Source organism: Miniopterus schreibersii, assembly GCF_964146895.1.
Source record: "Miniopterus schreibersii genome assembly, chromosome: 6".
In the NCBI taxonomy this organism is placed as follows: Eukaryota; Metazoa; Chordata; class Mammalia; order Chiroptera; family Miniopteridae; genus Miniopterus; species Miniopterus schreibersii.
Window position 1 is genome coordinate 72217293 of NC_138107.1, and position 144179 is coordinate 72361471.

Sequence of the window (144179 nt, forward strand, 5' to 3'; positions counted from 1 at the left end):
GATGCTGGACTTCTGGTCTCCAGATCTGGGAGAAATACTCTTCTGTGGTTTTAAACCACCCAGTTTGTTGTCCTTTGTCACAGCAGCACTAGAGAGCGAATACACCGGTCCCCAGATGACTGCAGCGCAGTCATAACCTGGCTGCAAATACCTGAGACACTCCAAGTGACAACTGCCCACTAAGACCCTGCCAATTTCCTGACTGTCTCAGTTGCGAATGAAGTGAAATTGTTGTTTTGAAGTGATTTGTTGCATAACAATAGTTACTAGAACACTTGGATGGCTCCCATTCACCCTTCAGGTTTCAGTTTAGCTGTCAATCTAGGAGGCTTTCCTTGACCTACTCAAACCTCCATTCCATGGCCCTCCTCTGAACTCCCATTGTTACTGGTCAAAAAGTTCATGTGCCAGATGCTTCAAATGGCCAATATTCAAAATGTCAAAGTTTGGAGTAAGGGAAGGCTTACTGATCGAGAAGGCATACAATCCAGAAGATGGGGACCACAGAGGTTCCTCAAATCCATCTTCCCTAAACCCAAAGATCATGCTTCTTTTAAATCAAGGGAAGGAGGAAAATGGGTGGGGCAAGAGGTGATTGATGACCCATATCTGGGCACCAGCAGGGATTGAGTAAGAGCATGAAATCTCTAAATCTCTTTATTCTAGGTCTGTTGACCTGGCTGTTCTGAGTCAGTCTTGAGGCTCCAGCAACTCTTTGATAAACAGTCATTATTTTGTACATATTTCCCCACCTTTTCAGGAGAGGCAACTTCTGGAAAGGGACTATTCTCCCAAAAACTCAAGCCTTAAGCAGAATTCCTCTGATAATTAGTATGTCTACAGCAGAAGCTATCAGCCTTAAGGCCACAGGGAACGTGTAGGCAAGAATTAAGATGGAGCCAGAGAGTCCAGGCATCTCACTGCTACACCGCTTTCACTCTGCACTCTGCATGGAGCCCATGCGTCAGCTGGCCCCCAAAACCAGCCTTTTCTTTTGACGTATTCCAGTAACTCTTCACATTTCACCCCAAAACATTAACTCACCCTCTTTGCCTCAAAGTATTTAAGTGCACTGTTGCTTTTTTATTAATTAAACGTATTGGGGTGACATTGCCTAATAAGATTATATATGTTTCAAGTGTACATTTCTGTGTGTACGTTGCACTGTGTGCCGACCACCCAAAGTCAAATCATCTTCAGTGACCATATAATTAGCCCCCTTTTCTCTGGAAACCACCGTAGTGTTGTCTGTGTCTATGAGTTTCAGTTTACTAACCTGATAGAAGAGAAAGATTATGATATGCACTCTCAGAGTGGGTAACTGACATAGTCACCAGTGGATACTTTTTTATTTAGCCTGAAGTCCTCCAGGGAGTTTTCTGCCGCAGAAATTCTCAGAACCCTTCTAACGTCAATGATGCTCCCGAAGGAAGAGAAAATACTGAGGGTTTCCCAAACTTACGAAATCACTGAACTCTTTTTCATGGAATAGCTTAAAAGGCCTGGGATTTTCCTAAATTTGATCCAACTATAAATACGCATCATTATAAATTCTTCTAAGGAGTATATTGCATTCTTCCACCAAAGGTATAAGCCCTCTGAAGAAGGTGAGCAACCCTTGCATTTTACTTCAGCTTCTTTATTATCATTAAGTCCCAGAGCGAGATTCCAGAGAGACCCGTGATGAGTCTTGTCACTGCTCCATGCTGAATGCCCTGCATACCGAGAGCATTACAGGAAAAACTCCCACTGCCCAAAGCCAAGTACAAAGCCACTTGGGGCTTACCGAGGACTCCCTCAGTTTTCTAGCTCCCTATTTGTTTTAGAGTGAGGCATAACACTAGCAGACCATTTTAGAAGTTTATGGCTTCTGGGTACATGGCACAGAGAAGGTCTGATGGGGCCAGAAGAACATTCTAATGGCTCACCAGGCACAGTTCTATCCCCTCCCAGGTGATCATCAGCCCTGAGGAACCGTTTGGTCGGCAATGCCCTATGGCCTGCTCAAAAGTTCTGTTTGCAGATGTTTGTAGATGACACATCAAGTGATGTTATTCTCTAACCACTGAGAAAGATGAGTGTCCTGGGAGCAGCACAACAGCCTGTTGTGAGCGCTGGCCCAGTGCTGGGTGATGCTGTTGGCAGGGGAAGGGTCCCACTGGACCTCTCTCATGTTTCCTGTTACTCTGTTTGGGTTCCCTATGTGCTCAGTTGGCCTATGGTCCTTATCTATGCGGTTTTCCGTAGTCGTAAGAGCTTGAAATGCAAGAACTGTGCATATTTGAACTCCTATAGGGTAAAGAGAAAACCAAGCATGGCCTTTTAACGATTGAAATGTTACAACTATGGTACAGATTGTGATGTATGCTATATTCACAGTTGGTAACAGTGAGGCCTCCTGAGGACTGCCTTCCTTTAAGCTGAAGGTCATTCATCTCCTGAACTGAAAACATACTATTCCCATCTCCCAACACTCACATTTTCTCATATATACAAACACACACTCCATTTTTGTGTGACTATGGTCTCCCCTATGACTACCCTGCTTAGTCCTCTTCATTCTACCTGCCTGGTTTTCAAAATAAAACTGGAAGTCATCCTGGATTCTTTCCTCTCCCTCTCCATCAGCATTGAACAGCTACTGTTAATGAACTGAAGGGGTTTGTTGGCCTGTGCACGTCAAAATCCAAAAACTGTGAATAGGAGTTTGCAACACAGAGAGTAAAGGTTCATTTAAGGGAATGGCGCCAGGCCCAGAGACACAGGTGAGCTAGCATCCTAAGACCTGACTCTGAGATGGCCTCTAGGGGATAGATTACACAGAAAACAAATTTTCCTCATGGTGACTAAGGAGTTGGGGGCATGGGCTCTACGACTGGTTGGAGCCAGGATGGGGAGTCGTTGACTGTTGTATCATGTCCTGATGTCAGCCATGGAGTCAATCTGTCTGGTTTTCATGAGAGTGTGGTTGGTGGTGTCCTTTGTTTCTAGAGCCGGGGCTGAAACACAACTGAGGTCAAGATGTTATCTTTAGTTTGACCAAAACTGTTTCTTTGATCAACAGGCCTGAGGCTTTATTCTTGAAACAGTTTGAGGAAGACTAGGACCTGGTGTCCTAAGGGAAGGGAGTGGACATGCAGTTTGTGCAAAGGTGGAGGGGTTTGGTTGAAAGGAGGCAAGTTAGTCAAGATGCTATTAGACTGGACAAAGCTAGCTTGAATTAAGGAAAAAGTCAGATTAAATAAATGAAGCTCTTGTACGGTTACCTACCATTTGGCACAATCGACCTCTTTTCCAGCCCTGAATTCCATCCCCTTCTCTCCCTGCCTCCAGCACTCAGCACTAGGCATTATAATCACCCAAATCTTTGCCTGGCTATTCCCTAAAGACACTGATCTGCAATCACATGATTTCTGTGCCTTAGGTAACGACAGCAATGCCTGGCACCTAGCAGATCCTCAATCATGTTTGCTAAATGAATGGTTTTCTTACACAACCTCCTCATGCACTTGCAAGAACATATGGCTGCCCAGGTGTTATGACTGGCAGGCAACCAAATGGCATACAGAAGAGATTCAAACCCACCTCCCTCACAACAGGATATAATGCCAGGTATCTCCACTCCCAAAACAGAAGTAACTCCTGAGCATTACATTTCCAGGAGGCCTGTGTTAAAAAATCAAACATGTCCTCTAAGATAAGAATCAGTATGTCAGATCTATTTATTTTATCAGTTAGCAAGGTTCTGAGTGGGATATAGGACAGGTGAGTTTTGATAGCTGATTAGGTCAAGTGAGATCCATGGCAGAAGATGTCGCTCCACGGAAGGAGGGACGAGGTTTGAAGGAAAATCACAGAAATAAAACTCAGGGTATTTAGGCTTTTCCCCTGAAATTAGAAATATCATAAGAAAGAAAAACCAGTCATTCATGTTTGAGTCAGAAATAGGAGAGGCTGTGCCTCCTGTCTCAGGCCATAGCCTCTGTGCTCTACTTCAACTTAGAGGAATAATTCTCATTCTAGACATGAATCTAATAAAACCATGGGTCTGAATTTCCTGGAATTTTTCTAATTCTGAATATGGACTTGTTCCCCAAAACTTCCACATTCCATCTGCCCTTGGGAATGAGCATCTTCTACAATGTCAGCAGAGGGGACCAGGGAGCTGCCCGATGCCTGCTCACCGCTGCCAGACTGTATGCTCACCTTTTCATCTACTGCCTGAGTCAAAATAGGATGAAATGAGAGCTAATAAAATAATTCAGTTGGCCAGACAGTGTCCTACATCCTATTTCTAAGAGTGCTGTAAACCAGGTTGAACCATCTCAGGATCTACCAGATGTCGCTGATAACTAGAGCTGCTGCAAGTTCAAGGGGCTCCCTCCCTCCCTCCCTATGCCCCTCCCTCCCTCCTCTCCCTTTTTGTTTTCTTTCCTTTCCTTTCCTTTCCTTCCTTCCCTTTCTTTCTTCTTTTCTCCCATCCTTCTTTTATTCCTTTCTTTCTTCATTTTCTTCCATCTTTTATTCATTCAACAAGTACCTGTTGAGGGCTTACCACAGGTCAGATGCTGCAAGAATGAGACAAAGACCACTGTACAAAATCCCTGTTCTACACACACACACACACACTCCCACTGTGGGACTCAGCAGCTTCTCAGATTGAGATTGATGTTAGCTTTTGTCTCATGACAGTTATTGGCATGGCCTTCCTGTTGTTCAGTGGCATGCTGACGGCCAAGACAGGATGGGACAGTGAAGTGACTGATAGATCTGGGATTCACTCCTGGCTCCGCCTTTGACTTTATGAATGACCTTGACCAGGGATCTGGGTAAAAGATCCTCACCTGAAGAAAGGAAGGGTGGGCCTGGATGCCTACTCAAGTCCTCTCCGTCTCAACTGATAAGATGTGAAAGGTCCTCTCAATGTGTTAAGAAGGACTCAGGGGTAATAATGCAAAAACTGGTCTTCCAAGGTCAGAAACGTGAAAATAAAAGCCATGAAAACACACACACACACACACTCACAAAACTGACCTTTTGAAACTCTTGTTTATTAGGGAATATATAATAAATGCAATCAATTCTTCTTCCCACGAATGTAAAATATTCAGCTTGCTTTTCTGGGTCAGCCTTTGCAGGATCAATGAGAGGGAGCTTTGGGAGGGGCTGAGCACATAACAAAAATGTTCTGTAGTGAGGCAGCGCCACCTGCTGGAGCACAGTGGTGCTGCATGTGGTCAACATAAATGATGACAAATCGTCAGTCTGGGGCTCAGTGAACCCCAAATCAGGAGCATTAGTCTTAATCAGAAGCTGAGCCTTTAAACTTTGACATGACCATCAGACTGTGGAAAGAGTTCTCCACAGGTTAATTTTAGCCATGTTTTTGGTTTACTTTTGCATCAAACTGTTCACCCATGCTATCCATCTTTCTTTACAAGTCAGCCTCAATAATATGTACTAATAAAAACCACTTAGGCAAGCGCCCTCGGCAATCCTGGATATCTCTCTTGCTTCAGCAGTGTTTGGACGGAACAGACCCAGGGATGCCCCTTCTTCCAGCCTCCGACCACCCTCCACCATCTTACCCAGGGCACAGGAAACATGAGAGAGGTCCAGTGGGACCCTTCCCCTGCCAACAGCATCACCCAGCACTGGGCCAGCGCTCACAACAGGCTGTTGTGCTGCTCCCAGGACACTCATCTTTCTCAGTGGTTAGAGAATAACATCACTTGATGTGTCATCTACAAACATCTGCAAACAGAACTTTTGAGCAGGCCATAGGGCATTGCCGACCAAACGGTTCCTCAGGGCTGATGATCACCTGGGAGGGGATAGAACTGTGCCTGGTGAGCCATTAGAATGTTCTTCTGGCCCCATCAGACCTTCTCTGTGCCCCTCCACCATCTTACCCAGTCACCATCTCCCCAACCACCTCAGGCATCCTGAGCCTCCAAGACCAGCCAACACCATTTTTCGACTTTAACTCCTTATTGCCAAACAACCATGAGCACCCAAATTCGTCAGAATGACACCACCGAGGCGGAGGCTGCCATCAACCCCCTGGACAGCCTGCATGTGCAGGCCTCCTACACCTACCTCTCTCGGGGCTTCTGTTTGCACTTGGCGATGTGGCTCTGGAGGGCCTGGGCCACTTATTCAGTGAGTCGGCGGAGAAATGTGAGGGCGCTGAGCATCTCTCAAAGAAGCAAAAGCGGTGCGGTGGCCACCTTCTCTTCCAGGACGTGCTGAAGCCTTCCCAGGACGAGTGGGGCAAAACTCAGGACGCCAGGGACGCTGCCATGGCCTTGGAGAGGAACCTGAACCAGGCCCTTTGGATCTGCAGGCCCTGGGTTCCGCCTGCACAGACCCTCAGCTCTGTGGCTTCCCGGGCAAGCAGGTGAGACTCATCAGGAAGATGGGCGACACCTGACTCACCTCCACTGGCAGGCCGGGCCCCGGGCTGGGCTGGGCGAGTATCTCCTCGAAAGGCTCACCCTCAAGCAGGCTAGGAGCCTTTGGAGCCCAGAGGCCTTTGGGGGGCCCCTCTGCATTCCCCTGGTGTCTAGCTTTCTCCCCAGAACCACTAGCCATTCTTTTAACCTCCCTGGAGCCCTCTCCCTTGCACTGGACCAAATGGAAACAATAAAGCTTTTTGCAGCAAAATTAATTAAAATAAAAACCACTTAGTCAAAATCTGTTATTGAGTATGTAACTAGGTTCAAAGGTCTAAAGTGTCCTTTAGTCCAGACTCTATGAGTCAAACAATCAACCCTTCAGATCTCCCAGTCTCTCTTCAGCTCTAGAATTCAGCCTCATGGGGAAAATCATGTATTTGTTGAGTTCTTTTAAACACAGGATATTTTATATTCAGAGGGATAGAGAGAGAGAAGGGTAAGACACATTCTTTATCTTTCCTTATGGAGAACTGGTATGAAAATATGCAAACATAAATAGCAATTATAAAAAGTAAATAATTATGCCAATCAACAAATAAAATATGTCCCAGGATGGAGTGGACCATAACTGCTTTTGATGGTGGGGAAGGGCACGTAATAAGAATAGAGCCACAGCTGTTTAATAATTATGCACCTTACTAACTATAGATCAGAAGTTTTCTTACTGACCCTGGGAAACTAGAGAAGAAAACAAGGCTGTGAAAAGATAAGATGCCTCGGCGGGTCCGTTACTCAGAAAAGAAGTACATTTTGAGAACAGACCTAGGACAGGACATGCTTTGATTTGGTTGCCGTGCCCAGGCCCTGACCCCCTCCAGGAGTTTGCCTCAGGAACGCTGACCATTCTCCTGTCCCCGGAACGGCCGAGCTGTTTGTAACATCATAGATTAGCCACCTGGTTATCGGACTTGGCGCTCCTGGAGGCCGGGCTGCAGACCCTCCCTCCCCTTGCCCTGTTACACTTGTAGCCGCAGCTGCACGCAGTCATCTCCCTCACTCGCATATAATCAACCAATTGGCGAGGGGGTCAGAGCAGAATTTCCAGGGTGACCAACTGCTCTCCCCATATTGCCAGCATTATTGGGATAAATGCTCACATATGATTCACCCCTGTCTCTGCTTAATTTGGCTCAAGTCGTGACAGGTGGTCTCAAACCCCTTGTGTCCGGTATCACTTTGAGAACCATTGCTTCGGGGAGGGGGCATAGAGGGCAATGATTGTTTGTTTAGGGCAACGATCATGGCTTGTGCATGCCCATTCCACCAAAACCTAGCACAGCACGTGGCATCAGCTAATAAATTTATTTTTCTAAAAGTTTGGAACTCAAGAGTCAGCCAGGCTGTGTCCAGGTCAGAAGCCACGAAGCTCTGGATCTCCCCTCACCGCTCTCAAGTGCCTGACCAACTCTGAAGCACAGTCAGATTTCCTGGATACAGAGAGCCCTTGAACACATAATGTAATTGAAAGACTCTGGAAGAGTTCTCTGTGCCATCTCTGAGCAGACAGACAAGCTCTGAGGTCTTGGAGGCAGTAATCAGATAAGTACTTCCCACTGAACTAAGAATCGGGCTGCAATAGGATCTTTGCGAGATAAATTTAAATAACAATGAACTCTTTTGTGGGAAGTTAAAGAGGAGCCTTAAGAATGTAACAGACCAACTCTTCAGTGCAGTCCTCAGGATTTCATTATCATTTATTAGTCAGTTTTCTTTCCTTTCTTCCTTCTTACCTTCCTTCCTTCCCTCCCTCACTTTTTTTTCTTCCGAAGGCACCCGGGCCGCCTACGGTGCAGGGCAAGGGGAGGGGGCAGCAGAATGGGGCCCACCCACCACTCGGTGGGGCGGGGACGCGGGCAAAATGGAAAGACTGATAAAATCTCACGTTGGCAAGATTATGTGGAAAAGAGCATTCTCAGATACATACAGGACCCCAGATTTGAATATCGTTTTTAGAAGAAAACTGGCAGTACCTATCAAAATCTTAGAAACATTTACCTTTATACCCAATAATTCTACTTCCAGTACTATCTAAAAACAAAACAAAACAAAACAAAAAATCATCCCCCCAGGTTTTGGGAAACACTGGCAGAGCTGTTGGGAGCCTTTGAACACATCCAGACAAAGACTTAAACTAAGAGAATGGCAGTGAGGAAGAGGGGGCGTTAGACTCCAGAGATAGGTAACAGGTAGGATTAACAGTTTTAGAGGTTGTCGTGGACTGAATTTTATCCCTCGAAAAGATATATTGAAGCCCCAGTTCCAACTACCCATGAATGTGGCTTCATCTGGAAATAGATCTTTGTAGATGTAATCATTAAGATAAGGTCACACTCAGGGTAAGTCCTAAATCCAGTATGACTTGTGTCCTTATAAGAAAAAAGAGACACAGAGACACAGGGGAGAATGTCATGTGGTGACAGAAACAGAGATTGGAGTGGTGCATCTACAAGCCAACAAATGCCAAGATTACCAGAAACTAAGAGAGAGCGTGGAACAGATTCTTCCCTAGAGCCTCCCGAGAGGGACGCTGCAGACATCTGATTGTGGACACCTAGCCTCCAGACCTGTGAGAGAATAAATTTCTTTTGTAGTAAGCTACACGTGTATGGTACTTCAAAGCAGCCTCAGGAAGCTAACAGAGAGACCAGTGGGTATGAGTGGTCAAGAAAAGGGAGCTGCCCGGCCGGCCGTGGCTCAGCGGTTGGGCGTCATCCTAGGCCCGAGGAGATCACGGTTCAATTCCCGGTCAGGGCACAGGCCCGGGTTGCGGGCTCGATCCCCAGGCAGGGGCGTGAAGGAGGCAGCCGATCAATGACTCTCATCATTGATGTTTCTCTCTCTCTCTCTCTCTCTCCCCCCCCTTCCTCTCTTTGAAATCAATAAAGATATTTAAAAAAAGAAGAGGGGGGAATTAAAGATGTTTTGGCATGGCAGGAGAATGAGGTCAGTGTCTGACATCGTAAATCACCATCCCAGGGTCCACCTATTTTGCATTTAGAAGGAAAATCTAAAATCAAAAGTAGCCTGGAGGTACAAGTGTGTGATTCCTGAGAGATGGCAAATTCATTTACTAAATGCCTGTATTCACACTGGAAAGCCTTCATTTGCTCTAAGGTAAGAGGGGCTCTACTCTGTGGCAGAGGCATTAGCCTTTCTGTAGAAATACACCCAGAACCAACAGGGTGAGTTCTGGAAATTAGGTCCACTTCCCACCCAATCCTGAGCTGACTCTCTAGAGCTGATGTGGGTCTGCTCTGGCTCTCTGGGCCCCTGGGTGAGCCAGACAGCCCAGCACCCCAGAGTATGTGGACCACAGTGCAGGCAGGATGGGCAGCCGGGACTGGAGCGGGCTGTCTGTAACCAGGGGTGCAGCCCTGGCTGGCCACTTAACCCTCACAGCCCCTATTTCTCACTGCGAAACAACAGTGGATGACAAAGGCATGTGAGAACTGAAGTAACCTCACAGTCAGTCCAAGCATTTGATTGTACAGAGGAGGGAAATCAGACACAGAGACGTTAAGTGGTTTATTCAAGGTCATGAGCGATTGGGTTTCAGAGCTGGAACTGGAAAGCACTCTTTTCATTACAGCATTTCTAATGTCTTTTTCAGCCTTAAATCCTATGCTTCTAAAAGCAATTTATAAATAGAATGGGTGCTGGAAGTTTCTAAATAGCACCACACACCAAACATTGCTATTTAAAGAGAAAACTAACTGGAATTCATCAGTCTCACATTTTGTGCACCAGGGCAGACCATTTGAGGGAGATCAGTCAGACTGGCTGCGTCTTCTGATCTTCAAGAACATTCAAGAACACTGACAAAAATCCTTTCATCACAAACGGTTGCGTGCTGGATCTTCACTGGTGCTCCGGGCTACATGGCAACTGAGTTGCCTGAGAATTTCCCCCAACATACCCCCATCCCAGCTCCAAAAGGGAAACAGATGTGGTGACAGCAGCCTTGCCCTAAAGCCAATACCCTGCAATTGTGGAAAAGGACAACTCATCACTTTCTCAGGTGATGCGTTCACAAAAACGAGCTCCCTTTCGACCAAATCAAAGCAGGCTCCAGGGCCTGAGCTGGACTCTGAGTGCGTCTGACAGGTGAAGGGAGGGGACGAGAGTGGAGATGCCTGAGGGCGAGGCCACCTGGCAGCTGCCACCTCCAGCTGCAATCCCAGACCAGGCCCAGCTGCTGCTGGAAGCTGCCGGCTGTGGGGCAGGGGGCTCCCCACTCCGGAGAGCAGAGAGGAGGGCAGGATGCTCTCATCCCTGCTCTCGCCCCTTTCGCTCTCATTCTTTCCCCTCTTTCCCTTCCTTTCCCTTTTCTTTGTGTTCATTCTTGTCATTTCATCCCCTCTCCTCTTTCGATCTCTTTCATATTTTCCCCTCTATCCTGCCTTTTCCCCTTAATGCTCAACCCCAACCCTGGTCTATTACTGGATACATGGAAATGATGTCACTTTAAATCAATATAAGTCAGCGACTTCAATGCCTTAAAAAGACTAGTCCTGTGGTAATGAATGGACCTGTCCTTTCCTCCAAAAAGGCTGCAGTGCGTCCCAGTGGTCATGGGCTGGCCACCGTGAAATCACCAGCTCGAGGAGGACATGCCGAGCTCCAGGAAAGAACATCACCGTGGCTCCCTGGTTCCCTGGATGTCTGAGCATCGGAATCACCAGAATTTCATGATACTGATTCCTAGCTCCATTCTCAGTGACAGGGTAGAGTGAACATGTATAGGAAATACCCCCACTCCCAACATACAGAATGGATAGAAATACTAGATAAAATATTAAAATATATACATATTAATAAATAAATATATGTATGCATATATTTATTATAAATGCATATATAAATAAATATATGTATGCATGCTATATAACAGCCAAATTCAAAAGAAAGAAATAAAATCTTAAGAATAAGACCTTGAAGAACATAGCCATGAGCAGGTATTGAAGCCAGGTAGTCCTCAGGTGTGTCGGGAGGAGACAGGCGCCTCAGAACTAAAGCTCTAGAGCTGAAGTCCCAAGTCCCCACTCGGCAGGCAGTTGGACCTAGACACCCTGCATAAAGCCAAGAGTGAAAAAGCCAAGTGCCATCCCTGAGGAGTGACCAGAAGATTCTACCTCAAAGTTGTAAAGCTACTAGCATTTCTTCCAATAACCTTTGAGGCTGATCAAACCATAACTCTAATAATGGGCCCTCTTTGGAGGTTTTCATCTTGGCAGATGACAGACTCAGAGGAATCTTGCATTGAAACCTGCTTTCATCCTGGATGTTGGATTTCATGTTAGCAAATAAGCAGTCAGCATAGAAATAAGGCCACTGGTTTCTAAAGCCGAATCTCTGGAACTTTGCCTGGAATCAATCATGCTTTTATTTGCCAAAACCTACAGACATAGTCATATATATCCAACAGCCCCTCCCCCTTATTGGTTTTTATGGATGTTAATTAACAGCTCCATTGTTGCTAGGCCATTTAGAGACACTCTGCTAGAAATAATAGCTGCATCACTCTGGTTACAGATCTATCTGAGCCTTTGCTGAGGGTTGTAAAGTCTTAATGAAGTAGCAGCCCAGCAGGGCCACTCAGGCCCACTTAGATTTTGCACGTGAACACCTGTCTCTTATTTTTATTCTAACTTTTGCCATCCGCCTGGGGAGCCACCTCCAGAATACTCACCTAAGGAAGTGGTGGTCTCCACCTGCCATCCAGATAACTGAAATATGGATTTGCAATGAGCTTTTTCATTTCCTCTGATCGTAATGCCTTCACTTGTCTAGAATTTCCTAAGTTTACAAAATACTTACACAGGGTAACCCAGTTCCTACAAGGTAGGTAAAAGAGTTAACATGACCACGTACAGATGTGAAAAAGAGGTTCAGGGAGGTTTGGTAACTGGTCCAAAGTTCCTCAGAAGAGCTGGGGCTTGAATCCAGGTTTCCGGTCCACTATACCAAGTGACCAATTGGCCCCTCCTTCCAATGACTGTGACCTTCCATTCTCCCTATCTTGATGTTGATTTGGCTATCCTGCACTCTTTTAAAAAAAAAAAGTGATAAAATATGCATAACATAAGTTTTACCATTTTTAGGTGTCTAGTTCAATGGCATTAAATACATTCACGTGGTTCTGCAACCATCAACGCCATCTACCTCCAGAACCTTTTCCTTACCCCTAACTGAAACTGCACCCACTAAACAATGACTTCCCACCCCCCTCCCCCCAAACCCCTAGTAACCACCGTTCTACTTTACCTCTATGAATGTGACTACTCTAGGTACCTCATACAAGTGGAATCATACACCATTTCCCCTTTTGAGTCTGGCTTATTTTACTTGGCATAATATTTTCAAGGTTCATCCATATTGTAGCATGTATCAGAAGGGCAATCATTTTGAAGGCTGAGTAATATTGCACTGTATGCATATTCTACATTTTTATTTCTTTGCTCATCTGTTGATGGTGCCCTGAACTCTTATCTCCTTCTTTGAGAAATAGCGCTTCAATTTTCCTTTAAGAAGTTACTTCTTCCAGTGGATAAAGCCTGGTGGAAGTATTAATTAAGATGCTCTGGGTTGAGAACAATCCAAGCAGCTGTTCTCTCTTAGAATCTGAAAACCAAGCAACATGATAAACAGGACATAAATGGAATAGGCCTTTAGATAAATACAGCTATAACTAGGCGAGACTGGGCAGTAGTTTTGGCTACATAGAGATGTTCCTGTTCTTATTCATTCTCAGGCCTTCCCTTGGATTATGTGACTTACACTACAGCCAGTATTAGATTCTGTTGCTGGAAACCAAAGAACTCTAACATTCATTAAAAGCAAATGAAGGCTACCCCACTTCCACAGCCTCCATTCTGACCATGAGCATGATTTCTTTTCCCCTTAAAGAATAAATTCAATGTTTATTTTTACATTATTTACCTACATAGATTTTCAGGGACAGGATACAGAGAGTTGGAGGGTAGGGAGAAGGAAAAGTAGAAGTTTTGCCAACTATTTGCCCTATAGATGAACTTGAATTTCCTTTAAAAAACTATTTACCTTCACTCTCGCTTATTTTAGGTCAATTCTGAGCCTAATGTATAAGGACTTAATTGTCAGTATTAAAAGGCTTTATAACTCTCTCCAAATTCCTTGGGGTCTTTGAAATGTGTTTTCAGGATCACTGATTTTTTTAAGTGATCACACTTTTGTTTTCACCTACAAAACAAAGTCCTATTTCTCTCAAAATATTCACTTATTCAACAAATAATTATTGAACACCTGAAATATACCAGCCACTGGGCTAGGTTCTGGGGACACAGCAGCAAACAGGACAGACATGCTCTCGGCCTTTGTGAAGCTTATCTTCCAGTGGGAGAGACCGAAGGTAATTAAACAATCAGGCGAAACTCTGGAATTCTAACTTAGCTAAGTGCTCTGAGCAACTATTAAGCAGGATGTCACCTGGTCAGGGATGCAGAAAAGGCTTCCCCTAAAAAAGGTGACTGAGCCCTGGCTGGTGTGGCTCAGTTGGTTAGAGCATCGTCCCTTACACAGAAAGGTGGCGGGTTCCAGGTTGCAGCTTTGATCCCCAGCGATGCTTCTCTCACATCAATGTTTCTCTCTCTCCCCCTTCCTCTCTCTTAAAAAAAAAAAAAAAAATCAACGAAAAACATGATTTTAAAAAGGGTGATTGAAATGAGTTCTGAGAGAGAAGTTGAATAAGCAGGAGCCGCCTAAGTGGGATAGTGGGGTCTGAGGGGAGAAAGGTTTTGGCAGAAAAACAGCCCAGGCAAAGTTCTGTTTGAAGGTGGCCTAGCATCTCTGTCTCATAAACTTTCAGAATTTTATCCTGATTTTATCTAATAATTTTACATGGATTTTCTTTTGGAAAATGCTTTAATATACCATATCTAACGCTGAACTCACAACAGCCCCATTAGACCAAGACTCAGGTTTCGCCTGGGTCCCAGCTTCTGCAGCCCATGTCTCCTCCCCTTCCACGCCCACAGCCTCCACTTGAACTTCGTAGGCAAGCTGAGCCTCTCGTGGGCTGAGAAAGAAGGGATTAAAGGAGCTCTGGGCTCAAGTCATGTGATGGCTAGTTTCACCCTGACCTCGTGTCTCAGTTCTCATAACCATGTCGCTAAAATAAGAATATTTTACTCTAAACTTCGTGACAGCTCCGTTTCTGGGTAACCTTCTCGGCCCTCCCATCTCTGTTTAGCCCTAGGGTTTGGCCTTGCTTTTTCCTATCTCCCTGCTGGGAATCAGAGCCCCACCCTGGATTCTAGCAGAGTCCTTCTGTCTATCACCACATTCCCTGAGGCCACACTCTGCTTGCGGGAGTTTGGGAACTTTGCTTGCTCAGTATTTCCCACTGTAAAGTCGGCCTCAGCAGGACAGGCCACCCTTCTGCTTCCAGCTGCGTGCAGTGGCTGCCCCCTGGTGGTCATTGCCACAGTTGTACTCTCACTTCCTAGCTCAGCTCTGCAAGGCTTTGGGCCCTTCAGCACCTGCCCTACTCCTTTGGGGACATCCAGTGCAGGGACCCGGCTCTTTCTAGTCTTCTACAACTAACCAGGCCATATCCCAGTCAGGCCAGACCCTTGGCTGAACTGCAGCTGAGCCACGTCTTCTGGCTTCCTGGTCCAGGGCTCATCACACTCCATCCAAGTCCTATACCTAGTAAATAAAACTACCTGGTAACGGGGGTTTTCGCACTCTGACTCAGATGTAAAAAATAATTCATGATTAGAGAGGGATTTTATTTCCATTATTTAAGGAGCACTGTCATCTTCGGTATATATTTCCTCGGCTGCTCAAGAAACATTTATAATGAAACCATTTTCTGTCAATGAAACTCTTATTGCCGACAGATTGACAGAGAACATGAGCCACAAACCAAGTGGCCAGGATCCGTGATGATTAGATCAGGGTTTACAAATAGATCTGACCAGATCCCATGCACTTCTCCCTGAGGTCGGCCAGGATTCCTGCAGGGAAGGGCTACAGATGGCTACAGTCTCTCTGCTCAGCTCCCCAAGGTCCCGCTATCACACTCCACGGCCCTCCCTCCTCAGGGCACTCAAGGAATCAACTCTTTCCAGTGCTGAGCCGCCCTGTGTAAGGGAACACCCAGCTCAGAAGGAGCCCAGATTTCCCAGCCATCTCACAATCGTGGTGTCAGGAGGGTGTTTCGGTGCCATGAGCCCCCGTGCCGGGTCAGTGCAGAGGATGGCTAGACAGGCTGGACTTTTTCTCCTCTCTGTTCCTGCTCTTTGACACAAGTTGAGGAGCAGATGAGATGAGTGTCTCCTCGTGCACCCTCATTCCCTGCCACCAGATCAGGACAAAACCGCTCACCCATTTCCTTGGAAACTGTACATTTTGCAGAAAGGCCAAGCTCAGAAAGCGCACCCAGGAACGGGCATTGTCACGCCATCTCACACGCCGTCTCAGAATCTGTAACCTAATGCCAATCCCCATAATCTTGCCGCTTCGTCTCGTTTAGCAATACTCGGTGACAGCAAAGCGTGTGCCGGTCGCGGGGGAGCCTGCGATGCAGGGCCCAGCACAGGCTGTTCCCACAGCATCTGGGAAAACCTAAGGGCAGGGGAGGCGGAGGGGTGGGGGGGGGTGACGCAGATGCGGAATTTAAAAATCTAGAGAACGGCACGCTAGTAAAATTACCGTGTAAAACACACCCAAAAGTGGAAAATAGAAAGGAGGGGGAGGAGAAGGGAAAGCAGCAGTAGGAGGAGGGGAAGGAAAGCAAAACGAGATAAAGCAGGAGGCCCCACCGCATGGCCACCGGTGCTGCTGCAGGCCCTCGGTCCCCTCGAGAGAGACAGTTTACCCGTGTTTCCTAAGCGATCCACCCTCACCTCCTCAACTTTGGTAAGCAGGTGTCACCAGGATGGGGAAAGCAAAAAGCAATGACAAAAGTGGGAGCTGTGATCCCCGTGCCGAGAAGTTGCCAGAAGCAGTTCATCGGTGTCATTCCTGCCGAGGAGGATTTGGGGCTGGGGGTGACTAGCTCAGCTCCGGGTTCTGCTTTCCCTTCAGCTTAAAGCTGCTTCCCAGGTGCTTGAGCACTGCCCAAACCTCCGGCACCGGTAACTGAACACCCCGGGAGCCGGCCCAGGGCGCCCCCAGGCAGCCGGCGCTGCTGGTATTTTCCACCCACGGTCGGCAGAGAGAGGCCGAGAGCCAAGTGGGTGTGCAATGACCGAATGAGATCAAATAGGATTTAGCAGGCATGGTCTCCCTTACATCTGGCCAGTTCAGGCAGGAAGAGCATTTCACAGCTCAAACAGTGGGTGGCAGGTATGGAAATATGCGCATTTTTAAATCCTGTGCTGATGTTTTGAAGGGAAATCCTGCTAGAGAAATGTAACCGTTTGCTCACTTAGGCCATAAAGGACTTGAGAAGTTGTTAAAGGAAAGGAAGTTTTCCTTACAAAACATACGCTTTCAGGGATGTGATTATTTAATCCAGAAAAGATACGTTCAGTTAAAAATCAGGTCAAGCCCAGCCGGGCATCGCTCAGCTGTTGAGCGTCAGCCTAGGATCCAGGAGATCACGGTTTGATTCCCGGTCAGGGCACATGCCCGGGTTGCGGGCTCGATCCCCAGTCGGGGGCATGCGGGAGGCAGCCGATCAATGACTCTCTCATCACTGATGTTTCTACTTCTCTCTCTCCCTCTCCCTTCTCCTCTCTGAAATCAATAAAGATATATTTAAAAAATAAAAAAATCAGGTCAAAAATAAACACTTAAATGGGGAAACTCCACACTAAAAAATAAATATCTAACAAGCTAAGTAAAGGTTAATGGAAGAGCAAAAATTCATGGAGGAAAGGAAAGGAAATGAGGCCTGGAATCCATCCGGAATCAAATGGCTCCACAGAAGACAGTGAGTGTCCCCCAGTTAGACAGAGGCTCCCAGGACCAGAGTGTATTGCTTCAGTTTGCCTACCTCAGTGCCCTTGGCTTTCTTTAAGGAAACACCCCACGCAAGTCTCACAGTCACCTCAGGCTGGGCGAGGGGATAAAAGATACGCCTGTGTGTAAGCAGTCCTGGCAATTTACAAGGGCCAGTAAATTCACCAGCTCCTGAAGAGTGGAATTATCCTCCGGACAAGTATAACACAATCGCAGTGATGTTTTATTAAAACTGTCCCCATGCTCGTAAATATGTTTCCTTTTCTAGAATTCCAGTCCACCTCTTTCCCAGCAGTCAAATAAGCCCTGTGCTTTTTCAAAACTTCCTGACATTTTTCCATGAGGAAAATACCACTTTATGATCATTTCCACCTTGCTTTATATTTCATTTACTTATAGGAGTCAGTATTAATTTTGCTTCTATTCTCCAACCCTCTCTTTGTCATTCCCCCTCACTTAAAACTCTGTGAATTGATAGTCTTGGAATCTGTTGTTTTTAATGTTGCACTTCGTTGTATGTGTCCTCGTTGAACACTGAAAGTATAACACAGCAAAAATGATTACTAAAAAGATTTCTTTCAGCTACAAAAGTCTTGAAAAAATGTCCACTTCCATTCTGCACTCATGACCTGAACTTCCCGTCTACTTTCTCAAGGCCAACTCTGAAGAGTTAGACTTGGTAAGTCCTTGTGGGTTAATTCATCTCCTTTTCCATAGATCTTAAAATGAAACTCACCTTCTTTACTTCCATTCTTAAAGTCTAGAACCTGGAAGTGCAGAATAAAGGCTATTGGGAACTGAAAACAACTGAGAAAAAGCAGACACAAAAAGAGCTCTGCCCTCCTTTTAGATAGAAAAAAGGAGGGCATAAATTCCCCTTGCGAAGGTACCCCCTGCCCGTTCCCATGCTAGGAAGAGGAGGACAACCCTGATCACCAAAAACGAAGACAGCCCTTAAATAAGTCTGCATAAACAAACCTTAATAAATAACCCTTAGATACCATTAATTTTTCCATATACAATTTTGTCTAGTCACTTCTCCAGAATTTATTGCCTTTGTTAAAACGGTATATAAGTTCCCTGAGTCTGATTCTTTGTTTTCACTTCTCTTCTGTGGAGCTCATGTGCAAATAAAATTAAAAATAAAAATGTTGTGCCTTTTCTCTTGTCAACCTGTTTTTTGTCAGTTTAATTTACATTTCCCCAGGCCCAGATCCTAAGAAGGTAGAGGAAAAGTTTTTCTTCCCCTGCAAAAGATGAAAAATATGTTCATCTAATTTTTGTTTCTCAGGCATGGATCAAATTCAAAAGTTTACATTTGCCATGATAACAGAACACACACAGGAATAAAGGAAAGGAAAGAGGAAACAATGGCTTCGAGGTTTTTAAGAGCTAAAAGTAGAAGATATGTCCATGTTCTGGCTCCAGGGGCTTTTCTGGCCCATGATGTCACCTCCTTGTTAAATGGCCAGATCATCCCACTAGAAGGCTTCATTTTATAAAATATAAATTCATTGCTTTAGAGAGTTTAATACAAAATACTTGAGTCAGTACTTTCCTAATTTCAAAGTCCTACAAAAATGTTAGTTCATGCTCCTAATCTTTTTTCTTATTAGATTGATTTATTGGTACTTAATCTCTCTCTCTTAGGTTTTTCAACTGAAAAGCATCTTTTCTACTTCAGAGTCCAGGCACCCATGGTGAAGAGCATTACAGAAATTCTAATATTCATTCTAGGAGCTGTCAGGCAGTGGTGAGGCAACCTCTGCTTTTCAGCCACACAGGAAGCCTAGGTCCCCAGAGTCACATTTCATGAATTCTGAACACAATATTCTTGAAGAACAGGCCAGGCCAGGTCGCACCTGCTTGAGTGGTGGTCTGAGGCCTGGCTTCATTCCCAACCTCTTGGGCCACAACTCTTGAACAAGAAATAAGCACCTGGCACCAGGTTTTGCCTTGTCTGATGAGCCGGGACACCTGGCTTCTATATTCTTGCTTCTGGGATGAGTGGGCCTACTCAGAAATTAGTAAAGACTAACAATTATTACAACTTGGTTTAAGCCTCATTGTAAACAGGTGTATTATTTCTCCAGGACACCAGACAGTTCATACAGTCATACAGTGATTTCTATTTTTATTACATTTAGTACAGTAAACTTTTATTCAGTCTCTACTCTGTCAAAGACATGGATCTAGAATCTATAGGAATTAAAGAAATGTTGACATGCATCTAATAGGAAAAACTTTCCCTGGCTTTAAGGAGTTTGTACTCTGTGGAAAATTTTCAGTGCACTGCATCTGAAGCACAGAGATAACTCTTATACATTTCAAAATATATAAATCATCAAAAAAGAAAAAACAGGACTGGGCCACCTTAAGATCCTTCAGAGCTTGAGAATTAAATGTTGCTTTCTGTATGGTTGACCTCTAAGGCCATAAAAATAAGACATAAAAAGCTATCTATTGCTGCTGAGATTTAAATCATTTTTCCAAAACAGGTTTGCCAAGACAAGAGGAGGTGTTTTCCGCGGTGAAGGAGAGGTGAATGAGAGGGAGTGTTGGACAGTCCCAAGTAATCGCAGTTGTTTAGGTTTCTGCAGTTATCTGACCCTCTGCTTATGAGAGCAAAGCAGTCCAAAGGCAGAAACAGCAGTGCTCACCTCTTCATGCCACAGGATGTTACATTCTTTCTATAAACAATACGGGTGCAAAGGTTCAGGGAGAGTGAGAAGTCTGACCTGAAGCAACTTTTCCACTACTTATCATTTTTGACAGTTACAAGAAATCAAGAGAAGGAATTTTCTTGTCTTATTAATTTCTAATCTTTAAAGTTCAGAGGGTTAGTCCTTCTGAAGATTAGGATGCACTAAATACATCCGGAGGAAAGGGTGCAGTACATTTTCTGAGAACACTGTCCAGATATGAACTCTCTCCCCTTTATTCAGGATATCAGAGGAAGGGGCAGGAGAGGGGAGGAGAGTTCAGGCATCTCGGCTCAGAGCAGACGCGGCAGTAAGCGCTTTCTATTGCTTCCACCTGCAACAGGGCCATAGCCATCCTGGGGATGGAACTCAGTCTGTCTGCAGACCACCAACGCAGCCCAAGTCCCAGCCAGGTCCATGGGATGCCAGAGAGCTATAAATAGCCCCCTAGAACTGCCTTCTGGTGACTTGTTACTACCAAGTGGGAGTGTGCACTTCCCGGAAGATCCCTAAAATGAGTGCAAAAAGAACTCGGGAAGGAAGCATGCCTTTTGCTGAACTTTAAACATTAAACAGTCAAAATATCTCAGAAGAGATAGATATGCTGATCTTCCAGTTTTAACCTATCTCACATGCTGTGATTTCTCAAGGCAGTTGCATAAAACTCAGATTTCTCCTCTTTGAATTACTGCTGCTTATTTCCCGGTGGGAGACCCTGTGATCTCATATGTGAACATATGTGATGAGATGCTGCGGCAAGAGCATTTGTCACAGACAAGAAATTTGCTCCCACATAGGCCATCGGCACCCAGTGCAATGGGGCCCCGCAGCTCATGCCGTCACAGAAAGCACTTGAAATCAGAGACTGCTCCCCCAACCCCACCCGGCAGCCCAGCTACCCCAAACAGGGGCACCACAGTGCTCAGAGTCCTCCAGAAAAGGGGTTTCCACCCTCTTCCACAGTTCACTCTCTCTGAGCTTGAAACATAAAAATAAAGCACTTCCGTGAGCGTGTACTATGTAGCCAAGAGAGATTTCTGGAAGGAGGGTGACTTATACAAGAAATATCGGTACTGCAGTAAGAAATAAAGGAAGAAAGTACTCCTGGGTTTTCATATAAACTCAAGCTGTAAATAAGAAGCTGTTTTCCCCCTTGTCTTGTTCTCGGTAGAGACAGAGACCAGCCGGATGCTATCTGTGGGAGAAAACTCCAGAATTTGCAATTACTGTTCACTGTCCTCATGCTTCCTCTACCTCTCTGATGCTAGTATACACACTTCTGGACCTCCGATCCCCCTTAGTTAGAGGCACTATCTGCTGTAAGGGCTTTGACAAGTCAGCAGACCCCTTTGTGCCTCGGCTGTCCATCTGGGAGTGGGGAGAGAGCTACGAGGGTCACCTCAAGATCCCTGGCCACTCTACCCGGTTAGGATTCAGTGACTCCAGCAGTCCTCCATATCCCAAGGAGTAGCTTTCACTGCTTTGTTGGGAACTGTTGAGTCACACTGGGATGGCAGTTTTAAGATGAGGCTGGAGTAGAATCATATCTACTGAAATAAGATTGGACTGAGGAATGCGGATAAGGAATGCAATGTGGTCTGGGTGGAAAAGGTAATCAGAGTACATGGATGGCGTGTCCTTGGCCAACAGGCAAGAGTAGGCAGAGTCCCGACAGTTGATGAATGACCAGCTGCCATCGGAAACATGACTCTTCCCTGAAGAGCTGCCTATCATCTATTTGGCAGAAGCCTCAGAGTAGTGACGTCGAAGGTTTGCACAGGTCCCGGGTGAGTCAGCACTGACTGGGGTGCTGACAAGTGTGGTAACAGGGACTGACAAGCCGAATGCTCAGGACTGTTAGGCTGATGAACCCCGGGACACATTCCAGAAGGCTTGCTCTAGACACCCATGAACATGTCTTCCTAACACTAACCCTGGGACCCTCACCTGCAAAGCCTGAAGTGAAGGGCTCTGGGACATCCTTCTAGCACCAATATTATTGCTTCAATCTTATGGGGGGTTTTTGCAGGTATCCTGTTAATTCTTTCTGCAAGCTTTACAGTTGGAATTTTTTTAAAAATTGATTTCAGAGAGAGGAAGAGAGAGAAACATCAACGATAAGAGTGTCATTGATCAGCTGCCTCCTGCAAGCCCCCTACTGGGGATCGAGCCCACAACCCCAGCATGAGCCCTGACCGGGTATCGAACCGTGACCTCCTGGTTCATGGGTCAATGCTCAACCACTGAGCCACACCAGCTGGGCTATACTTGGAGTTTTGAAATTTCAAAGGAATAGTTCTTGGCACATGGTGAATATTTTCCATCTGAAAATCTTTTTTTCAGTTCAGGAAAATTATCTTCTTATTTACTGGATTCTTCTCTGTTCTGTCACCTTGGATTAGTTACATGTTAAGAGCTTTCTAGATCTAATCTTCCATCTCCACTTCTTTCTGATAGTTTTCCTTCCTGTCATCCTCTACGTTCTGAGCTATTTTCTCAACTTGATCTTCCATAGTACTAATTTAGTTTTCAGCCATACCAATGATGCAAGTCTATTGGTTTTTAAAATTTATTTGGGAACCAATGTTCAATAGTTGGAGGGCTCCTTCATGTTCCTCTTGCTCCCTCCCTTTCACAGCAGCCTATTCTGCAAGTACATATTATCCCCTCACATCTCTCTGAGGAGTAATTCAGTGTTTAATGCCTGCCTTCTTTCTTTTACTTGTTTCTCCCATGGTCAGTTGCTCTTTCACACATTCTGGCATTTTTCTTTTACCAAATATCTGATGACCCTTGATTAATCACTCATTTTTTAACAACAAAAAAACCCTCCTGTATTTTCTGCTTATAAAATAGTATAGTAAACACCCGAATGCCCATCATAGAGCTTAGAAATAAAACTTTACAAATATAATTGAAACTCTTGTGACCATCTCCCCCGATTTTCTTCATTTCAGTTCTGGGGGGTAAGGAGGAATGAAGGACAATTCAAAAGAAAGCACATGCCACACTGGTTACTGAAATTGCTTAACATTTATTGCTTCCTTTAGGGTTAGTAAATTGTGAGTCTCATTAGATACACACACTCAGAATGAGAACTGATTAGACTCTATAGTAGGAGTGGATCAAATTCTTCTTCTAAGTTTCCTCCAAAAGTAATAGTTACATTATTTTTCTTTGTGCTTATATGGATGTATTTATTGGGAGCTCCCATATATTCCTTCTCCGCCAAATTCCATGTTGTGTTTATCATTGACATTCACGGTCCCCTTGCATAACGAGGTCAGCCAGTTAACAATTAGCCATCCTGCTGGCTGATGGGCAGGGAGACCATCTTGACAATTTCCCCAAAGGTAGGAAATTATGGTGATTTGTTTCTCTTTGGCTTTATAGATTTTTTTTTAACCATTCGCTTACAAATCAAAACAGCCTGATTATCTGCGAATTTCCAAGAATCTAATCAAAATGATTTTTTTAATCCTATGAAGACACAACACAGGAGGAGCCTGACAATTATTTGACATCCTTTCTGTGTTTTCCTATGCAGAAGTATTCTCTTCTTTGTCTTCACCTTGAAAATAGACAGCAGGTAAAAATATTAACTGCTGAGGATAAGCTAGAGATAACCTTCTGCTGAGTCAAGCAAGACCTGGCTGGAATTTACACCAGTATTTCCATTTGCCACATTGGACCACTGATTGTGTGTAGTCAGGCATTGACCCTAACAATTTCTCCAGTAGCCAAGATCAGTGTTTAATGGTGATGGTTTTGATTTCAGTGAAGAATTCATAAGAGTCCTTGGCTCCTTCTCTACCTATTCCAGAACTCTTCATCCCCCCAAAAGGAAGGTTCAGCTCCCTGATGAGCCAGCAGTTGGTCCAGACCAAGCCCGACTGCAGCTTCTTAGCTACCCGGTGGACACGCCCCACGTTGCTTGACCACACAGTCGCTGCCAGCCCATATTTAACACTGTTGGCTCTTTTAATCACTTCCTCTTCGCTATCGAAGGGGACAACACACGTCACGGGACCAAATATCTCTTCCTTCATGCAGGAGGAGTCATCCTTAATGTCTGTTATCACGGTGGGAAGCATAAAATAGCCTCCCTGATTCCCGGGGGGAAGGCTCAACTTGTCCACTCCCTCACCGCACAGAATCTGGGCCCCTTCGGCACGGGCTTTCTTGATGTAGCCTCTGACCTGGGTGGGTAAAAACCAAGGTTAGCAACATCTTACCATTTGCCTTCACACAAGGCAACAAAAACTTCAGTATTTTGAAATCATCTAGGAAAGACGTATGAGGTCATTGCCGAGAAATCACAGGTTGACTCTTACCGCTCAGCTGCTGAGCCTGAGGGGCAGACGTGCCCACCACCAGGCATTCAGGCCTCGCACAGCAAAGGAGCAAGTGCTGCGCTAATGTCCCCGGGCCAGTCCCTCGCATAAGTGCTTTGCGTATATCCTCACTATATTCTCTCAAAAGTCACTAGCTATGTATTGTTATCCCCTACTTGCTGATGATATAACTGAGCCTCAGAAAGGGTAAGCATTTCATAAAACTAATAAACAGGAAATCCAGAATTCACACTCAGGCATATTCAGTAGTTAAATACACAAAAGACCATTTTCTCACTTTTTAAGGGGTTATGCCCATTGCAGAAAGTGTGAAGTTGAATGGTGAAAAAGATTTCATTAAAGGCCAGGATGCCCTTCAAATATCTGAGCTTCCAGAACAAATAATTTCTAATTTCTATTCTCATTACTGATTATATTCAGAAATATATCTAGGTAACTATAATGGGAAATAAATTATGTAATAAGCTAACCCAGTGACTCAAAGATAACAACAGATATTTATTAATAATGGTTACAGAAACGACTCATTATAATAATGATATATACATTTACATATGGAAATGTTTGATATATGAGTCTACCCCTGAGGGGTGCTATAAGCATAAGAGAAATAGAAAAATATTTTCTCTGCTGATTGGATAGAGAGAGAACTTTGAACCTCAGGTGAGTGGTGAATTGCCAATGGGACTCCAGAACACACCATGCCCCTGAGCCTACTGCGAAATGCATCTGGAAGTTAACTTTTGCTCCACAGGAAGCCTTTGGAATGTGCTTAAGTTGTTTTCACCAGGTATTTGCATGTGTGGGTGGGCAGGCATGGAGGCCTGGTGTCCAGAACAGCTGGACAAGAGGGGACAAAGAAGCATCTTGCACCTGGTAATTCTTCATCCCACAAGGCGGCAACATCCACAACTGTAGGTCCCAGGGGCACCCTGGGCCTGCTGCCTGCGCACCTGCGCACCTGCAGTTTGGCAGGCGGATCTGGCTGGAGGAAAACACGGCCATGCTGACTAGCCTCACTTCAAATAAGGGACCACAAGCCTCAATGGGCCCGTGGAGCTGCCTGCCGACAACACAGTCATTGCAAAGTCCCTCCTCTCTCCTGATCTCAGGCGAGACTATTTCACACCTTTCCCTCCTTCCCCAAACCCCCAACACCTTCTCTCCTCCTCACCTGCTTCCTGTTTCACTGAGAAAACAGGAAAAATAAGAGGCCATCAAGCGACAGTACCTTCCCACCTATGAGCATCTGTGGTTCGCAATATCGTGAAGGTCAAAGTTAAAAGGTGGTAAGTCTGCCCAATCAGTACATTGTCAAGATTTCTATAAACTTAAGTAAAGGCTCTGCCCCTTAGCTGCTGCTGATGGAGGCACATTTTCCTTGGTGAGCCTTAGTTACTGCAGCTGAAGACAAGATCCCTCTAGTACCAAAATCTATGACTTATTTTGGGAGGAGTCACAGCAGGTAATAAGTTAAAATGACCTTAGAGATCTAAATTCCATAAGCCGACCCCCAAAAACCATCACTGGCTCCTCCCACATAGGCCACCACTAGTCAGTCCACTAACTAAAGACCAATCATCTGGGCTGTGTGTTCCGGCACTTACAGAATGCCACCTGCTGTAAGCCAGAGGCAGCACCCTTTCCACTGGGAACAGCTACTTATGGAAATTTTGACCTTTATGCTTTGAAAATTGCCTTTCGCAGTCTTCTGGTGGTATCTCCAGGCTGACTTCTCAAGTGCATTTATTTCATGCAGATGCTGTTTTAAATCTGGACTACATTTGTTTACTCATATCCGTTTTTAGAATCTATATCCAGAGACAATTCCCCATAGGTCAAAACTGTTCAGAAATCAGGTAGTAATGAACAGTATCTGAAAGCACGGATGTGTGCTATGCCTTTCCCGGAGCTTCTCGCCAAATAAGAACTCTTCCTGTAACTTACATGGCAGGGATTTACTTACTTTCTCCAAATGAGCTTTACTTATCAGAGCTCCCATGCTGGCCGATGGATCAGAGGGAACGCCTACTTTCCACATTCTGGCAGCTTCCACAAACCTCTTTAAAAATTCACTATAGATGTTCTTCTGGACGAAAATCCTGCTGGTACAGAGGCAGATTTCACCCTGCCGAGAATGGCACATGAGGAAAATGACAAGGCTGGAGGGCACACGCTTCGTGGAGAGATCACGCTGCAGTGAGCACCTGCATTATACATATTGCTAAGCCACTTTCTCTAGGAATTTCTGTGAGAAAACTAATTGCAATTATAATGATCATGAAAACAATTATTGTAAAGAATGTTTTTCATTCTACACTCACAAAAAACCTACTGGAAGGCATAATTATTGCCATTTCCATAATTTACTGGTAATAACATGAAGGTTCAAAAGATTATACAAATTATTCAAGTTAGGTTGAATAAAGACATGTCATTCCACTCATCTTTCCTTCTATGGAAGTTCTAACTCTTTGGCTTAAGTCTTTGTTTTTTTATTTAAAAAAAATAAAAAATAAAAGCACAGCCTTTGGAGAAAATCACTCAGTATTTATGCGCACTTGCGCCATCCTAGGCGCTGTCCTGGGCTTTGAAGGTAATATGCTGCACAGAGGCAGGCACAGTTGCCCTCTGCATGAAGCCCACAGTCTAGGATATCTGATTCCATGTTCTTCACCCTCTGGAATGCTACAGCCTTGAAGGCTCTGATGAGAACTGTGGATCCCGGGAAAACATCTGCCACACAGTTTCAAGAGATGTAAAGTTGCCCTGAAGCTCATCCATGTTTCTAAGGCAAGAAACCAGCTCTAGACTGGTTCTGGTCCTTATGTCTAAGCATGAGAATGCTTTTGGGGTGCCTCGGGGAGGGGGATAAGGCTTCCTGGAGGCAGGACATCTAGACGGCAAGAAGAACTGGGGCAACTGTAAGAAGACAAGGGTGGAGAAGCTGGAGTAGCAAAAATCAGCCATTTTGCCCATGGCTGCTCCCTGATAAAAGCTGTGTAATTCCAGAAAAGGAGCTTGAACAGAAGCTGCGACTCTACAAGGCCACGGGCTGACATTGAGATTGAACAGATGGTCAATGGAGTAACAGGAAGTAGTGATTCCCTGTTCACTGCAATAGCACTGGATTGACCTGCTCACTCCTGGCTTTGCACTGCGATGAGCCAGGCCCTGCTTGACAGGGCAACAGCGTTCAAAGCCAAGAAACAAGCAAACAAGCAAACCGAACACCCAGAGGACATGCCTGGTTGGCGAAGCTGGACCTGACGGTGGTCGGAATGCACTCCTCCAGGTTGGCATCCTCAAAGATGATGGCAGGGTTCTTGCCCCCCAGCTCCAGGGAGAGCCTCTTGCAGTGGGGAGCACTCAGCTGTGTGATCCGCTCGGCTGTGGGCTGGCTCCCAGTGAAGGAGATGAGGGGCACCTCTGGGTGGGACACTAGGGCCTCGCCTACCTTGGGCCCTGTTCCGAACACAATGTTGACCACACCTGGGGGAACACCTGGATGGGAAACAGTTACAGTAATTCTTCTCAGTATGCTGAGGACTTTAGATTACATGAAGATTCTCCTTGAAAGTCCAATAGGTGAGAGTAAACTCTTATGGTCATCTCTAATGTAATAGTAAAGCAAAAACTACAGCGTCACCTCCGCCTAGCATACACCCTAGGTGTAATTTCTCCGTGTGCTTTGCCCCAGAAAATGCAGGGTACAACATTCTACATAATTCATTCCATAAAACTGAGTGGGCCTCAGGGTCTGAGGATGCAGAGATATCCTCAGGTAGGTCAAGCCCTAAGAAGGAAGAGAGCACTGCTCCAAGCTGGCATCCAGGAGTCACAATTCAGTGTGAAAATGTCGAGTAGAGGGGAGTGTAAATGCTGCAAAATCCAGAGAAGAGGTTGACTGTCTTGGCCCAGAGGAGTGAAGGAGGGCTCCCCCCGCCCCAGGAAGGTAAGTTTTGAGTTGACCCATGATATAGATGCACCATTACACTCTAGGACTGACTTAAAGTATCAAGAACACCCTAAAACAGATGCCCCAGTCTTTTCTATCATGAGACCCTACTGCCCTATGTCTGCATATATTTACTCATGTGTTTTTGGACTTACCTGTTTGTCCCCCATCCACCACTAGAAGGTAATTAGCTAAGGGCAGAAACAGTATCTGTCTTCTGCTCTCCACTGTATGTATCCTCTGCACACTGCTTAGTTTGCCACAGAGAGTTAATACCAGCAAGTGCTGATTCACATTTACTGGGTGCTTACTGTGGGTCAGTCATTGCTGTGAGGGATTTACCCACTTTAGACCTCTATCGGATACAAGGGGAACCGGCAGCTAACCCAGGGTCTTCATAAGGCCCAGTGCCCTTCCCTAAACAGGCATGGCTTAACCTGTCATCTGAATCTTAAAGAACTGGCTCAACTCTCCTGAAAGCCAATGTACACGTTTTTGCTTAGAGAGAAAAGGTATCCAGTAGAGAGCGAGCGAGATGGGCTCTTCCCAAAAGCTCCCTCAGTGGACACGGGTGAGCCCAGCAGTACCTCCTCCGTGGGCGTGAGGAAAGCCAGAGAGACAGCCCCCTCCCCGTCACCCACCCATCATTCCCACCCAGGCCGTGGAAACACAAGCTGAGAGACCCGACAATTAGGGGCTTCCTCACGGGGTGCAAGACAAGGCCTCCAGCCTGTTTCCTCCCAGCCCTCGTGCAGTGTCAGGCTAAACACCCCGGAGCTAAACCAGGAATGCAACCTGAATGTGGCGATTACAACATTAGCAGAAAGGGGACAAGAAGCCATATTACAGCAGCACCGGGGTAGTGATTCCAAAGGCAGGGAAAACGGGGGGCTGTATTTTAAATCTCCTCAAAATGGGCTATTTCTACCAGGTATTCTATAGCTATACAAAGCAGAGAAGCATCTAGTCATGTTCTTATTTTCGCCAAGATTAACCAGTGGTTCCAACATCAGATTTAAACTGAGCCTCTGGAGCAGGCTGGTGCCTGGCTGCTGGGGCTCTCTGAGCCTGTCTTCAGTGCCCAGCGTCTGCCACTGCCGCCAGCCGGCGCTGCAAGGAGGAGCTGCCCTGCCCTGGCACGGCCGTGGGCTGAACGGGGGCAGCCCTGTGAGCGCACCCCGCGGATGAAGGGACTTCTCAGGAAAGAAACAGGGAGACTGGAGCCAAAGATGTCAGTGGGGTCTGTTTTGTTGCTGAGCAGATTTCTATCCAAAATAACTTTTCAAACGTCAGTGGCCCGAAAGGGACTGAAGCTTACGAAATGCACAGCCCCCAAGCCAACCCCTCCTCAAACTCGAACACCCCGTTACCTGCTTTATCCAGGAGCCCGCACATCATCCAGGCCGTCACCGAGGTCAGCTCGCTGGGCTTGGCGATCACAGTGTTGCCGGCGGCGATCGCAGGCGCAATCTTCCAGGTCAGCAAGTAGAGCGGCAGATTCCAGGGGCTGATCAGACCCGCTAGCGGAGGGCAGAAGCAGAGCCACGGGGACGCGCCCCTCAGCAGGCCGCAGACGGGGTGCCGCGCAGCCCCTTCATGCTGCGGGAAGCTAAGCTCCCAACAGCCCCAGCTTTGCTCATTTGCAGTCAACGTCAGGGAAATCATTCTAAAATGTATTACAAACAACTGTGCCTTTTAAAACTATAAAGCAACACAGTTCACTCTTTCTTGATGACTTACAGTTTTATATTTATATTTATATTATTTATATTTATATTTATGAACAACAGTAAATTTATAAATTTATACATAGACGTTTATATTTATGAACAATAGTAGTATAAGTTTCGGAGCTAAACAGTTCCATAATGTGATGAGTTTTGAGATTTATGAACTGATCTTTACCTGTATCTAAACCTCTCCCTCCTCATAATTAAACTGTCCAGATACTGTTTCTTCAAAGTTTCTTGGATTAAGACATAAATTCTCAAACTTTTTAAGAATTATTTGTAAAATTAGAGCAAATAGGTTCTGAGACTGTGAAATTCATTTTAGCGCACCAGAGGATTTTTGCATAAAAAAATTCTCTCTAGGTCCTCACCTGTATCCTGATCAGATAGGTTTTCTGGATAAATAACAGAACCAACAACTAGGACGTGTCTCTGTGTAACAGTATGAAACAGCCCAGCCTCCCCCCAACCATGAAACATGTAAAAATAAAATCTACCTTACAATAAGTGGAATCACCTTATTTATAATCTGCCTTCAAGTCTGTGCTATACAAGTATATAAACATAGTTTATATTATTACATTTCCCATTGAAATATGTTTTCTTTAAGGGCTAACAATATTCTTGCAGCATAATGCATTAGCATACTTCTTAGAGGATGTTCGAGCTCCTCATAATTTCTTGAAAATACCATTTCTAAAGGGTTCAAATAACCAAACTGGTAAGATGTTCCCATTCCCTTTTAACTTACATTCTTTTATCCTGTCTTAAAACGTAACTAGTAAAATAGAAACAGTAGGGTTTTCTCAGAGTAAACAGTGACATCTAGTGGATATTTTGAGTCATTGCAGATATTTATATTTATGGGTCCTCAACGGACAAACAGCAAAGAAATGAGGAAAGTATATAATTCACTCAAGGCTTATTTACCACGTACCTGGCGCTGTTCTAAATGTTCCATATTTATTAATTTATTTAATTCATATAAAAAATATGAAAACAAAATTAAACTATTCTCCCACATTTCCAGACAAGAGTGCTGCAGCACCCAAAGGTTATGTGCCTTGCTCCCCACACATCCAGAAGCTGTGCTCTTAACCACAACACTTTCTGGAAATCAACATTTTTTTATTACAAGGGGAAAAAAATCCTGGTCTGTGAATTTACTCTCAGCATCATTCTTTCCCTTGTGATTTCCCAACTTCTTGGGAATCTTCCAGGAATAAGTAGAGAATTTCACACAAAGGAAATAAACTAGAAATCAATTGTTACAGCCAAAATTATATTTCGGTCTCAGTAGAAGAAATCAGTTCCTTCCTTTGCCTTAGTCTGTTCCTTTAGATCAATTCTACAGAACTGACTGAGCACCTCTATGGGCACTTGTGGCCCAGGCTTTCGGGGAGCAGCACCTACCGATCCCCACGGGGGCCCGCACGGTGTAGTGCAGACAGCCCATGTGGTCCATCTGGGTGCACTCCGACGTGTGGTGCAGGATGGAGGAGGCAAAGAACCGGAAGTTCTGGACAGACCGGGGAATGTCCATGTTTCTTGCCAGTGTTATGGTTTTCCCTGTACAAAAAGTCAACAACAGAAAGCACAGTCAGTGTATTTCACCATGGGGTATCACACACATACCCCAACCCACACTGAAGATGCCTCCATTCCTTCCAGCCTGGGACGGACACTCACTGAATAAACAAAGCATTGATCATGGTTTGATTAAACCATGAAATAATTAGATGTGAGGTTACAAGATGGGGGAGGGGTAAGTTGAGTCAAATGATCTTTGCTTTGTAGACTGAACAATTCAGAGCTGTCATGAATTTTCCAGATGCTACCGCTTCACCCACTAGCTCTCTCATTTCAAAATCACAAGCTTTGTACGTGCTACAAAGAGGGGTTTGAAATCATGGGTGTAAAGACGGCTGTGTTTGCATATCACAAAAATCCATTTTGATAAACACGTGATGTCTATTCAATGTCCCCCCAACGCATGGTGGACTCATTAAGATGGGCACGTGGCAGAACAACGGATGGAGGCCCTGGCACAGCACGCTGTGTGGCACTTGATCACCCATCACGGGCCCCACACATCCTAGCTTCTGGTTGAACAAAACCAGAAACCTAAGCTTACCTGGGTTGTTACTTAGTTACCTTTAGTGATGCAGGGACACTGCCTGCCAGGATATTTTCTTCTTAAGGGCTTGGAGTCAGGCTCCTTCTTAACTCCAGGCTGGTTTACAGCGCTCATATAATTTTAAACAATCTTGGCTTTTCCTAACAGATACTATTGCAAGGATTTACAGACATTTACTCCCTGACCTGACTTCTAGGAAGCAGTTAAGAAATGGGGAAACTGTGTTGGAAATAGAATAGTGGTATCTCAGCTATTTTCAAAGTAACTTTGCTGCACAACTGCTCTTCAGAATACCTTTGCTTTGAAATTCTTCACTTAGAATTGGTGGAAGATCGCACGATCAACCCTAGTTCTTCCTCTCTCCCCAGATCCATGCCCTTTGACATACATATTTGCAGTTCCTTGCACCAGAGTGTATTTATTTCCCTGCTCGTTGAACTTGGGTTCACGGGTGACTAGCTTTGGCCCTCAGAGGCCTTGAGTGGTTTTGCTCAGTCCACCCACTACAGTTAAGAGGCAAGAGATCAGCTGACAAGCTGGAAGGAGGAGATGAACCGCCAGCACCTGAGTAACGGATTGTACTTTCCATAAAGCATTTAGGAAGAGACGGCTGCAGAGGGGGCCAGGAAGACGGGAAAGGCCCGGCAGCGACAGCTCTGCAGGCGCCCGCTCTCACCTTGGTCTTTAGATTCAGCCTGAGCCAGCTCCTCCAGGGACTGCTCCAGCAGGTCCGCCAGCCGGTGCAGCACCTGCGAGCGCTCCTGCGGGCTCCGCGACGACCAGCCCGGGAAGGCGGCTCTGGCGGCCTCCACCGCAGCCTCGACCTTTGAGGAGCGAAGGGGAGACGGTCACAGTAAGACTCTTGTTACTCCAGAGGGGGCTGCATGAATCCAGAATCCATACAAGCCGCATCTTTTCTCTGCCTAATTTCAAATATTTAGCGCTTCCCGGTGCTGACTCACCCACAAGGTGGTGTTGACGTGACCAGCAAAGCCAGGCACCACAAGAACAAACAAAACCGCTCCATTTCGACTACCATATCTAGAATGTGGCAGTCAGGTCACTGAATTTCAACAGATGTACATTTTCGATCATTTCAAAATACAGATTTTTTAAAAACATCATATGAGAGAGGAAACTTCATTGAGATGTACAGAATCTCTAAACTCTTAATCCAGCTCAGACATGTCTGATAAAGTCTAAATCTTTGTTCAAAATCACTGTCATCCCATTTGGAATGACTGGTCATATTGGTCATTTATTGATTTTTATATATAAGGAAATCTACTAAATACTTCAGACAAATTATTTCATTTAACCCCTTTAAAAATTCTGTAACATGAGTATTGCTTTGCCCATTTGCAGATTAAAATAAACTGAAAGCACAGAGAGCTCAAGTAACTTGCCAGAGGTCACACAGCCGATAACTGGCCGAATCAGGATTCCAACCCAGGTCTTCGTGGCTGCCAAGACCTGGCCTGCTATGGCATGACCACAGTCCCTGCTCCTTGCTCCCTGCCTCTCTCTGACCAGGGGAGAGGACTCTGTTGGAGAGAAGGGTATCTGTGGTTGAACAGAGAGCTCAGGAACCGGGTTTTAGAGCTAAATCCAAAAGGAAATAGCGTATGGGAAGGTGTGTGCAAGGCCAATTCATTCAGGCAGAATAAATTTTCAGGCTGCCTGCTGCCTTTCTCGTCTCACAGGTGATGTCTAAGCAAGGCCTCTTCCAGAGAGCAAGTCTGTAGGCTGTGTTTCACCCTCTCCTCTCTTACAGACCCAACGAACCCTTATAATCACAGCCTCTTCCATCACCAGGCCCACAGACAGCCCCCGAATCCTGTTCCAAGGCTTCCAGCAGCCGCAGCTTATTTCTTGTACCACGAGGTCTGACAATTCAGCCACCTAAGCTATGCTAACCCTCTTACCCCAGAGCTAATCTACACTTCTCTCCTGTTTTTATGTGGACAGAGCCACTTTCAGATGAGCTGAAGTGGGGTATAAAATGATTCTCGTCTTAGTTAGAAATGTCTGGGAAGATGTTGGTTTCCCCTCAAAAACTGAGCCTCCAGTATGGACCTGCAGACAGGATGAAGGAAGACGCAGGCCTTAGTGATCTCCACCACGAGATGCAGCCCCCTGGACACCCCGACGCCAGCCGAAAGAGGAGGGTTTGTTCCTACAGCAGTCAGTGCCAACACCTAATCTTCCTGCAGCTGTCAATGTGAAAATCTAACCTTTTGCATAAGCAGAAAACTCAGTTCCAGTCATATTTTCTAAATTGTTTTATGCCCCATGGCTTATGTCCTTTTAATATAGAGTACATATTAACCTACTATATACAATATTAGCAAAACATAGTACTTAGAAGCTTTCACTATATGCCAGACACTAAGGGTTTTACATAAGCCAGTCTGTTTAATCCTCAGAATACCACTATGAAGTAGATATGATTACCCCCAATTCACAGATAAGGAAGCCGAGGCACAAGGAGGTGCAGCTCTAGGTCAAGACCATGGATACCAAGTGGTGCAGCTGGTCCAAGCCAGGCCATCTGACTCCAGTCTGTGCTTCTGACTGCAGTGCTGTAATGTAAATGCTACCGTGTGTGTGTGTGTGTGTGTGTGTGTGTGTGTGTGACCACTCATCTAAGCCTAAGCATCGGAGACGAGTGTTAACATCCTGTCCTCTGTAAAATAAGGAAGAAGACAGAGTCTAATTTGTAGGTTATGACTCGTACTTGGGACAATTTGTATTAAGGAGCTTAAGTGAATGTAAAGTATGTAGCAAGAACTGAAAAAGTGGGAACCACTGTGAGCAGCACCAGTTGCACTTCTGGTGAGTGACTTCTGGGGAAATTGGGCATGCAGTTTGTATGGTGACCATATATTTCAAGCCAGAAAACAATAGGATTTATGGGATCCAACAGAATGAATAGGTTGCTAGGAAATCCAAAATACCTAATCCTCTACTACCAGGTGCAGGCATAACTTGAAAATGCATGAGCATTAGCTGCAAAAAATATTTCAACCGAATGTCTTATTTTTCATTTTTAACTTCACTTTGGAAAACACTCTGAGGTGAGGAGGGTTGGAAAACACAGAGGTGGATTTCCCACATCTATCCAAGATCAATAGAAGCAAACAAGAGTGTGGGTACAGTTTAACCAACATTAGCCAATAATTTCCAAACTTTAGTCCACAAGGTAAGGTTCTTTCTAATGCAAGATAGATTTAAAATATTATTAACAAAAGAAAAATAACAGTTAGTTCTTCCCAAAAACTTGCATATAATACTTATATATTAAGGCTACAGTTATCTTTTAAATAATCTAGTTCTTTACAATAGCTAAGATCTGGAAACAGCCCAAGTGCCCATGAGTAGATGAGTGGGTAGAAAAAAGAAAAAAAATCTAGTTCTTTGTATCTTAAAAAATAAATTGATGAGGGAATAAATGGTAATGGAAAAAAAGTAAAAAAGAAAAATGAAAAAAAAATTAATCAAAACCCAATAGGCATTAGATGAGTATACATACACCAGCCATATTTGTCACCCCAGATATATTTGCATTCTCAGTGTAATAACTGATAATTGATGAAATATATTTCAAATATTTTATAAAACTCTTCCAATAAAATTAATTCTACGTCACTAAAAATTTTTAATGTGTGTGACAGTAAGCTATAGAGTAAGAAAAAGGATGCTGTTAAATTTAACTCAAAAAATATATGGAAATTTGATTTTTAATTTTACCACTGAAATTCACCATTGAATTTCACCATTGATCAGTTTTATTTTATTAGGTATTCTGAAGAAGTGAGGAGTTATTAGAGGATAATCTAAAATAAATGCCTGGGTTTTTAAATTTTGTGTTTTAGTAAAGTAACACATTTTTTAGAAATCCATGGATATAATGGCAAGTTTAGGCAACACTCGGTAGAGAAGAGGGAGCACATAATACAGACAGTTCTTGTGAATACTTTTCTAGACACCTATTAAGAAATGCCTGAGAATTGTGTCCCTGTCTTAGGTTGCCTAGATTAGCAATTTGCTTCTATAAATAATAAACCTGAGATTTGTTCCATGTACCGTATGTGTCCAGTTACAAAGTAAACCTTTCCAGAACTAAAATCTGCCTTCTGCTCATGTTTAACAAGTCTACACCTTTTCCCACCCTCTTTGCTTCTAGGAAATTAGTTACACACAACTCACTAACATATTAAGACTATTTCAGTCTTTTGCTTCTAGAAAATGAAGTTACAGATAATTCACCGACACACTTAACAATTCTGGTCTTCTCTAAGCGAACACACTCACCTCTGCTTTTCCACTGTCTGGCACTCTGCAGTACACCTCCCCTGTAGACGGGTCGTAAGAATCTATATATGACTTACAAGGTAGAAATTTTCCACCTATGAAGTTTTCCAGCATCAAAAGTATCTTTGTTCCAGCCATAGTGAGGAAGCTCCTGCCTGTCCCCTGGACAGCTGCTCAGCTAGGTCATCCACCACGTCCCCCCTGCCCCTGAGTTAGTCTCCTCCTCAGTCCAGGCCCCAAAGTCTTCATTTGCTAATCAGCGAAAGGGGAGGTGCCCTGCCACTCAGAGAGCAATCCAGTCTTCAAACTCTGAATGAAGAGAGTTCTCAGATAGGTCACAGGCTTCCAGGACATTTTGAGAAGCGGATAATAATCTGTGAAACTAATATCAGCTTTCGTGTTCATGGTCCTTGAAAATTCTCAGGCGGCTTCTGGGTATCACAGTACTGGGCTCACACTGTAAGCTGTGTGTCGCTCAAACGCTGACCCAGCGCCAGGCCCTGGGGCGAGTCCTTCACAGGAATGGACTCATTTATTCCACACAATCTTCTACAAAGTAAATGTCATTACCTCCCCAATTTTGTAGAAGAAACTGAGCCTCAAAGAGGTTAATTTGTGCAAGATTTCATGCATAGCTAGTAAAGGATGAACTTTAATCCTTTTGTCTCTAAACCACATGCTTTTTCCTTAGTGCATCTCTGCCCTTACCACGCAGGCAGACAGCTGGGGGGAGAGGGTGGGGTTGGGAGGAGGGAAATAAGAAAGAAAAGACAGAGAGAGGCCTCACGGACGTGGACAACAGTGTGGTGACTGGGGGGTGGAGTGGAATAGGGGATAAATGGTGATGAAAAATAAATTTTAAAAAATAAAACAAATGTTTTAAAAAGAATACCTATAAAAAAGACAGACTCTCTTTTCCATTGCTCATTGGCTGGCTTCTCTGCCTTGGCTGCCTTCTCTCTAAACTTCCTCTCCATCCTGACACCAGGGCTGCAGAGTCAGTGCCCATCTTCCCAGCTGTGCCATGGAGATGAAGCTACAAACCAAAAATATGCATGAGACAGAACATACAGGAAACACCTACCCATGGTGTATGTAACAATCTCTAAAAACTGGTAAGAAAAATGGACAACCCAACAGGAAAAAATAAGCTCTGGGCCCTCCCCCAAGAGGACATTTGTTTTGTATCTTTTCCAGGTTTTTTAGTTAAATGTTTAGTAATTTATTTAATATATGTTGATAATAATATTTAAGGCTATATTCTGATTCCATTTTATATATAATACACATATATACATTATCTGTGGTTTATACATTACATATTTATACATTATAAATTTGTGCATATGTATTACATATTTGTCACTAATTCTTTTTTTAGTTGTACCTAATCTATTTAAATAGAGTACCAGTTTTTAGTTTCAATTATTATATTTTTTAAGTGTTATATTTGGTTGATTTTAAAATTGTGTGGTCATTTTTTATAGTCTATTCTTTCTTATTCACATTTCTACCTTTTATTTAAATATTAAAGATTTAAGTATTTCACCCAGCTATTTCATATTCTGTAACCAATAATTCCAATATCTGTAGTACTGGGAGGGGAGTTTAACCTGATTAAGACATCCTAAAGCTGAAAGACAACTCCGTACTTTGGGTCTGATCCACAGAGTTGCCTTTAAAACATAACCCTCCAAGAGTAGTATTTACCTCATTACCAAATTGTTGACTGTATTAACTGTATTCTCTTTGCATATATGCACATTCTTTCTACTTTGTTTGTTACTCAAGTCCTTTGTGACTTTTTGTTTCCACGACCTTATAGGCAGGACTGTTGAGAATCCCTTCATAATTGATTGTATTTATATCCCTTAATTTTTGTATTTCTAGTAAATTTTCATTAAGCATTTTGATGCTATTTGGTCCACGTTTCATTTTTGTACCCATGGTTGTACCTCTTATCAATATGAAATGGTTCTGTTTATTGTAGTTAAGGCTCTTTGCTTGCTTGCTTTAAATTCTTAGTCCAGTATTGATGGTTTTCCTGATTTCTGGAGAGGCATTGTAGTGTAGTGGACATGCCTTCCAGTCAGACTTCAATACAAATTCAAACCATGGCTCTCTAATTTATTCATTCATTTTTATTAAACTTTAGTTTTCTTACCTACAGACTAAGGTTAATAATGCCTACCTCATCTAATTGTAAAAATATCATATTAAATGAACTATTGTATGAAAATTGCCTGGCACATGGTAGACGCCCACCCCACAGTACTTATTTTTACTTCTCTGATACATCTGTGCCTCTTTTTCCTTGCAATTTCTGATTTTATTACAGGCATATCTTTTGTAAATAGCATATCATTAGCTTTGCAGTTTGAGTCTACCTTTTTAAGAGAAAAACCTAAACTTAATGCTCTTCTCCCCCTACTTCATGTCCCCATGTTTGATATATAATTTTACTTATTTCATTATTTTGTTTCATACTATTAATTTACTTCTGCACATTTCAATGGTTTCAATGTGAGAGAGAAAAAGGAGCTTCTGTGAACCAAGAGCTGGCCTGCATTCAAGGTCATGGTATTGTTCTCCTGCTGAATATTAACAGCCCCCAGATCTATGTCAGACGAGGTCACTGTGGTCTTGATGAAGTGAGATGGGACTATAAGGCACTGTGCAAACCACAAAAATGACGGGCAACCCCCTTGTGGCGAACATGCACAACTACTGCTGCTTTACCTGGTTCCTTTCCTACGTCCTAGATAAAAACTGATACCCAGCTGCAGAATTCCTCCAACTTCCGGACAGCACCTAATCCAGAAGAAGCCCTCACTCACTTGGGCGCTCCTCAAAATTACCTACACATGCTCAAATTCTTTAACAACCCCCCCCCCAACATCTTCTTACTAAGAAGCACCAAGGTGTGTGGTCTCTGTTGCTGCAGCAAGCCTCAATAAAAACAATTTTGACTACAGTTGTGTCTTGGTGGTCTTTGACTAATGACATCAACAAATGATAGGCATCAACATATGCTTGCTGCACAATCTTCTACTATGACCTCTTCAATCCTAAAGCTTTGAACTACATCTTTATGATGAGCATTTTAAATCCTGCCTCTACTCCCTTCACTCCCATCCCAGGACATCTTCTGAGATCTCCTTGCCTTCACCTATAAATGATGCCATAGCTGAGTAATGAATTTGTGAGTTACAAACCCTCTAACTTAAAGTTCTACATACTTATAAGCTCCTATGTCCCTTTGTTTCAGAATTTAGTCCTGCAGAAAAGGCTGAGGTTAACTTCTTGTTTCCTTGAAGATGACTTTTGGGGGAGTTTATTTTGTTCCCAAGCTTTGTTTCAATCTTAAAATTTTAAATGTTTTAACAGAAAAAGTGGCTGTAATCCCTTTGTGATGTTTTACATAAAATACGGTGCCCTCGGGGTCTTCCAGTTTATTTCCATCCCTCTGCACTTTCTGGGAGGCTCCCAAGGATAACTTCACCATCATCAATTCCACTTTCTGTGATTAACTATTTTTACAGCCTTCCATGAATATCTGAATTTTGCTGTTATGATTTAGGTTCCCGTGTAGTCACTTCTAACCTCCACTGATTCTTTTCTCAACTCTGCAACCGTCCCTTACACTTACAGACACCACACAACAGTTCAACTTTTGTTTCCTGCAATATACCTGAAGGGTTTTTGCCTCCATGTGCAAGAAAACTACTCTTCATGTACTGCAGATGTTTCCACAGCCCTGTTATTGTACTTTTAAATCATCTTTAAATAAAAAGAAATCTATCCAAGCCCAGTGTGGGAAAGTAAGATTGTATCAATTACCCTCAGCCACCTCACAGTCCACTTGGGCACCAGTAGAATCCCTGGCAGCCAGTCCATTGCAGGTTCCCTTTCTGAAAACACTTGAATCTTCAAGCTCAAGAGGCTCATCCCAGTTCAGGAAAGACTCCAAACCAGGGCTGTGGTTCACCAGCCAAGAGGACAGACAGAAGCAATTCTAAAGTTTGCTTGTAACAGGTTTTCTTTTTTCTTTCACCATAAAAATAGCCCCTTTACACATAGTCTTCTTTTCTGGAAGTTTCTTTTTCTTTATTTTTTTAGCTCTATAATCTTGACTAATTCCTATACATCAGGGTCTGTGAACTTTATCATGGATGATATTCTTCAATTAAGAAGTAACAATGCTGTTGTAAATGGTAAGCCTGATTACGCCATTACCCAACTTTAAAGTTTGTCATAAGGTCCATCAGGTCAGAATTCCAGGCTCAGCTGAGGAGAAAATCTGCTCTAAAGCAACACCTACCCAGGAGGCAGCCCAACAACACCTGCTATCTAAATATACCTTGGAGTTTGTTGTTGACACCTTAAGAAAAACATGACTCTTACTCACAGGGGACTTAAGTCTATAAGGTATGCAAGATAAAGATAAAATTATCACGTATGTAGTACTAAAAGTGAGAATGGGAAAAATAAAGTTATGGTTAAAAATAGATGAGACTATTTTTAGGATAAAAAGCAAGAATTTGTGTGAGTTGGGAAACTTTTAGGTGAAAAAGATCCCATAAAGCCCCAAAATCATATTTAGTGATAGTGGTAGAGAATCTCATATACATTTAAGAAACAAAACACATTTTGCTGTTATGCTCAAACTAAGACATTTTATTAGTTGGCTTTACACCTTAAATAATAGCTTGGGTAACAAAGGAGGAGTTTCCACTAATTCCAACCTAATCTTTCAAAAGTTTACTTGTAGGAGGAAGAGCATTCTTATGCTCAACACAAAATACCTTTATTATTATAACCTTCAGCAAGTCTTTTCTTAGAGTTAACCAAAACAAAAAAAACAAAAAACAAAACCTAATAAAAAATTTGCACTACTCAAATATTAACTACCTCAACCACCCAACTGAGTTATTTTTCCGTAAAATGTATGCAGTAGAGTTGAAAACCAAGAGGAAATTGTAAACATTCTGTGGTTTGGCTGGAAGTAGACTTCATTTCATGATGATGCAATTCTTCTAATACATATTTCAGATAATTTCCATAAATCTCAGCAAAGTAAATTCATTAGCTAACATTTCAAAGGGAAAGCTGGTTTTTAAAAACCACCTTGGCAACTTGAAATTTTTGCAGGAGTGAAGATGAATACTTTTTTTATAATACTTCTTTGTAGCCGATTATAGCTTTAATTTTCTCATTTTAAAAAATATTAATTGCACATTGTTCCTTTAACTGAGTAACTGGATTCCTTAAAAACAAAGCTTAGTTATTTCCTTGCATTTGGAAACATCGGAGAAATTCTGACTCATTCTTTTATCTGTAAAAGAGGAAAACATATTTACTAAAATTTAATCAATCACATTAAAAGAACAAACAACAAAAGGCAAATGGCAGTGAAATCATTTATCAAGATGAATTTTTTTCTTTCTCCTGCCACTGTTTCCTTCCCTACTCTTACTATTTCTGAGGTTAACTATAATCTCTCCATTATTTTCCACAAGAGGCTGTGTCTTACTTCTAGAATGCTCTTTTATAAAGAGAGCTTTGGCAGAGTGCATGTGATGCTGATGACAATGATATCAGATAACATTTAGGGGATGCTTTATATGTGACAATTACTGTGCCAAGTCTTTCAACTGATCATTTCATTTCACATTCACAACTCCAGGAGTAGGCCCCACTACCCATTTCTATAGAAGAATAAACCGAGGGAGAAATGTTGTACTTGTGCTAGGAGTCACCGGAGCAGTGAAACACAATTGGGCAGTTAACTCCAGAGCCTTTTACATGACACACATATAACTGGATTTGGATACAACCTAAAGCCCTGTGTTCAAAGTATACATGCAATTAAATGACTTGAATAAGTTTAGGCTGAAAATAATTATATGATTTATATTAATCATGATAGTGCAGAAGAAAACTTAAATTACTGACATTTTCTGGTTCATTTCTGGCTATTTTCTCCAAAACTCAAGTGCACCTCACATTACATAATACATTTGTTTCAGAAACATTACTAACATGTTAATTGAACTTTTTAAATGAATAATTTCAAATGCCCTGAAAGCCAGTTATTTAAAGAAAAAATTTTAATGTGGGCTCTTCTATTAAATAAAGTTACTACCCCCAATTCATCTGACTTTTAAAGTCTGTATTCTCACAATTTGGCTTGCATACTTACAGACTTACTTTCCAATGGATTTCCTTTCATTTTGAGCAATGTAACTGGTAGAGAAATGGTTTGGAAGGCTCACTGTGGGAGGTTCTAAGACCAAACATTTTCTTCCCATCTTTCTTTTAATTTTTTAATATAGATCTTAAAATTTATTGTTCTAACACCATAACTGTGTTCCCCTTAAGCCATAAAATCTCAGTAAACATTCTTAAAACGTAGAAAAAGCCATCATAACCATAGACACACAACCAGTCACGTTACAGCACCTCAGTGACAACCCCAGCAGCTACTGTAGAGCCACTGTAGCGTAGCATGAATCTCCCCAGCTCCTTAAAGTCTTTGTAGAGCTCAAGAGCCACTGGTCTTTGTGTCTGTAGCTCTACCAACGCATTCTGGCCTTTAGTCAACAATCTATCAAGAAAAGAAAAGGAACAAATGAATATCCAATAGAGGTGAATAAATGTAATAAACAACCTGAAAAATAAATATTTCACACTCAACAACAAATCAACTCAATCAACAAATCAACTTAGTCTTTCAAAAATTTAAAAGGAAAAACAAATTTTCTTAAAATGAAAATGTATCCTTTGAATTTTTCTGGGTTAGTTGAAAAAACAAACAAACAAATTCTAGATTTAAGAATTATTAGCTACTTCACACACACACATATATATAATATATACATATTTTTAAAAATATTAGTTCATCTCTCTCTCTCTAACGTAAAGTATGCTCAAGGTTCCTCCACCAAGGCCTTCCTTGTCATCCCCTCAATGAAATCGAGAGGTTCATGATTTAATCAACTGAGGCCCTTGCACTTTAAAAGAGGAATGCAATGCTCTATGTCTATCCTGGTAAAATGCTAATTAATTAATTATGCGTTGGGAAGTTATCTTTAAAGAGCATAATATCCTAGTGCCAACACAGAAATAGTGGTTCTTTAACAGAGGTTCAGGACAAAATCACGTAAGATTTTTCCACAATATGATGTCTGTAGGAAATGAAGGGGGATGGGGTATGGGCCTGATTATAAACAGGTTCACACAGATAAGCAAATAAACAAAAATCTTTGTACATGGGCACAATGCCCATACTTACTACAAGTAGAACCCAAAAGGGGCCATTCTGATATTGCTCTCCCCTGTAATGCTGATGTGCTCTAGAAGGACGGAGGACAGCAACCATAAACTCACCTTCTGAAAAATTCGTTCAGGGGCAAACTGATAGAATAAGCCAAACAAATTTATAAAAAAGTATTACAAAATGTCCAAATACTGGTTTTAGACAATTTCAGCCCAAAGTCTCATTCCTTATGAAGGAGAAGATCCAATATATTGATGATGTGTGCTTAGTTTCTAAAGTTCAATTCCACTCCATATAAAGCAATCGAGTCTACAAAGTGACTTTGGTGGAAATTAAAGGCCAATGGCATTGGTGTCAATGGGAGAAAAGGGCTAAGTTACCAATAAGATGACAGGAAACGCTGACATGAGAATATGTTAAGACCAGATATCATCCCTGAGCTAGGACTTACAGCAGGAAGGGGAAAACTCAGGGTTACATCTGATAAGCCAATTTCAGACCGAGAATTCTCCAAATCACTTGTCTGGGTCAAGCAACCTGGCTCGTGAAAAAGGATAGGATTTATGGCTCTGCTACTTGCTAGCTCTGTGACCTTGAACGTGTTATACAACCTCTCTAAGCTTGCGTTTCCCCATCTGAAAAATGGGAAAATAACAGTACCTGCTCCATATGGTTCCTGAGAATATAAACCATGTGAAAGCATTCATGACAGTGCCTAAAAACACTGGTCCTCAAGAAATGTTAGCCTTTAGTTATATCACATTTCTCAGAACATTACGGCAGACACTCATGCTAGAAGCTAAAGGCCGGGGTTAAAAATAAAGAACTATCTTTAAAAGATTAAGTAGCCCTTTCTTCATAACTAATGGAGAACAGGCATGGGTTTAGAGCAGTGTGAAGATTCTCTCTTCCACTTGCAGCCAACCCATTAACCCACTAACCACCTTCAGCCTCTTACACAGGTGCAGATGAGGAGAACACACAAGGATTGAAAAAAGGGGTTTTTGAGTGGGATTCCCCATAGAGTTGAAGGGAGGAAAACCCCAAAGCTGAAGCAGCCAAGCCAAACTGTGGTAAGCATTTAGTTGAATTAGGGTAAGAAACTAAGTTTCTCAGGAAGTACTTCCTTTGAAAAATCCCTATCTTGTCCAGCCAAAGGAGAATGGTCCACACCTAGAATGGTCCAGGCCTAGATATTAACGATAAGCAGAGGGGACCAACATGATGGTGATGAGCTCAGCTAAGGTTCCAGGCGGACATCAAGCAAAAGGAAAATACTTTCCGGGTGGAAAAAACTAGGAGCTACAGCGTGTGTAGTTCGCTTTCTCCCTGGGTGTTCTTAGCAAAGGGAATGACTCTTAGTAAGGAGATAACAAGAAAGTTCAGAATCCTCAGCTGGAATTTGGAACCAGTGGCTAAGCATAATTCAAACTCATCTTTTAAAATGTAGTACTGATTTTTAAAGTGCCTTTATTTTTACATCATTTGATGCAAATTTACATACATATAAATTTATATTTCCATTTTTATGTACAATTCACACCCTACCATCACCACCACACAGAACAGAAATTATATCTAGCATTCATACCTATATAGGAGCTTAAATATTTATTTTTGTGTCTGTTTTAATCTAGTCCTTAAAAAAAAAAAAAAAAAAAAAAGATTTCTGGAATAAGTAAAAAATAGACTTCACTTACCACCCAAAAAAATATTACACAAATAAGTTAAACTGTAAGAAGTTTGCTTAAATTGCTTGTGTGTATTATTTATGCATTAAAACACTTACTTAGGCTTCTTCTTGGTCACCTCGCCGGTGCTTTTGTTCAAGATGCTAATCAATCGCTTAATCACAGCAGGCTCACTGACAGTCTGGTAGTGTAACAGCACCTAAAACAAAACATTATAACACTAAAAACTGCTTACCACAGCATCTCTGGCCTATTATTTGCTCACATTTAATGATATTAAACACAGAACTATTGCCTGAAGTCTTTCTGGATCTCCAGTTGCCTCCTCTAAGTCTTACCACTCTAATCAGGTTGTTCCTTAACTTACTAGGGGGAAAGGTCATGGGAGGTGGTTCAAATCTCTCCTCCACCACTTGCTGTGTAAACAGCACATTACATAACCTTGCTTACGCGGTGGGGGTGAGACTTAAATGGGATCAGAGACATTACTTGGTATAGAAGATGTTCAACAGATGTGAACTGTTTCATCATAAAAATGAGGGAAGGGGAATCGTGACATTCAACAGGAATTAACGTATTCATTGGTGGATAATGAGAATAAAATATTACAGGGGAGTTCAGACCAGCTTTGTCGTCAGACAGACCTGAGTTCAAATCCTGACTCCACACTTTCCAGCTGTTCAATTTGGGACAAGTCCTTTAACAACCCTTTATCCCCAACATCCTCAGCCTCGGGATCCTCATCACTAAAATGAGGAAAATTGGATGTTATTTTAAAGAGGTGCCTAGCCGCTTGAAAATGGTAAACATTCAGTTAATTGGTGGCCTTACATATTAACTATTATGGTTCACGTTTTATATTTAAGAAAACTTAATGTCAAAAGGCTAAGTAACTTAATGTGGTTGGAGTGATACGTGCCAGAGACAAATTCTGCTGAGGTCAACTGGAGTCAGAGTTAGACTGACTGTCCTCTATTGAAATAATAAGGGCCGAGTATGCACCGTGCCTGTAGTCCGGGTTAGTGGAAAGATCAAATACCCGGGAAGGGGCAAAGCCATCAAACAGTTCACTGGTCTGTAAATACTATGTTATGCTGTTTTCCTGGAGAAATGCTGACGCTTCTGTCCCGAGATTTCCTGGCTAAAATAGTTTGCACATTCAGAAAACAGACATAGGTACAGGGGCACTTGTGGATGCATGTTCTTGGACTTGGGAACTTTCTAAAAACTGAATCACTCAATCAGCACTCTGTTTTCTAGTTCTACCTGATTTCTCTTAACCTCAGTTATAAAAGAAGCCCAGGACAATCAACTCACATCTGAATGAAAACAGGCTCCTTCCTGGTCTCCCTGCTACCACTCCTGTCCTTGTATAACCCATTCTTCCTAAGTCTATCAGATTGATATTCTAAATACAAATTTAATGGTATGTTCTTGCTATTTAAAACCATGGAAACTTTAATTCCACCACAAGGCATTGAGCCCCTTCTCAATCTGAGCCTTGGTAACCTCTCCAGCCTCATCTTTCTCCAGCCTCTCTTCCATCCTATGCTTGACATCGGGGCTTTCATTCCCTACACGCACCAAGCCCTTTCTAACACGTAGGCTTTGCAGGTGCTTGGCCCTCTGGGAATACACCCTCCCATCCCTGCAGCTTCATTTAGCTAACTCCTACTCATCCTGGTACCGACAGTGCATCACTTCCTGCAAGAAGCCTGAACCCTAGTCTGAGCACGATACCCCTCCTCTACGTCCTATAATCCCACTACAACACATCTCACGTTTGCTGCAATGGCTGGTTTGAATGTCTGTCATTCCATGCAAATATGACTGTGAGAAAAGGAAGTATGTATACCAATGCCAGACATTTAATTGGCACTCAGTAAATATCTGTGAAATGAATGTAAGAATGAAGGAATAAAGAGCACCCAAAACACGTGGAGAAAATCACGTGGAGAAAATCAATCACGTGGACTTTGTTTGTTGTGGGTTTTTTAAGGCACATCTGATCCTCTGTTCCTCTACAAAGGAAACTTAGTTTTCTTTTTCAATGGCATTTGACCATTATAAACTGGAAAGGTTCCAGAACAAATTAACAACTGACTCTTAGGGGAAAAAACAACTTCCACAATGCATGCTGGGTAGAGTGGTGAGAGCCATGTTTGTACCTTTAGTGGTCAAGTAACAAACAGCACCAATGTAACAATGTGAATGTAGGTCTACATAACTGACAAGCATCTCTGCTGCAACAATCAAGAAAACAAGCAGGATTCCCCTTCACTGGGCTCAGATGTGATTGAGAAATTGGTTACTAGTTTCCGTGGTTTGACAAATTTGAAAAAACAGAGGCACATAAACTCAAGTTCCCTCTAACCTTTGTGAGCTATGTGTGAGTTAGGGTAAAATCAGGGTGATGAAGAATGGGTTGTGGCAGTAGGGGGTTAGGTTCTGTCTATCTCCACAGTGTCTTGCAGACAGCAGCACAAACGAAATACTTGTTGAACATATGAGTGAAAAAAAATCTACATATAAATAAAAGGGAAGTAATTATATACTATCTTAACATTTTAATTCATATTATGTATAACCAAAGTCACCTGTAATTCACAGTGATCCATAGCATAATGTAAAAGGAAATTAAAAAAATACTTAATTTCAAAGTAAAAAGTGCTGAGTATGAGTCATGGCTTAAGCACTTATTATTCAGAGGGTTACAACTTCTGAAGAGTCCTTAATTCCTCATCTGTAAATGGGTATGATACTAATACAATTTACAATCCTGCAATTTCAAAATCCCAAAACACCAAAAACCTGTTTGTCCTAATTCTGTTATAAACACATTTTAGTAGTAAAATGGAACTTGCATTTAAGTGATGCAATTTGTTGTCTTTATTTCACTTAGCATTAATATTAATAAGCTGGGGTAAGGACAATGTATGATTACAGAGTATTGCCCCATTCTCTCTTAGGATGTAACATGAATGCATCACATTGCTTTTCTCTGAAGCGCAATAGCCTGAAGAGCTTCAGATAAGGGTTGGGACTCTGTACTTCATCTGGGGTTCAAAGAATCAAATTGTCTAGTGTTTTATGAACTATAATGGGCTACATAATCTGTTAGGTGGCAAAGTAAATCCATAGGGAGAGGTAATTTCTTAAAGGAAAATTGAAGGGTTATTTCCCAAAGAAGGAGGAACATAATTCAGGACACCATCAAAAGATAAATGAATAAACAAAATGTGGCATTTACATACAATGGAATATTATTCAGCCTTAAAAATGACTGAAATTCTAATACACGCTGGACTGAATTCTAATACAATATGGATGAACCTTGAAAACATTATGTGAAATAAAATAAGCAAGGTGCAGGAGGGCACATGGCACTTGATTCTATTTATATGAGGTATCTTGAGTAGTAAAATTCAGAGACAGAAAGTGGAATAGTGGCAACCAGGGGATGGGGGAGGGGATGGGAGTTAATGTTTAATGGGAATTGAGTTTCAGTTTGGGATAAGGGAAAGGTTCTAGAAATGGATGGTGTTGATGAATGATGATGCATAACAATGTGAATGTAATCTATGCCACTAAACTATACACTTAAAAATGGCTAAAATAGCAAGTTTTATGTTATAAATATTTTACCATAATAATAAAAAAATCAAACATGAATTTAATTAAATTCTTCTATATTTTTCTTCTTAAATATATTTAAGTTTACCATAAAAACCAAGGGAAGAAAATATATAGGGTGGGGCAAAGTGGGTTTACAGTTGTGAGTACATGAAATAGTTTATTCTTGTATTATTATTACTGTATTATTTTTCATATGAACAACTGTAAACCTACTTTTGCCCGGCCCTGTATTTATGTAGCATTAAGAAATTAGACCCTAAACTGAAAAAATTTTAATTACTTAGGAATCATTTTCTTGGTTAAAAAAATACATTTTTGAAGGTTTCTTCCCACAGAAAGTGGACAATGACAAAACATAACCATATTTTCTGAAACAAATTTCATCCTACATTCGTGCATCAGTATGCAGGAGTGGAATCTCATTAAGCAGCACTGAAAAACTTTCAATTCATACTTATTTTTAAGAAACTACAGTAGACAGGAAAACAGAATTACTATTCAAAGTAACTATTGACCTCCTGACCTCTCTACCTCTCCAATGGCAAAAATTATTGCTGCGTAAAAACATGCAGTAACCAACCTCTCCAGCTTCTCTCCATTGGACATATTGCTTTCTAAGAATGAGTGCCATTTGTTTATAGCAATTAAATTGTAGTTTCTTGCCTATTAATACATGAATTTTGAATATTTACAAATTAAATATTTTCAACTATAACAACTTTTTTGGAGAGAAGCTTCTTTTTTTTTAGCTTATGGGAGAAATGGAATAAATTATAAAGCTAAAAAACTTAAACAGTATCTTATAGGCATAAATTATAGACATAATTTTATATGATCAAATTTACATAGAATTACAAAGAATTATAAGCAAAGCCTATAATTCTCTCAAACAAAAGCGTGTAAGTATAAAACAAATTTAAATGAGCTAAATAAATGTATTTCCAACCCCTGAAACACTATCACTAACTTAGAGTTTAAAGGTCTGTTACTATTACTGTCCTACTTTCATTGCAAAGATGCACCAAATGGCGAACTGTGTATATTTTCAAATGCAAGCCATTTAATTACACCGAGAAACGTTTTTTATTGCCCTGCAGAATCTATACTATATAAACTGATTGAGAAAAAAAAGAGTTTAATGCTCATTTGTTAAGTGGTAAAAGCAAGGTACCAACCTATAGAGTATGGCCCTGAATATCTGAAAAAAATTACACATAAAACAAGGAATTCATGCTATGCACAAGTAGCAGTATCTTTTCTGGATAAGTATAACATTACAGCATAAAACTGCCCTCTTCCCATTAATGTGTATGTTTGGAATGAAGCTGGTCAATGATAACCTGCAAACCACCCTCACAGCATGCAAGGTCTGAAGGTGTTGCTTCAGTACAATTAGGTTTACCCCCAAAGTATCCCCAGAATATACCCACATATACCAGTGGGTAGACAACATGTACACAGAAACATACACTGAAATGTAAACAGTATGTATTTAATGGATTATGCTACTATAGAACATTCGTATTAACTTTATTTTCCTGTGTTTTCCAAAATTTTCTGTAACTATGCATCATTTTTATAATAAAAAAAATTACAAATAAGCATATTAAAACAAAAAACAGGAAAACCCAATCTACAATTAGTCGGGTAACCTATAGAACACAGCAAAAAAAAAAAGGACCTACCAATTTCCCTAGATGAGCTGTATTATTACCATTGGTTTGTATCCATTGATTATGAAATGTCTACTCAATGACTCTTGGGGGAAAAATATTCTGGCTCAAGGATAAAAATAAAAAGCAAAATAAAAATGATTTTCAGATTCTAATTTCACGTTTTTCTAGATTTACTCTCATTCAGATGTTAGCTGAAAATAATCATAGCACCATCACTTTTTAAAAAATTATTACTTTTCAGGATAAAGTGACTTTGAATTTATAAAAATAGTAACAATAAAACATTTTGAAACTTACAGGAAATCCTTTAGTGATAGGAATTTCAATATTAAAGATGAGGATTCGGGCTCTGAAACGAGTGCAAGCTTTAATAGGTTCTTTGGGGCCACAAAATATGCAGCCAACACTGTAACAAAGAAAGGAGAAAAGGTAGTTGGAGGACAAATAAATATACATCCAATAGGAATACCTCTAAAACCATTTGCAAAGTAAAACAATCAAGCAAATGAGGGACTTTTTCTAAATATTCCCTTCTGAGTCAAAGTCTGGCTTTATACCATTATTAACCTTACATCATTTTCACACATAACAGCTTTCACTCAAGAACAAGTGCATGTGCTGACATGTATTAATTTCAATTTTAAGGAGGTTTTGCTTATTCTTATACTTTCACAGTCCCTAGTTTTGGCCAAATGAGTATTAATTCTGATTAACTCACATAAAACAAAGCATTCATGCTATGCACAAGTAGCAGCATCTTTTCTGGATAAGTATAAAATTACAGCATAAAATTGTCCTCTTCCCATAAATGTGTGTGTTTAGAATGCTATGCACAAGTAGCATTCTTCATTTGAACTGGTCAAATGCAAAATGTACATGTCTTGAGGTCCTGTATCTAAAACAATGGTTGCTTAAACTCATTTTCTCACTCACTTAATTTTGATGATATCCATCCCAACCAATGTAAGACTAACATGATCGCCTGCTGCTGCCCAATCGACAGGTTCATCATGCAGAGTGATTCCTGGAAATGAGTAAGAACCGAAGAATACAGTAAAACACCTCAATATCGAACCATAACAACCAAGAGAGTTTGGCTGACTTGTGCCTCATCAGTCACTACTCATCATTTTCAATATGAATGGGTTGAGAGTGAGAAGGTAACTGTGAACACGGAGGAAGACGCACTTCCCTCTACACTTGACTCCTCTGGCAAACCACCCTAAACATAAAGTGGCTAGCATTTGTCCATAAAAGGCTGATTTCTGCTTTTTCAATCAAGAATTTTAAGCTCATTTACACAACTGAGTATATTCGTTAAACACACCCCATTCAAATACTTCTATTAATGGATGCAGGCATAACAATACAGTTCAAATTATTTTTAAAAACATAAAAAATGGGACTGGGGAAGGGGTCTATTCTTGTTTTACTTCTAATTAGACAACCACCTAAATGACAGCCTTGTTCTCTGAGGAACCCACGGGCATTAGTGCTCAGTCAGATGTGTTCTTGGCAGCCCCTTTCACTAATTCCTGTCTCAAAAGAACAGCTTCCCAGAGACAGAGAGATATACAGTGAAACTGGTTATACGAAAAGAAAGAGAATAGTATAAGATTGTTTTAATTTAAACAATCCAGGTGCTGCGATATGCCTTTATTACCTAGGGATAGTCCTGAAGGACACCTGCCAAGGGAATACCCAGCTACCTATCCAAAGGTTAAAGGGAATCCCCTAGTTTATGATTCTACGGGGCAAGTTCATGGGGGTTAGCTCCTTTCCACTGGAACTTTGGCCTTGTGGCAAAGACAGTATGTAGGCCAACAACTGTGGAATAGCTGAATGACATGTTTTTAGTAAATTACAGTTTACCTTCATATTTCTGAAAATACTTATTTTTCCCATGTAGCATACACTTAAAACGAGATTCTTTAAGACTTCTTGAAAATTTAAGGAGAGCTTTAAGGGCTCTGAGACAACCTACAGTTTTATTGAAAATTTCATTTATGTGCACATCTGAATTACTCTGAGAAGAGAAGCCATAACTTTCATTAAGATAACAAAGAGGTTTTTGACTTCAAAATTGTTAGCAATTATGATATTAAGGAATGTTTGTTAAATTTTCAACTAATTAAATTTAGTTTTTAAACGTAGATTTTGAATGACCATATCTGACTTTGAAATGTGGAAATGAAGACAGGAAATAGCTACTTAACATACAATAGAGATTGCCTTAACTTAAGATTGAAGAGCATTCATACCAGAAGTTCAATTAACAATATAAAATATCTAAAGATAATATATAACCTAATTTTCCCCTCCCCAAACATGTTACACTGTCCTATATATGACATCTGTCTTCTGAAGGACCTTCTTCACTGGACAGCCATTACACACAAAAAGTTGTCTTTCAACACTCCATGCACTTGGTATGTTAATAAAGTAAAAACATAATTAAGAATTTCCATTTGTTGGTTGCAGATTTAGTCACTTCTCTCTTTTAGGACACTACTGGTTAGTGAGCCACAGTAGAACCTAAAGTGTTCAGACAGAACTGTGCATTAAACAACCAAGTAAATGAAGCAAAGCAGCAGGGTTAGAAATTGAGAACTGAGAGCCTCTACATTGGGTTAGAAGCAGAGCTCTCAAGAAGAGAGGTGCTGCTCTCAGGTGCTTCTGATGTGGCTTCCCTTTAAGAACCACTGGATTAAAGATAAATGGATAGAGTTTTTCTGGAAGTGACAGAAAGGAGGGAGGGAAAGTATGTGGGACTTTCAGAAGTGACCAAATTGTCACAAAGGAGTCAATCTGTAAGTTCCATGGATAATTTTAAAACCATGGTTTTAATTAATGTCTACTGATTATTAAAAAACATAAGAACTTCCTATTCTCAAAAAAGCTTGTTAGCATAAATCAGTATTTCAAAAGTACTGTAGCTCTTGATCACTTTAAAAAACAAAAACAGAGATCTGACCTTGTAAACAATACATCTATGTAAAATGATTCTTTCTTTAAAAAAAAAAGTATATTACTTTATATCTAAACAGAATTTTTCATGATCCCTATGCAAGCAGGAAGAAAAAGGTAAAATGGAAATTATTTTGGCTTTCATCCCCTTATTCATCTTTAAATTTAGGTTACACTGTTACCTGAATAGATATTCATTAATTTCTTATAATCTTTAAGAAATCAGCTTTAAAAATAAGCAAATTAAATTTTAAAATGTACATTCAAATTTATTAACTAGCCAGGTACAACTCTGGATATAAATTATAAATAAGAGTAACAGAAGGAGAAGTTCTGAAATTTTAAAAAATTTTAACATTCCCAGTAGATCATACTTTAGCTGAAAACTGTTACAAACACTATAACTTTGTAGTATAAAACAGACCTTCAGTTTTATGTTGAAGTCTGAGGCTTAGTTGAAAGACTTAATCTTAAGGTAAGTGTAAAACTACAAGCTTCTAAGAAGAATTCAGAAAAGAGTAACATGTATACATGTAAGATCAAATGGTTAGAAGATGAAAATAGTTATCAGCCATCATGAAAGGTTGTATGTCAGATTATGTGCAAAAGCAATAACTGGTGCACTTTCTCTTTCCAGCATCGGGATTCTCTGCATTTACATCTTTTTTCTTAGGTCTTCCTGTGAAATATATATATATTTTTGGTATAAACATGATCAAAGCTGTTATTGTATAGTAATTCTGAAATACACATTTCAAAACAACAGACCGTAGCAGTCTGCTTTGCCACTGACTGTTTAGTGCCCAGATTTAATTTCTGCTACTGAATACTATTTTAAATGTATCTGTCAGGTGTCTCTACATCTGGTTAAATCCTATCCAGCCTTCTCAAATCAGTGTCAAAAAAAAAAAAAAAAATAGCTACCACAGTTAGAATGCTATAGGTACATATATACACACAGTCACAACAGAAAAAAATCGTTTAATGTTTTCACATTTTTATCTTCAACAGTTAGTATCATTTTGACAGTCAGTTACAATTTCAGTAAGAGGTTATTTACTCCAGAGTTAATAATTCACTGCTTTTTAAAATCTGCTGTCTCAACTTAAGGGCTGTTTAGCAAAAGAGTTGTACAGAGGAATACCTTTTGCAGTACAAGTTTCATTAGGAGGCATTGCTAGTAGTCGGTCACCAGTCTGGATATAACCAGCTTCAATTTTCCCAGTTACACAAAATCCAGATCCTTGATCTGCAAAACATGCCCAAAGTTTATAGTGATTCACCTAGCAATGTTACCTGATGATTAATACTATTAGCTCTATTTGGTTCCCTAGTAGTTATATACAACTGTAAGTTCAATGAACATCAATGGTCATTTCAGAATTTTTAACATATCTGCTAAATATGGCATATCACATTCTACTCTTGATTTTCTTACAAATAAAAATATTCATATTACAAAAAGTAGGAATTCATTTCTTTTTCAAATATTTATTGAATGTTTACTAAGTTCCAGGCATTCTGGGAAGAGATGAAAATATAATCACTTACCCATCAAGAGTTTACACTAGTGAAGAAAAAGACAAAAACAATTACATTGTCCAAAGACAAGTGTTATTTATAATGGACACTAGAAACAGAAAAAGGTGTGCAGAATAATCCATGTTGAGGGGGACAGTTACACTCTAGCTGGGCACTTAGGAGAAGGAACAGGAGACCCGGGTAGCTTGTGGGTACGGGTAGAGAAGGAGGAAAAGCTGCTGACCCAGGAAACCGCATGTGCAAAGGCACCGAGTTATGCTACGATCCACGTGTCACTTATATGGAACTTATAGGGACCACATGAAATAATGAGGGAAAGCAAGACACGAGGTAGCAGAGGTAGGCAAGGGACAAATGATAAAGGGGCCTTGTAATCACGCTGAAGGCTTGAATTTCATCCTCAGTTAAGTAATGGGATCCAGTTAAGAACTGTGAACAGAGAAGGGACATGATGGTATTTTCATGTCAGAGAGGAAGGAACTTTGACTGAAATGTACACACTGACTGTAGAAAGGGAATAAACTCAAGAATTTGGGGAGAAGGTAAAACAGACTTAGGGTGATAAGGTAAGTGGGGGATAATGGCAAAAGGGGAGAAATTAGAGATGATAATGTATTAACTGTGAGACAGGAAATTAAACAGTAAGATCCATTTTAGCCTTGGTGAATGTGAAGTGTCTACAAGACATAAAGGTGGAGAAGACACATTCCAGGAGGCACCGATCACACCAAATTGCACGGGAATGGAACCCTGGGAGCACACTCCCTGTGGGTATGTCCAGGAGCAGTCAGCACATGTATCTGGAGAATGTGAACAGGCTTGGGTTGGAGATAGACTTGGAAAGTATCAAGACTCCTACAGGAGGCAGATGAACTCATGGATATCAGTACAAAGGAGTATGTAGAGTTAGAGGACTGTAGCAGTAGAACATCAGTTAAGAGACAGACAAAGAGGAACCCACAGAGAAGATAGAGACCAAAGACATAGACAGGAGAGCAGGAGAAAGTGGGTCACAGAAAACGAGAGAGAAAAGTTTAAGGCAGATATGAATACTGGCCTCAAAAGTAATGCCAAATTCAAGTAAGATAGAATTGAAAAATGTTATTAACTTTCACAACCAAGAGGTCACTTGGTAACCTCAGTAGCCTGAAGACAGAATGGGAAATGAAAAAGTAGTCAGCAAATATTGTTAATCAAAAAAGAAAATTAAGCACCTCTTGTATTTCAAATAGATTACAGTAATTTGGAAAGCATTACGACATTTCCTCTACTACCAGAATACTAGAAGCTAATAATAATAATAATAATAATAATACATTTCAGTTTTTTAAAATGATTTTTGTGAGGCACTTCCATTCACTCATTTATTAAACACTTATTAAGCATGTATTAGGTGCCAGGCACTGAGCTGGGTCCTGCATATACAGACACAGAAAAAACAGTCCTTGCCCACAAGGGAGTTCACAATCTAAGTGAAATAGACAGCACTAAGACAATTATAATACTGCATGAAAAATGCAACAACAGAGGATACAGAGAATGTGTTTGGTGAACTCACCAGTTATCAACTTACTACTTCTTGGTTCTAAATCTACTCTTTACTGCCTGCTCTGTGAATAACAAAGATTTTTCTAATATATAAATATGTTATATCCTTCTGCTTACTGAGGTCTTTTTTTTTTTTTAAATATATATCTTTATTGATTTCAGAGAGAGGAAGGGAGAGGGAGAGAGAGACAGAAACATCAATGACGAGAAAGTCATTGATTGGCTGCCCCCTGCACACCCCTGACTGGGGATAAGCCCGCAACCGAAGCATGTGCCCTGACCAGGAATTGAATCACGATCTCCTGGATCCTAGGTCAATGCTCAACTGCTGAGCCACATTGGCTGGGCCTGAGGTCTTTTATTCCATTTCCATTTTATAGTTTTCTGTATGGGCATTTTGTACTCATTAAGTGAGATGTATTCTTAGGTATTTAATACAACACCTCCTCCAGCAAGGTCTGTACCCCTCTATGTTAGGGTACTCTTCCTCAGGCCTAGGGTACCATCTAGTTTCCTAATATCTTATATCACTTGTTTATTATATTAACAATTCTTTATATTAAACTTCCCATTTCACCTATGTGTGGTATCTGTCTCCTGATTGAACCCAGGATCCTACAGAAGGGTAGGAAATGAATAGGGAGAGAGAAGAGCAAAACATTGGTAGACATCATGGCAATAAAGACCCTCCTGTATGGTGAAGAAATAGTGAACCGTACAGTTTGGTTGAAGAATACAGAAACTAAGGGGATCTAATGGGAGAAAAGAACTACGAAGCTAGAAAGATAAAGGATAAGGCTTGCCCATACCTGAAAGATAAGTATGAGATGGGGAAATGGTGAGTGAATTCAAGATTTTTCTGGGCAGGGGAGTTAAGCATCTAGAACTGTGCCCTTTAAGATTAATTTGGCAGTGATCCTCACATTGGCACAAAGAAGGGAGAATCTGAAAGACAATATAATAATTTTGTCCCAGAATAGAGGTCAGGAGAGAAGGGAAAGGCAGGGGGTCATACTGAAAAAGTACTGTTGAGGTAGCACTTACCTTTGAAAACATCAGATACACATAATCTAAAAGGCTTATCTATAGATCTTTGAGGAGGCTTGAAGGAATCTGGAAAAAATGGCAGAAAAGCAAGGTTTAATTTAAAAGTAATTTCTGACTCATGTCCAAAGAGGCCATTAAAGCCCCATGTCTCTTAGAAAGTAATATTTTTTATAAATATAAATATTAACAGAAAATTGACTGTCATTCATATAATACTTTGTAGCTTACAAAATGTTTTCACATATGTTAAATCATTTAATGTCAACAAGTCTGTGAGGTGGGTAGGGTAGGTATGAGCCTCATTAATTCAATAAGGAAAAGTGAGTATTAGTTTAAATATTGTGTGTGATTTCAAAACTGGTAACTTAGCTCCTCTGACTACAAATCCTATGCTTTTGCACCCACATCGCTGTCTACCATAAAGAACTCTAAACAATAACTAATATCAAGTTTATAACAGTAAGGCAGTATTCTTACCAATTTGCTCTAATAAACATAGTCCTTTATACCATTTTGTAAGTTCACTTGACTGAGATCTTGTGATTAGATTTTCACCACTGAGTCCACTTGTAGGGATAAAAGCAACATCACTTTCCTATTAAAAAAGATTGAATATATGAAACTTAATACAACATTGTTTTTAAAAGCTAAAAGGTTCACCGTTACCATAACTGCACAAAGTTAGCAAAAGAAACAACAATGTACTTTTTAAAAAGTAATAGAAATCACAGAACTACAATCCTCAAGTTATCTCATCCAACATTTTCTTTCTTTTTTTTTTTAAAATATGTCTTTATTGATTTTAGAGAGAGGAAAGGAGAGAGACAGACAGACAGAAACATCAATGATGAGTCACTGGGGATCGAGCCCGCAACCGGGCATGTGCCCTGACTGGGAATCGAACCCCGATCGCCTGGATCCTAGGTCGACGCTCAACCACTGAGCCACGCCCAGCTGGGCTCATCCAACATTTTCAACTTTTTTGTTTTTGTGGGAAATTTACAAATATGTGCCAAAACATGCAAGCATTTTTACCAAGTAACACAGGTATATATTTCACACTTTTGCTGGAGAAATTCCTCTCTATTAGTTTCCATTTTTCTCTGTGATTTCCCTAAACCTATACACCTAACTTAATAGGTGAAAAAAAAGGCTTTTCCTTATATTAAATCCAAGCCAATTTACAAAATATATGCAATTTAAGGTGAAGTAACTCAGAGACCTAAGATAATATACACACGATACTGGCAGAAATAAAAACAAAAAGAATTAATGATACTTAACAAGGCAAGGACACCAAAGTATTAATTTTTCTCACATAACAATAAAATGAGACTTAAGGAATGTAACCAAATAAATTTAAAATGGTCTTACCTTAAAACCTGCTTGCTTAAGAAAGTGCCCAAGTTTTCCAGTAATCTCTTGAAACCTTTCTTGTTGCCAATTAACCTGTTAAGGATCCAATTTATTTTTAAAACTATGCTTCACACCATGCTATATTTAAATTTTAAATTTATGCAATGAATTGTAAATAATTAAGACTATAAGGCATAAATATAAAATCTATTAAATATGAAATCCTTTAAAATTAAAATTCAGAATATAAGATCTTACCATTAATATGATCTGAAAGTAACTTCTAGAACAGAAAGCCTAGAAACAAACTCCAATACATACAGGCACTTTTGTATATGCTAAAAGTGATTTCAAATTTGGGAAGAAAAAGTGAGTGACGTATTAAATTGTGCTTGGACCAACTGCTGAAATAAAACAAAGCCAAACAGACTAAAAATGTAGATGTAATATGAACTCTAGATAACATTATGCATGCTGTAGTATTTAGGGGTAAGTGTAGCAATGTCTATAACTTACTTGGAAACTCATATCAAAATAAAATGGATTATGGATGGATACAGGGGAAGATAGACAAAAATGTGATCAAGCAAGTAGCAGAATCTTAAGTAGTGGGTATAATATAGGTGTTTACTTTAAAATTCTTTCAGCTTCTTTAAATTTGAAAATTTTCATACTAAAATACTAGGAAAAGATAAAAGGTATATGTGATAATGATATCACAGAAGAACTATGTAAAAAAAAAAAGTAGGTGAATATGAACCTGATTCCAGGGTAAGAAAACACTAAGCATAAAGAAAGAAGTCAAAAGGAAATATTTATAACTTTGAATATATGTCAAAAACACACCACAAACAAAATGAAAAGTAAAATAATAAATCGGTAAAAATATCTAAGACAAGATAAAAGATTAACATCTTTAATAAACAATGCTAACAAATTGATAAGTTTCAAAAATGGAAAACCTATAAATAATTCCAAAAGAAAAAATACAAGTGCTCAATAAATATACAAAGTATATTTGCATATTACTGTAAATATTGAAAAGTACGTTAAAAAAAGAAATATCATGTTTTACATGTCAAATTGGAAAACACTCCTTTAAAAATAGCAGTGTTGATAACAGTTTGAGAAAGTGAGTATATCATATGTGTCAAGAGGAAACAACTAGAACTTCTCTCAAAGGCATTTTAATCATGTCTAGCAAATCTGAAAAATGCCCAGAAATCTCCACAGAATAAACTATTTCTAAATACACACAAAACTGGAAATATTCATAAGTGTGGGTATTTTATAACTAAAAACAATTTTAAGATATTTTAATTAATTTTGAAAATAAGACATTTTTGCTTAAAATTACTCATGTCATTTATTTATTATCAGAATCATGAATTTTTTTCAAATATGGGACTTGAACTAATAAAATTCACTAGTCACATCTGAAGTCATCAATACAGCAGACTGGCATCTTAATTAGCATCTAAAACAAATCTTCATAAAGTCTTTAAATACCTGATCCATTTTATTGACTGCAACTGCAAGCTGTGTTACTCCAAGAGAACGAACCAAGAGGCCGTGTTCTCGTGTCTGTCCCCCAGTCTCAAATCCAGCTTCAAACTCTCCCCTGCTGGCATCTACAACTAAAACAGCTACATCCGCCTAAGGAAGAAAAAACAATCAAAACTCGAAATAGTGTCACAGCATTTTAATTTAAGGACAGATTATTCAATTAACTGTGTTGGTCAGATTTGAAAGGCATACTCTAACCAGATACCAAACACCAAAGCAAATAAAACAAAAGAGTTACATAGATGGATTAAAATTTTTAAATTAAAAAGTACTAGCATGCAGCAGGGAAAAAGTGACAAAGAATAGCCCAGGCTGCATGGCTCAGTGGTTAAGTGTCGACCCATGAACAAGGTCATGGTTCGATTCCCAGTCAAACTTGGTTCAATGCGCAGGTTTCGGGCTCGATCCCCAGTAGGGACGCAGCCAATCAATGACTCCCTCTCTCATCATTGATGTTTCTATCTCTCTCTCCCTCTCCCTGAAATCAATAAAAGCATATGAAAAAAAATTTTTTTAAGAGACAAAGAATAAAAAAGTTCCCATAAGGAATTTGGAATAAATGATCTTTATGATTACTCTGGTTCTAGGATTCAAAAACATTTTACTGTAAATACTTGTTCTGATGTTTGTCTCTCCCATTAAACGATTATAATGAGCTTTGTAGTCCATCATATCCCACACTTCCTACCATAGTGTTTGGAATATAGCTGGTGTTCAGTAAGAATTAAACAAAGAAAAAAACATAAAATACATACATGCATATATACACATATACATACATACACACTCAGAGACACATACATATAAGGAAAGAAGAGAAAAGTATGTTGTATCATTTGGTAAATGCAATGAGAAGTGTACTAATTTAAAATGGGGATAATTTGTACTTCATAGAATTGTTATAAGGATTAGACTAAATGCATAAAAAAAAAACTAGCATAGTGTTTGCTCATGTTAGGTACTTAATCAAGTGATTATTATTTTTCAATCCTCATCATCTCATTCAATCCATGAACCTGAAATTAATATTCTGAAATTATATATCAACTTTCTAAAGAATCAAATACTTTCTCATTTATCTTCAAATATATTTTAATTTATTTATATAATATCCTTTTAAGATTGACAAAGGCTCATAATAACATTCACTTTTAATGGGTGGGAGAACTCAGAAAATGGTCAATTGCTGAAGTCACACTTTTCTCAAGTGACAAAGGCAAATTTTTGAACTCTCCATGATTTCCAAAAACCATCTATTATAAAAGAAATCAGTGTCCTATATGTGCAGTATTACTTTCACTGTTTTAGTTACTTTGATTTTTTTTCAGTATCCTTACTAAGAATCACGTAAGTTTATAAACTGTGATTGGTTTTTAACCCTATAAAGAATGTAAATAAACCACAGGGGGAAAACTCTCAAGCCTCATTATTTCTGCATAAATTAACTCCTAATAAATATATAAAACCTGAATAGAGTAAAAGGCAGGTGTTGAAATCATCGCTCCAACTTAATAAATAAAATATAAGGCTACATATACCTCATCAAGCATTTTACCATTATTTTTACTATAAAGAAATTCATAGCTTTTAAAAATTTGTTTCTTTGTAATAAATAAGAAAAGGTTTTATAAAGTACTGATAAAGAGATCATGAAAAAAATTTCTCTATTTTTTCAAATTTTTTAAAAGTTAAAAATTTTAAATATTTTAAAAGTTATAACCCTAGAATTATAACCTTAGCATCAGGAAATTTTATGTACGCTTAGTACACTACAGTTAAGGAAATATCTGATACCTGGGCCGCACCCGTAATCATATTTGGAATGAAATCCTTATGGCCTGGAGCATCCATTAATGTAATAACTTTGGTTGTGGTCTCAAACTTTGTCATACCAACATCCATTGTTACTCCCCTTAAAGAAAACATAAAATGGTTAGAATGCACTATATAAATAGTCAGTGTTATGGATTAAATTATTTCATAATATAACTTAAATGACAGTCTAAATTCTTAAGTAACAGCAGAAATTTTATTATATAGTCTATTACTTTGAGAAATTAAGTTATCAATTTAGGCAGGAATTTCTGCTGTGACAGAATTACACCCATATTGCTTTAAAATACAGTTGTGGACACAGCAAGAACTTAATTAAATTAATAGGCTTGGGGGGCGGGTGTAAGCAATGTAGATTGCAAACAAAGAAGGATATATGGCATATGGGGACAATTCCAAAAAAGGGAACAATAAATACTGCACATGAGAAAAGGTAAAATGAATGACCACTATCAGGGGGTAGTTTTCCTCATCTCAGATTTATGTTTCACTAATTATGGAAATAAACTTATAAAACTTTCATTTGCAGAGTGGTCATTATGTTACACATTTAGAAAAGAGGAGATATCAAAGGAGATGCCCAATTTTTTAAAAATTGAGAAAGATGAACAGTAGTTTTTTTCATATCCCATTTCATCTTTCTTGGAGACCAAATGCAGTACCTCTTCATAGCAACAAAAATGTAGATTCAGATTATAAGAAAGCCCAGGGAGGGTCTACGAAGGTACTAAGTCATTCTAGACTTCAGGAATTTATAAGAGAATTCAGGTGGGCAATGAACTAGGTAATTATTCATCTGGTTTGCCCAGGATAGTCCAGAGTAATGAATGAACACTCCCTTTACTACCTAGTATCCCAACAATTATTGTAAGTTACATGTTCGCCTTAGCAGTAAGGTCTCCTTACTCAAGTCATTCTAGTTTAATCTGAAACCATGACCCATTTGAGCTTCTGAAAATGATGCTTCATTTTCTTTAATAATCTCCAAATAATTGCTTTTAGATAAGTGATAAATCAAAACTCATTTCAAGCTGTTCCCTAGACTTCTTTGACCACAATATATTCTTTTGACCCAGCTCTGGTCTGGATTTGTAAGTCTAAGGATATGAAGATGTCACTCATTTTACTAATTTGTGTTCAACACACAAGCAGAAGAGAGGATTTATAAATATTTAACATGCTGGTATAAGCAACACATTATATTTTTACAATGCTATTAAGAAACATATAGCAGTGAGTTAAAACTCTCAATATGTATCTGGAAGCTTCTCCATTCTACAGAATGAAGGAATAGTCTAAAAACTGCATCATGCTGAACAATAGAGAACTAGCAGCAGCAAAAATATGACAGATAACCAGCAGATGTGTTATTGAAAAAAGCCACTAAAAGTATTGATTATTCTAGGAATGAGATTATTGCGTCACTTGCCAGCTCAACTCATATATTAAGTAAATTCAAACAAGTTATTCTAACTTGTTAAATTATAGTGTTCTCAATCTGTTTACCTACTTAATAGATGGCACAAAGAAAAAAAGCCATATACTTTAATAATCTGCATGGTAAACTGATAGACAAAAAATTATTTAGTCTTCTAATATGACATCATACAAAATTCCACTGTTTTCCAATACCAGTTTTCTAAAAATTTGCAACTGTCCCACTAACTTTTCTGACTAGATTGGAAAACAAGCTTGTGATATTATATAGAATAAAGGTGACAACTATTATGAAAAAAACACTATAATATAAATTCCTGTTTATCAGAAGAGCTAAGGAATATTGTGACCCCCTTTACTGAGAATTACCTTATATATTATAACATAGATTATCCAAGACTGTAAGAAAAAAATATACATTTTTAAAAAGTATGAAAATCCAACTATAATCTCTATTCATATTCAGAATGAAGATAAAGGGAACAGAGAATAACCTTTGTTGACTTAGGACTTTCAGAGGACTTCAGAGTCCTTAATTACTTTGACACAGTTGATACATCTGCCATTTCACTTAATTACAAAGGTGTTCTCATCCTTTCTTCACAAAGGTGCCATTGCCTCCCTATCTCTAACAATTCTAATGTGATATATATCACTATTCTAAAAGAACTTCAAAAGAAATACTTTTCTTTGGCAAGAGGTATATGAGTAGCTGCACTCTCCTGCTAGAACCTCCCTAATATTAGCACTGAACACATTACAAATACAGAAGAAGTAACTGACTGGATTAAATCTACATGGTAAGAGATAATGTTTAATCACCTGTTGACTTTCGTCTCACAAAAACATAGTACAAAAAGTATAAAAATAAATTAAGTCCAGTCATTTGCATTTACTGGTCATTTTGATTCCAGACAGAAGACAGTTTATTACAAAAAGTTACCTTTCCTTTATAACCTAATATAAAATTAAGAGTCTTACTCATAATTTTAATTTTAAAATCAAGACAATTTGAATTTTACTTAGGGAAGTAACAGAAACATCTTCCATTGAATAATTAGCTAAGTTATTTCACTGCTTTTTTAAAAAATTTTAATAAATATTCTTTTAAATTATCTTATAGAATTTGGAAGAGTAAAAAACATATGTAGATTTATTATGTATGTAGTAACAAAAACTACAATAAAAATATTTCCCAAATAATTGAGAGCTTTTTTCTAAAGATAGTCTAAAATATTTCATGGTATGTTTCACACATATTTAACACATTTTACATACTTAATTAAAAGATTATATATCATTTCAAACTGAAAATCTTGAAATATAGCAACTACCTTTCCCTTTCTTCTCCAGTCTCATCCAAGACCCATGCATATGCAAACGAAGCTTTGCCAGCCTTTTTAGACTCCTGTTCATACTTATGCATAGTTCTTTTGTTTACATTACCCAGAAGATAAAGCATATGGCCCATCAGAGTACTTTTCCCAGCATCAACATGACCTAAGGAAAATTGATTCAGGATTAATACTAGGTACATTTTCCAGATGTTGTTCACATTGAGGCATTGCATGAATATGTTACTCAATAGTTCATGGCAATGTTTAGAGTAATATCAATTTTTGTTAAACGATATTTAAAACATCTAAGTCGAGGGGAAAGAGCATGTCTTTTTAGAGAGGAGGGGAATTTCCCTGGTTTTTGGAAATTAAAATTGTCAACAAGACACGCCATTTTCAAACTGCTCACAAAATGAAAACATCTCAATGAAGTCTAATGACCTTGGTAACCTGCCATTATTTCACCCAATGTGATTAGAAAGCATTATGATGCAATGCCCCCTTGCTTTATGTCTATTACTCCCATAGAGAAACTCAGTGGAACAAGAGTTTTCATGCTGCAACTAGAAAGCTGTCAGGCTCAAGCAGAGTTGAGTGACAGTCCAGAGGAGCAAGGGACATTACCAATGACTACTAAGTTGAGGAGCTGCTTCCCTCCTTGCCGCTTCTCCAGCTCTGCTTTTACATCTATTTGTTGCCTCAGCTTGCTAGACTTTTTCACTGGTGTTTGTGTTGAACACTGCTCTTCTGATGCTTGAGTGCTGTGGGATGGAGGAGCTGATTTAGAAACGGTCTCTAGAACATCAGAAGAAGCAATGCTGGTATCTTCACTAGGATGTCCTTTTTGAGGTGTGTGGAAAATATGACCATTTTCTTCAGTTACTCTAAAGAAAGCAGAGATAGGAAAATAGTGTTAAAATCAACTTGACTGATGTCTTATAAAGTCAGAAGGGCAGAGAAGTTCTCTCTTCATATTCCTTACACTTGCAAACCAAAGAGACCTCTGCTAAGTGGTTAGAGTCTGTTAAGGTAGAAATGATAAGAAGTTAGACCCAAACCACACAAATACAGAGTTGGAAGATCTCAGGAGAAAAACAGTCTAGCAAAACTACGATAAGAAGAAAATATCCTGTAAAATAACTGAAATTCAAAGTCTAAGCCCATAGCCTTAGCCATATAAACCTATCAAAACAGATGGCATAAAGGAGACATTTTTAAAAAATTGACACCAAATGTGTTCCTGGAGATAAATGAATATTAAAAAAATAGTTTTATCCCTAACTCATTCTCTTAACAAGAGAGAGACTTACAATCTCTTTTGTTCAAACTATCTTTAAGGGAGCTATTTCTAAATGTCTATATATCCTTAATACTTTTGGCAAAGGAGCTTTAATTCATTAATTCAAAAAATACTTGATTTACTAAAAACTACAACACATATTAGGAACTGATGTTGAAAAGAAAGGGTGATACAGAAATGAGCAAGTCATCTACTACTTCCAAAAGCTTACACTCTAGTGGGGGGGGGGGGGCTCAGACACATAAGGTAGAAATAAGACCACCTCGCTTAATTTATTCTCTCCTTGACAATGAAGATGCCTCCAAAGTAAACACTGATTTCAGTTCATCAGCTCTTTGACTACTCTCCATAGAAACTATAGCAGTGCTATCCTGTGGACAGCTATAAAGAATGTGATCTAACCCACCAGACTGTGGTATGCTTTACAGTTCCTTCAGTGACTATAGATAGAGTTAGGACGAGAACAGGAAACTGCAAGTTCTTAAGAATGACAGCAATTATATCCAATTTAATATGGAATTGGCGGAGAACTACATACAAAAAGTAGTTTATAAAAATCACTTAAGATTGCAGCATAAGGAAACGTGTAAGAATAGTAAACCTACTTTCTTCTTACCCACTGTACCAAAAAACAGATTCATTTCCTCTCAGGGCATTTTTATATGCTCAACACTGGCCCTTAATCCTATACCCCAGGAAAGAGACAGATTGTTATATTTGCAACTTTGTTAAAAACCTCATATCCATTCCCATTTTATTTCGCTTTGCAAATCTCCACTAGCCAATTTGGGTGTTCATTTTTTAACAGTGCTTAGACTAGCTTCATCTTGAGCTAGAGAAAACATTTTACTAATGTGAAAAATGCTCCAATTCTTTTAAACGATTCCAAGAGGCTAAATTAAGTGAAATCAAACTTAGACTATAATTTGCAAACATTTACCTGACTGCCCAGAGCTAGCTCTAAAATCAAAATATGACAACTCTGTATTTAGGAGTAAAAAAACAAAAAACAAAAAAACTACAACTTAACAATGAAAGTACTCAACCGGCATGACTACACATAGGCTTTGGTTCTAATCAGACCTGGGAGAAATCACTATCTTTTGTTTCACATCTTTCTGTTTTTAGTTACAGAAGCTTTCCGAATGCTTACACTGACTCCAACATGGAAAACAGATAAAGGCAGATTAGCTATGGTTAACAAGAGTAGGTAGAGGCCTGAAGCTCAGCTCACCCACCAATGCAGGCAGCCCTCAGAGGGGTTGCTCAGGACAGGAAGGACTTCACAAAACATGGGCCTGAGTTTATTTCATTTACAAGTCGGCAGCATGAAAAGCTTGCTTTGCTCTCACTTTCATGATAACATTCCCTTTCAAGAGATCTTAGGTAAACTGAAAATTAATTCACTAAATTATATACAGTTAGAGGGACGTGACCAAAGTAATTAGAAAAGCATTCTGTGTAAATCTGTACTTAGTAAAAAATTCTGCATATTATGAAATAAAAGTTAATGTTTTAAAACTTTGAACAATTTTTAAGATGAGGTCTAAAAACAACCATTCCGGGTTCAAGGCTATAATTACTGACTAATATGAAAAAAGAATTAAGTTGGTTGAACATTTATTCAGGTGCTTTCTGATATAATTTGTAACCTTAATTATTATTATAAAACAGCAAGCCTATTTTGTTTCTACACCACCTTCCAAAAGTGGGAATATTTCTACATAAATCTAGAGGCTTAATCTTTCTTCTTGAGTTATTTAAATGACACTGGAAAGCTAATAATTTAGATTTAAGAAGTTAACCACAGAGTATTTGTTCTCTATACAAGGCTCTAACCATTTTTACTTACATGAATTTTCTAGAGAGGTATTTAGTATCTTTAATACTAGTGAAGGAAAAGTTTGCTGTGTGAATTTCTTCTGAGCAATGCATTATCCTTTTTTATAAGCTGTCATTGGGAATCACACTATGTAAAAATCTACAATGCTGAAATTTTGGCTCAAAATATTTCATTATATTTCTTTGTGCTTTCTTGAGACCAAATCAAAACAACAGCCTAAGTATTATCCCTATTATAAATGCCCCCCCTCCCCAAAATCCTATGAAAGTATCTGATGCAAATATAGAGCGATCCTTGAGCAATGTTAGGCATTTCTGAGTATCTCAATCGGTACCTACAGAACTTTCACATTCTGATGACTTTTGCACTGGGCCACATGAGAATATTAATTCATAGCCTGTCTTTTTTTTTTTTTTTTTTTTACCTTTATGCCATTTGCAAGTTTTTTTGTTTGTTTGTTTTTTAATATATCTTTATTGATTTCAAAGAGAGGAAGGAAGAGGGAGAGAGAGAGACATTAATGATGAAAGAGAGTCACTGATCTACTGCCTCCTGCACACCCCCAACTGGAGATCGAGCCTGCAACCCGGGCATGTGCCCTGACCGGGAATCGAACCCTGATCGCCCGGATCCTAGGTCGACGCTCAACTGCTGAGCCACGCCTGGCGGGTTACAAGTTTATTTTTAAAGTAAAATGTATTTTCCCGAGGACTCTGATCAATAAATATTTAAACAACTGTTCTATCAGAGGGTACAATGATGAACATTAACAGTTCCTGTCCTCATGAAGCATGGAGTCTTAGAAGATTCTGAAAGGCTTTCATTACACTGGCAAAGTATAAAGCTGGGTTTTCAAAAATTATTTACTTATACTTACTATTTATTTTTATGTCTTGACCATTTATACCCATTATTTTTATAATTATTCATATAGATAACTATGCATTTACTTCTAATATGATACATTAATTTGGGCTTATTGCATGTTGCTTTCTAAGACTTCTGAAACCTTTTGCATTGAGATTATAAAATCCTTAGGACAAGAAATTGTGTGTATTTATTTATCTCTCATTGGAAATAATCCCATAAGAAGATTAAATGGCACTTAAGACATAAGGGTAAAAAAGGCGTTTATGATTCAGACAACCCAATCCCAATTCAGAGAGAAAAGACATACGTTAAACTTTCTGTGACTGAATCAGGATTCAAAATTCTTTTAATGGGCTAAAGTTATCCAAATCAAAAATTAACTTCTCATTCATCCAGTCATTCAACTAGCTTATACTGAACACCTACTCTATCCTAGATATGTAGTTCTTTCCTTCACTAAGTCTGAAATCTTGTAAATAAAGTCTCGCTTTTAAAAATAAAAAATTGAAATAAGTGATCAATGATTCTCCCCAACCAAGAGGCAGGATATGTCCATTGACTTAGAAGAACATTGTAAGGAAGGGAAAGAAAGTATACTGAGTTTATATATCTTGGAAGTTAAAAAAATCCTCTATTGTTTATACTTGGTAATAGTGTTTCCCATCTAAATGGCAGAGAAAATACATGAAGTAAAAATTTAGAGGATAATGAAAAAAATCTAAAACATTTTAAAGGGGTTAAAAGTATGTTTTCAAGCTGTGCTGTTGAGTTCAAGCAACCCACATCCCTTTTCTATAAAACCTCCTGGGAGAATTCTAGAGACTGATGAGAAGGAACAAATAAGTGTTACTAATGTATGACTTACTATCATTTTTCACTATATATCTGAAATATGAGCTATGTTTCATTTTATATTTTATGTCCTTGTTACACTGATCCATTTTACTCTACATGAAAATCTAATAAGAGTTTAAAAATAATAACTAACAAAAAAAATTTAATTAATGATTCCATGATTCACCAGCTACAGGGGTGGACAAGAGTAGGTTTACAGTTGTGAGTGTGTGAAACATAATTTATTCTTTTATTATTATTTATTAATTATTGCATTATTTGTATTGCAACTGTAAACCTACTTTTGCCAACCCCTGTAAATGTAATTCCCAATTGCTGCTTACGTACGCCATCTAGTGGCACAAGGAGTCCCATCTCACAGTGTTAGATTTCACAAAATCTTAGGTGTTTTTGTTAAAGTAGCTATAAATAATTTAATTTATACGAGGAAGTTAATAGTGAGATTAAGTAACATACATGGATAAGTCTAGAGTTAAGTCTAATTTCTCATACCTTTCTTTTTGTGCTATGACATAGTTCAATGTTAATGACATATTTTCTTATAGTCTAACAGGAGACAAACTAATTTCAAAAAAGGAGGGGGACAGGGTTATAAACCTTACCCAGGTACTTCAAATCCCATGGTTTGCTTCTTTCCAGATACAGTCATTTTAGTGACTTTTGGCACAATTTCACATTCACTTCGGGATGACTGGGAATCTATTGATTTTCCTAATTAAAGAGTAAAATATAAAAGGTTAATTAAAGTTCATTTCTTGAAACATATGATATATTACATAAATATATATTATGTTAATTAAATTTCATAAATTCATGTCTTTATAAACACATATTCCCTTCTCTAAAAAATTTTAGTGAAATATTAAAATGCTGAAAAAAATTCTTCTGTCACCTATTCTGGAAAATCCCCTATATCAGGCCTCCACCAAATCTCTTCCTAATTTTGAATTGACTCTTAAGTTTCAGTATTAAGAGGTCACAAGGTGGTTTCTGCACTGCACCTTGTTCTGACAATATGCACGACCCTCTGTCTCCCTCTCCCACCACACCCTTTCACAATACTAAAACTGTTTGGTCAGTTAACAGATGGCTACACTATTTTTAATCCTGTGATACCTACACACTGACAAGAGAGTTGAGTCTGCTGAATTGTGCGGAACACGGCATTTATTTTGTTTGCACACAACACTAGACTTAGTAAGACACCTGCTATCTATAAAGAACATGGGGCAGGAAGTCAATGCAGAAAAAGCGAATTAAGAACAAGGAGGAGGAGAAATTGTGAACGAGATCAAAGAAAGACAAGGTACTTGGCCCTTTAGCTCTGTGTGTGATTATGTAACTCATGGAATTCTTCAGAACGTGTCTGTCATTTTCAAGAGACCATCAGGACTGCATCCACATAAAACTACAGACACTGCACATGCTACACTGATAAATACATATACAGAACTCACTTTTATAAATTAGAAAAGACTAATGTACAGAACTCACTAAAAATGTTTATTTGCCTACTGTATGCCAAGTACTATCCTGGAAATATAAGTGAACAAAAGTGGACATAATCCTTGAGCTAAGAGAGCTTACAGTCTAGCGGAGAAAAGGTATTAAGTGATCTCAAAAAATAAAGTAAAAACTATTATTAGTGTTACAATTCGTATATGGCGCCATAAGATTTGGTGATAGAGCACCTGAATTAGGGCACTTCTATAGAAAAGTGAGAGTTGAGTGAAGATGAAAAACATGGAATTAACTGCATAGAAAGAAAGTGTTCCATCTAGCGGGAGTAGCCTGTATACTGGCCCTGGTGTAAGAGGCAGCATGACACGTCAGGGGCAGAGGGAACACAGTTAAATGGGAGGAAGTGGCAGTGGCCAGGCAATGCAGGCCCTTAAGGCCACACCAAAGACCCTGATGTTTGTTCTGAAAGAATTGAAAGTCACCAAAATGATGTATACCAGTGGGGGGAGGAGGGGAAAGATGATAAAGTAAAGGCTCAGGCTCAAAGGGGAGGTGGGTCGGGGCTAAAGCATGTATTTATGATTTATGTGCACATAATTAGGAGCTGAAGGCAGAGACATGAGTGAGATCAAGAACAAAGCCTTGGAATGATCCAGCAATTAAATGAAAGACAAGAGAAGACAATAACCCTGCACAGAAGTGACAGAGGACAGCCAGGGGAGGGTAGTGCCAAGGAAGCTAAGGGGAGAGAGTGCTTGATGGAGCTTGGTATCATTAGTCCAGTGAAATGAGGACTGAAAACATGCAGACACCTAGTGTTTGACATGAGCCTTTTAGAGAAAGGTTATTGGTAGAGTTAGCAAAAACCATGTGAGGGAAGTACAAGCCAGAATGGGTTAAAAAAATATGAGGAAGGTGAGAAAACAGAGGTAGCAAACATGCCCATGATTTCTTACCCATTATTTCAAAAACCAAAAACTTCTGAAAAATTAAGGTTTTGTTTTTTGTTTTGTTTTAATAACTCTTTTGGAAGCAAAACCTAACCTGAACTGACATGAGGCTATTTGTAGCCCTTATTTGTCCCACATAAAGTGAAAAGCTACACACTTCAGTGCAGAAATAACAATGTGATGACTATAGGCTCACGCCATAGATGGCATGTACATATTAATGCTTTTATAAATCCAAAAAATTCTGAATCAAATCTGTTCTCAAAGGCTTTACATAAGAGATTAGAGATGTGTATAAATGACTTTTAAAAAGTCTGGCTGGAAAGGGAGGAATGTGGTCGAAAGTCAGAAAATGCGGATGTGGGATCAGCTGATGGAAAAGATAAAAATGAAAGGGGTTGTTTGAAAGTATCAGGAAGCAAAAAGATCATTTTAGATATTTTAGAATTTCTGAGAAGGTAGAAAGGGATGGGATGCAAAGCACAGGCAGACACTGAGCTAAGATAGAAGACAGGCCCTTACGCTGTAATGAAGGCAGATTTGCATGTTGAGGAGCTTCTATTTTCTCCATAACACAGCAAGCAGCTAGTTACCTGCTAAGGCTGGGGGTGAATGAGGAAAGTAAAAAGCCTGGCGAAGTAAATAAAGTTTTCAACAGTCGTTGCACAAAGGAGAATTATTTGAACATAAAAAAATTAGGAGAACTGTTGGATGATACTGAGAGCCCACTTAAGATATGTAATAAATACTTTATAATGGAATAATCAATCTTTCTATGTGACTTTTTCTAGCAATGTTCAGCTCAGGAACAGGCACAGAGAAGACATTACATGCTTCATTCAAGGTTAAGTTTCTACCCAACAGGTCCAGGGAGAAAGCAGAAAAAGTAAGTAGCTGAAAGATTGGCAAAAAAGGGCAGGGGTTGAAATTATAAATCATGAACTCTAAAGTAGATTTTAAAAAATTAAATATAGAAGAGTACTGATGCACTGAGAGAAAGCAGAGGGGTTCATTGGTCAAGAAAAGGTCATGATATGAGAAGCAAAACCAGGCAGTAATGGTCAGAATGAAATGCGTGCATTTGTCATTTAAAGGAGGGGGCATTAGTGAATTGCTGATGAGACGTGAAGGTCACTGGAAATGAGGTGGTCAAGGAACTAGAAGTCCAGAGTGTCAGACTTGGTGTTTTTCTACATCAATGCACAGGTAAGCTATGGTCATGAGGAGCTTAGGGTGGAGAAGAAAATTGTGAGCCAGCTGCCAGTCTTCAGTGCGTAAGAAAAAGTGGCCATGAGGTTGTTCAGTAGATGACGGCAGTGAGGACTAAGGAAGGCTGGTTCAGGCAAAAAGACAGGAGCTTTAAGGGAACAGGGATTTCAAAAAAATAAAAAGGAGGAAGGAAGAGCAATGTTGGAAAAGGCAGCCAAGAACAAAGTTGACCTTCCAGACCCTGAGGTTTGAGGGGATATAAATGAAGCAAGGCAAGGAAGTGGGAAAATACTAAGAAAACATTGAAAATTATAAAGGGATTTGCTTTGCATGAAAAAAGCAGTCCCTAGGATTATAACAAATGTAGAGAGGAGTGAAGGTGAGTGAGGGTTAGGAAGGAAGAAGCTGAGAGCATGGTCCCAATGCTTTGTGTATGTGTGTTTGGGGGGAAGGAGTAGAACAAGCTGACTGATTAAGACAAGAAAAAGAGGCATAGTAGACTCTGGCCTCTTAAAAGAATGGGCGAACAGGACCATAAGGCACAAAAATGTCTCAATCAGGGCTTTACAAGACTAATTCTCACTTCTGCTAAGGTTCATTTTAATACCCTCCAATCAGTTTGCATGAAGGAAATTTCTTCACCCACTTACACATTTAGTACATTGAAATACTGTAAGTTTGGCTCCTTGAAAAAGTAGGTAGGTCATAAAATGACGTAAAAGGTCTCTAAGCATAGAGAAAAATGACAACATGATCCTGTAATATTTCTCAGGATGCAATAAACATATTATTTCTCATTTCTGGTGATTCTTATTTACAGGACACATTTCAAACATTTGGTTATGCAAGTGAAAGTTTTTTTTACAGGAAAATGTCTAGTATTATGGATCTGAACATCACCCACTACAGAGCGAGTCTTAAACCTCTTATTTCAAACTCCTGCTGAATTTAAATGAAAACCTCTGCTTGCACATCCACAATTTACCCTCTTCGGACTCACGTCTTTGGTTTTTAAGCACATTCCATATTCAACCATCAGCTCTTTGAGGGTAGGACTGCCTTACAGGTATGTCCACCTATTCCATAGGACACAACACAGCACTCTGCCGCAACGAGCATTCAACAAATAGAGTTTAATGATTAACCCCCAATGGTTTAAATTTTGAAACCATGAGTTGATCTTTACTGCTTTTGCAAGTTATCTTAGATCTCTTCTTCAGACAATAACCTCCTCACAGTTCACCTGCTCTGTTGACTTCTTCTGCTTAATGATACCAGCCACCTCCTAATGTTGAGAGATCTGGGTGGGTGCTAGAAAGCCAACTTGGCACTTGCTACAGGCACTCACATGTGTTCTCTTGCCAAGTGCTTTTACATGCTCTTTACCTTCGTAGCAACCATAAGGGTAGGTTTTTATCCCTATTCCAGATACGCCAAGGGCTATACAGCCTGTGACATAGCCAGACTAAACAAAAAAGAATTATATGGGTGCTACCATCAACCAGTGTATACACTATTGAGAGACATTTATAAAGTTGGAGACGAGTTACAGAGACTTAATAAGCAAGAGAATTGAAAGGATGTACCTGAGTGATTATGGAAGACTTAAATGAATGAGATTTAACCTGACCCCGAAAAATAAAGAGACAAAAAACACATGAGAGTAGGTATTTTTAATATCCATGGGGCAAAAACTCTGAAAAAGACTGGGCAATGATCAATAAACTTTTATCGTAACACTATATAACTGAGTCTTTAAGGAAAAGCCTTCTTTTAAAAAAAGACCTTTTACAGACTTATTTTCAAGGATTCTACTTTTCTCCTCTAATAAGTAAAAAAGTATAATTGAGAAGTGGTATTAAATATTCTAAATTAAATTAGGAAAGATAATTCGAAATGGGGAAGGCCAAATTAAGACCAGGTAAAAGAAAAACTATGGAAACTTATGTGTGTTTTCTCCATAAATTATGCTACCATGTCTCATCACCCCATAATTACTTTTCCCAGGCCACTAATGAGACATCCCCCACACATCAGTCCTAGGATGCTATTGAAATCCTACAGATATTGTCTAGCCCAAAGCAATCAATTCTAATTAGTCCTGTATGGCTAGAAATCTAAGGTTCCGTCACCAGAAAATTCCAGAACTTGAGCCTTGACCTAGTCATCAAATATTCCAACTTAATCCCACTGCAAAATGAGGGTATCACCACCATTCACAAAGATGCTGTAACACATACTATATATGTGAAAGCACTCAACTATTAATTTAAAAAATATTCTCAAAAACTATAAAAAAAGAGAAAGGCCTTCCTGCTATGGAATTATCTCACCATTGCTCATATAATAATACCCTTGCCAGAAAACTCTTAAATAAAAAGTAATGGAAGTTTGTGATCAGTACACATTTACTGTAATTACTTTTTGTTTGACTGAATACTGCTGCACCCATTAACCTCTCTTTTAAAAGTGATTTTAGATGACTGGATCAACAAATGCTAGATGCACCTACCAATAAATACTGTAACATAAAAAGTGTGCCATACCTTGGCTTGCACCCAGCATCTTTTTTTAATTTACTTAAGTGTCATTTAAACAAGAAAAAAAGAAAGGACTGAGTGTAAAATATACTCAATGGGACTACTTGGGGGGGAAACAAGCCAAGTTGATGTTGAAGTTCATCTGGAAGAGTAAATGTGAGGATAACCAGTAAAATTTTAAATGAAGAAGGACAGGGCGCCCTAGCTGACTTGGCTCAGTGGTTAGAGTGCCAGCCCACGGCCTGAAGGGTCTCGGGTTCAGTTCTGGTCAAGGGCACGTACCTTGGCTGCAGGCTCCATTCCTGGCCCAGTCGTGGTGTGTACTGAAGGCAACCAATCGATGTGTCTCTCTCACATCAATGTTTCTTTCTCCCCGGCCCCCGAAAAGCAATGGAATAAATATCCTCAGGTGAGGAGTAAAATAAAGAATGACAGGGCACTGAACTGCCAGGTATCAAGGCTTCCTCTAAAGCTGGAGTAAAGTAACAGGTGGCAGTGACACAAGAGTAGCTTGATGAATTAGAAGAGTACATCCAAATGGAGCAAGTAATAGGAATATATTTTTATTTGTTCTACATAGCAATGATACTTGAGTATATGGAAAAATATATAGGAATATATGTTATGTACACTTACATACAGAAGTTCAGTATATGCAAAGAGATGCTTCAAATCAGTGGGAAAGGATGGGTTGTCCATTACTGTGTTGGGAATACTGGCTATTCATCTGAGGAAAATGTCTCTATATCATGTCTATGGGCTCTATATCAGGTCCATGGGCTGTCATATAAATGTCTTGTTGATTAAAGATATGAACATAAAGAAGAAAATTATTAAAAATACAAAATATTCAGGTAACACTGATGAATCTTATATAAAAATTTTAAAATTCTCTGATCAAGGATACCACAAGTGAACATAAAGTACGTGGGGAAATATATACAAGGGGTTTATACAATAAAAGAGCTGCTACAAACCAATAACAAAAAACTCAGAAAAAGTGAACAATAAATAAACCTGGTCAAAATACACAACTCAAAGAAAGGTGCCTCAGGAATGGGTGGAGAAGGGAGGAGCAGGAGCAGGAGCAGGAGGAGGGAAAGACTGAAAAGAGGAGGTAGCTGGAGAGGACACACAGAGGGAGAGAAAAGGGGAGAGGGATGAGTAAAAGTCTGTCTGCTTTTTTATTAGCATCCAGTGTTGCCAAAGGAAGCGGGGAGAAGAGCATTATCTGACCCTGCTGGCCAGAGATCAGCCTGGAGCACCTTTGGCAGGGAGAAACCTGATAAAAATAAAAATTATTACTATGTACACTATATTTCTGGGAATGTATTCTCTTGATTTTTCTTTGAATAAAGTAAAAATCTACTTAGCATTAAAGTTTAGAATTAGTGTACCACAACCCAAACTCTTTCCATCAATGATCCTGATTACAACGTAATACTGAAAACATCCACTGGGAAGTTCATGTTTTGAAACAAAGTTCTAGGTTCATCCAGTCAATCATTCAATGACAACTTTGTATTTAGAGTGCTCTAATAAGGTTGAAAGTAATGCTCTAAACCAATGATTTCAACCTTTTTCATCTCATGGCACACAAAAACTAATTACTAAAATTCTGCAGCACACCAAAAAAAAAAAATTATTTTTTGCCAATCTGACACAAAAAAAATAGATAGCATTTTTATTTATTCACACCGCATTGTTGTGTTGGCTGTTGTCATTTTTTATTTGACCATCTAAGGGAAATGAGGTCAGTGCCCTGACTAAATAGTCAGTTATTGTATGTTTTCAAAATTCTTTTGGCACACCGGTTGAAAATCACTGCTCTACATAATTTTCTTTTGTGTTAAATAATCAATCCCTTTGTTTACACTCCAAGGCTCCTTGACAGCAGGGACTGACTGCGTCCCTTGGATTTCTCTATTTCAACCCAAGTATTTGATATACTTGTACAAACAAAATCATTTCCTGATAGCTCCTTCAATGCTCTGATAAATTCCTAAAGAAATGAAGGTGAAAACTAAAAGGGAATTTAAAATGTGACTTCTTTGAATATGTATTTGTACTAGGTTAAAAAAAAAAAATCATGGTAAAAATTTATCCTGCCCTTCTTGGATTCTCTGGAGTAGGATTTCTCAACCTTAGAACTGACATTTTGGGCAGGATATTTGTATTTTGCTGAGGGCTGTGCTCTGCATTACAAGGTATTTATTTAGCAGCATCCCAAAATGTCTATGGGTATAGCCAAATGTCCGTTTGTGAGCAAAATCACCTCCAGTTGAGAACTGCTCTAAAGAGTTATTAGCAAAATAATTAAATACATATTACAAACCCTACACACACCACCTCATATACATAATCCGAAATCCTCTTGCCAATAAAACGAGCACTTCTGAAGTCTTTTCCCATCCAGCCAAGCCTGAAACCTCAATTACTGATCTGATTCCCCATTCTCTTGAAACCTCTATATCCAACTAACATTAATTCTGTTAACCTCTCCTTCATAAATATTTCCCAGATTTGTCCTTTCCCTTATTTTCCCACCTTCCTAAGTCAGGCCCTTAGGATCTCATGCCTGTAGTATTCGATACGGTGTCTCTCTGTTCTCTCTTACTTGTCAAACCATGTCCTGCTATTGTCACTAGGCTTGTCATCATCTCACCTACCTGCTAAAACATTTTCAGTGGCCCTGTACCAAAAAAAAATTTTTTTAAATCTACTTTTATGTTGTCCTTTCTCTTCCTGACTACTCCCATAAGCAAATTGGGATTCTCTGGCATAAACTCTTATTTTCTCACATCGGTGGTCATGGTACATGGTATTTCCATGTTCATGCAAATGCCATTATTTTCATGAAAATTATTAATAGAAGGAAGCCCAGGCTTCTTGATAATGCATGAATCACAAAGGCCAACTTCAGCATTATATGACCAAACACCCTTGGATTCATTCTACAAAGATTTACCAAGCCTATAACGTAAAAACACTGAATAAAGGACATGTAAATTTACTTGCATCCTTTTATGGTCCCTCCAGAGAGCCCCAATAACCACATGTCAAAACCCACCACTAATGTGACTTCAAGGGAATCACTTAACTTCTCTCCATGCCTAGTTTCCTCAGTGATAAAATAACAATAATAGAACCTACCTAATAGTGAAAGAATTAAATGAGTTAATATATGCAAAGAGCTTAGAGCAATGCCTGGTATGTTTTAAGTACTACACCCTTCACACCATGACAGAAAGCAACATAATCTGTGGGTCTCTGATATCACCAAAATGTCAACTTCCTTTTCCTCATTTGACACCAGGGAATCTACAGACACAAATTACTTTCTGGCAATCACATATTAATTCATGACAGAAAGGAGGGGAATGCCAACTCTGTGACACTGTGCTAGATACTGGGATAAACAGGTCCAAGAATAAGACGTGATTCCTGTCCTCAAGAGGCATTGGTCTAGCAGAGACACTACTCAAGCATATTCTTGTAACATGAACTGCTGTAACGCAGGCACAATGAGAGTGCACATAAAAGGTACTAACCCACCACACTGAAAAAATTAGGCAAGATTTCCCAATGAACCTCGGAGGAAGGGGATCAGGTAACACGACACAATGCATACATACTATGGCCAGTAGATCAGCATGGCTGAGACACGGGGAAAGAGATTAAGTGATGAGACATAAGGAGAGAAAAGAGGGCAACTCATTTAGGGCCATGAACATTTAGGCACTTGATTTTGAAATATAAGAGCCACTGAAAGAATTTAAGCATTAGAGTATCATACTGTGCTTTTAGAACTTACTCTGACCATAGTATGGAAAATGGATTGTGCAGGCAAGACTAAGGGAAGAGCAGTCAGTAAATTGTTTACTAAGACATGCAAGAAATGCTATGGAGAAAGGGATATCTAAAGATATTATGAGGTAAAATGAGCAACACTTGGGGCCCTAATATATGAAGGGAGGTGAGAGACAGTGCCCAGATTTTCCTAGCAAGGAAGGAAGAGTGGATGGTTATGTCACCACCAAATGGAGAGTATGTTCCAGAGAACTAAGAGAAGAACGCTGGTCAGGATCTTACTCCTCTTGGATGGTCCTTTCATTAAGTGCAAAATTACAGCAGTCCACAGAGGAAATGCTTCCTCCTAAATAAATGGGGATTGCCATCAAACTTTATTCTTTTAAACACTGCCGAGATACTATCTCAGGTCTTTCCACTGTTCAAGTTAAATTGTAACATGTTCTTGGCACTGAGGACACAAAGATGAGTAATCATCTCAATTTTCAGGTAACTTTCATTCTAGATGTGATGGACATGTAGGTAGACAAGACTGAAAGAAAACAGACAAGGAAAGTATGAGAAATCTGCAGGAGACCACAAGTGCTATGACTGTAGCTGAGCAAGTACAAGAGCACAGAAAATGAGTAAGAGGGGACGGCCATGAGGGACAATACATTAATAGGTCATGGTAATAAATTGTTAGGGAGGCAAAAAAAATTAGATTCAAATCCCTAGGACTCTAAGATATGAATATAAAACACAATGGCTCTGAGATTCTTTCAATACAAACAGAAATTGGATAGAAACCTGGGTAATCAAGTCTGCAGAGCAGAAGAAATGAGAGCACCATTAAAACAAGTAGAGCAACTTAAGACCTGGGAACGGATGACACAGCCTATAGGACAGGAGGGGTGAGAAGGCAGCCAATGAAGGAACTCTAAGAGAGGAAGGCAGAAAATAAGTATTCACGTTCCTTGTAAAGTCCTTACATGAATTTAGATTCATACAATCTACAAATTTTTGCACTATATTTTGTAAGAGGTCCTTTGGTGTAAACCATTATTTTACAGATGAAAATTTAAATGAATTTCTAAAGATCACTTGCCCAACCAGGAAATTTTGCTCTTCCAAGGCACCCACCCTCCCCTTTCCACTCTGTTTCTGGTTGCACCTCCTTAGGACCTCACGAAAATGATCTTCCTGAGATGACTGAACCAGGTTTATTTTGAAGCTAAATGTATATAAAAACTGCTTAATCAAGTACCTCTATAAAATATTAATGCTTTGTCCAGATCATGATTTTGTGATTTTTTGATTCTGTGAGGCTAATAATCATTTCAGATACTTCTGATAATAGTAAATAATAAAATCAATAATTCTGATTTGGTTTAATATTTGCATTTCAAAATCTCCTAACTACATATAGTTAAAGCTTAGCAGTTAAATCATTCTCTGCTTAATCAAGTTTCTGTCTACTACAATTTTAATTTCCAATGGGAAACCAGAAAGCTAGGCTAGTGACACCTGGATACTATCTTTTCACCTTTTGCTTATGCTCACTTTAGGTGAGGAATTTAGGTAGGGATATTTAGGCTCTGAAGCATTTATCTAGCATAACTCTATCAATTTTAGGCCACACGTAACCTCAAATTCTGGAAAATGTAACTCCAAAATGTCATGACTTGAAATAAAAAACCTTTATTGTATATCCTCACGTAGCATGTTACAGTCTGTATTATAAAAATATCAAGATAAAGAATGTGCCTTACCTTTCCAACTAACCTATGAGTACCAGCAGGGAACTTTCAGTATTTCCCACAACATCCAATCCAGTGCCAGGTATGTACTAGTCACTCAAATATTTGATAACATTATGTAATTTTATACATGAAAAAAAGTAATATATTCCCTAAACCAGTGATTCTCAACTTGGGAAACCCTGGAGCAAAATAACAAAGATATCCTTGCCTCCCCGCCTTTGAAAATCATTGTCACTGGAAGATATTGATGCTGACAAGTAAGTGATAAATCTCTCAGATGTTCTGGCACAGAAAAAATGACTGAGAATGACTTAATCTTGTATAAAACTAGTATTATGGATGAAGAAGTGAGGTTCATGTATGTTAGAAAACTTGTCCAAACCAGTTTAACATTCTTTGAAAATTATAACTATCTACCATTTGTTGACTGGTTTTAAGTTCATAACTAAAAAGATGTTTGAAGATCTGCCACAAATCCAGAAACTAGTTCAGATGACCTTTTAAGGTTCCTGCCTTCATAATCCTATTTAAAAAAATAACCACTTAGCCTATTCAGTAAGAATCTCTCTCCCACACACATAAGTATCATTAATCACTAAATGACATCTGCTGAACTTTTTTTGAATATTTATACTATCATCCGCATCAAATAAGGTGTTAATGGAATTGTTGTTGAGGAAATAATATTCTTAAATCCAATAAAAAACAACCAAGGTTTGGAGGGTTTTTTTTAAATATAAAATCCATAACTAAACATGAGAAATATTACTAGGGAGTTTTTTTTAAAGTAAGCTTTTTTACCTGGTGGCATTAAGTAATTTCAAATTTAAACGGTACCAATAAAGATGTGAAATACTAGCACAGAACACTAGTTTTTGTTTTAAATTTAAAATGTCTTCTATAATTTCTTAATGTTTTAACAGTATTCTCTGAATCAAACTGGGATCTAAAAAATGATTCCACATTTAAAATTGTGTGTGCACAGATTGGAAGATAGATGAACAGACATAGGTATAAACTAAAAAGAGGAAAAATATAGGATACAAAATGGTACATGTAATAATTGTATGTAAAAACCTCAATAACATAAAGAATAAAAAATGCATAGAAAAAATCCTTGTATTGCAAAACATAAGACTGCTGTCTTGGGGTAAGAAAACCATGAGTAACTGTTTCCCCCTTTCCTACATTAAGAATCTATTACCGTGACATTGAGGAAAATAGTAAGTTAATAGGTGACCTAAAAGATTTCAAAAGGAGGAAATAATTTTTTATATTTATATGATTAAGAGAAATATTCAAAGTAAGTTCACAATACATTCAATGTAAAACAAATTCACAATTTAAAGTCATTCAGATCAAAACACCTTGAGCTTAAAAAACATTTAAGGTTATTTAGAAAAAGAAAAAAACAAGTTTTCCAGCTAAGTTCACTTTTTGCTATCAATCATATAGTTCCTATAAATGTTTCAATATGCTAGTACATGTTAGCACATGCAAAGAAAAATAAGATTCTCAAAAATTCAAAGAAATCGTTGTTAAATTTTCAGTGAAAAATGACTTCAAATATAAAATAATTTCACTGAATCTGACTACACATTTAAATTCTAGTTACCAGATGAACATTCAGAAAATGCACCAACGAGCTACAGAGAATAAACCACTTCCTTCAATATTATAGCTGCTCTGTGATTTATTCAGTATGAATTATTTTTGCACTTTAAAACATCCTTTATTGCATAACTTGCCTCATCAAAACCATCATACAGCATCCATCTCCTATCACACAGAAGAAGAAAATTTTTACCCCAAAGATTCACTGGGATCAGAGTTCAACTTTCTATAAATATAACCAAGCCAGCAATTTTTTAAAATTAATAAACTTTGGATGAACAGATCTCAATCTATACATTAGATTGGATTAATACCTTGAGGTAGTATATACAAAATTTATGATCTAATGTATGCAATAAATTTTAATTCTGATATTTATTATATTAGTAATTTTTCTTAAAAAAAGAGAAACCATTTACATCTTATTTATAAATATTTAGTGCTGAGATAAAATTTTTATTTGTTACATCAGAAAGATGGCAGTCTACAAAACAAAGCCTTTTTATTTTACAGAATGAAACTGTATATATCCAAACCCTTCAAAAAAAAACTACACAAATACATCAGTGTTGCTCACCATTCTTCCTTAGGCCTTCTGTTTCACTTACTATAAATTCTCCCTGAGAGATCTCATCTATAACCCCATCCCTGGAATTATCTACCCTTGAGTATCTCCCTAACAAATCACGTTAATCCTTCAGGTCTTAAAAATAACTATTACCCCCCTAACTTTGCAAATGAGGAAACTGTGATACAAGGTGTTATGTAAAATCCTAAGTGGTTCAGCTGGAATATAAATCCCAGCGGTCTACACAAGTACCTGTGATCCTCCAAATCCCAATGGAAACTAGCAGTGAGAATCAACAAACTCTAATCAGAAAAACACTGAATTCAACAAAGGAAAAGGTAAAGGGAAAATAAAAGTCTCATAGTATGCATATGAACTAAAATAAGAAAAAAATTTTACAAGAATGTTGAAACTTTTAAGACAGGGTCCAACTAGCAATAAATGATAAATAAAAATTAAACTGTATTGAGCAAGTCTAAAAAGCATTAAATTTCATTAATAGTCTCATCACTTAAGTGTCATTTACACTGCTATTTTAGTGACTATAAAATACACATAAATGCATACATACAAAGGCCTACACAGATTCAACCTAATCCTATCTCAACCTAGTTCTGAATTTCTTTCCTAAATTCTGCCTTTGGGATTTTCCAGAACATAACCTTAAAGACAGGGAGAGGCTACTGTACTTGAATAATCCAAACATACTTAAGTTTTAGAAAGACAATAAGTCACACACTAATCTCTAGACATCATGTTGAATTCATATGTGGAACCAAGAGTCATTCCTAAATGGTTTAAGACTTGGCAATATCCAATATTATTTAACATCCAGAAATAACCCCATAATAATGAATGTAATGAATTTTAAAGCAATTAGTAAAAGGAAAGGGAAACTAACACTGTATTAAAGGACTACTATATAGATGCTGGGTTAAAGGATAAGTCATCATAAAACTTGGAAATAAAAAAAGCACACAAGACTTTGAAGTAGACATTATTGCCATTTTGATGAAGAAACCAAGTCTCAGAGAAATCCAGCAATTTTACCAAGATCATGCAGACAGTAAATGACAGAGCTAGGCTGCAAAACAATATTGACCTATCTGAGAGCCACCATCACCTTCCACTATGTAACACACTACCTATCACAGCATACAAGCTTATGCATCTTTAAAATGCTAATGAAAATCTGAAAAAAGTTTGACACTTCTCTACACAAAAGTAAATTTTAGAGGAGTTAAAAGTCCAAAGGGCAAAAATGCACATAATAATTATCTAAAAAGAAAAGTTAGAATAGGTATAACTTAGAGGTTGGAGTTTGTTTGTTTTTTAACCTGGTAAATTATAAAAGAGTGATATAAATTTTTCTATAGAAAAAGATCTAAATAAAGAAAACAAAAAGACTTGGAAAATTATTTACAATGCATATTACCAATAAAAGGTTAGTATCTGTAATATGGAAGAATCTACATCAGGCTGTTAAAAATGGCTAACTACGTGCAGAGAAAAAGGATAGGTAATCCCCAGGGGATTATTTTTTTTATAGAATCATGATTTTCCTAAAAGCCCAAAAAAGTTAGAAGTCATTTAAGCACCTCAATTCATTAGATTTTAATATAATCACTTTTTAACAGCACTTGTTCCTTGGGTGGTAATAAAAGAATATTTCTTTGAATTAAGTTCAGCTGCCACTTGTTGAGCATTTTCTATGTGCCAGACACTGTGCTAACTGCATCACATGGATTATTTTGCTGCTCACAGAATCTTCTAAATTAGATACCATTTCCTCATAAATGGTATTTTAGACGCTGACAACCTGTAACAGAATGTATAATGCACATGGATACAATTTTCAGGGACACAAAGGGGACTGTTATCACAAGTCCCCCCACATTTGGCCTAATTCATCTTTGACTCTTATCCACCCTATTAATGAATAAAAACTTTAGTACTAATATAAAGTCCTGCTGTGGAATATAATTACCCTTTACAAAATAACACTATCAATGTTCTTATGATTAACAATTAATTGTAAGAATTACTACAATCTTTCTGAGAGGTAAGTTCACAGTACGTACTAAAACCCTTGAAAACCACCATACCTTTTTTCCAGCAATACTCTAGAAATACCTTTTATAAAATTACTGAAAAACTGCACAAGTGTACAAAAATGTTTACTGTAGCATTTTTTGTAATAATAAATTGAAAAACTTAAGTTCCTACTACAGTGTTTGGTTAAATGAAATAATGGAATACAACACTACGAAGCCTAAATTTATTGGGAGACAGAAGAAGGTCTATGAGTGGCTGCTAGGGGCTGGGGAAGGGGAAAATGGAGAGTTGTTGAATGAGTACAGAGTTTCAGTTTTACAAGATGAAAAAGTCCTGGAGACTGGTTGCATAACAATGTGAATATACGTAAGAATGCTAAAGTGTATGCTTAAAAATGGTTAGCATGGTAAAATATATGTTATGTGCTCTTTACTACAATTAAAAATAAAATTTAACCTTTTTTTTTTTTTAAACTGTAAGTAGGTCTATAGCACATGATTACGCTGAAAGGGAATTAAAAAGTGGTGTGGCTCCATATTTTTAAAAAAGAACTAATATTCACTATATGTAGAAACACATATACAAAGTATTAAAGAGAGGAGGGCCTTAATATTAGAAGCAATTTATTCTGAATGTTGGCTCCACTGACTAGTTTTGTAGCCTTTGGCAAAATGTTTATCCATTTTTGAGCTTCAAAGCCCCCAACTGTAAAACTAGGATAAAAATAACCCTTACTTTAAATGATTATTGTGAATATTAAATGAGATAACAGATATAAAAGTTTAGTGCAATATTTGGTGTGTAGTTAAGTGTTCACTAATATTGCCTACTATTATTGCTTAAATGCATCAAAGCGCTAAGTTACAAATTCTTCATAATGAAATTAGTTATGGTTTTCTTCCACTGGCTTAATTGAATTTTCCAGTTTTATTCAACAAACATAAGCTCAATAAATATGAAAATATTATTTATTGAACCTTGTGCTTAAAAATGGCACCATGCTAGCAACTATAAAAAAAATAAATAAATCACTCAGGATTTTAAATCAAACAATTGTTGCATAGGTAAGGAATCAAAAACTACAAACTGAATAAAATTAAATAACCTAGAAAAGGATTTCTTAGGACTAATAATTTGAAAGCATTCAGAAACTGATACCCATTCTCTATGAATATCAAAGCCTCTTGAGTAATTCTAGCAGAAAAAATACTTGGAAGTAATTTTTAAATACCTCTCTAATGATAAAGCTGGTTTCCCTAACAAACCAGATTTATGCTTAAGATACTTATCAACAAAAACCAAACAAGGTAAAATTATTATAATAAAAAATTTTGTTGCAAGTAATACATAATGAAAAGGACACTGGAGTTCAAAAGAACTCAGTTTGAGTTACAATGTGGCTCTTGTAATATGGAATGAAGCAAATTATTTACATGAGCCTGTTTCTTCAATCTTCCTCATAGAGTCTCATAATGACCAAATAAAATACATACAAAGCCTAACATATAGTTTACATTCAACATATTATTTCACTTCCCTTGAGAGGTAGCAGCTCCCAGGACAGAATACTTTAAACATAGCCAATAAAAAGAAACAGGTAACACGTTCAGAGAGAAAATACTTAGTTATATTTGGTGCTGCTCTTAAATCAGACTTAGCCCCTGAAGGACCACCATAAAGCTCTAGGGAAAAAAGTCTGTGACTTAAATCTATGTCCCCAATGGCGACCACATTTCTCTGTAATAAATGTTGGCTAAACTGAATTTTGTCTTTTCCCTACTCTCCATCCCTTGCTATAAAATACCAACCACTCAAAAAATATTAAAAGGATTTATAATTGTCTTGGAATGAAACAAGAAAGTACATGCAAATATATGTAATCTGATTATAATTTGGTAAAAAAAAAACAACCCATAATTAAGATTAAAAGAAAACTCTGCATTTAACATTCACGCAATTCTTACATGGTTCTGGCTATTGTGAAGATAAGGTGTTTTGAGTCTGTAGCAAATTATTTTTAAATTAAGCAATTAGTGTTTCAGTTTTTCCAGTGTAGGTGTATATACAAAGAGAATCTTAAGACATATCTTAGAACATTCTGAACTAGTTTTTTTCACTCAAATAAACCACTTCCTTTCAAAAGCCCACATAATTTTAAAGCAGAAAGTCAATTGATGTTCAAGTTTTCTGTATGTATAAAATTCTTTTAACTGCTTGAATAAAATTAGTGATTGAAATTTTTTTCACCAATTTACCTAAGAAAAATATATTTAAAAGACATCAAAAATTGCAGTTAAATAGGTCTACAAAAAAGGATTCATTAGTAAAATGAAATATGTAAGCACATTACTAAAAGGTTACTATAGACTTAGAAGTATTCATAGCATCTCCTATAACTGATATGTAATACAGACTTTCAGATTAATCACAGGACTTATTTCCAGGATACGGATAATAACACATTAGACCTGGGAACGGAGAAAGAAAGTTCATCTCCTCCTAAAAATCTAATGTCACACTCTTCCATTTAGTTACTCAGGTGATGTCAAAGAGACACAGAACAATAAACAAGTAGGAAAAAAATGATCTTGCTGGAAGTGTCTATAGCCTGCTGGATCTTTTTAAATTTCTTGCACCTTCTTCTCTAGGGAACAACCACCTGCCATCAAGACCCAAAAATATGAGAATCAACATCTAAGTATAGATGTAAATAATATTTTACAGATATTCAAACAGTATGCAAATACACTACATGAAGTAGACTGCAGACACTATACAACTAGCATAATAATGCTACCAAATAACTACATCCTCATTATGTAAAATTAGGCTTTATTTTCTGAATGAAAGTTTACTTAAAGGGAAAACCAGATGAAATTCAAAGGGAAAGGAAAATGATACACAATAGGTTTCTAAACAGTATGAGCAAGCCAGTATTGTAAAGGCAAATCTTCTAAAAAATAGATCAATTGTGCAGTACAGTATTAAAGTATATTTCTCCAAAGGTTCCAACACTAAAATAACCAATTCTCTTAATGGTCTGGTTAATATAAAAATTGATTGGCTACATTCATTTGTGAGGCAATGGAAATACCAATTTTAGAAAAACAGTATGAAACGTTAAATTTAAATTACATAACTCCTTGGCCATATCTATAGACTATTTTTTCTTAATTCTTACTTATTTTAGATCAATTACTTTTCTAAAAGAATCAAAATAAACCCAATGTTAGAAAAAGGCTCAACAGCAATCGAAAGTTAAACCTCACTTCTCACAATAATATTCATTTTGTCAAAACTATTTCTCTTTCAACTTATGTTGACTAATTATAAAATTTTAAACTATAAATAGTATAAGACTTTTCTACAAAGAATGTTTCTTTCAAACAATATACTATATAATAGTTCAAGCTCTGGGTTTTTTGTGGAATAACAAATAAGACTCTATGTTACTTAATTTTAGTTTGGGGAGTGTTTTCCCCCTTGGTTGATTTAAGGTGGCAAACAAAATATAATCAGAAACCTGCAAGACTGTACCAGAATTTTACTCCCTAAATATTCATTTGTTTAGCAGTCCATTCACATAAGTGTATGACAAAAGTATACGATAACCCATTCTAAGCTTACCTGTATTTGCTACTGGTGACTTTCGATATTATGTATGTTAACAAAATGAACCAAAACATTATCTAAGTTAAGGAGACATACGAACATTTAATATATTATTTTAGAAATTAGAGTTCCAATTGACTACCATGATAAAAAGCTAATTTTTATATAAGTATTAAGTTCTTTCTAAAATATAAAAATATTGAAAATTCTCTAAATGAGTAATATAAGAGATTTCCTTCTAGACTGTTCAGTACAATGTCCTGATGAAGTCAGATTGATATGGATAGTGGAATCATTATACCTAAGCATCTAAACTTTTAAGACAAGGTCTGCCATATCCCATATCTAGAGAGAAATGACAAGCCTCTCAAATCAATCTAGTTTCACGGGTAAAAAAGGGATTTAGTCTTATCAAGTATCCTAGGAAAAGAATATCCAGTGAAAGAGACAAAGTAAAGATGTTTCTATCCTATTTTATGTTTCTATCTTATTTTTCTCCCAGAGAGAGAGAGGGGATAAAAGAAAAGGCGATAAAAACAACAAGAGCCCGGTCGGGCATGGCTCAGCGGTTGAGCATCGACCTAGGATACAAGGCGATCGGGGTTCAATTCCTGGTCAGGGCACATGCCTGGGTTGTGGGCTCGATCAATGACTCTCTCATCATTGATGTTTCTGTCTCTCTCTCTCCTTCTCCTTTCCTCTCTGAAATCAATAAAGATATATTTTTAAAAAAAAACAGGAAGAAAAAAGTTCAAAAGTGTGTCAGCAGAGCTCATGAGAAATATGGAAGGGGAAGGGGTACTACTACAGAAATAAAAGCCACACTAGAAACAGCGGAATAGGCCCGGCCAGGCGTGGTTCAGCGGTTGAGCATCAACCTAGGATCCAGGCGATCGGGGTTCGATTCCTGGTCAGAGCACATGCCCGGGTTGCCGGCTCGATCTCCAATGACTCTCTCATCATTGATGTTTCTATCTCTCTCTCTCCCTCTTCTTTTCTCTCTCTGAAATCAATAAAGATATATTTTAAAAAGAAAAAAAGAAAAAAAGAAAAAAAAGAAACAGCGGAATAGGACTAGGAGCAATACAATAATAGAAGATGGTACGGCAATGTCTGCAAAGCCCTCTAGGAAGGAAAGAGGGACCAAAGAACACTCTCAAAACTATAAATTAATTTTATATAATCTTAAATAAAACATTAGCTGTGACAAAAAACACACAAAATTGCTGAGATGTTCTAAATTAAAATGACCGCAGCTGGCAAGCAGACATGTCTTCCTTGCAGGCTGTGCTGGACCTATCCCAGATTAGCACTGCTTTACCCTCTCCCATCCTCTTTGTCTATGGCTAATGTAAAATCCTTTCAGAACTACTTATATTGTCCCCCTGCCCTTCTTGATGTTTGAAAATGCTGCAAAACTCCAGGATGATGGACATGTTGTCTTTCCTACCCAGCCACGCTGCTGGTGGTGTAGACTCCATTTCCCAAGACAGGTCTTTATTTGCTAGCAATGGCCTAATAAACTTCTTTTTAAAAAAAGAAAAAAGGCTTTTGGCTGTGGAAGTTAAAATTTTTTTTTGTTTAACAGCAAATAAGATCCATCATATTAAAAGAATAATCCATCATGACCAATTAGAATTAATCCAATATACAAGACTAGATCAATACTAGAAAATCTATTAAAATAATAGCTTAATATTTAACAGTGTAATGTCTAAAGCCTTTTGCATCTATGAAGACAGTATATTTTTCTCCAAAAATCTTCTGATAGCATTAAACATCTCAATAAAAATTACAATTGGATTTTTTCAGTAACTCAACAAGCTCTTCTTTCTAAAGCTCATATGGGAAAAAGAACCATGTGAAATAACTTGGGAAAAGTATAAAATAACAAGAGAAAATAAGATAGCCTAGAAAGTAATAAAAACCTACCAGTAATAAAAAGCTACAGTAATTAAAAATACGTTATTAGCATGGAACAAAACAAAAAAAGAATCTCCCAACAGACAAAAGAGAGAGGGGAATCTAGTATATGTGAGAGATGGCATTCCAAATCAGGTTAAAAAAGAGAACGAATGTGTCACTGAACAAAATGTACAGTTAAAAAACCAACTACTGGAACAAGGAAGGATGGCAGCAGAGAAACTGAATCCCTAACTTACCCCCTAATGGCAGCAGCTGATCAAAGACAAGTATTTTTAAAACAAAAAATGAACCTGTTAAACACATTAGAAGAAACAAATAATTTTTTAAAAATTATACTGCAGTGGAATGGAACTTTGGGGAACCCCCCCCCGTAAGATTGATAAATTCAAAATATATTAAAATTAACAATTTGTCTTCTAATGACCTTGAAAAATGACAACCAGAAAAGGTATTTTCCATGCATATCACAAAATACTAATTGACTTAGCATTTAAATACCTAAATTAAATATAAATACATTAAATCTACACACATACATACATGCACACACATTTCTAGACATCATTATTAAATAAAACCAGCAGAAAAATGGGCAAAGATTAGGACCAGATAGTTCCAAGATAAAGAAATACAAATAATATAAGTATATGATAAGACAGCCTCACTCATTAATGAGCTATAAATGAGAAAATATTTTTCTAATTATTAGGTTAGCATAATACCAAAAAGAATAAGCATATCTGTGAGAATGTGAACAGAAACACTCATAAACTTGTGGGAAGGAAATTAGTAGTACTACTACCTCTATTAAGGACAATTAAGGCAGTATCTTTCAAAAATTTCAAAGTATATACTTTTTGACCTAGAAACTCATTTTCTAGAAATGTAGGATGTTCATTTTGGGGTCATTAGCAATAGCAACTAAGAACACTTAAAATGTTTATCAACAGCGCCTTTTTAGTGTACAACCATATTATGGAATTCTACATAGCTTTTACGAAAAATGAGATTGATCTCCATATGCTGGTAAAAAAAGACTTGCAATAAATTATAAGTGATACAGATACAGAAGTGTCTGGTATCCTCCCATCTGTGTAAACATATATATGTATATTCTTATATGTACAATATGCAAGTCAAGTTTCTAGAAAAGTAAAGAAATCATTTGCTTACAGATTTGTTTATAGCTTCCTATAGGGAACAAGACTGTGGACCTGTATTACAAGTGAGACTCACTTTTTACTTTAAATCCTTTCCTACATTTATGCGGACATATTCTAAGCTGGGGATATAGCAGAGAACACATAAAACCCTTGCCTCTGTAGAAATTGCGTGGGGGATGAGGAGCAGTAGGGAGGCATAATAAACAAAAACAACTGTGTACACACACACACCCAATGATAGATGATGTAAGTGCCGTGAGGAACAATGAAGCAAGGTTACAAAGGAAAGGGACTACCTTGCATGGGGGATGTATGATTTTTATGTGGGGTGGTATTAAAAGGAATACAGTGAAATACAGGTGCATATGAAGGTTTCCCTACCACAAGACTGGAAGTAAAGTGATATATAAACTACAACCTAAGAAGCAATTGGCTAGGGGGAGAAATAATGGTGGCGAGAGGGGGTGCAAAGCACACAAAACTCAGGTAGGTATTCTTGGGCAGGTTTGCGCAAGGGGGTACACAAACAGAAACCAGTTCATGAAAGGTTTTATAAAATAGCTTAAAGGGTTTATACAGGGGAATAGAAAATTAAAGCTATATTTTAGAAAGTGTTTTGGCGGAAATAAACAGAAAAGAAACCAATTAAATGTCTCAGTAACTTTGCCCAAAGCTAAGGGGCTTTATGAGAAGACACAGCAATAAGGACAGAGTAGTGAGTCAAAAAACGTACAGTAAATCCTCATTACTCGCAGATTCCAAATTTGCTAATTCACCTACTCGCTAAAATTTATTTGTAACCCAAAATCACCCGCGGCACTTTCACAGACAAGTGTAGAGGAACAAAATATTTGACATTCTCAGCTGAGGTCATACAAAGTAACACACTGCCTTGTTTCAGCTCTCATACTGCACACAACTGTCCTTTTCATGACCTGTTTAGTGCCACATTTTTGCACTGTGATTTTAGTTTGTAATTTTGCTGTTTCAAATGGCCTCCAAGAATAGTGCTGAAGTGCCATTTAGCGTCCCCAAGAACAAGGCAGCTGCAGTGTGCCTTACAAATACAAAATGTGTTAGATAAGCTTTGTTCAGGCAAGAGTTACAGTACTATTGGCCATGAGGTCAATATTAATGAATCAATAATATATAAACAATATATATTAAAATAAAGTATCTTTAAATAGATACATAAAATAAGGTTATGTATTAAATTGGTTAACAAAAATGTTGTGACGAGAGAATCACAGAATCTAACCCTGTACTTCGTGTAGGAGCAACGGTTCAGTATTTACACATTTCATTCAGTGTTCGCTAACTTACAACTTTATAAAATATAACTACCACAATGACAATCAACTGTTTATGTACACACATATACTTACTTACTTGCAAAGCAGAAAGAAGGGGACTGGTAATCAGTTATAAGAAGTAAATGAAGGAGAAGAATCAAGGATTATGTTAGCTAGGTTTCAGGATTAAGCAACTGGAAGATGGTTACAATTTAATAAAGATAGGAAACAGAGGAGCTGGGGCAGCTTGAACCAGGAGGGCAAAGACATCAGCTTTGAAGAGTGTAATGCCCTGTATGTAATAAATACACGCATGTGTTTAAGTACTCAAGTCCCCCACCCTTAGAGAGTAAAGAATCATATCTTTGTTCATCTTGGCATATCTCCTGCAACTAAATGATGCTTTCCTTTAAATCATATAATATAAACTAGGCATGTCAACACCAGAAATGTGCACTACATCAATTCTTTTACCTTCTTTACTGCCACCTTTGCAAGTATATTACTCATATTTACCATAATCTATAACAGTGTTTTTATGTAAGTCCTAAGAAGTAAAAATGTCAAAATAGGCCCAGAGACATGGATGCATGGAACAGACTGACAGATCTCAGAGGGAAGGGCAGTGGGGAGGAAGGGTGAAGGGGGGTGAGAGATTAACTAAAGATCTGTACACATGCACACAAAGCCCATGGACACAGACAATAGTGCGGTGAAGGCCTGGGGTGGGGTGGGTGACAGGTGGAGGAGGGTAAAGGGGGGGAAATGGGGAACATCTGTAACACTGTCAACAATAAAAATAAATTTAAAATATATATATATATAATTTTATCTTTTTGAAAGCAAGAAGTCTAAATGACAAATATCTTACAAGGAATTCTGCACAACCAGGTAGCTTGTTTTCTAATATGTTTACAGAAACATAAAGTACCTTCAGTATAAATTATTAAAATACCATTCTGAAATATCAAGCTTATATAAAAATTCTAATAGATAAATTGTGGTATGTTTGCATGCCTGATTTAAGAAAACCTCAGAATTATCATTTCAATGTAGCTTATACAAAAATGTACACATATACTCAAAAAGTGACATCTTTTTATAGCCTAAAAACTAAAAATGACAGTATACACCTACACAGACTGAGCCTTATATCATTATAAAAGAAAACTAAAAAAGGTATTCATCTCAATCCCTGTCTAGTCAATATTATCTGTGTTTATAGATGTAACAGAAAACAATTTCTAGGCTACTACAAAACTGAATTTATACTTGTGTAGCATGAAGCAAAAAACTGACACATAGTCCTTCCTGAATATACAATGTGTACTTGTTTATCTGCAATGGTCCACACAGAGATTTAAAAAGTAAATAATCATACGAGAATCTATTATTTTTCTTTATCTTAGTAGTGCTTCCTTTTACATACAAAGAGAAGCACTGTATTAACTTCTTCTTGGTGTGACAATTAGTTGCATGACCTCCCACTGAATACTAAAATTTAAATATATTAAATACTGGGAATAGTTTTTACTACTTATACGATAAGAAAAGGGGTGAAGGAAAAGTTCAAGAAAGAAGGATTAAAAGCCAAACGGAGAAAAAGAGGTTAGAATGCCAGTTTAGTAATCAGGAAATAGGAGAAAGGTAAAACAAAATAGGAAGTTAAGCGAAGTGTTCCATACAGAAGTGAAACACTAGTTCTTGGCAATCAATCAATGGTAAGAACCATAACCAAAAAAGCCAACCAAAGATTCAGAATGCAAAAGGACATCTATGAACATCAGATCTTTAAATAAAAAAATAAAAAAAAAGTAAAACGGCAATTGTAAATGTCTTTTGCATTTTATATCATTTAGAATGTAATTATAATATTATTTCCATTCCTAAAGTAAAATATTAATGCGCTTGATCATAATGCAAATGAAAATGGCTTTGCACCTCAAAATTGATATTTGAACTGAGAAGCAAACCAAAAACAATTGGCATATCTGAGCTACCAACCAAGGCAGTAGGTGATAAACAGCAGCTGATGTAGAATATGCATTTAGTGTGAGTAATAATTATCACTAGGAATTTATCCATTAATAAGCAGGTCTCTTTTCCAAGGGCTAATGAAGAGTGAAAGAAGGGGCAGGAGGTTTTCTTGGTTCTCAAGACTGTGAGACTTCCCTAGTCAACAGGGCATACCATGTACATGCCTGACAGACCAGCAGCCAGGACAAGTAACAAAATAGGGAGACATTTAAAAATCATTATCTTCCCTACACTCTGTAATACAGAAATTTCCCCCTAAAATAACCTCATAAATGGTAGTTATAATCCTCATCAGCCAACAAAGGGAAATTTAGTTCACACTGCAAGATCTACTATGTGACTTGAAAACTGGTTTGTTTAAAAGAAGGTACCACACAGTTCAACTTCAATATGGGTTAAGTATTTGTGGATTCATGTGCAAAATGGATCACATATGTAGCACTTAACTCTAGCAGGAATTATTGTCAGTTCCAAACAAACTCTTAGAACACAATTCACCTATAAGTTGGAGACTGCCAATATATAAATCTAGTTGATGAGTCATACACTAAAAGTTCAAAATTACTAAAATGTTTGATCAAGGGCCAAAACTAGAAAAATAAAAATCAGCAGTTAGGGTAATTCAAACTTTAAAATCCATCATAAAGTATGTGATTTATATGATCTCCTAAGCATCAGTATGATGTGCACTGAAATATGTAATTAAAAATAAAACCTGAAGACATCACACGAAAGTGTTTGGTCAAGAACAATAAAGACATAATGCTGGTTTAAGTTTTCCCACCAAAACAGTGAATATAAGAACATCATACATAGCTGAAAAGACTGGAATGTCATTGTGCAAATAGAAACTAGAAATACCAAAAAAAAAGAATTTATCAAAAGCATAGCAAAATAGCTGCCAGAGAAAAATAATTTTTTTACTGGTAAAAGGCCAGCTATTTCATTTTCATTAATAGTATTTTAGCCCAGCTGGTGTGACTCAGTGGTTGAATGTCAACCCATGCACCAAGAAGTTGCCGGTTTGATTCCTGGTCAGGGCACATGCCTGAGTTTCGGGCTTGATCCCTACTGGGGGCTGTGCAGGAGGCAGCCGATCAATGTTTCTCTCTCATTGACGTTTCTCTCTCTCCCCCTCTCCCTTCCTTTCTCTCTCTAAAAACATTATTTTTTTTTAAAATAATATTTTAGATACTATTTTTTCCTGCAAGAAATAGTAATGTAATATCAGCATCCTCTTATGTAAAAAACCATAATTTCTATTTAGCAAATTTCCATGGTATTCCTGATGAGTAGAAAATATGAATTATAAATTCAAGTTGGTCAGATATGTTATCCTAAGCATCAGTAATTACTTTCATTCAACTGATTTCTTTCTCTAAGGCAGTAGTTCTCCAGAAGAAGTAACACATCAGAATCACAGCCCTCAGGGACTGGTTGACCATGTCTCAAGGGAAGCACAGTATCTGTTTTGAAAAGATTCTCCCAGTGATTCTGAATGCTAGGTGCAGGAACTGCTTTAAGGGAAGAATTACATAGTTGTACTGACTGAAGAGCTCTTATTTGGTCTGCTATGGCTGAAACTTAGATTGTAGCACACAAAGCTGTCAGTAGCAAAGAGGAAAACTCCACATTTCATTATTTATAGTAAAAAAGTTAAAGAGATCTGATAAAATTATTTATTCAAAGAACATGCAACCATACTTGAAAACTTTCTATATATTTATTTTGAAGTATGCATTTAGAACAAATGATTTTGAAAATGTATAAAAATAATTTATGTATTAATCCAGCTTCAATATTTACATGGTCCCTTAAAGGATTTTCATTTTGTATTTCAACAACATCCACAGTACTCTTAAAAGTCAGGAACTTAAAGATTTTTCTAATAGAAAAATTTTAGTTTCACCTACAGAAAAATAACGGAACTAGGAATGATACCACTAATATTTTAAAATGTAATTCTGTTTCAGCTATGCTATGCCAATTATACGAAAAATCTTCATCACTAAACTATAATAATCCTAAATGCATTTTGTTTAAGAACAAAGCACAAAAATATCTATAAAAGAAACTATCTCACTGTAAAAAAGTTCAATGCTTCAAACAAAAATACTGTATCTGAGGTTTGATTTCACAATATCAAGTTTTCATATGCAATTTGTAAACATTCACCCATTATAGGCTACCAACTTAAATAAAGTCATTTTATCACTTAAAAAGAGTAAAAACGAAATTTCAGTGCAAAAATACATATCAACTAAACTTAATTGACTTAAGACAATTTTAATATAAAAATAACAACTTAAATTCATAATATAAAGTCATCCTATTAAGACTTTAAATCAGTTTAAAATAAAAAGCTCTTCAACAGTTATCAAGTTTTCCTTTTTGTTACTATTCTCTAGTAAAAACTTTCTTTTGATTAGCTTTTACAATGTCATCAGGAGATGCTGATTTGAAGTCAAATGGTGTTATCGCTATAAGAGGACTTATTTCTTTGTCCTTTATGTCTTGAACTTGTCTACTATAAAGAAAAGTCTTATAAAGGTCAAGGGTGCGTCGCTTGCAGTTTTTCAATGGGTAACGAAGACACAGTGTTGAAGCAAAAGCTGAAGGTCTAGCAGCAAGGGCCTTGGTCCAAGACAAAGAAAAAGGTGGTTTCCTAGTCAGAGAGCCTTTATTGTTTTTCTTACAATCCTTAGCAGAAATGGAATGTTTCCCAAGCTTCGAACTCAAAACTTTAGTTGCTGGTGTTGGAGCAACTGATTGGTCTACTACAGATTTTGGAACAAAATTTGGGGTTTTTATAAGAATGCTAAGGTCAATATTTGAATCTCTTTCAGGTGACCTCATTTCAGATAAACTGAGCTTAAAGGAATCTTTCTTAATCTGAGAGTTGTCTATATCAATTGTTTCGGCAATCAAATCAGAAAGTGACAAATTCTCAAAGTCTCGTGTAGGAGAAGTTTTACGAAATGCCAAAGATGACAGAGATCCTGTTAATTCTGATACTCCAGTCGAAGACTGATACCGATTTGCTAGTTGTGAGAGGGGAAAGGATCCCAAACTTAGATCTGAAAAACTGGCAGATGACTGGTTACAAAGATCAGATAAAGTACAGCACTGACTCGGATTGTTTTCTTTATGGTCCTGAAGCAGTTCAGCTAGGGATGAAGTTCCACATTGGGAAAACTGCAAATTGTCATAATTCTTCGCACTTTGTTCAACTGAAGAAATGTTTCCAACTTCGGTCATTTTATGAGCATTTGAATTGTCAAGAGCCATGTTTTCCAATGAGCTAGTTAGGAGCAAAGGATTATTTAAACTTTCTAAATTGCTTTGTACTGGAATGTTTTGCAAATCAGGTAGGGAATTATTTTGAATAAATAAAGAGTTACTCGGTGTCGTGTTCTTTATCATTAAGGATTTTAAATCTGGTATTCCTTTAAACACAGAATCATCTTTGAAAACACGTTCAGATGCATGAGGTCTTACTACATCAGCATCTATACTCTTTGAAAGTAAACTTTCCAGACTATCTGTGGACGATAATCTGATGGATGGCTGACTTTTAAAAGAATCTCTTGGCATATCATCAATTAGTTCAGCTAGTGACAGCTCTTTTGTTAACTTACATGATTCTAGTTTCTTTTCACTTCTAGGCCTGTCAAGTTTCTTTTTTTTATGGAGTAAAAAGTGACTTGGTACAACTGAGGAATTACAATATAATCCACATTTTGCTACTGGACCAGGCAAATCAAATGGTTTGCTACTGCAATCCAAATGGCTTGCAGACTGAGGACAAGAGCTTTGAATATTATCAGTTAAAACATCAGAATAAGATAATAAGACTCCTTACCTTACAAGAGCCATTCATTTTCAGATGAATAGGTTCACATATGCAGAAGACAGTCACAGCAACCAAAAGGAAACATGAAATGAGGCATTTAATTACTAAATGTTTCTTTTGTTTATGACATGAATAAAGTGACACTTGGCCATTATATAATAAAAAATGAACACTCTAAAAATGAATAATAAAAGAATTTTATCGTCCTTTAGCTACCTTCATATTTTGTTCATTGATATATACAAATATAAGAACCAAGTTAATCAATGTTCTAATTTCCACAAATTTTATAATGTGAAATTTTAACATACTTATAGTCAGGAATGTCTCAAATTTAAAATGTCTAAAAAAATGGAAAGAACTAGGTTCACCTTTTGTATTTTTAATGTATGAAAAACAAGTGAACACTACCCTATAATTTAACTTCTACAACGATCTGGAATAAGCTATTGATATAGATGACATATTACAGACACATTCCCATATTTGGTCAATTAAAAGTGTATCCTCCCAAAATTAAAAAAAAGTTTTTTTAAAGAAAATAAAAACCACTCTTATTTCATGGTAGCACACTGCATTTAACTTTGTGGTGGCAAAAATATAGTCCTCAGCTTACAGGAAATATCAATCCAGTTAACAAATCATCATGTTCAAACTGACAGATCTCATACCAATTACTATGAAGGTATCTCAGTTCCCTTCTTATGTTGATTAAATTCCAAATTTAACCCCAAACTCTACAAACTTAAAATTAAACATCTGGCTATAAAATGCAAGAGTAGTATAATTATGATACTTAAGATATATAAATAAAACTAAATTACATTTATAAATACTATAAGCATACAGAGATTTCTTATTTTTACATTTTGTTGGGCTATTAATTTCCATCTCCTGACCCATTAGAGTTAAAAAACAACAACAGTAATTTAGAAGCTCTCTAAGCTACTAACAAAAAGCAAAAGTGTGTTGTCTTGTTTTTAACAGGATTTTATTTCCCCTATATCCTGTAGCAGGGGAAAGAAAAAAAAAAAAGCAGGCTTTGACAGAGGGAACACAGCAATCAGTTTAAAAATTTGCAAACTAGAAAACCAACTCATAATAATCTAGAGTTATTGTAAAATGCAAAATTTTCTGTCCATTTTCCTTAACAGCTCAAGCAAATCAAAGCCTATTTTAAAGCATTAACTGTAAAACTAAAAGAGAATAAAAGCATACCTTTTGCTGTCTTTCCTGTAGATATTGCTCCCTCACTCTTGACCTTCAAATTATGCATTTTATCTTGTTCTAGAACCATTGATAAAGCCTTCTGCACATCAAACTTGTTCTTCAGAACTGCTTCAATCAATATGTCATCTGGCACAGCATCTCCAAATACCCCTCTCATGTGATCAAGGCATGAATAAAGACGAGCTAGAACAGACACCAATAATTAAAAGCTATATTAAATGGTGTCATGAAAGAACCCTCAATTTTCAAACCTGAAAGAATGTGAAACTATAATAGGATGTTCAACTCTCCTTTTTCCTCCAAACTTATTTATAATGATTATATTTTTATCCACAACATAACTATCTTCCCTTATGAAAGGAATAATTTCATTAAGAAATCAATGTAATTGTCTTCCAAATAACAATGACTAATGCTTGAAAAAATGTGAATTGTATACATTAATATCTATTTTCAATGATGATGATGTTTGCACTGATGTTTCACATGTGTACAAAGAGAGGGGTAGGTGTGAAAATATTTCTAACTTATTAGTGAACTCAGTTCATCACTAAGTGTATTTCCTAAAATTTCTTAAATTACTCCTACCTTAAGTTTCCTTTTAGGCTAACTTCAGTTTTCCCCTGCCAACTAAAATCACCCTTAATAACTCTTTAAAAATGGGCATTGCTTTTTTTTAATTAGTCATGAGCCACATACGACATATGGGTCAACAACGAACTGATAAATGATAGCGGTCCCATAAGATTATAATGGAGCTGAAAACTCCTATAGCCTAGTGACGTAGCTATCGTAATGTCCTATAGAGCAAAGCGTTATTCATTTGTTTGTGGTGATGCTGGTGTAAACAAACCTACTGTGCTGCCAGTCATATAATAGTATAACACAAATAACTAAGTACAGTACATGATACTTGGTAATGACAATAAACTAGTATGTTACTGGTTTATGTATTTAATTTACGTTTTATCCTTACTTTAGAGTAGGTTTTTAACCAGTGTGCCACAAGAATTTTTAAAACATACAACAGCTGACTATTTAGTCAGGGGCACATTGATTGTCAAATAAAAAAATGACAACAGCCAAAAGAGCAATAGCCATCTGGTGTAAATCAATCAAAAGTATACCTATTTTTTTTGTCCGACTGGCGAAAAACTTATTTTTTGGTGTGCCATAGAATTTTAGTAATTGGTTTGTGTGCCATGAGATGGAAAAGATTGAAAATCCCTGCTTTAGAGTGTGCTCTTTCTACTTATTAAAAAAAAAAAAAAAGTTGCTATAAAACAGTATGCCATGTTATGCAGGCAGCAGCCTCATACATCTCATTTACCAAGTCTTAATTTAATCTCGTGTTTTACACAGTAACATGCTAAAAGGCTTATAACCTAAGAGCAAGAGGCATACAATACAGGCTAGGTGTATAGCAGGCAATTACAATCTAGGTTTGTGTAAGTGCTCTCTACGGTGTTCACACACCAATGAAATTACTTAACAATGCATTCCTCACAACATAATCCACTGTTTAGTAACGCATGACTGCATTAAAAATAATTCCTCAAATATCTGGGTAATTCTGCTTTGCTTGAATCTTTTAGGCTAATAATCTATACTTGGAAAATACCATACCTATTTCATAAGTACATGAATTATCAAAACTGGAACAGAATACATACTGTAGCTAGCAACAGAATCTTTCTAATTAATTATAGCAACCATTTTCTACACATACACAAGGAACAGAAATATGGAGTCAGGCTGTCATGATTTATTTTTGTTTCGTTTTAATCCTCACCTGACAATATTTTTTCCATTGCTTTTTCAGATAGAGTGGAAGAGAGAGAGAGATAGAAACATCAATGTGAGAGAGACCCATCAGTTGGTTGCCTCCCGCACTCACTCCCTAACTGGGGCCAGGGATCGAGCCAGCAACCAAGGTACATGCCCTTGGCCAGAATCAAACCCAGGACCTTTCGGTCCATGGCCAACACTCTAACCACTGAGCAAACCAGCTAGGGTTTATATCCTAATGCCACTTACTAGCTAGTGCAACCTCAGCCAATTTACTTCTCGTGTCTCATTTTCCTCACCTCTAAAATGAAGACAATAACTGGCCCACCTCATAAGGCTGCTGTGAAGATTGAATACGTTAATACCTGAACATTTAGAAGAGTACCCGGAAAGCGTTTAGTAAAGGTTAGCTATAATCATTATTATCATGCAATTACTTACATATGTCAGTAATGGGTCTAATTAACTTTCATTCTCAAACATAACTATGAATTTCGTACCCTCTTAATCATTCTGAGGCACAGGAGAAAAAGTATAAAACTTCTACTCTATTTCTACCCTCTCACCCCACAAAGACAACTATAACACTTTCTTCAAATATACAATCAGCCCTAGCCAGTATGGCTCAGTTGGTTGAGCGTCATCCTATGCACCTAAAGGTGGCCCATTGGATTCCTGGTCAGGGCACATACCCAGTTTGGTTTGATCTCAGGTCAGGATGTTACAGGAGGCAACCAATGTTTTTGTCTCATATCAATGTTTCTCTTCTCTCTCTCTTACTCTCCCTTCCCCTCTCTAAAATAAAATCAATAAAAATATATATATACATTTGTTAAAGTATCTTTACCTTAAAAATACATGTATCTATGCAAATACTATTAAAGAGTTTATATAGTAGCTCCTCTATAAACTTTTATCCAGATTGTTAAATGTATTTGCAGTTGATGAAGAAATTTATTTTTATTCTTTATCTGTTGCTGCCCTTTCTGCTTTCTAATTTTATATTTTTGTGCTTTCTGTCCATTTTTCTTGGTTTGGTTAGCAAATGATATATACTTTACTGATTTATTCAATGATCAGCTATCAGATTCTTACATTTCCTCTTTCTGTTTTCAAAGTAATTGTTATCAATTTTCGATTTACAAACATTTATAGGAAAAAAGTCACACTTTCGAGAAAGAGCAAATCATCTCAGCTTTGCTAACTACCAACAGATGGCTTTCTATTATACCTGCCATTTTAGTTCTGCTACTCTGTTCCATCAATCTACGCCTTGATTGATATGTTTGAAAGCCAATATACAAATATCTTTGTTAAAATGTTTAAGAGAATTGAAAAGATGTAAACTCAGAACCAATGTCATTACCATTCATGAGTTCTATCTTGACACTTAATTTACATGGATATGACCCATCAGGAACTTGTACAGTATTACTTTGGACTTAAAATTTAAAATAAAAACAAACAAAAAACAGCCTCCTGGAATCTAATGTTTTGTGCAAGGAAATGGAACTTCTATAATCTAATCAGAAGCTCTTCATAGAGCATATAGAACAATAAGTATTACTAAAAGAAAATAAATCACTGAAGTTTCTCTTAAAAAGATGAGATGAAGATTTCAATAGAAAATTCCAGTTACTAAATAATATTTACACAATCAATTTTCAAATATAGTTTAACCATACTCTGCATAAAATATACTTAATAAAATGTAAATTTCCTTGAAAATATAAGATACATTTGTACCATTACTTTCCACAATCACTATCATGAACAATCACAATACAACTGATAAGTTCTGGTATATTGATTATTAGTAATTTTCAGATAAGAAACACAGACTACTTTCTACTATACCTTGATCAAGTTCACTTAGCTGATGGTTCAAAAGAGAATTGGAGGATTCTTTCAGATCTTCATAATCATATTCTTCTACAGGCTCAACAACAGGTTTGTCACGTCGTGAATAAATAAACTGAGCAGCTAGAATATAAAATAAAGAATGCTTTTATACAGTCATTTCTCATTAACTTTTTATTTTTTTACAAAAGTTAAAGCAAAAATTAGGATTCTGGTGTAGTACCTATATCCATTTATCTACATTCTGTAATAATGGATAAAAACATATCATACCCCAAATCCTTCTCAAATGTCCTTATTAACTATTCATTAGCCTCTTACAATCATTTTCCTTCTTTCCTCCTATCTCCAAAACCATTCCCCTGAGCTTACTTTCTCTACAGTTTTCAAAACCTACCTTTCTACCTTTCCTAGTAATCTCATCCTTGCCTACTACTCTATCTTCCTTAAAACTTTCTCTTCTTTGGTACAAATACTCCAAATCTCTTATCAAACTTGCTTATTTGCATAATTTAAAAATACTACAAACAGACTAGGTTTTCAATTTCCAAGAATTGCTAATTTGCTTGAACCCAAGAGTTGACCAAAATCATAGGCCTTAACTTTTGAACAACTCAGACTTTCAATCATACACCGATACTGTATACTACTGTCATATACCTCGCTTTGACTTTCAGACATCAGTCTCTACTACTCTGCAGTACTGGCACAATGTCATCACTCAATATGTAACTGGATATTATATATTTCATTAAAAGGAGGAAAGACAAAACATCAAAGTGCCGATATATGCCAGAGTATCACATACAAAATACAAGTGAGCAAAGAAGAAAATCAGCATGCATGCCCGAAGTGTTGACTCCTCTGCCTTGACTGGATGCCCACTGAACTCAATTCTTGGAGACTGTGCTCAATTGCAAAAGGAACAAAATTAAAGAATAAGTAAAGAAGGATAGAAATATCAATACAATATTCTTTTATATTATTGAGCTTTCTGGAAGAGTATGTGACATGTAAGTCTCTTGACTTTTGTGTATATTTTCAGGAAGTCACTATCTATGAAAATAATGAAAACGAACTACATTCAAAACATACCCATAATGCATATGTAGACAATAGATAATATTATGGCTTATGTGTAAAACTTATACTCAGAACGCCATGGCATAAATGCTATCTGTTCGTAGTATAAATCAATGATAGCGTTATAGATGAGCAGGAAGGCAAAAAAGAAAAATGTAACGGCATGTGGCTCAGTTGGCTGGAGCACTGTCCCGTACAGTGAAAGGTTGCTTCACAGTCAGGGCACGTAAGGAGGGCAACCAATTGATATTCTCTCTCATGATGTTTCTGTTTCTCTCTCTCTTCCCCTCTCTCTAAAATCTATAAGCATACCCTCGGGTGAGGGTTAAAAAAAAAAAAAAAAAAAATCAATCTTCCTAAAAGGGAAAAAAGCTGTAACATTCAGAAATCACCCTTTCATCAGGAAAATTGTTCTTAGTTTAAAAAAAAAAAAAACATTTGCTGATGCATTTTACAAATTCCTACTAACTGAAAAAGTAGTTCAACTATCAGAACTCATTAGACCCAGAATATGATTATCCCTTCAATGACATTAGCTGCTTCTTTAAGAAAAGTATCCTTCTGAAACTATTCATTTTCCATTAAAAATCACTTGGAAAATATACCACTAAAAAGAAAAGTTTCTAATATGTTATTGCTATTTTATACAGTCAGGTATGCTTAACAACAGGGATACATTCTGAGAAATGCTCATTAGGAGATTTCATATGCGAACATCAGAGTGTACTTACACAAACCTAGATGATATCGCCTAAGCTTTACGGTATACCAGCATCGTATCTGCGGTCGGTCATTGACTGAAACGTTGTTATGTGGTGCATGACTATACATGTTTTGAAAAATTAAAAAAACCCAAAACCACATGCTTGAGTTAATATACCAATTTGTCAGAGAAGAAACTCAAAACCATTTATCTCTTGCTTTGATAAAGTCAGTTGCCCTCTTGGTGTGTACAAAAGTAACTCTCAAAGAGTCAATTGTCCTGGATGTGAACCACAAACAAGACACACTTCAAGGACTGTGAGAGATAAGAGTAAATTCTTACCTTAAGAAAACTAGGCCATAAATGCAAATCTCAGAAAAACACTCTCAGAATGCCTAACCTTGTGTGCTCTTAGCTCATTTCTCATGATTAAGCATGATTTATCCAGATAAGAATAGCTAAATGAATGTATTAACCTATAATATTAAGACGTTTGTCAGTAGTCCCTCTCTCTCTGAAGGTTTTCACCCCTGTGCCAGCTATACTCAACCAATTTCCAAGGTCTATAGACCTTAACACCTGTAATGATCTCTTGAGCCTATTTCCAAATCCAATGCTGTCACTTTGGTCCTAAACAAATGGTTCTCAAAGCAAGTCTCAGAATACCTTGGAGGTTTCTTAAAACAGTAGTTATACTCTACCCTCAGTTTTTGATTCTGGGGTGGGGCCAAGAATTATTTTTCTAACAAATTCTCAAGTCAAGTGATGCTAATGGTACATGGACATTTTGAGAACACTGGCTAAAATATCCTCACCTCTTCTAGGTCAGTATAATAATCTCCTAACTAATCTACCTACATTTACTCATGTACTGCCTTCAATCCAGTCTCTACTATGTAGAAGACGTTGTTTTCCTTAATCTCCTATCTAATTATTAAGCTGTATCACCTTCCCAGTTTCATGAATGTGACATGCTCTCTACTGCACTTACAATATGAGTGATCAAGTCAGTGCTACCGGACATCACTGTCACCTGTCAACTGTGATAAGGAACTGTAGGAGTCCAAGAGTATTATCCCTAATCTCTACAAAATGTGGTCTTTTGAACCCCTGAATGAGCTTTAAATAAATGCTGATTAAGCCACCTCTCCACTTCTAATCAGCCTCCTTTCTTTGTTTTGTGATGCTAGGGTTGAAGTCTATGCAAAGCACATTTCTTTGACAGCTGGCTCCCTTTTAGGACAAGCCAACAGGCAGATGCTACAGGAAGACTGGAAGGCTGGAGGAGGAGAATACATACATGCTCCTTTCCTTTTCGCTTCCTATCCAGTCACTGTCACCCCAGCAACACTTCACCTTAAAGAAGCAGTTTGTTCCGTAACAACAATTACTAGCAGTTTCCACTTTTCCCGAACTCCCAGAACCAGCTCAACATGACCCCCACCTTTATCCTCAGACACTATGATCAGCTAGTTGGCTAGAGCTGCCTCTTCAAAGGCTCATCCCAGCTTCATAGGTAACCTTCGGAGACACCAATACCAGCCATGCAATGTCCCTCTCCTCAGAGGTCTGAGTCCCAGCTCCACAGTACCTCCTCAGAACTTCAAAGGCAAAGCAACCAAGCAGAACCCCCTCATATGTCTAAGTCCCAGCTCCCAGGAGCTTCTCCACAAGCTTCTAGAAGGTTGGTTTCAACCTCATCCATTGGTTCCACTAGGAAGTAGGGTGGTAAATGCTTCCTGAAGTTACTACCTCCTTAATACTTTGGTTGCCCTTTTTGCATTTTTTTGCTCTCCAATACCTAGTTAACAACTTCTTATATTAAATTCTCTCTGGAAAAATAACTGATGCAATTTCTGTCTAACAGGATACTGAATGGCAACAGTGTTAACATTAAAGGAAAAGAAAAACGGCCCTGATTACTTAGGCTACAGGAGGAAAGTATTATAAAAAGCCAATCCTGGTGCGGTGGCTCAGTTGGTTGGAACTTCCTCCCATACACCATAAGGTCTCAGGTTCCACTCCCGGTCAGGGCACATACCTAGGTTCCCATTCAATCCGCAGTTGGGGCGCATATAGGAGGCAACCGATCGATGTATCTGTCACATGGATGTTTCTCTTTCCTCTCCCTCTCCCTCCCTCCTCCTCCCTTTCTAAAAAAAAAAAAATTTATTTTAAAGAGCTAGATGTATTTCAGAGTAACAAGAAAAAACGATGGTAGGAAGAATAGAAGTACTAAGACAACTTCTAGAGGACTTATGGCTTTATAAAGAAATGGGAATTCTGCCCAGCCAGGCGTGGCTCTGTGGTTGAGCATCGACCTAGGATCCAGGCAATCAGGGTTTGATTCCCGGTCAGGCACATGCCCGGGTTGCGGGCTGCAGCCGATCAATGACTCTCTCATCACTGATGTTTCTATATCTCTCTCCCTCTCTCTTCCTCTCTCTGAAATCAATAAAGATATATTTTAAAAAGAAGAAAAAAAAAGAAATGGGAATTCTAAAAAGACAGAAGAGACATTCTGGTCTAAAAGTGGTACAGGTTTAAATAGGGGTAGAGAAAGGCAGGAGGAGGTAAAAGGGGGATAAATGGTGATGGAAGGAGACATGACTTTGAGTGGCGAACACACAATATAATATACAGATGATGTATTATAGAATTGTATACCTTAAACCTATATAATTTTATTAAACAATGTAACCCCAATAAATTCAATTTATAAATAAACAAACAAGTAAACAAATAATAAAAGTGGTGCAGGTTTACAGGACAGCTCAGGTTTATGGGAAAGCTCAGGATTTACAGAACACCTCATCAGACCACAGTATTAAAGGAAAGGCAGACTTTGATGAAAATGTTAATCACATTAAACCTTTAAACTTGTGGAAAATTAGTTTTATGAATTATATTTATTCTGTACCTAACTATATTTAATTATACCCCCTTTTATGGCATAGTAAAATTAGCAGGACATTTTAACTGTTTACAGAGTAGATTGAAATATGAAGACAGACGTATTAATAGAGAAATTAGTGAAAGGAGAGTCTGGATCAAAGATTCAGTATTTGCTGGAAAGAACACGTGAATGTTTTCTTTATACAGTGGCAAAGAAGAAAACTTTCAGCAGATTAGACAGATGAAGCTCTCACGTGGAATCCCACAGTAATGTGAACTCTAAATGACTCTATGGCTCCATAAGAAGTCAGAACTACATGTATCTGGTTTATTTACCAAAGTGTGTAACAGTAGATAAACTAAAGTATCATACAAAGGGAACTCTATGTACAACACCTGAATGTTTCTAATATTCAAAAAATTCCTAAGAATATATAACAGCTGTCTGCCTTCAGACATTTTAGTTTTAGATAAAACTACCGTTTTAGTACAATTTAGATTAACTGCATGTTGCAAAGAACAGTGGAAAAGCCAGTTTACAGAGTTTTCTTCAAATTGTTCAAAACTAAATGATGAAATCAAAACTTTAAATTCTATTCACAGTAAAGAAATTATTTTATACACCTTTAGAAATTAACATATAATTATCTTTTTAAATGTTATATAAGTCTTATGGAACACTCTAGTCACAGAATGACACTAATACTTTTTTAAAAAAATATATATGTATTGATTTCAGAGAGAGGAAGGGAGAGGGAGAGAGAGATAGAAACATCAATGATGAGAGTCATTGATTGGCTGCCTCCTGCACGCCCCCCAACGGGGATCGAGACCACAACCAGGGCATGTGCCCTGACTGGGAATTGAACCGCAGTCTCCTGGTTGACAGATTGATGCTCAACCACTGTGCCACACCAGCTAGGCCTTACTTAACATTTTTAAACACTCAAATAATGAAAATCAAATTATTTTTTAAAATTCACCTGTTGATGGAGAAATACAATAATCATCCTCTACGGACTGGCCATACAGATCATCATCTTCGAAATCTAAAAAAAAAACCACAAGAGATCAATTCATTTACAAGTCCTTCTTATATTCTTAGTTATTAACGAGAAAGCATCTGAATTCTTTCCAAAAGAAATTAAATTGTTCATCAAAATTAAAGGAACTTGGAATGTCCACTTTCCAAAAAATTCCAAAAATTTTATCTACGAAGTAGGTTTTTACTGACTTTCTATATTTATACACTTATAGAAACACACATGGTTCTTCAGTTTTTAAGCCAATTGGGTTTTATCAAGCCATTCCAATTTTTTCACCTCATGTGATCAAAAAATAACAATCCCACAGACCACATACTTGAACTGTCTTTCCAGTGCTGACAAATATCCAAAATAAAATCCACCCTTTTTTTTTTTCACTGAATTCCCTTTAAAACAAAACCATTTATTTTTCATACAACTAACTAGCACAGGGTATATAAAGCAGTTTGTCTTCAAGGTCATCTCTATAAAAACCGGCTTATGCTAAACTCCCTTGAGGTCACTCTGCTTGGGCTAACTGGCCTTTTGTACTAACTAGAATATGTTTTTTAATCAAATTTTCCTAAGGCTGTTTCCTCCTCTTGGTTAAGGTTCTCACTCAAATGTCACCGATTTGCAGATGTCTTCCCTGACCACTCTGGCTAAAAAGCAGCAAGATCCCCTGCCAATTTTACTTTCCAACATACTCCTCCAATTGAAAGTCTTCAAAGCACTATACCTGTTTCACTCCATGAGACCATGAGCTTCTTCAGGGCAAGACTCTGTCTAGCCAACTACCTGGCACATGTTTGGCACTAAATTAATGCTTGTTTTATGATAAATTAATGAATCAAACAATTTAAAACTAAAAACCCACAAAGAACATAAATATGTTTGCATAAAGTATTTATTCATTCGACAAATACTAACACCATGTCAGGGAATATGAGGGACATTTGGGGTACAACAGTGAGTGACAAGCACATTCCCAGGTCTCTACAAACCTAAAATCTAACAGAGAACAGACCAGAAAATGGGCAATTTACAAAACCATATGACAAGTGTTTGACATGAGAAATACAGAGTTATTGGGGAAAACACATATGAACAACAAAAACAGAATTGGGAGTGGCTAGGGAAAGATCCCAGGAATATAATACTTAAACCAATTCCAAAGGAGAGTTTGCTAGTTTCTGAGGGTATTCATGAGCAGGAACCCATGTTCAAAAGCTGAAACCAAATGTTTATGGGGGAGGAAAAAAATAAATAAATGCTACTACAGGATTAACATACATAAGTCAATAAATTAGATCATAATCCTGAGTTAATAATAAATCATTAGCAAATAAAGAGCCATTCACAAAATACTTTTAGATATAAAAAACAAGAATCTTTTTTATTAGTTTTTCAATATTGAAATTGACCCAAAAGTACCTCTATATACAAAGATAAAGAGAATTCTTTCCTGGGATTTTTGTAAAGCAGTTCTTTTCTTCAACAAAATTTTGGGAGTATTTACTTCCTGCAAGCAATGTGGCAGCTACTGAAGTAAATATCAAGCGAGGACTTCGCCTTCCCAGCACTTTTGTATTAGCAGCTAAAGCAGTCATGTAAAGTGCTATTCAATTTACAAAGAACACAGTGAGAGTTAAATAGAAGAACCAATAGGTTTTGGAGCATAAACTGTCTAACGAAGTTGTATTAGTGTTGAGAATTTTTAAATTATTATTCTGAGAGTGCAAGAGAATGCTTAACTGGGAAGAAGAGAAATATACTGGACCCTTAAAATGAGTAGAAAATTATATAAGCAGGAAAAGGAGATGAACCTCCTATGCTATAGGAATAGCTTGTTTATGATGTCATCAACTGTTCCAAAGAAACATGACAATCCAACCTAGAGTTGCCAAGGTAAAAGGATATTTAACACCCACTCCCTCAGGCCAATCACTTCTCCGGGAAGCTTTCCCTCACATGGAAATCCTACTCAAACTCCTCCAACCCACTCTCAATAAGGTGCTCTTTCTTACATAGCTTCCTTGGAACTCTGTGAGTACTTTTTGTAGCATCTCATATCTAATCATCTGTTACTTGTGTATCTCCTGCTTTAGACTCCCTCAAATATCTTACTATCGGTTTCCAGAGCTTAGTACAGTACTGCAAACATTCAATTAATGAAGAATAAGCACCCAATTAACGTTGGTTGAGAAAATGATGTTTATTAAAGAAAAAATATGTATTAATTAGGCCTACTCATGTCTTTTATAGCCTATCTGCAAAAATACCTCCAAGGCTAAAGTCATTTCCAGGTAACTGATCCACATGCAATACTTACATCCACTGCAATACTTAAAACTGCCTCCATTCAGAAGTGAACACCAGGAACCTAACATTTGCCAGGCTGACTGAGTCACAGTCTCCCAAGCGCAGCACAGGGTTACCCTCCACCATGGTTAGAGCACACTGATGTCCCACAATAATCTGCTGGGAGTGCCAGTAATAACCACCAACATATTAAGCACACTACATGCTCTGCACTTTACCAAGTAATGGATCTTTATTCCTCTTCTGCACGCCATCATAATTGTCTATAATTTTAATTTGTATGATATTTAGTGCGGCCCATACTTATCCGCTGCATTGAGATGTCCTTGTACTAAATTAATTCTAACTTCTTTTAAACTCCTTAGAGAACATTCATATACATTTTCTTTCATTTCATTTTTTAAAATCAGTAAGTCCTTTCCGAAACCCTTTTTCTTCTATTACGGCTTTTTTTTCCATTCCAAAATGCACTTATATTGAGAATTAACTACCAACCAAGAATTAAGTATACACCTAAGTTCGTCTAATCGACTTACTCTTTGGGCCTTTTTAATATATACCTTTTCTACGCCCCCTAAATTTCCAATTTAACTTGAAATTCATATAAAATAAATTAACCAGTTAACTCAAACCAGAGTTAACTCTGCACTAAATACGTATGAAAACACAAGATTTACCACGTAAATCTAACACTGTTAGAACAGCTGAATGTAACCATTAAGTCGATCCGTGCTTTACAAATAAGCAACGTTTCATGGGCATTTTTGAAAGAGGGTTGGGGAGTTGGGAAAAGGAGCCAGAAGCAGGCAGTGTGTGCCCGACCTGGGAGGAAACAATGGGAGAGGTGACAATGCTTAGGTGCGTCAATACCACCGGGTCCCAGCCAAGCCACAGTCCTTCCCATGTGACGCCGTACAGCACCTCCCCTGCCCTAAATAAAATCAGTCCTAGAGAGCAGAACTCACGACGGAAAACAACGCCACTCTCTGGCACGCAGATGGCCTATTATTCTCCCCTACTGAGCCTCCTCTGAATTCCAGGCTGGCACCACTGACGAGGAACTCACAGATCCAGGCGGCTGCCTACATAAGCTGGGATCCCGGCCGGCACGGAGAAAATGACAACCCGGCATAAGCCTGCCACCTACCTTCGTCGTAGTTATAGCCTCGAACATTCCGATGCCGGGCCATGGTGGCGAAGAGGGCGTTCGCCACAGCCCCTTACAAAACACCCGCTCAGAAACTGAGGAGGCGCCAACCGCGGCCTGGACAACACCTAAACGCCATTTTGGCTTCCGACAGGCTCCGCGCCGAGCGCCTGCGCACGTCGGACGTCTTGTCGGCGCGCCGCGCGACGGCGACCTCTCAGGGTCACCCGCCTCACGGGAACGCATGCGCACTCGCGCGGACTGGAGGCTCGGTTTTGCGCGGCCCCTCCCACAGGCAGGTTGACTGACAGGCGTTCCAAGGAGGCGGAATTCCACTGCTCGCAAGTTGTTGATTTGGACCAGCAGTTGCTAGGGAGTATCCTGACCTACGCCCGCCTTTCAGATTATTTTCCAAATTTGGTTTCTGACAATCTAGTGAAAAAGTCGGCTGTGTGCTAAGAGACAGCACCTTGTCTTATACAACTTTCATCTTCGAGGCCTACTTAGGCCCATAATAAGCACTAACAAACTTGTGTATATTATTTTAAGAATTAATCCAAGGTTAAGGGGAAGATAAATAGTCTTTTTAAATGGGCATATATGGTTAAATTGAGCATCCGGTTACAATAAGTCACCAGGCTTTCATGTAATTCATGGTTTCACGTATATGAGTCCTGCATTAATACCTCCAGTAAACAACTATCTGCCCTTGACCATATAAATGATTATCAGCATCATAAATAAGTGATTCACTGAGCATTCATTTAACAAATATTCCTGTGTGACATGCTAAGAGTATTAAATATAGCTTTTTAGGCAAAGCACATCTAAGGCCACTTATGGTGATGAATGGTGATGAGTAAATCTATAACCTACTATTAAATGTCCTCATTTCTTAGGACACAAAGTAAACGATACTATGTAAAAAACAACCTCATTACCTTACTGAACAAACTACACTTCAGTTTTAGCTTGTATTTTTGAAATGGTGATACTTTATATAAAAGATAAGTCTCAAATTCTACAAATAAATAAAAAGCTAATCTGCTTTTTATTACCCATAACAGGAAAAAAATAAGAATACAAATTCAATTCGTAAGTAGCTTGAAATGTAATTTATAAATGCACTTGAATGTGTCTGACTACCACATGTTTGTTCTGAACTATCGTTGTTTAATGTAGCTCCAAGACAAAATTTTACATGAAAATAGTTGTTAATTTTATACAGCTTGTTTTCTTTACTTTACACTTTTAGATAATTTTTATGTTACAGCCTGTTTCTTTATTAGTAAAATAGAGATAGTAATAATATATAACTCATAAAGTTGTGAATAATAAATTTATGTAAGATGGCGTCACTCAAATCTTAGTAGGTGCTTTAAAATTTCAGATGTTATTAAAATACAAATGGCAACTTCCAGCCCACTGTAATTGTCAATTACAAACTTCAGTATAACTCACTGAGGTATGCAGTAGAAGAGTGATAAATTGACCACACACACAGAACTACAAGAGCAATAAAGAAGAAAACATTACTTCTGAGTCATCAATAATACACCCCTTAAAATTCTAAATACTCGAGAGCCTTGACTGCATCTCAAGCAATAAGGTTTCAGTAGCAAAGCCTTCACTGATTCCCTCAGAAAGTTTTAGGGATTTTATCCCCTGCCCCACAGCTCTTTAGATGTGCTTATAAGTTTTGTATTGTGGTTTGATGGAAAGTACCATGACTTTGGAGTCAACACACACCTGGATTTCAGTACCTGTTCTGCCACCTTCTGTATGGTAACATCTCTGGGCTCAATTTTTTCATCTGTAAAATGGATATAAGAAGATATGTCTTCTATTTTGTGAAAAGTAAATGAAGTGATGGATGTAAAAACAGTAGTTATTATGTAATAGGTACTAAAAGGGAGAAAAAAATATCTACTTGCTTTAGGTCTCCAATGGGGTCTAAGAATTAAACTGACATAAGACAAGTTAACAGGAAAAAAAGCATACCAGTTTAAATTTTTACTGGTATATGGGAGCCTTCACAAGAGAACGAAGACCTGAAGAAGTGAACAGAGCAGAAAGCTCTTATACCTCTTAGACAAAGAAACAATCAATTTATGAAGAATTGACAAGACTACCCTAGCCTGTTTGGCTCAGTGGTTAGAGTGTCGGCCCGAGGACTAAAGGGTCTTGGGTTTGAGTCCCGTCAAGGGCATGTACCTCAGTTGCAGGCTGGATCCCCTGACTGGTCGGGGGACATGGGTGAGGCAGCCAATGGATGTGTCTCTCTCACATGATCTCTCTCTCTCTCTCTCTCTCTCTCTTTCTCTCTCTGAAAAGCAATGGAAAAAATATCCTTGAGTAAGGATTAAAAAATTAAGTAAGTAAGTAAAAAAGAATTGACAAGATAATGGGGTTTGGGCTATGGGTAACAAATTATGGGAAAGTGACTAGGAGATATATGGTGAGGGTATGGTGGTAGAAAAACTGCTAGAAGATAAGGATTATTTCAGTAAGCTTTGTACAGATCCATTTCAGCATTAATCCCCAGTCTCTAATGAGAAGGATGCTCTTTCCTCCCCATAGAGAGGGAACCTTTCTCATGGGAAATTTTGTGGCCTGTTTCATATAGAAAAGGGCAGGTTAGAGAGCCCTTCTTGAATCTGCTGTTTCTCAGTTCCTTCAGTCTAAAATAATATATTTTGGGGGGACCTGCCCTGAACTCCTTCAGTACTCAGTAAGTGCTAATTCTCCACACACACTTATTGGAAAGCTTCACCTGTGTTTCTCCAACACCCTAATGTCTGGCACTTTGAATGTTTGCTGAATGAATTGCTGAACTAAAAGAGACAAATGTAGTATCTGGCTATGAGATATTTAACAAATAACATAAATGACTAAACAAATAATTTTTGTATCAATTTATTAAAAATTATAAATGAAAGCAACACAACTACATTACTGAAAAATGTTAACACTTTTATTGTGGAATCCTTGACAAACAATAAACTGCACATAAATTATCCAATTTGATATACTCTGACATATGCCGTCACCAGTGAGACCATCAACCCAATCAAGACAATGAACAAATCCAGATTCCCAAAAGTTTCCTCAAGGACTTTTATAATCTGTCTCTCCTGCTCCTCAATGTCTCCTCACCGCGGCCCTTGGCAACAACTGGTCACCTCTCTGTCACTATAGATTAGTTTGTATTTTCGAAAATTTATATAGAGGAAATCATATAATTGTATTGTTTTTTATCTGACTTCATTCACAGAGTAAAATAATTTTGATATTTATTCATGTAGGTACATGAATCAATATTCATTCCTTTTTATTGCAGAGGGGAATTCCATTGTATGGTATACCACATTTGTTTTCCATTGGATAGATATTTGGGGTTTTTATTTTAGCTACAATGAATAAGGCTGCTATGATCATTCATGTACAACTCTTTGTATGGACAAAAGCTTTAATTTATCCTGGGTAAATACCTAGGAGCAGAATGGCTGCATGACATGATAGGTTATCTTTAGCTTTTTAAGAAACTGCCAAAATGTTTTTCAAAGTGGTAGTAACATTTTTTATTCCCACCATCAGTGTAGTTCTATTTTCTCCACTTGGTATGGTCTAAAGATATTATGCTTATTTGACATTTTTATATCTTTTTTGGTGTAATATCTGAGTCTTTCTGTCACTTTTTAAATGGGGTGTTTGTTTTCTTATTTTTTTTATACTGGAAAGTTCTTTTTATATCCTGGATATAATGTCTTTATCTGACATATAATTTGAAAATATTTCTCCCAATTTGTAACTGGTCTTTTCATTTATTAAAAATAATGTCCTTCAAATAGCAGAAGTTTTTAGTTTTGACGAAGTTCAATTTATTAATTTTTATATGATGGGATTGGGCTATTGATTTTGTATCTAAGAAATCTTTGCCTAACCCAAGATCACAAAAATTTTCTTTTTTTAAATCAGTTTCACAGTCTTGGATTCTAAATTTAGATTTATGATCCATTTTCAGTTGATTTTTGTATATGGTATAAGGTTTGAATCAAAGTTCAGTTTTACATATTTAAATATTCAAGTGTCCCAGCACCATTGCTGAAAAGAAGTTCCTCTCTCCACTGAGAATTGGATCCATATCAAAAATCAGTTGTCCATACATGTATGGTCTATTTCTGGACTCTGCATTCTGTTTCATTGACCTGCTGATTTACTGACCTAGCTTGACACCAATAGCATGCAGTCATGATTATTATAGCTTCATAAATCTTAAAAGGAGGTAGTGTCATTCTTCCAATTTTATTCTTTTTCAATGTTCTTTTAGCTACTTTAGGTCCTTGGAATTTCTTAAAATTAGGTTACCCATTACTACAAATATTCTTGCTGGGAGTTTGACTTGTATTTTGTTGAATCTATGGATAATTTGGGGGAAACTGACATTTAACATTGCTACAAACATACAATCTTTCAACACATGCACGTCACATGTCTCTCCATTTATGTTTTTTCTTTAATTTCTCTTACTAATGCTTTCTAGTTTTCAGTGGCTAAAGATTTAACTCTAATTATTCCATATGTTTTTTATTCTATTATAATTTTTTAAAATTTCAAAGTAAAAGTATATAATTAAACTATTAAAATTAAGTTAATTAGTACCATCGATATACAAAAAATTGTAATTGTATAGAATGGGCACAAACAGTTGGAAAATAAAAGTTAAAAATAAGTAGCTATGTTAGCATAAAAATAATTATCAAATACTCAGAATAAATATAAAGAAAGATGTATAGGCCTAAACCAAACTAGAAAACATTTCTGAGAAAAATAGAGAAATTTACATTAAATGGAGACAGATACCACGTTTATGGATTGGATGACTCGCTATTATATGTTAAGTAGAAGAGATGTCAATTACTCCCCATTTAATCCATATTCACTGTTATCCTAATCAAATCCTAGCAGTTTTTTTAAGGAAATTGACAGTCAGATTTTGTAATTTAAATGGAGCAGCAAAGATCCTAGAACAGTTAAGACAGTATCAAAAAAGAACCAAGTTGGAGAACTTACACTATCACTAAGACTTGCTTTGATGCAATAGTAAGACAGTGTTATATCACTATAAGGATAGACAAATATAACATTGAAACACTGTGCAGAAGTCAGAAACAGATCTGGACAAATGTGATCTCCAGTTTACAACTAAGGCACCAATGCAGTGCAGGAGGGGAGGAGGTGGTCTTGTCAGTAAATTGTTTAATCACAAATCTAGGAAAAAAATAAGAAAATATCTGTATGACCATGAGGTGGGCAAAGATTTTTAATCAGGGCACAAAAGCACTAACCATAGAAAGAAAGATCTACAAATTGAACTTCATTGAAATATGCCTTCATAGTGTTCTGTTTTAAAAATATGAATAAAAACTAGGAACTTTTATATATCTGGGTTAGAATTCATTCAGCAATATATTAATATTTCCCACAAGCGAAGTCTGTTTCTTATTTTCTGTTTTAAACTGAACATTACGGATCCATTTGGACTTAAATTTAAATTTTTCTGTTGTTGCTCTCGGCAGCTACTTAAACACTCATGAGAGTTTTGGTAAATAAATTATGGTGACTTCTGAACTTAATAATTTTTAAAAAGAATAAAGAAACTGATCTTAATCATTAGGAAAGGAAGAGTGGGAAGGAGGGAGGATAGTTGTAATTGTGATATTAAATACATCATATAAGAAAAGTGCTAGGGTTTTCTAATGAAATGCCCAGGAAGGAATGACCTATATACTACAAACTACAAAATGACATAAGTGTGTAGGAGGATCCTTTTGGGGTCCTTTGCAGTTTTGTGATTGTGATTCTACATTAATAACGAATCTTTTCATACTAATTATTATTGCCAAAGATCTGTAAAATCTATAAACAAATGACTTAATTTTCCTGTCGATTTTCTAAATTAGTTCTGTAACTCCCTGTCTGACCTAATGATATTCTTACCCTCTTCTATGGAATTTCCCCTGGCTTTCTTCACATCTTATTCATTTGTTTCCTTTCCTCCTTTTTTATTTAAGGCAGAAATTTAGCTGAGTGAAAATTGGCAAGATCCAGGGAACGGGTCCTTCATCAAGACGAAACTTTGCTCCCAAAGGGCTCGAGGCCGTCCAGGGATCCCATGCTTAACAGAAGCAATGACGGCATACCTAAACAAACAAGGTATTCAGGGAAGCTGAAACAGGATCTTCAAAGAAGAGTCAGCGGGTGATTTTTAATTTCTGTGTGGCATGATAGAGCTTAATGCAGAACATATCAGAAACTTGGAAAGGCAATGGTAAGGTCATGAACTTCATAAAGCAGAATGATTCTTGAGAACAAAAAAACTAGAAGTCAAGGGTTTTCTATTTAGATGTGACAGTAAATGGAAATACCATCAAAGCAATAATGCCTGGGCAAAACCTTCTTCCTCCACAGGAGGTCCTTTTAACCAGCAACCCAGGCCTATTTGACTTTCAAGCACTTTATCATGAAATAGAATAATAAAATAAATATGGTTCAGGAGTTCTTTATAAGATCCGCTTTTCAGAGGTTCACTTTGTTCACACTGTTGCAGTTTAAAATTTCAGTGGAGCCACATTACTTACGAAGTAAGTCCAAACCATTAGAAAGGCACAGGAGTCCATTGCGAGTTCACTCCTGCCTGGTTTCCCATCTTACCTCTACCACTCCAAGACCCTACCTGAGGTACTTTATGCCACAGTTCCTACTTTTAGGGTTTCATGTCCTGCCATGCTCCTCCTGCCCTTTACTTCTCCAAAAAATTATGGCAAATAATAAGCTATATTATAGATGTTGATATCCATGTATGGAAAACTGTCTGAAATGTCCCATCTTGATATTTATCTTGATAATGACTTTAGAATTCAAAGTTTTACCCATTTCTCTGTCTTTTAATATATTATAATGTAAGGAACAGCATAGCCCCTGTTCTAAAATTATTTATAAGCAATATGTACAAATTTGGATATTAGACAAAATGAAAAAATTATATTAAATAACCAAATAAATACTAATATGAAATAAATGCTTTCTAGGAAATTGATGAAAGGAAACCATAAAAATTATATGATTATACGCAGAGGGCATGAAAACTGAGAAAAAGTTAGGGGCCAAGGTAATGATGGGTACTATGCTTTAGAAAAAATGAGTGAATGGCTTGGAGCTAACTAGCCTAGAGAAAAGAAGACCAAGTGTATGACTGCTATAATTAAATATATTAAGAACTTCCCTATAGTTATGGAATCAATTTATTTTGTGTTGCCCTTGGAGGGTGGGTTTTACAAGGAAGACGCGTTCAGTCGAATATCAGGATAATTTTAACAAAGTTTTTCAGCAATGGAATGGAGTGCCTTAAGAGATAGTAAATGTCCCATTATGGAAAGCATCTTGTTGAGAATATTTTAAGAATATTTCTTCATTTGGAAAGAGACTGGACTATATGCTCTTTCAGGAGCTCATGCAACTCCAGTCTGTTATTCTGTTTTTAATTAAATAGTAAGCTAAGGCATGAAAACATTAAGCAAAAGGTAGAAACTGCAAGAAAGCTCGGCATTGGGAAAGTAATAGGGATATGTTTAAATAGGGAATTAAGCAGAAAAGACAGAATGGAATAGGAAAAGACAAGATTAGTAAAGAGATTTAGCCAGACGTAACAATGCATTTTTACCTTCAGGTTGAGGACGGGGGCCTTGGTCCAAACTGTAGCCGTAAGTTGACAGAAGAGAAAGCAGAAGAGAAAGAAGAAAAATCAGAAAGTCAATATGATACCATAGATATTAATGACTGTCAAGGCAGGCCCAGTGTGACAGGTCAGGCATCCGGCGACTTTGATATTACAGCAGTTTAGGTGGGGGAAAACCAGAACGTGGGCTAAATCCTTGACCATATATTTTTGCATAATTTGTGTCAATGAGGTATGTGCTGTGGGAGTAGGAAGGTGAGAATTTGGGAGAACGAATGGAAAGAGAGGCGTGAGGAGTGTGTGAAGTTAAGGGAGAGAACTTTCCAAAAGGCCTGCAGACTTTGCACATTTTTTTTTTTTTACGATGTTACTTCTCTATCAAGCAAAAGGAAGCACTTTTCTGGAAAATAAGTAAAATCTGAACCCTTCACACATTTCTGTTTGTTAAAGAGTACACACCACGGCAAGAGGAAGGTGTGCTAATCCCTCACATCGTGGGCAAATTTCAAGTGGACCAATTTTCTTCTCGCTGCCTAAATCCTCTGCTGTTTGAGGGAGGTCACACTTCACTCGACGTCCTTAAAAGCTAATCAGACATGGCTGGAGCTGTTCACTATGTGGTGTGATGTAATTCCTAGGTTATTAAAAGTCCACAGGCTCTTTATATTCCTCAAAAAACACTCCTTATATTTCGGTTGTTAGCATTTTCCCCAGCAATAACATTGTGGATCTTTATTATGTTAGTAATATATGTCCATGGGGCATCATGATTAGGGAATATAATATAATATGAATATTTTTTATACAGCAAGGTGCCATCCTTCCTAAAATGACAGAAAGCAACTTTCAACTTCTCTTGGATTTTATTTGGCTCTCTTTGGACTGCCTCTTAGGCTCACCATAGAAATTCGAGAAAACATCAGCTTCTGCTTGCTTTTTACTTCACTTCTCAGTTGTCAGTTTTTCTGAATTCTCCATTATATTAAGGCAAGACTTAACTTGGCTTGGTTGTTGGAAAATCCTGGCATCATAGGAGGGTGGAAACTTGGCCCTAATCCAATTTACTTTCATGATAACACCCTTTCAGCTTCATTTTGGTGGTTTCATCTGATAACCAGAAAGAAAGGAACTACTTAAAAACATGTCAGCTTACTATCTAGTTTGGTTCACATGTCTAAAGTGTAAAATTCTATCACCCTTTGCTAGGATAAATGTCACATTTTGCAAAGACTAATCTTGTTCAACGGATGCACTTTTAAAATGTAAATCTACTTGAAAACCAATCTGATAACAAAGACGTGCCTGCAGAAGGATGATTCAGTTGTATCAATGTACTTGTCACTCAGACCTCAACCCCCTAAAAAATAATGTGATGGGGATGGGTGGGTGTTAAAAACATGCAAAGTCTTGATAATAGGAAAACATTAGCCACAAGATGAAAAGAAGAAACATTTTTTTTAAACATCCAGGCAAAAGATTGTCTAATTTTTTTTAGACTTTATGACATGAGTGCAAAGAGACAAGCTGTCAATTTGCCTGAAAAATTAGTAAAACTTAAGAAAGATTTTATTTACTTTGGGCTTTATCATTATTTTAAAATTAAGCGTATACATATTTTCCTGACTCAGATACTGTGTTTGAAATTGGGAATATAACTCTTCCTTGCTTCAAACATTGTAGTAGATTTTGTACACTGGTGGGGAGGAAGGGCTTTCTCTTAACTATACTTGCAGAAATGTATTCTATCTCCCCAACATTTCCCAGTTTCTTCTATTTTCTTGCTTCAGAATCTTAATTTAGTTATTTGTGAATATATTATAATTCTACCTGTAGAAACTATTGGCCAAGTCCATTAGCCTATAACTAAAAGTTATTTTCTATACATTCTTTAATACTTTAATAGGATACTCTCATTTAATTTTACTTAAGAAATTGTTCCTCTGAAAGCTAATTAAACAATTCTAAGATAAGAACATATTTAAAAATTTGCAAAGTCCAGCCCCCCAAAGCCACATTTTCCTAATTAATTCAACCAGCCCCTCCCTACCTCAGAAACCAGATCCACACATACATAGTCAAACAAGAGTATTATTTTTTGCTATATTGGTCAAGGTACTCTACTATTCCCAGGGACTTAAATGTTTTTAAATTATAGTACATTAGGCTCTCTATCCTTACTTTGTAAATGTATAATTAATTGCTCTTCACCCGACTTTTCTTACATCTGCTTGACCTCGACTTGATTTTACTATGATACTAGGTGACAGAAAAAGAAGTAATCTTCCCTTCCTTCCTTCTTTCCTTCCTTCTTTCCTTCCTTCTTTCCTTCCTTCTTTCCTTCCTTCCTTCCTTCCTTCCTTCCTTCCTTCCTTCCTTCCTTCCTTCCTTCCTTCCTTCTTTCCTTCCTTCTCTCATCTTCCTTCTTTCTTTCTTGTTACTTACTTTGGTTAAGAAGTTAGGAATTTAGTTAAGAAGTCAGGAATTTAACTTGTTTTGCTTTGCTTTTTAATATTTTTTCTTAGGTTTGTTGTCATATGCTTGTGCTTATTTGTTTAGTCTAGTTAAAAATTTGATTATATAGGCCTGTGAAAGAACACATGTTATTTTTATTATTATGTTCATGGAATAACACTCCATCGCTTACATTTTTAAGACTTATGGTAGAAAAATTCACATAGACTAATAAATAGCTTTCCATTCCTATATCTATTTAAAATTCAAACAAAAAATATTAAATGAGTTAGGTGCAATGTTTTCTAATTCCATTTTAGAGAAGTGAGGAAATAATACTGATATTTTATATTTGAAAGTTTTAGGTAAGTAATGCTTAAGCATGACAACATCTGATTTTCTCTTTGAAGTCCTAACCTTATAGTGCCTCAGAGAATCCTAAATGCTAGTAGTATTTCAAATTTTTCTATTATTGACTGAATACGACTCAATGTATTATTTCTTTTTAGGAGGGGAGGGGTCTTTGAACCCCACCTTCAGAAAGGCCTTTTCCAGCTCCATAAACTTGGTTAGGAACACCAGCTAAAAACTCACAATTCTACCTTATACTGAAATCCAACAATTTTATTATGTCTATCTTTAGAAATTAAAAGCAGAAAACATGTTGATTTTTTTGGCTATGATATCCCTAGTACCTTGCACATTTACAGGCCCATGAAAAGTGCTCAAAAAATACTTTTTGAATTAACAAATGAATAGGTGCAGTTCAACATTTATAAAGAATAAAGTATATTTATTTAATAAATAGGTTGATTAAAATAGAAAATAATTTTTAAAGCACAAACTCTTGGATGAGATTTAGAAACCTTTGTAGATTCCCACTGATAATACATATCCCTGGTATGGAATTTTGATTCAGTTAAAATATGTGATAATTAAATTAATAATTATGGGAAACTAAAATCACAAATATTGACGCTAATTTAATATCATGTTTGTATTTACAATATGCCTTAGTTTGGGGGAACCCATTCTCCCACTTAGTCTCGCACATAAGGAACCACAAAAGCCAGCTTCTATGCATTAAGTATATGTTTTACTATAAAAAGTGGTGTGCTAAAATACCCAAAGAAAACCATGGAAGTGTTCCACCAAATTTTAAACATGAGCTTTTCCCTTAAAACCTTTTAAACTTAAATTACATGAAGTAAGCCTTTATGGGTGCTTTTCATAGTTAGTGTCTTCAGAGTTTTTATTAATTTAAGCAACATTAAAGTTTAATCATGCTTTGGGGTATACACAAAAAGACATCAAATGCAACAGAACATTTAAAAACATCCTGAAACATTGCCACTCCATATGCCAGAGGGCATATTGTAGTATAATAGTGAATTGTTGTAAGCATAGTTTCCCCTGTAAGGTTTTTTTATACTGTACTAATAATGATATTTAAACAGACAATCTGTTCAAGACTTCTGCCTGCTCAATTATTATACTCTAGTCTAATGTAAGCATAACACATTTATTTCTGTGAACAGCAAGTATTTTTCTGTAGAAAGAAGGTGTTTGTAAGCATTGCCACATGGTCCTTGATGTCTGAGTGCAGTAAGACAGTCATTTTTTTAAAATTAGAAAACAAAGGCAATGCATAAACTAGAGAGAAGTAGCATTGAGTTTTGTTATTTAAAAATGTTTTAGGGATTTTTACATGCTTTTAACTTCAGACACAGAAGGTACATGATATGGTATAAAAGTAATTCCTTTTTTACATAATAAAAATTCTGCCTTAGAGTTGAAAGTATGGCTTTCCACACACACATACACATATGTATACATATACACAGAGCCCCTCAGCAAAGGGTAGAAATTCACTAGTTGGGGCATTTAAGAAAATCTGTAACCAATTACTTGCTGACCACTAAGTTAACCGAGCAAGGGCTTTAGTGGCCACACACAACAAACTATACAAACTTCATAGAATGAGTTTGGAAAGTGACTAAAGGCACAAACAGCAGTAGCAACAACAACAAACTCTTGGGTTTCAAGATTTCCATAGTTGCCCCATTATATTATTTTAAATGTCCAATTTTCAACATAAAAAATTACAAGACACAAAAAATAGGAATATATGGCTCATATACAGGACAAAAGTAGTCAATAAAAATTGACTGAGGAAACACAGACAGACTTTAAATATTATGAATATGTTTAAAGAGCTAAAGGAAACCATGTTAAAGAATTAAGGGAAAGTATGAGAATGATGTGTCATCAAATAAAGAATATCAATAAAGAAGTAGAAATTATGAAAAATGAACCAAGTAGAACTTCTGTAGTTGAAAACTACAATAACTGAAATGAAAATTTCACTAGAAGGGCTCAGTATCAAATTTGAATTAACAGAATAAAGAATCAGTGGACTTGAAAGTAAGTCAGTTGAGATTACCCAGATTAAAGAACAGAGGAAAAAAGAATGAAGAAAAATAAGCAGAGCCCTAGAGACCCATGGGAAAACATCAATTGTACTAAGATAAATATAATGAAAGTTTCAGAAGGAAAGGAGATAGAAAGGAGCAGAAGGAATATTTTAAAAAGTAATTGTTTAAAACTTTCCAAATCCGATGAAAAACCATCTGCACATTCAAGAAGCTCAATAAATCTCAAGAAGTATAAACTCAAAGAGATCAAGACCTAGATAAATTATTATCAGAAGGTCAAAAGCCAAAGATAAAACAAGAATCTTGAAAGCAGGAAAGAAAAGTGACAAGATGTACAAGGGATCCTCAGTAATAGCACCCGACTTCTAACTAGAATCCATGAAGGCCAGAAGCAGTGTAAGAACATACTCAAGGTGAGGAAAGATAAAGACTGTCAACCAATAATTCTATACCCAACAAAATTATTCTTCAAAATGAAGAATAAATTAAGACATCATAAAATAAACAAAACAGAAAAAATACTAAAGATAGGCCTTCAAGCTAAAATGAAAGAACACTAGACAGTAATTATAATCCATATGAAGCAATAAAACACCAGTAAAGGAAAATATATAGGTGAATATAAAAGACAGCATACATGAATTTAATTTGGTAACTCTTCTCCTATTTGATTTAAAATACAGCTGAATAAGTAACAATCACATGACTGTGTTTAGGCACTTATATCTATAAAGATGTAATATCTAATACAATAACAGTACAATGGAAGTGGAGGGAACAGAGCTATATTGCAGCAAAATTTTTATATACTATTGAAATTAAATCACTCTTAATCAAAAAACAAACAAACAGGTTTTAAATTTACATACTAATAATAATCCCCAAGGAAAGCACTAAGAAAATAACAAAAACACACACACATGTACACACACACAGTAGGGCAAAAGCAAGTTTATAGTTCATATGAAAAATAATACAATAATTAATAAATAATACAAGAATAAACTCTGTGTTTCACGTACTCACAACTGTAAACCTACCTTTGCCCCAAAGTGTATATATACAAACAAGGGAATTAAAATGTTACATGAGAATATAGCAAGTTAACATAAACACTGGTAGTAATTATAAAATTTCATTCAACTTTTTTGCTTAATGTGGTGAAATGAACCACTACTCCTATTATGTAAGATGACCATATAATTTGTCATCAAAAGTAGTTTTGAGAATGACAGAGAACATTATTAATAATTATGTGAAGACAAGTGGTATACATTGGAACTCTCTCTGGCTAACCAGGACATAAGATTACCTGACTTTTAAGAGAAATGTTTAAGTATTTTGAATAATAAATTTAAAATGTTTGTATTGTATCAGACATTGTTTGGTTTTCATATTTGACTACTAACTCTTAGGGAAAATTAGGCATTATGTTTTAACATTCTGATACGATCTGATTATGAGAAATTACTTCTAATTATTCAAATATGGCCACTACCACCAAGTAAATATTTTGTTTGGGGTTGTATTGGCTCTATAGATCAATTTGAGAACTGTTTTGTAATTTTCAATATACAGGTCTTCCATATATATTGTTAAGCTTGCCCCTAAGTGTTTCATGCTTTTCATGCTATTGTAATCTGTTTGTTTTCAACTTGTTTATTTCTAATGTAAAAATATAAAATTGAATTTTTATATTGACCTTGTCTTTTGCAACCTTGATAAATTCCCCTATTAGTTCTAGTCATTTTTATAGATTTCACATTACCCTGTCAGATAAGGCTGAAATTTAAAAGTACTAATGCTTACTACTGGTGAGGATGCAGAGAAATTGTATCTGGAAATGTGAATGATTGACACATTTTTCGAAAGCATTTTGATAGGATCTATTAAAATTTAAATTTAAATATACATATATTTTTAGCTGAACAATCTTACTACTGGAAATCTATTTTAAAGCCAGTATAAGGATATATGTACAAAGATGCTGATTACAGCTCTCATTTGTAATGGCATAAAATGAAATGTACGGCCGGGCCGGGTGTGACTCAGCAGTTGAGCATCGACCTAGGATCCAGGCGATCAGGGTTCGATTCCCCGTCAGGGCACATGCCCGGGTTGTGGGCTCGATCAATGACTCTCTCATCATTGATGTTTCTGTCTCTCTCTCCCTCTCCTTTCCTCTCTCTGAAATCAATAAAGATATATTTTTTAAAAAAGGAAGGAAGGAAGGAAGGAAGGAAGGAAGGAAGGAAGGAAGGGAGGGAGGGAGGGAGGGAGGGAGGGAGGGAGGGAGGGAGGGAGGGGAGGGAGGGAGGGGAAGGAAGGAAGGAAGGAAGGAAGGAAGGAAGGAAGGAAGGAAGGAAGGAAGGAAGGAAGGAAGGAAGGAAGGAAGGAAGGAAGGAAGGAAGGAAGGAAGGAAGGGAAAGAAAGAAGTGTATGTAACCAATAGGTGAGTGGCGAACTGGTGGCACACCCACCCTTTGTTTAAGCTAGCTTGAATGGGTTTCTCAGAGTAATAGGAAAAACCTCTTTCAGCAAAGGAATATATAGTACATCAATAATATTTCATTTCCAGATCTCATAATATACTTGTTGAAAACTGAAAGAGTTTAAAGATCTATTACTGTGCAGTAGAAACTCCTTTACTCTTTTTGAAGCTTTGTCTTTTATTTGTTCTAAAGCTGTGAGAAGAGGTATCCACAGTATGTAAGACAAGTGTTTGTCCCTTCTGAATTTTCATAATGGACAAGCAACTATGATTACTCAATTTTTTATTCAATTGCCAGAAAACTTTCATATCTTATCCAATAGGATTTACTCAAATACAGCAATGTATTTATTTAACCCATTACTAACTTTAAAAAAAAACACCTCTGGTGTCTATTTCTCCTCCGTTATAATTCCTTAAAAAGAGAAACAGCAAACAAAAGCAAAGAAAACTTTATTCCAAAAAGAATGAGATGACCATGATACCCACACATCTCCTTGTATCTCATTCTTTCATGCATGCTTTCAGTGTTGGATGCAATCTAAAAGTATTCATTATATCACTGGGTATCATTTAAAATGTCTGTTTTTGTTGCTCTATAGACTTTATTGCCCTTTGAAAAAATATACGAATACTTTCCTAATAAAAGTAAAAATAAAGAGGTGTTATGGTCAGATCGTCTGCAGGGCCATCAACAGCACACTGTGGTTATCTTCCTAAGGCTTGACATCTGAGAATACTGATTTATAGCAGATTCTTGGAACAACAACTATCTGGAAGACCTAGCAGAGAGAAAAAAATTACAAAGACATAAAGAAACTCAAAAAATAAGCCACTTTTGCATAGTCATTAACTGCAGAGAATATGGTTTATGTTCTTAAAAATAAGTGATTTGAAACATCTGATGAAGAAGAGAGGTGAGATGCAGTGACAAACACCTCAACTGAGGGCTTAGAGGGGGACACACAGCATGGCCTGTGGAAACAGGCTGGTTATTTCTTTTTTATGTTTTAAAATTCTATACTTATAATGAAACTCCTCTTTACTTTTTTCTTTATCTAACATCCCCTTGCCTGAAATGTCCTTATTCTGCTCTAGTGTCTAGTTCTCAGAAATGTTCTATTTCCTCATCTTTTGCTATGAACCAAAGAGCTTATATAAGAATAAATTGAAAATTAAGGCTAAGTACATTCTTCAGAGATAAATAATTTCTGCTTCAGCAATCCCAGACTACAAGGCGTTTTTATAAGTACTCAAAATTCTTAGAACTATTCACTGAGGTAACACTCAAGGAAACCTTTCAATCTAATCACGGAAGATATTAGCTTGATTCCTGCTGTGAAGGAAACATACGAGAATAATTTTTAAGTGTTTTCATACATTTGATCATATAATTTCAGTAAGTATGATGGCTTAAAAATGAATATTTTCTTCAATATTTTGTAGGTTTTATTTACAGCTTCTCAACCTTTCACCTATTCAGAAGAAAAGTCCCAAATAAATATTTACTTAAAATCAACATATTTTGTCTATGATGTAATAGTCATGAAAGCAACCTAATTAGAAGTGGTGTTTATAGTGGTCAAATATAAGAACCATAATTTGGTAAAGAGTGACAAAAAATAAATGAATGAATAAATAAATAGTTTCTGAAATTCAATCTTTACCTAACCTGTTGAGAATGGAATGTATGTTGCAAATTTAAAGCACGGTCTCCTAGAAAACATCAAAATTAATGGAAAATCTTGTAAACTTGGTGGAGATGCTGTAATCATCAAAATAAGCAGGCATAAAAATCACTATAACCTTAGAGGTGCCTTTTACTAAAAATTATATATAGGAAACATTTCACCAAGAAAACCCTAAGAAAGAACAACAATCTATATTATTGGCTTTGGGTTGTCAAAGCAAAGATTATCCAGGATAAATAAGAGGTGAAGGACGGTGATTACAACGCACTTTTTAAAACAGCAACATTGGTATATGTCTTTGAGTCAAACTTGGAACTCCCCCTCCCCACAAATAAATAAGCCCGGCTTTAAAATTACTTCTAGTTAAGCTCTTGGTTTAGGCCTGGGGGTCCATAACCAATTCAGAAGATCTGTTTTATGTTCCTTGGGGCCAGCAGGGAGCCCCTCAGCAGGAGGGTCTGGGATGGCACCTGCTGATTTGACATCCCTGGCACATTTCCTGCCAGTGTGATCCACGGCTACAGACACAGACCCATGTGCTGCCATGGATTGACTCTAAGGATCACCTGATGAAGATCACCTAATTCAGGATGCTGCTGCAATGTGTTTCTGCGTGTGCAATCATACCAAAAGAAGGCAAATTCAACTGCTTTTACTTTGCTTTCCCCCAAGGTAGTTCTCTTACTGCATTTTCTCTTTTTGTTTAGATAATTTCCTCCAGGCTGGCTGGGTTCTAAGTTTATTATGAACTTGATAAAGTCTCTCAATTTTGTGTTTCTATATTACACACCTTGTGTCTGTTACTATTGTTGTGGTTCTACACTCTGGATTTTAAAGCCTCAAAGATAATCACGGTAAGTCAGTATCGGTGACTCTGTTTAAAATATTCCATCAGCAGGAACTCGGCACAGATCACTTTCACTTGTACATGCCAGGCTCTTGTAAACCCTCAAATATCTTTATATTAAAATGATGTGTTAAAAAAATGACACTTATTTTTACTTCAGCTACATTTGGAAGATAAGGAAATTTATTCTCAACCCATCACTTGAATATTACTGTGGCTACTTCATTGCTAAAACTGGGGAAAATTAGTCTGAGATTTGGAAAGAACAACTAATAATTGATTCCAAATTCTTATCCACAATGACTAGACTATGCCCTTACCCCAAGAAAAAGACAAACAAAACAACCAAGAAACAAAAATACCATTTTAGCACAGTAGGAAGAGTGCAGGCTTTAGAGCCACATCTACACACAAATCCCTGGGTGAGTGCATTTTCTTAAGCTATTTACTATCATTACACTTCAGTTTCCTTATCTATAAAGTGGAGATGATACTTCCTTCAAGGCATTGCTGTTAGAATAACAGGATGATGGGTGAACCCTAATACCTGGCACACAGCATACATTCAATATATGGGTGCTATTAATATTAGGAGGGCCTCTTTCTGCCCATTATATAGATAATTATTAAGAAGCAGACCATAGTACTTATGATGGCTATGTAGAAAGACTTTGGGTTCTATGGCAATGTCATGGTCATAGGAATTAAGACATAACATGTTCCTATCCTTTTGTGAGACTCAATGAAAAAGAAAGAGCTGAGAGTGCTGAGGGCTAAACATCAGAGCAGTGATGGTTGAATTACACAGCTGGGCCAGATGGTTGAGGACAACCATCTCCTTCCCCTTCCCAACCGTAAACCTTGGAACCTGTGCCTCTTTGCATGAGCTTTGTCCATTCACGAGGAAGCTAGAATCACCCATAACAGGTGCCAGTTGGCATATCTACCAATGACTTTCACCAAATAACACTTGTGTCCTGCCTCCTTTCCAAGACATTCTGCCCTTTCACTAAACAATAATAAATACCTTTACTATTTATTACAATTATGTTTGACTTCTTTAAGCAAAATATTCTGACATCCCACATATAATTACATACAAACCCTAAGTTCCACTACTTTAATAATGGCCGTGTGGTGGTTTTTGTGTTTTTTTCCTTGAGAGAATTTTACCTGTGTAAACCATGTGGCAAAGGGACAAGACAGAACAGGAGTCACAGGACACATGAGAACAAACAGCCAAACTGCCAGACATAAAGACAGACAGTGTCACAACAACTCCAGAGGCAGGCAGTTTCTGGGCTTCTAAAGTAGATTTTTTTTTTTAACTAGGCAAACCACAGCTACTTGTGTGGTTGGTGTGTAGCTAAAGGCCATGTCTCTCCTATCACATGATCTAACACAGAGCTGGAGTACTTCCAGTGAGCAGGTGCTAACGGACCCTGAAAACCAGTTTTTAAAAGAGACAATAGAGGGGCCCAAAAGACACCTCTAGCTCTTGTCCCAGAACGATGTGCTTTTGAAATCAAAAGAAACCCAGGTTTCCCAGAAAACTGCTATCAAAGTTGAACAGAGGTCCCAGTACATGAGCAGGACACAATTTACCCACCATTTATCTTAATTGAGCATCTACTGTGTGCAAGGTACTGTGTACCTCCTCAGTTTTGTCTACTAAAATCCTGTTATTTCTTTAAATCTCTGGGAATCATCACTTAGGAAGGCCTTTCCTTCCTTTCTTGGCCAGGTCAAATTGTCATTTCATACATGCTGGTAATACTGTGTATCTCTCCTTCACAGCTCTTACCACGCTGAATTTTACAATTATTTATGTTCTTCTTTGAGTAACACCAGTCTCCTCTACCAAGTTGTTAGCACCATGAGAGCAAGGGCCTGTGCCTGACTTAGGTCATCGCTGTACCCACAGTGTGTAGCAGGCACTCAACATATGGCTGTTAACAAGTGCAGGTCTTGATCTGCAATCTGACATGCTCTTAAGTGACAGAGCAGCTGACCTGGCTTGGAGTCTGCTGAGATGAAGCGAGTAAATATTAATTGAGGGTCAGAGCATATTTATTCCTTTGGGAGATAGAAATTTCCCACACCAGTGGTGAGCTGGTAAACCAGCTCTCCAGAAACTGGCACTTTAATCCTTTATCAGCCAACACCTTTAACTATAAGCAAGGATAAGAACCGGCAGAAACAGGCTCGGGGGGTCCCAATACAGGGGAGCAGAAGTCCTGGAAGGGGAACTGGAAATTTGCATAAGCAGGTTATCTGCTTCAGACTTAACTATTTATTTCCTCGCAATCTAACCAGCGGCTCCTCTTTAGATTTTTGCTATGCCTAACAGTATTTTACTTTTCAGTCATGTATTTATGCTACCATTTACTGAGCAATCATATTTGTTGAGAAAATCTATAGGAGCTAGAGATTTAGATGTAAATCATGGTTAGTTTTAATCACAACTCTCACACAAATATGACTAAAAATTAACATTGATTTTTGGTAAATAAAAGCACCAGAAGCCAATTATCTAAGTGACTACTGTTTTCTTCAAAGCAGTTGCCTTGGGAGGCTCTACATGTTACAGTATTTCTAACATTTACCAGAGTCTTCGGAGCTTTCAGTAGCCTCCATGTTAGGAAATCTTTGAGTCTGACGTTGGTACAGCTGATAACAGATGGAGTCAAGTCTAGACTATACCTTGAGTGAGTGTTAACCTGGTGGACATTACTGGGAACAAATGAGACCCAGCTCCCAGTAATGGGATATACACGTCCTGGACACACTCTGAGAATTAACACCATACACTGACCCATGTTGAAGCCTCTAGCACAGGCATGTATTCAAAAAGCCTTTATTTGATGAACTATAAACTTAACTATATGAAACAAGACCTCTGTAAAAGATCTTAAGGTTGAGAACATATTTTATAATAGGTATAAGGCTGAAGCAGTAGATGGGGGCAGATATGACAATAGAGTCTTTGATGTCGATAGAAAGTCAAACTGGAAAATAGTCATCCTTCAGAAGCTCAAATCCACCCACACTGGAAATTGTCACTAACGTATTCTTGCCCAGGAATAACACATACTCTGACTTGTAAAACTTGATGGTTCTTTTCTTCTTTATAATAAGAGGTCAAGGGACAGAGAGAGGACAACTTACAGTTCTAATAAAGGCAGGATGAAATATGTTAGAACTTAACTAGGCAAAAAATGCTAAACAAATGCAGACACTAAAACGGTGAGAAGTTATATGGCCCAGATATTAAAGGGTCTAGAAAAGCATTATCCTTTTGATATTTTAAATCTTGTTAGGATAGCCTCTTGGCTTTGAAACATTTTATATACATTCTGAGGGATTAGGCACTTTCCCATTCACTTAGTTGCACTGCTTTGCTTGTGACAAAATCTTCTGCAAGTATCTCAGTAACCAAATACAATATAGTTGCATCTGCTTTGTGATAACTTACTTTTTGGGGTCCCCTAAAGTATTGGTGTTGTTTCGCAAGAAAATATGGAGCTGTGGTCATTTCTCAAAATATAAATATTTGCTTTATGGAACGTAGTAAAACAGAATAGTGGCCTCCAGAGATGTCTCAATCCTAATCCTCTGGACCTGTAAATATGTTTAGTTGACATGGAAAAAAGAGACTTTACAGATATAAAGATTAAGATGTAAAAGTTAAGGTTAAGGACCTTAAGGTAGATAGATTATCCCAGATTAACCAGGTAGACCCAACCTAATCATATAAGTCCTTAAAACCAGAAAACATTTCCTAGTAAAGTCAGAGTGAGACAGAGATAAGAATAGAGAAGAAGGGTTAGAGAAGGGTGATTTGAGGAGTCAATCCGCTGTTGCTGGTGTTGAACACGGAGGAAGGGACTCACAAGGAATGTGAGGCCCCTAGAAGCTGGAAACAGGTTTTCTCCTAGAATCTTTAGAAAGAAAGGCAGCCCTACCAGCATCTTAATTTTAGCCTGGTGAAACCTGTGTTAGGCTCCTGATCTGTAAAACCATAGATAATAAATTTGTGTTGTTTAAATTTTTTATAGAAGCAATAGAAAAATGAATGCAGCTAATATCAAAAGTATGCTTCACTGCTTTGTTTACATGCCTTCTTTTGTACAAACTTACCTTTACTTTCAATGCAAAATACCATTATACTCTTTTAAAAGACATTTTATATGACAATTAAACTTCAATACATATAGTGTCAACAATGCATGTAATTAAATTGAATCAATCATAATACAAACAGCTATGACAAGTTCGTGCATGCTCCGGCAATGACAACTACATTACAACTGTCACCTCACTGACAGTGACTACAGGATTGTAAGATGCACCCCAATTTCAGAAATGATAAAATACAAACAAAGAGAATCTATGAAATATGGAAGATAGGAATTGTGCTTTCCAGTTCTTCATAATCCCTACCAATAATTTCCTATGTTTACTGGCATTACTGGCCTGCCTCTGGGGTCCCTGGGTTACTCTCACAGTTTCCTCTTTTGTAGGCAGGAAATATGACATCCACTCCATAGGTTCATAATAAGGGTGAAAGAACATAAATATGGAGACCTGTGAATATTACAGATTATCATGCAGATGACCAACATGCCCTGAGACTACTAGTTTCCAGAACCTTTAGCACCCTGTGGTTCTTTTCCCTCCTCCTCAATCCTTGCCCAATAGGGCTTTAGATCTTTCCATCTATCTTTCCTTTTTCCACTGCCCATTCACATGCTAATGCTTAATTATTTTAATAGCTTCCTAATGATTCTAACTCTAGCTTCTCTTTCTTTTCTTGTGTTGGTTTTACAAAAACAAAGTCTTAACTTTTTTTTAAACATATCTTTATTGATTTCAGAGAGGAAAGGAGGGGGAGAGAGACAGAGATAGAAACATCAATGATGAGAGAGTCATTGATTGAGCCCGCAACCCGGGCATGTGCCCTGACCGGGAATCGAACCCCGATTTCCTGGATCCCAGGTCTACACTCAACCGCTGAGCCACGCCCAGCTGAGCCAAAGTCTCAACTTTTAATGGTTCAAAATTTTGACTGAATAGGACAAACCCCTTAGCCTGGAATCTGCAAGATAATGAAAAAAGATGCCTTTAAAGGCCCCTAGCAATGTTGTTCTCCACAAACACACAGTAGACCTACTGTGTGTCTTTACTGCGAGCATTCTCTCTTCACTCTTCTATGCATAACTAAGTTCTAGGAGTTTGTTAGAATTGAGCTAAAAATCCCACTCACCCTTGAAACCCATCAACCGACTCAGGCCTTGATTGCCCTCTCTGACCCCTTGTATCACATGTCAAATGCCTCTGAATTTTCTGACTTATCTAGCACCATGCCCTAAACCATGTAAGATGGCAGTAGTTAATAATCACCAATATCTTCCCAGGTGTTTTATTGTCCCTTAACTCTGTCACGTTCACCCCTGTATCAGCAGTTTACTGATGCATTTCATTTTGCCTGAAACACCTTTCCCTTACATGCAAACTATTTAAATCCTACTCGCCTTTCAAGGGTCAGCTCAAGCTTTCCACCTCTCCTAAGAACTTAACCACTCTAGCTCATGCCATACATATCTGCTGTTTGAATCATTAATTTGGACACGAGTTTGTCTCTGTTTATCTAGTTGATGTGCGTAACTCATGGTTTTTTCTTCAGTCAAATTTCAAGCACTTCAAGACAGGAACCTTTAACATACTTTTTGAATATCAGAATTCCATCCCTGCCACATACTTGCTGTGAGGCCTTGGGAAAGTCACTCGGTTTCTAAGAGCTCAATTTTTTTCATTTGCAAAATGAAGAAAATGTATGACAACAGACCTATCAAACTGCCTGGCACATAGTAAGTCCTCATCAAATGTTCATTGTTTGTGTAATATTAGTGTATAATCTTCTATCCCATCCCATTCCCACCACTTTGTCCACATACACATAAAGGCTACTTGTTGAACTAATTATTTCATCCCTAAACTGGTGTGATTCTAATCTTTAGAATAGTTTGTTGCTCACCACAATGACCACAACTAATGATATGCTATCCAGGGACAGACACTCCAGAGGCTGCTATTTTGTTAGTGAGATATTGAAGAAAAGCATTGTCATCTTTTGATCCTGAACCTTATATTTCCTACCTATAATAGCACTTGCCTCCTTAATAAAAGTTTTTTGAGGTTTAAATGAGATAAATTATGTGAAAGTCTTTTATGTTTTATAATGTATTATTAACATGTTATTATTCTGATGTCCTTATTTATTTACAATTTTGTTTTAATTAAACTGCTTTCTCAATTGCAGTAAAAGAGGCTACGAGCCATTCTCAAAGATTACTCATTTATCCATTCGTTCTATTTGTCAATAAGTATTTACTGATGTCCTATTATGGGCAGAGTAACTATGCTAGTCACAAGGGGGTTGTACAAAGATGTAATACCCTCAAAAACTTCATATGATCCTTTTTTCCTTCTCACCTTGCACCTTAAACCATCCTGTTTATCAGCTGAACAGTGTACGTAGCTGCACATGAGACAGACAGGATGGGATGGAGAAAGGAGCTGAGTAGGTGACATTGGAGGGGACTCATCTGTATGATCAACTCTGTTGTACCATGTGACCCACAAGAACTGTATTTATAGTGTTGTGAATCTTCTAGAGATGAAAAGTCTCAGTCCCAAAAAGCAATGCCAAATTATGAAAACTCCGAAATCAGAAGAAAACCACCAAAGAGTATTCTTTAAAAAAAAAGCAAAGTGTACCTACTCAAGATTCTGACCACATATCATTATGACTCATAGTAAAATGGTCCTTGGTGATTCACTGCAACTTATTTTTTAAGCATGATAATTATCTTTACTGCTTAAATTAAGCTTTTTTTATTTCCAAAAACAATTTTTTTAAACCCTGAGGCTTTGTTGGATTTTTATTCCGTTGCTTAATATAAATAAGATTAAATACTCTGAGTCTTTCAAGTCTAACACGAGACTTGGTTACACTTTCGTAATACTGGAAGTATTTTGCATTGCCATTCTTGGTCATTTTTGGAAAAAATAAAACTACTTTTTTAAAATAGCAGGTTAGCTATAAAGTTAGAATTTTTAAAGATATATTATAAAAGTGATATTTCAATGTATTTCAAACATTGAGCCCTTAAAGATAAGCAAAGGAAGAGAGAGAGGGAGGGAGAGAAAAAGTCTATGAAATATTTTCACTGCCTTTACCTAAACAAGTATTAACCTATTTCAAAACTAATATCGGTTTCATAGTAAATGAGTTTTGACATGTGCATGATTATGGTTAAATTTTAAGTGAAAATGGCCTGGCCTGAGGCTGACAATCTTCTGAAAGACTAACCACTTCAGATATTCTCACTACTACATAATGAGTGAATTTATCTGATAGCAGATTGGATGCAATTGAACTCTCCACTAAGTAACTGAGCTTTTTTTTTTTTTTTTTTTTTTAACGACTGGTTATTTATAAGTAAGAAAATAACCTGAAATACTCTAAAGAAAAGCAAAAGCATACCCTCCAAAGACCAGATTCTCTCCTGAGTGTGGTTCTCATTCCCTTTTATAATTCTACACATTTACCCCAGTACTAGGAACATCATAGTTTGTTGTTCTATGTGGGGTTTTTGAATTATAATGAAATCATAGAAAATAAACCAAACTGAGAGAGAAAGTGTGCATTTCTGCATGTGTATTTTAACATTATTTGACTTAGTGGGCAGAAAACAGTACTTTGCCATGATTTTTATTAATTAATTAACACTGCTACTCATTTACACCATGTACTTAACCAAGTCACTAGTCTTCTGTTTTTTCATGTTTGTTTAATAACTCTTATTATTTATGAAGTACGACTGCCTTTTCTGGTGTTATAAATGTACAAATATATTCTTTGTGCCTGCCAAGCTGGGCAAGGATATATAATCATAACTTGGCATGATGTCACAAACTCATTAAAAGGCTAGTGTTCACCCAGCTGGCGTGGCTCAGCGGCTGAGCATCGACCTAGGATCCAGGAGATCGAGGTTCGATTCCCAGTCGGGGCACATGCCGGGGTTGCAAACTTGGTCCCCAGTGGGACGTGTGGTAGGCAGCCGATCAATGAAACTCTCATTGTTGATGCTTCTACCACTCTCTCTCCCTCTCCCTTCCTCTCTCTGGAATCAATAAAGACATATTTTTTTAAAAAAGGCTAGTGTTCAAGCATCTTAAAGGACAAAAACAAACTTACACCAGATTATAGAAAACACCAATTCACATTGTCTTGTGTATCTGGAGCATATTTAAAAGAAACACTTCGGGACGATCATGTTATAAGAGCTAATTCTGGATTTGACCCTAATTATGATTTTTAGCCCTTATATTTTTCCCTTAAAATACTGTATTCAAAGAAAGCTACTGAGAAGACAACTGATCCGAACTAAAAATATATATATTTTTAATGAAAAAGTTTTAAAAATATCTTGTATCATTTAACCTAATCAATGGACTGATGAGTTCAGTAACATCTTCTGATCCAATTTTTCAGATCAAACAGAGGACCAAGTAGTAAAAAGGCATAAATTAGTTCAGTATATACACAGAGCCCTTGCCAAGAGAAATGTGAATGCAACTAGAAGGAATTACACAAAATTTGAAGACATGCAGTTCTTCGGTAAACACTATCAACATTACATAATTAGCCACTAGACTGGTTATACATATATTTATATGAGTATCTATATGTTGTTTAATAACTACATATTAGCACTTTAATAAGTGCCAAATACTATTCTAAGTACATTACACATAACTCTTTTAATCCTTCTCACAAGTTTTGAGATAGGTATTATTATTTATCACATTTTACAGATAAAGAAACTGTGACTCAGAGAAGCTAAAGCCCAAGGTCCACACAGCTCATAAGTGAAGGACCTGAGGTCCGAAGGCAACTCTGGATTTTAAACCTCTACAGAGCAAGGTCATTTTCAACAATCATATACTCCTGCCATAATTAATGTGTACTACTTTTATATTTAGAGATGTTTATTAAGTATCTGCTGAAGCAAACTCTAACATCAGTGAAAGTATTTTGGTCTGCATAATTTAGTGAGCCTTTCTTTGTGAGCCACTGCAACCAAAGTAAAAGCTACTGCCGTTAACTGATGTTTATTGGAACAATTAGGATATTAGTGAATGAAACGAACTAAAAATACCATCATATCTTTCTCTGCAACTTCGAAGCTGGGTTAACAGTCAGCAAGTTCTCTGAGGCTCAGTTTCTTCATCACTAAAGTAGGAATACTTAATAGCCTGAGAAAGAAGTTGTGAGGATTAGAGATAATACAGTAAGCACTGCAGAAAGTAATATATTATAATCAAGTGGTTCACAACAGTAATGCCTGTAATTATTATTAGTACTCTCATTAGCTGTAGAGCATACTTCTAGCTGATGGAACAAATGGCACTACAACCTAGGGCTTCAGATTTCCAACCAGCAAGGCCCGTGCAGACACTCATTGCTATTCTCTGTGTCATTAGGGGAAGTTAAATAGCTGTTACATCTACTTAACAGCAGCATCATACTTTCAGTGCACACCATTTTTCAGTTCTGTCTTTAAGCCTGATTGCAAAAATAATTTTGTGTTGTTTTAGAGAGCAAAGCAATTTGGTCTTTCTGATTAAGGAATTCTCCTGACACTACATCAGGGTTAAATTCACTCTGGAAAGCAGATATTATTATATCAAAACCACAAAATGTTATCAGGGCGGTTCCCTCAGAAGACACTTACTGGCAAAAACTTAAGACACTATCAAAAATTTACCATTTTTCTCTTTATAAGAGCTCATGGTAGAATTTTAGAAATTACAAAGAAAAGAGAATAAAATAAAAATCTCCAGAAATGCCATCACTGAGAAAAACACAGGCCTGGGGGGAAATAGGGGGTGGGGGTGGGGATGGAACTGTTTTAAAATACATGCAATATTTCTAATTTGCATTTTACTTCTATAATAGTTTTTTTATGTTTTTAAATATTCTTGTACAAATCACTTTAAAAGGCTGTTTGGAATTCTATTGCATGGATACACAGTAATTTAGTTAACTGAACATATGGTTGTTAACAATTTTTTCACTTACAGGCAACATTGCTATGAAAATTCCTATGCCCAGATACACAGTCAAATTCTTAGGATAAAATTCTGGAAGTGGGTCACTTGGTCAAAGGTTTTAAATGTTTTTAATGCTTCTCAAAGGGCTTCCAGCAGTGAATGAACCTTGCCAACAATAAATTACATCACTAAAAACTATCTTTATCCATTCTATTGGTTTTTAAATGATACCTCTCTAGTTTTTAAAGCCCTGTATTTTTTGGTTACTAATGATACTCAAATTTTAAAATATATTTATCTCTCATTTTATATTCTTTTTGTGTGTGAAATAACTAATAATGTACCTCATCACTTTTATATTGGACATTTTTAATTATTTATTTCTGTGAAGTCTCTAGGCAGTTCTTTGTTATACATGTAGCAATCTTTTCATCAGTCTCTTTTCTTTTGAGTTTTAATTTTTGATGTTTTTATCAAAAATTTAAAAAACCCTCAAGGTTTTCATTCATTTTTATGTAATTTAATGTTACCTTTAGCACGAAACTTAGAAGTTCTCACTCTACCCAAAGATTATAAAAATATTAACACTTATTCTTTGGCACTTAAAAATTTTAGTTTTTATTTTCTAATTTATTTTTCTTGTTTATACTATTACAGATGTCCCCATTTCCTCCTCCCTTTACCCACCATCCCTCACGCCCCCTGCCCTAACACCCCCTTCCCTCTGGCCATCACTACACTGCTGTCTGTGTCTCAGGATTATGCATATATGTTTTTTGGGCTAATCCCAAAGTTAAGAACATAGCCTGGCTGGGGTGGCTCAGTGGTTGAGGGGTTACTTATGAACCAGGAGGACATGGTTCCATTCCCAGCTCAGGTTTCAGGCTCCATCCCAGTAGAGGGCATGCAGGGGGCAGCCAATCAATGACTCCATCTCATCATTGATGTTTCTCTCTCTCCCTCTTCCTTCCTCTCTCTGAAACCAAAGTTAAGAACATAATATCTCTAGAATCTTCTATTTTTGAACGTTACTTGAAGTAGGAATACACACATACATAGAGATTCCTATATAAAAGGATATGTATATAATATATATTTTATGTCTTCTCCCTCAATGATTAGGCTTTTGTTATAAGACCATTTATTGACTTAAAATACCACTTTATTTACATACTACACCCTTGTTTTCAGTTGTGTTTATGTACTTTTTGTACTATTGCTGTTTGCTTATTCCTATACTAATTCCATATTATTTTAATTATGGTGGCTTTATATTACTTTTTAAAATCTCATGTGACAAATCTCTCCCACTGCTTTCCATTTTATAAAATTTCATAGCAAATCTCACTCAGATTTTCTTCCAAATAAATTTAAAAGTTATTTTAACATACTTTTAAAGCTAAGGATTTCAAATATGTGGTGACGGAGGGAGACTAGACTTTGAATTATGAGCACACAATACAATATAAAAATGATGTATCATAGAATGTAAACTTATATAATGTTATTAACCAATGTCATCCCAATAAATTTGATAAGTAAATAAAGCTAAGGATCTATAATTTGTCCATTAGTGACCTTGTAAAATATTTTTATTCCACAAAGTCCTTAAAACTGCAATACTTTTGATTGATTGAAGAAACTAAGATTGTAGATTATGGAAAATGATACTAGAAAAAGCTGTGAATTATTTTCTCTATGTCTTTAATTCTAGGGCAGTCATTTAGTGAAAACAAGGTGTTAGACTCATTTCTTCTTAGTCATAAAATTTTGTTGATTTTCCCCACAGTATATCTGAAAGCCTGACCTATTTGATTCAGGCCCAGAATCACGGTATGTTTAAAATAGTGCAATTTGTGGGCCAATAATATTTTTTTTAACTTAAAAATCATGAAATAGATATATAAGTTCTGTGCGTCCTTCAAGGTCACATTCCCTTTCCTACAGGAAATCTTCACCATTCTCTCTAGACCTTGGTGTCCTTTCTTCCACTGAGAACTAAAATCAGACTGTCTCTTGGTATATATTACTTTTTATTGTTGGGAAGATGTGCACGTGTGTAATTTTCCCAAGATTATGCTTCCTATTTCATTGTTGTCATGATTTGATTTTAATGTAATCTGGCACTCGTATTT

The 144179-nt window shown here is 37.5% G+C and overlaps 2 protein-coding genes across 4 annotated transcripts; both read right to left on the minus strand.

Moving 5' to 3' along the window:
• Positions 1 to 23119: 23119 nt before the first annotated feature.
• Positions 23120 to 37154, minus strand: ALDH8A1 (aldehyde dehydrogenase 8 family member A1). The gene is made up of 7 exons (XM_081141188.1): positions 36602 to 37154; positions 32964 to 33111; positions 31564 to 31719; positions 29791 to 29940; positions 27710 to 27966; positions 26429 to 26590; positions 23120 to 24306 (listed from the first exon to the last, which is right to left on the minus strand). The coding sequence occupies exons 1-7, from the start codon at positions 36737 to 36739 to the stop codon at positions 23854 to 23856; spliced, it is 1464 nt and encodes a 487-aa protein (XP_080997314.1). The 5' UTR covers positions 36740 to 37154; the 3' UTR covers positions 23120 to 23853.
• A 4095-nt stretch (positions 37155 to 41249) lies between these two features.
• HBS1L (HBS1 like translational GTPase) lies at positions 41250 to 114487 on the minus strand. Of its 3 annotated transcripts, XM_081141185.1 has the most exons (18): positions 114270 to 114472; positions 110759 to 110824; positions 105092 to 105217; positions 101435 to 101629; positions 70987 to 71095; positions 66141 to 66400; positions 65514 to 65679; positions 62704 to 62821; positions 60853 to 60999; positions 59362 to 59436; positions 58465 to 58582; positions 57985 to 58053; positions 54995 to 55099; positions 51817 to 51907; positions 51181 to 51289; positions 45670 to 45770; positions 43064 to 43208; positions 41250 to 41936 (listed from the first exon to the last, which is right to left on the minus strand). In XM_081141185.1, exons 1-18 carry the CDS (start codon positions 114310 to 114312, stop codon positions 41925 to 41927), a joined length of 2055 nt encoding a protein of 684 aa, XP_080997311.1. In that variant the 5' UTR covers positions 114313 to 114472; the 3' UTR covers positions 41250 to 41924. The 3 variants fall into 3 exon arrangements, with proteins under 3 accessions (XP_080997311.1, XP_080997313.1, XP_080997312.1); XM_081141187.1 differs by lacking the exons at positions 101435 to 101629; positions 105092 to 105217; positions 110759 to 110824; positions 114270 to 114472 and adding an exon at positions 100226 to 100246; XM_081141186.1 differs by lacking the exons at positions 41250 to 41936; positions 43064 to 43208; positions 45670 to 45770; ... (9 more) ...; positions 66141 to 66400; positions 70987 to 71095 and adding an exon at positions 98030 to 100220 and having other exon boundaries at positions 114270 to 114487.
• Positions 114488 to 144179: the final 29692 nt, after the last annotated feature.

What these genes read in the sequence shown, in the direction of transcription:
- ALDH8A1 (XM_081141188.1), bottom strand. Translation starts at nt 36,739, where the DNA reads ATGGCTGGAACAAAGATACTTTTGATGCTGGAAAACTTCATAGGTGGA. An exon ending in GCGGGCCCCCGTGGGGATCG is followed by an intron (nt 29,941 to 31,563) that starts GTAGGTGCTGCT and finishes GCCCTCCGCTAG; the next exon opens with CGGGTCTGATCAGCCCCTGG. An exon ending in GGTCCAGCTTCGCCAACCAG is followed by an intron (nt 26,591 to 27,709) that starts GCATGTCCTCTG and finishes CATTCTCGGCAG; the next exon opens with GGTGAAATCTGCCTCTGTAC.
- HBS1L (XM_081141185.1), bottom strand. Translation starts at nt 114,312, where the DNA reads ATGGCCCGGCATCGGAATGTTCGAGGCTATAACTACGACGAAG. An exon ending in GCTAAGTGAACTTGATCAAG is followed by an intron (nt 101,630 to 105,091) that starts GTATAGTAGAAA and finishes TGTCTGTTCTAG; the next exon opens with CTCGTCTTTATTCATGCCTT. An exon ending in TGAAACTTGTACTGCAAAAG is followed by an intron (nt 51,908 to 54,994) that starts GTATTCCTCTGT and finishes ACTCATTTCCAG; the next exon opens with GAATCACTCTGCATGATGAA.